General features: G+C 39.4%; 4 pseudogenes; all 4 read right to left on the bottom strand.

Moving 5' to 3' along the window:
• Positions 1–31,144: 31,144 nt before the first annotated feature.
• On the bottom strand, positions 31,145–32,242 carry LOC149145603 (uncharacterized; annotated as a pseudogene).
• Positions 32,241–36,369, bottom strand: LOC149145602 (protein unc-13 homolog; annotated as a pseudogene).
• Positions 36,369–37,466, bottom strand: LOC149145601 (uncharacterized; annotated as a pseudogene).
• Positions 37,465–91,397, bottom strand: LOC149145600 (protein unc-13 homolog; annotated as a pseudogene).
• Between the last annotated feature and the right edge of the window lie 52,782 nt (positions 91,398–144,179).

Here is a 144,179-nt window from a genome sequence, read left to right as displayed (position 1 = left end):
TAAAAGGGAATGTACCTACAAAGAATTAGTCACCAGGTTAAAAACTCAGTTGGAGGAAGGAAACAAAATAAGTAAGCACTACAAGGAAAAGGAAGATCAATGTCAAACGCTGCAGGATGAAGTAACATCATTAAGAAATAAAGTGAATGAAAATGATACAACAACCAAGGAACTTAAAGAAAGAACCAGTTACTGTAAAGGTCTTGAAGCTAAGGTCATCTCTCTAAAATAAGATCTTGAAAAATCAAATAAGCAGAATGAAGAACTACTTCAAGCATTTGAAGAACAAGAAAATAAGATTCTAAAATTAAAACAACAAGTGGAGGAAGGAAGAAAGGTTGAAGAAATCATGAAGAGGCAATATATAGAAAAGGAAAAGCAATATTAGGTTGAGGTAGATATCCTAAAAAGGTAAATTAGAAGAAAAGGATAAACACTTGCGATTTCAAGATAGTACTAAGATTTTGGATAATATTGTTAGTAGTCAAAGGTATCCTGCCATCAAATCTGGTCTTGGTTTTCATGAAACTATTAAAGGCGAATCTAGCTCACAAGCTTAGGCAAGGAGATCTAATGAAAAATATGAAATTCTCAATAAGGAGATAAGAATTCAACCCCATCAAAAACCAGGGGAATAAAGTCTTCAAGTGAAATCATTTACTCCTAACTATAGAAGTGTTAATCAGGTTTTTCCTCTGATCAATAATGTTGAATGTTCTATATGTGATAACTTTGGACATGTTGCAGCTACTTGTAGAAGTATAATGTTTCAAGCTAATAACATCTCACAGAAAGATCATCAACTTTCAGGTGCTTTAAGGGATATTGATTTTCTTGCAATATGTTTGGTCACAAAGACATTGTTTGCAATAGAAGGAATATGAAACATATAAGATGTTATTCTTGTAACAAGTTTGGGCATGTAGCAAAAGAACACATGAACAAGTCTATGGATCATTGTATACAATATGGAAAGCAACCAAATAAGAACATTGATAACCGATAATCTGAAAAAAGATGGATCCACCAATAAGAAAGAAAGAGAAGAACATATAAGGTGTGGTATTTCTCTCTTCTCATTCAAAGACGAATATGAATGGTACATAGATAGTGCATGTTCTCATCACATAATTGGAGATAAGAGTAAAATGGAGTCTCTCATGAAGAACCATCAGGTAATGTTATTCTTGGAACTGGTGTTTCAACAAAAGTTCTAGGACCAAGTATAGTCAGAACAGACTCAAGGGGAGCTGAAAGTGTGAAATTCCACTATTTCATTTTCTGTACGTAGACCTTATGAAGATAAGTTGCATGTGTAGAAATTTTGAATAATATGACACATATTCAATGGAGATTATCCTGATCATGTACTATTGCGGAATACATACACAATACATAAGCTCCTCTACGTTGATCATCAATTTACAGAAGCAGAAACATTCACAGGCGCACATAGAAGCATCAATCAAACTCATTAACACAGTATGTATCCCGGGGAAAGAATCTCGCTAAAAACCCCAACTATCTGTATATTATATTGATTGAATCATGTAACATTACAAAGTAAAATTCTTATCACAAGCAATCCAGTACCAACTCCACCTGTTACACACAATACAGCTAAGATTTGATCTCCAAATCTATTCCACTGGTTGCCTACCTCCACTGCTCAATACCTGCTCAAGAACTGATGAGAATGGCTTCCCAAACTCGTATTTCACCTCAAAATAATCACTCACACTTTGTTGGACGTGAGAAAAGGCTACAATACTGGGCAAATACGTGAGCAAACTCATTGGCACACTCCATCCCTTGATTGTGCAAGATCTGGTGCACAACTATAGTCACAACTGATAGCAATCTGATTCTCTACCACCTGTCCCTGTTGAACTGAACATGCACTGACATGCAACTGAGTTAACTGATGTATTCTATAGTTGTATTATGAGTTAATAACTTGTGAATTAATTAATAACTAGTTCACCCAACTCATCTCTAGTCTATTGATCAGTTAGACTAAATACAACCATTTTAACAAAGCTAAACTGAACACAACTCCATCAACTGCACCTCCAGTCCACTAAACTCAACTCACTTGAGTTCTAACTGAAGTCCTGCATGCAAATATTAGTCATCCCATAGGTAACCACATATTTCCCTCTGGGATCTGCATGTACCACATCCGTAGCTCATCCTGAAGTGCTCCAAGAGAATAAGATCAAGTTTATAGTCCAAATATTATTATGAGATAATAATATTTGACTTTTCTATTTTTGATAGCCAGTCTAAAAATAGACTTTGATCACTCACACTTTAATAAAAAAATAGAAGTCCTATTTTTCCCAACTTGACCAATCATCCATAAACAGCAACCTGCAATCCATAGACATGATCCATATGTCTAAAAATAGACATAGTCTAAAAATAGACATAGTCTAAAAATAGACTTGCGCCAAAAATAGCCCGTGGGCCCACTTAGTGAAGGCGAATCTTTTCACTAAGCTCCATCATCTTGTTGTACTCTCAACAAGAATTTCTTGGTGCACACTTTTCAACACTCCCTCTCAACAAGAAAGGATTCCTCTCAAACTCGATCCTGTAACTATGGAATGTTCTCCATGCAACACATCTGGCCAGTCCACTTGCTCTGTCATCAAAGTCTCTGACTGCTATTGCCCCTGTCGACTGAAACTCTACATCTCTGTGCTCTTCAGTATATGACTGCTCTAGCCTCTGTCACTTTGATCTCTGACTGCATCTGTGCTGCTGCTGGTTCTATCTCCCAGCATTGCATCCGCACTGCACCTCCCAACTGACCTCCCTATTGGGATAGAAACATCCTCTGATGCTGAAGCTCTACCTGCTGCTGACAAGTGCTCCCTCTCTGACATCTGTGCTACTGCAACATCTCTATGCATCTCACACCATTGCACACCTCTCTGTGCCACCTAGCACTATGCAAAACACTTGTGCCTCCCGCATTGCTACAGCCTGCTAGCTATGTGCTGTCCTGGGATTCCCTGCACTGTCGCTCTCTCTGCCGCTCCATCCACATCTATCTCTACCCAATCAGTCAGTTCCTGCTACTACACATCGGGGATCCCGTAGCAAGGTCTCATCCAAGAGGTTGGGTACCTCAAGGATCCTGCCCCTCCTCCTTGGGACAATCAATCCACATCACCCCACCTCCTACCTGGAGGTATGGCTGCATGCTATCTCTCAACCCACCTGGCTCGAAGTTTCCCGCTACTGGAGGTCTCTGGATGAGTAGATGTCTCTACTCGATCTCCTCTCACCTTCCCTTGTTGTGGCTGCTCCACAACCTTCTGAAGCTGCTGCACCAATCGTGGCTCCTCCACAATCGTCTGAGACTTCTTATGGCTTTGCATGTTGAGAGGTAATATACGCTCCCTCTCAACCACCAAGTCTCCATCAGTTGCCTCGCTGCTCAAGGTTTTGCATGCATCTTGAACCTCAAGAGCATATAGGTTCCTGACCCGTGAACCCTCCTCATGACAACGAAAGCATCTCACCTTCGCCTTGTCAACATTCTTCCCATCATTGGAAGAACTGGATTCGGAAAGAGAAACCTTCCCCTTCCCCTTCTTCGCCTTACTCGCTAAGGCACAGTTCTCCTCATCCTGCATGGATGAAGAACTGTCTCTGGTGCACTGTCTAATCTCCTCCTGCATCAAATCTAACCATGGTCGTTCCCAATTTGGCAGTTTCTCCCTTCCATTCACCAAGTCCTGGTAGCTATGCCAACTCTTAGGAAGGTCAAGGAGTGCTAGACTCACCATCCTCATTCGACAATCACCCCCACACTTCCCAGCTCATCCCGGCAGTGGGTGAACTTCGTGAGATACTAGGGCAAACTGTCTCCATTCTCACACTTAATGTTTATGAGTTTTATCTCTTGCTTTGGAATTAAATTCGAATTCCACCAGCACAAAACTCAATCGCTTCCGATCTAGAATTCGTGAGAACAAAGTATTTCTTGTACAGAGATTGACTGTCTGGGCATTCACCGGATATTTCACCTTCCAAAAGAAGGATGAATCCAGAGGCTACCTGGCCCGATTACAGATGCTACCTGAAGAAATAGAATGTAAACACTTCCTAAATAGTAGATCTGATGATCAATCCTCGCTTGATATCTCGTAAAAATCTCTTCTACAAATCAAGCAGCTCTGATACCATGTAGGAATTTCCTGCAAATTCTCTACAAATCTAGCTCTGATACCATGTAGAAATTTTGAATAATATGACACATATTCAATGGAGATTATCCTTATCATGTACTATTGCGGAATACATACACAATACATAAGCTCCTCTACGTTGATCATCAATTTACAGAAGTAGAAACATTCAATGGCGCACATAGAAGCATCAATCAAACTCATTAACACAGTATGTATCCCGGGGAAAGCATCTCGCTAAAAACCCCAACTATCTGTATATTATATTGATTGAATCATGTAACATTACAAAGTACAATGCTTATCACAAGCAATCCAGTACCAGCTCCACCTGTTACACATAATACAGCTAAGATCTGATCTCCAAATCTATTCCACTGCTTGCCTGCCTCCACTGCTCAATACTTGCTCAAGAACTGATGAGAATGGCTTCCCAAATTCGTATTTCACCTCAAAATAATCACTCACACTTTGTTGGACGTGAGAAAAGGCTACAATACTAGGAAAATACGTGAGCAAACTCATTGGCACACTCAATCCCTTGATTGTGCAAGATCTGGTGCACAACTATAGTCACAACTGATAGTAATCTGATTCTCTACCACCTGTCCCTGTTAAACTGAACATGCACTGACATGAAACTGAGTTAACTGATGTATTCTATAGTTGTATTATGAGTTAATAACTTGTGAATTAATTAATAACTAATTCGCCCAACTCATCTCTAGTCTATTGATCAGTTAGACTAAATACAACCAGTTTAACAAAGCTAAATTGAACACAACTCCATCAACTGCACCTCCAGTCCACTAAACTCAACTCACTTGAGTTCTAACTGAAGTCCTGCATGCAAATATTAGTCATCCCATAGGTAAGCACGTATTTCCCTCTGGGATCTGCATGTACCACATCCGTAGCTCATCCTGAAGTGCTCCAAGAGAATAAGATCAAGTTTATAGTCCAAATATTATTATGAGATAATAATATTTGACTGTTCTATTTTTGATAGCCAGTCTAAAAATAGACTTTGATCACTCACACTGTGATCACTCACACTGTGATCACTTACACTTTCATAAAAAAATAGAAGTCCATCTATTTTTCCCAACTTGACCAATCATCCATAAACAGCAACCTGCAATCCACAGACATGATCCATATGTCTAAAAATAGACATAGTCTAAAAATAGACTTGCGCCAAAAATAGCCTGCGGGCCCACTTAGTGAAGGCGACTCTTTTCACTAAGCTCCATCATCTTGTTGCACTCTCAACAAGCATTTCTTGTTGCACACTTTTCAACAGCATGTATACGAGAGTTCTAAACTACATAGTCACGTATATTTTGGTTTGATGAAGAAACAATGGGATAGACTCAGGAAAAGGGTTTGATATGGTTCAAACAATTATCAATTTTCTTTTCCGTTTTGATGATTTATGATTATAGTATGTTGATTTTATGTATAAGTCCTTTTTTCCCTCATAAGTTTTTGATTACATGATGTATAACTGGTTTATGATGATGCCTTGATAATTCTTACCAATATATGAAATGATCATATTTGATAGTGAACAGTTGGCACAGGTTTAGGGGGAGCATTTTCTACCCTTCTAATAATGCATTGTTGGCATTATGTTTTTAGAAGTCATTGGTACATAATTATGCTTATCAATGGTGATGATTGTTATGTTGTTGAAGTGTTTAAATGATGCATCATGCTATGCTGTGGTCTTGGGTTTCCTATCATGAAATCACAAATGATACTTGTATTGCTTGAGCCACATAGTTGTTTTGATGTTGATGATCAGATTTATGGATGATTCTTTTGATGATGCATATAATACATATGTTATGTTTCTTACTTTCTGATCTTCATAAGTTCAAGAAAACAAAGCTTGAGTACACAACTTCATTATTTGATGATGATAAGTGTCATTCATTACTTTTATGTGGCTATCATCATGCCTTCAAGAAGCATAAATTTCATATGGTGCAGTTATGGATTAGGATTCCTGTAGTTCTTGGCTCTCACATGGTATATTGTTTGAGGATTGTTTCTTTTGATGGTATCAAGAAAGTTTGACAAATGATTGTGAGCTCATGGTTTGATCTTCTCATTAATGAGAAGCTAGATACATATTACTATCTCTATGATGGATATATTATAGATAAGGATCACATGGATGATTACTTAAGTTTCATATTGGTAAATGATGTTGGTATAAAATATCTTCTTGTATGAAGAAAATTGGCCAAGAGAATGGTGTTATTGTAGGTTTCATGAAGACATGGCTATTTGGAGACATGGCTTACTTAGTCACATAATGATGATGATAAGGAATGATGAATACTTCTTCCTATCTTACTTTATGATGATAGGCTTGGTTCTCACATATGTTGATTATCATGGTTGATGCTTATCAGATGTGGGATGTTAGAAAACTCCCTAGTGATGATACATGTTTGATATATTGAGGGTTGTTGTGGAAAGAACATGCAGTTCTTGCTACAATGATTTGATGATGATGTTGTGGTCATGGATGATGCCTATGGTGTTTTCACATGTATATGATATGGTGTGAATGATTTTGTGAAGATATAAGCATTACTTCTTGGAGATATGGCATATGCTTAGTTGATTCATGAAAGGCCAAGTTTTTGATGAACATAGATTAAGGCTTTTTCCGCTAAGGGAAAATAGCAAGTTGATCTTGATAAGGTCAAGAGGATGAGTTGATAGCAGATATATATGAAAATGTATACGCGACATGCTTAGTCACACAGGTTTATGATATTAAAGCTACATTATCTTATCTTGTGAATTGATGATGGACATATACAGGTTTTTGTTCTTGATGCTACTGACAGATGCTTATGGTGCAGATCATATATGGTGTACGATAGTTGATGATAACTATCATGCTCTTGTTTAAGTCTTTGGTATTTTTTATAAATGTCATCATTTGATGTAAAGATCATGTGGATACATGTGATGTAATAATTTCCATATTCAGTAATGTATGAACTTTTTAGGTCATGTCAAATATGTAATCCCACTTGGTTGGGTGGTAGTGTCATGTTGACGGTGCTGGACCAGCCAACATGTCAAGGGTATCTCCACGGTAAGAAGTCCTAATTACACTTCAGACTGTTTGGTGTAGGAGTCCCATCAGTGGGTCGTAAGGTAATGCCTTCACTGCGATGTTGCACAGAGGAAAGTAAGATAACTCTGTTAGTAGCAAGGGCATGACTGCTGCAGTGAGTCAAGGAAGGTTAATGAGAGGTTCTAACACATGGGGGGTGAGATGAGTGCACCCCTTGGAAACCTGTAGCAGTACTCAGTTGAGAAGGGAACAAATGAGCAAAGATGCATCACAAGCTAGAAAGTAGATCAGCTGGAAATCCAAAGTGATGGTTAAACCAACAATACATCTACAACAAGATTCATATAATCGCATACGAAGCAGTTCATACACAACTATGTAAGTTAAACAACATATATTTCCAAGCAATCGGAGCAATCCAACTACAATAACAACATATGCATGAAAATGTGCTGGCTCTTATTATATAAAGAAGTGTAAGTCCCAATCATACAATACATCCATGTAAACCTGTTAGCCCCAACAGTGGAACGTTACAACCACATCTGCCAGCTCCTCCAAAGAGATGAACTAGCTATGTGCAGTGAAGAAGCCAAGGAGCATTATAATACTGTCTAAGATTTCTCCAAGATAGTCTTATCAGAAGCTTGGTTGACCAAAAGCCTTTACAATGAGTTATAAGGGACTATTTATAGCAAAGGGTGGGGTGACCCTTGACATTCCCCTTTGTGACAATTCAACTACCCTCATGACTCTTCGCCTCTATGACTGTTACATCCAACTATTGACACTTGACATGACTCAACATTACAATGCACATGTACTCATGTGAGACAACATGGATTGAGTAAGCCATGCAAGACATCACTGACACTCGGTCCATTGTGATGAGACCAAATCTTTGACATGCTTGCGATGGTGAAGGTGGTGAGTTGATGCCAATATTCGTCATCCATGATGGTGTGCATGCACCTCATGGTGACATCTGGCTGAAGCAAACTCTTGCCTCTGTTGCAACCGGTCCATTGGTTCGGCTCCTCCATCTAAGTAGTCTACTAACATGTGCATGGTCTTCTTCAGTGCGGTGGTGGGCTCCAGTATTGTAGCAATAATGCTACAACTCTTGGGGCTCCCTATCTCTAATTTTATCAACCCGGTAGTTCGTACAAACTTGGAAGCGACGGTGCTGTATGCACAAGTACTAGCTCTTGTCGCAGCTGTCACTTGGTCAGCTGGCACAAGTCCGCTAGGGCTCAAGCCAACTTCTATATGCTCTCAGAAGAAGCTTGCTAAATGATGGACGAAGGCTATCTCAAAGGAAATTAATCTACTTTGCAAAAATGAACTGAAAGCCACCCAAAGCATGGAAACCCTAGTAAACCCTAATCTGACTAGTTTGACCTCTATGATGCAATGGGTGGAGTGCAAGTGTCTGGAAATGATGCCATTACTTCTAATGATGTGAAATGCGTGAAATTAAACTACTTTGATTGAAAAGAACATGTTTTTGGATTTTTGCTTAATTGGTTGGAGAGATGATGAATTTGTCTCTTATTAGGGTTTGGCTGTGCAGAGGTGGTGCGAAGGGAGAGAAAGCTTGGGAAAGGTAAGGATGGCTAGGAGAGGTCCCAGAGGGTCCCTAGCATTAGTCCACAAAGGTCTACAACATTCGGATGCTCGGCAACCAAGTTTGCAGGCCTCTACAGGATGTCTGCAGGGGATCCTACAGGAAACTAAGGAATTCTACAGGAAGTCTGCTAACTTCTACAGGATGAGCTGTAAGTGGAAGTTTTGGGTGATGATGAAGTGATGGGATGGTTTGGGTGGATAGGTAAGGTGGAGATGGAACTTGTGATGACTTAGGGGCAGAGGAACAAGATGGAGAGAGAGTGCACAGAGTTGGTTGGTGGATAGAAGGATGGCAGCAATGAAAGGTCAAGAAGATGAAGCTACGTGGCAGTGGATGAGTTGGAGGGTAAACGAGCTGGACAGAGGCCGAGTAGGTGGCTTGAGGAGAGGTCAAGAAGAAGAAGAAGGAAATGGAATGATATGGAGCAGTGTAAATGAAACAAATGACTTATGTCCTGCACCAAAAACGAGAATTCATTAACCTATGATACCTGTGCCCTTAAACCTATGAACAACAATGTAAAACCGAGAAAAGAAGCCGTGCATGGAATGAAAAATGTAGAAATATGGTTCAATATCAAAAATGCATGGATGGATCTTCAATGGAAATGACTATGTTGCAGCTGCATGGAAGTAAAAGACTGCGTTTCTTTTTTGGTGGTTGATATGGACTGCACCCCAATCCCTAAACAGAGATGGCAGTGATCTCTAACAACCTTTTCTTGGAGCTCCTGTGTATTACAAACCTCCTATCAAATCTAAGCAACTGAAAGAAAAGTAACCATAAGCTAATCCTACTCAATCACACGAAAACTAAATCAACAGACTGTAAATTCAAATTGCATTTCAAAGTAAAGAAACAAAGTGCTGGAACGAAAGGCAAATAACACTACAAAACAGAGGAGGTCTATTTCTCTCAGGTTGGGCCCTAACCTGAGAGCTATAACTCCCTTAAAAACTCAGAACTAGATCCAAATCTGCTTGCCTTTATTCATAATCAAAAGTCTAATGTCATGCCAAAACTGGCTTACAAAATAACAAAAACTGAGCTGTAACTCGTGCTCAGAGATTACAATAGTAATTCCAAAAGTCAAAAAGCTTCTAACAAAGGCTACGGCCTCCATATTTATACAAAATGAGGATCAAGCTGGCTGCCTTCATTCGTGGAGCTTGGCTGTCTAACTGAAAGTCAAACTGCTGTAAAACTGTTGATCCTGTAGAACGTGTTGGCTGCCTTTGAGCTCGGTGGGGAGAGCTGTTAGAGCTCGGAGTTAAGGTGAAAAGCACGAGGGAAGTCATTTAAAGCTATAGACAACCTCCCTATAAACATGCAATGCCACCTTTGCTGTCTCCTTGTCTCCTTTTGCGTGGTCTTTTGCTCTCTTTAATGCCAAGAACCTGAAATCATCATGTATTAGTCACATAGATATAATGCCTGCCCTTCTTCCTACAAACAACACGAATATACTAAGAAATGAATGCATAAGTGGTAAAAGATGAATGGTTGAACAAGGTAAGTAGGCCAATATGAGCCCAAATTGTAACACAAATTGGGGCTCATCATCACCCCCCAGCTAAACTATTTGCTCATCCTTGAGCAACTTAGTCCAAATCTTCATCCTTCATCGCTTTCACTACTTCCCTTGCATCCCAAGGCTCTGTGGTAGTGTCCTCTTTGTTGATATGAAACCCTGCTTTCCTATTTACCTCTTCCCATTGTTGACTGTCATCCTCCTCTGTATTGCCTTCAGTCAACCCTAGCAGTAGTGGTGGGCTGAGTTTAAGGCCAATCCAGTTGGCCTGGAGGCTTTGCTTGGATTTCTTGTAAAGGTCAACCCTTGCCAAAGCTTCCCTCATCCGAATGGGGGTATGGTACTCTCGGATTTTTAAGCTGTGTGCCAAGGTATTCCATCTGCGTGTACATGCTTGGGCAACAATTCTCCTAACAACCTTTCCATGTCTTCAAAGTGAGCTATGGCTTGGGACTGTTGGTCCATAAATCTCAAGGAAGCTGTGGGATCAGTAGCCAACTGTTGGTGGGCTGAGATGAGTGCCACTGGATCCTCTGGTTCTGCTCGAATGAACAGTGGCTCACTCACTTCTCGGTTCATGACCGATTTTGCTTCAGCTACTCTTTGATCCTCATGGTTTAACCATGAAGCGAACGCCATCAATTGCATATCACCCAAGGCAATATTGGGATCCTAGGAGACTTCATTAGGCAAAGCCAAGTTGTGGAGGTAAAACTCTGCTAATTTGGCTTTGTCTTCTGACGAACTGGTACTACACAATTCAGAAAATTGTTGTGGGTTTTGGATATGTGAAATACCTCTTTGTGCCAAGGTGTTTATTTGGAACTGCAGCCATTGATATTTTAAGTACAATCCATAGGATTTTGCAGGTTGTCTGCACTGTATTGCCTCCATGGCCCAACTGGCCATGCAGGCCAATTGTGCTTCTTTTTGTTGCAGCTGTTCTTTCAGAGCTTGCACTTCAATTTGGCCTTGCTGTTCTGCTTCCTGTAGAAGTGTCATTGGCTCCTCAAGACTGGTGGCCAGCTCCTTTTTGCCTTGTTGTTCTTCTGTGGTGTCTTTGGAGGATGTTCCTACCCCTGCCCTTAGTTCCTGTAGCTGCAATCTCAGCTTCTGATTTTCTTCCTGTAGAAGCACACGTTGGCAATTAGCCACATGTTTAGCCATGGTGAATTCACTCCTGAACTCCTTGAGTTGCTCTTGTAAAGGGCCTATGTCCGCTACACCCTTTGATTTGGCGATCTGCATCCATGTGTGGGAACAGACTCTTTCTTCCTCTAGTGCAAAAAATAGAGGCATAGTAAATTTCTGCGGTATGATTTTGCCCGCCTCTAAAAAGGTGTAGTATGAACTCAGATTAGGCGAAGGGCTAGGTTCTGGTATATGTTCTCTTTCTATCTCTTCAGGCGGTTCTACCTCACCCTTCCTTGGTGGTGATGAGGGTCTTTCTCCTTCCCTCTTTTCCGTTTCCTGTAGCCAGGCTAGAGTGTCCTGTAGAACATTCTCAGCTTCCTGTAGCCGAGTTTTTTCAGTCAACAGGTCTAGCCTTTCTTGCCATGTATTTTTCTTTGGACTCCCCTTTTCATAGGTGACTGTTATCCTTGAGGGGGACTTTTCTTTGGGAGAAGCAGGGGTATCTTCAATGACAATTGGGCTGCTGGACGGAGGCTGTGGCTTGCCCGTCTTTATCCTAACACTTCTTCGAGCTTTAAAGTACAGAGGGGTCTCCCTCTTCCTCTTTTCTTTTGGCTTAGGTGGCGTGCTGAGGCCAGCTAATACAGCTGCTGCCTCCCGTGCCAGAATATCCACCTTCTTCTCTTTGGGTTTCACCTTTTCGGGGCTTCCTGTAGAAGCCCCTGTTTTGGTAATTTTCAGGCTTCCTGTAGAAGACCCTTTTGCCAATTTCGGGCTTCCTGTAGAAGCCTGTTTCTGCTTTCCTGTAGACACGGGTGTCACCACCTTTTCTTTCTTAGCCGCATGGGTTTTGCTTTTTGATTTGGTTGCAAGTGCTGATGAGGTACTTGGGCTGACGTGGACCACCTCAGCTTTGTCCATTCTGCTCTTCAGCCTCTTTTCTCTTGCTGACAAGATAGGTGTGCCACCTTTTTCTTTGTCATCCTTTTCCTCATGCTTCTTCTTTTGTTCTTTCTTCTGCACTGTGGTCGGGGTCTTCTGGCCTTTTTCTCTCTTTCCCTCGGCCACTGCTTCTTGTTCCTCACTGCTGGAGGACCCCGTTTCTTCAATCAACATTTTAATGTATCCATCTCTTGGCAAATTCTGGAATGATTCCCATGAGAGGGGAACCTTATATGAATGCAGCGCATCCTCCACAAGAAGCTTGATCAGCCCATGGTGGGCTATCTGATCTGGTATGCCCTCTTTGAGCTTTGTGGCACACTCCACTAGAGACTGCAATAGGAAATAAGGGATGCTCAGTTTTTGTTCTACAGGAAGATCAATCCGGTGCCTCAATTCAGTGAGCAACCGAAAGTGATATGCATATACGATGCTAAAATGGCCTTCACAAGTTATATATTTCATGATTTGCAAACTGACTTCATTCAATGGTGGCAGCAAGCTGGTTCTTCGCACCCCATTTTTGTCCTCTGAGAATTCCTCCTCAGGTGGAAAGAATTCCTTCTTGGCTTGCAGGCTCAACTTTCTTTCTTCCTTATCCCATGGCAAACCTATCGGAAGTTCAGTGATCCGACTGATATATTGCGGGGTGAGCTTGAGGCTTAGACCTCTGAAGTTCACTGTGGCCAGTGTCTTGGATTTCGGCTTCAGATCCTGCAAAAATTCTTCGGCCACTTCATCATCGTAACCGTGCAGCTTATCACAAAAAGATATCCATTGTGCTCGTGTGAAGAGCTCTACCACCCCCTGGTTTTCCCTTAATTTGGCTGAATCAGTGGGTTCTCGTCTAATAAACCCACCCGGCATGATAACACAGTTTTGTTAACCAGAGGTGGTGATTGTGGAAGAGGTTTTGGTTTACTGAGACAGAGCGTAGGATATCATGCACATAACCCACGAACTTATCCCTGAGGAACTTTGACACAATTTAATTACTCGAAATCCTGCAGAATGACAGTATAGGCACAGTAGACAACAATTTCACCGTTTTTTCTATGACCGGACTGTGGACGAAAATCTTGCCACCTTTAATAACCAGTTGCATGAAGAGTTCAGGGTTACCTCTTTAATTGGCCACCTTTTTACGTGAGGCACCCGCTTCCCTGTAGAAGACTGCGTTCCTGTAGGATGACAGTGTTCCTGTAGAATGCAGCATTCCTGTAGAATGACAGCGATCCTCTAGAATGCAGCGCGCGGATTTCGGGAGAGACTGCAGTCAGTCTACGCCTTGAGCGTGCTTCTTAATCGCTCTGATAGCCAAAAGCTCGGCATATTACACTGTAGAAGGATCAGGATAGCCGCTCGAGTTCAAGCTGGTGGGTGATAAATGCATGAATGCGATCGAGCCGATTAGATTTCAAATTTGGCGGAATCCGTGGCGCGGGGGGTGAGCTGTCCCTGCCGGACCGTTGGGTGACATCACCCCCATCATTTAACTGTGCGTTCACTTGCTGCCGCATCAATTCCTGCGGATCTGTCGCCGCCTCTCCTGTTGAACTCGTTTCCTCGACGGGATTTCTCTCACGTGCATGCTACCCATTCTCTTTGTCATGGACGCCACCCACACATCCAACTAGACCATTAACTGGTCGACGTGGCCGGCCAAATGGCCACACAGTCGCTCAACCAATTCACCTTTACACCTAAGCAATCAATCAAAGTAACATTCATGCAGTCTGATGGAAGGAAGGGTCGAGACACTTACCTGCGTGGCTGTACACGATGTCTCGTCTCTTTGGACACTGATGAGTTGATTTACCTGCTACTGGCGGACTTACACAGGCCCGGAGGTCCATGTTCATGAGCTGTCGTCGATGGATGGGATGCTTCAGTTGCATGCGCCCACGTTTCCCTTCAGATGGCCTGCGCGGTGAATGGTATCCACTCTAGCAGGTTTAACTGTTACAGGACTCCCGCGGGATGTCTTGGAACAGTTCTTCCTCCTTGGGTGCATACTGCACGACGATGGATGGCCTCACGATCATGCTTTCGGGGCCTCGGGCTAACTGTGATGAATATGGTGTGAGATCTCTAACGCTTTTTCCATTTACAGGTTGCTTTTTCCTCGAGACTCATCGATATGCTTTGCTGGTGCAGGTACTTGGTTGCATGTCGACAAGGACGGTGGAGCAAGATAACATCAATGTGCATGGTTGACAACCGTGGCATGCATGGGTCCAAACCGATCCTTAGCCGTTAGATTGCCTCATGAAATGAATTCTGGCCCGTTCTGAGCTTCTACAGGAAGCTTCCTGTAGAAATACAACGTTTCCTGTAGAAAGGGTGCATTCCTGTAGAGAGTCTGCACCTTCCTGTAGAAGATCTGCATCTTCCTGTAGAAACTCTGCATTTTCCTGTAGAAAATCTGCGTCTTCCTGTAGAAGACTCAAGCTGGAATAAAATTGCACATACCTTGGAGAAAATGAGGATTCTTGGAGGAGGTGCTGGTAAGGTGTCCTTGCTGCATGATGAGGACCCTTGGCTTTGAGTTGAGAGGCTTCCTCTCCTCCATAGAACACCTGCATGCAATTTTACATAATGAATCTGCTGACTTTGTTTTTCTTTTTTTTTTCTCTCTTTTTTTTTTTTTTTTTTGAAAGATAGCAGGGGCGCCTCATTGAGGTTTTCACTCAAGGATCTTTTTCCAATCTCTTTTTTCTTTTTTTTTGAAAAGACAATAGGGGCGCCTCAATGAGGTTTTCACCCCTATTACCTGCCTTGGACGCCTCAGAAAGGTTTTCACCCAAGGATCTTTATTATTATTTTTTCCTTTTTTTTTTTTTTTTTTTTAAGATTTTTCAGGGTATGCCCAAAGCAGAGGCAGAACCCTTCTCTATGACCAACACTGCCTTCTCCATAGTTTTGATGAACTCTTGTCTTGAGGGAGGCTTTCTGTAGATCTTCAATCGATGCCCATTGACAAGCATGGGGATGGCTTCCTCATCAATGGTCCTAATAAGCACAGATCCATTGTCATGACATTTTTCCACTGAATATTGCCCTATCCATCTGGTTCTCAGCTTCCCTTTGAAATCTTTGTATCTGGAGTCATACAACAAAGCCCAATCTCCTGACTGAAATTGCTTGTCATGGAGATGTTGGTCATGCCACACCTTTCTCTGAAGTTGAACCACTTCTGAGTGAAGGAGGGTCTGCATTCGGTGCTCATCCAGGCCATTCAGCTGCAATAGCCTTTCTTGTTGTGCATGGCTGAGATCTAGGTCCAGCTGAGCTGCCATCCTCAAAGTGTTGTATGCAAACTCAATGGACAACAAAGCTTTCTTCCCATAGACCAGCTCATAAGGTGTGAAGCCGGTGGTGGTCTTCCAAGTGGTGTTGTAAGCCCATGTGGCTTCAACCAGGCGATCTGCCCAGTCCTTTCTGCTGCTGCTCACCACCTTAGTCAAGATCCCTTCTAATGCTCTATTGGTGACTTCCACCTGCCCATTTGCTTGAGGGTGATAGGGGGTGGAAGTCCTATGCTTGATCTTGTGATGAGCTAGTAGATCTTCAACCAGGTTGGAGGTGAACTGGCTCCCTTGATCAGTGACCAGCTCTCTTGGATAGCCAAACTTATAGAAGATGTTTTCTCTTAGGAACTCGGCCACCTTTTCTTCTGTTGCTGCTTTGATTGCTTTGGTCTCTGCCCACTTTGTCAGGTAGTCAGTACACATAATGATGTAAGACCTTTTCCTCGAAGGAGGGTTGATTGGGCCCACAAAGTCCATACCCCACTTCTCAAATGGCTCAAGAGTCACTTGAGGTTGGAGAGGCATCTCATCCCTTTGAGTCGGTTTCCCCATTCTTTGGCATTGGTCACACTGGCTGACATATCTTCTGACATCTTGATGGAGTGTGGGCCAATAGTAGCCTGCCTGCAGGATTTTGAAGGCAGTTCTCTTTGCTGCAAAATGTCCTCCACAAGGCCCATCATGACAAGTGAGGAGGATATCAAAGACTTCCTCCTCCCTTACACAACGCCTTAAGATTTGATCGGGGCCAAGCTTGAACAGATTGCCCCCGATCCAAGTAAATGAGGCACTTTTTCTGATGATTCTGCTCTTCTCTCTGGAAGATAGGTGCGGAGGGAACTGTGCTGAAACAAGGTAGTTTGCTATATCAGCAAACCATGGAGAGAGTACTGAAATAGAAAACAGATGTTCATCGGGCATCTGGTCATCCACTGTCCCATCCTCATCTGCAGACAAATCCAATCTAGATAAAAAGTCAGCAACAACATTTTTTCTTCCTGGTTTGTCAACAATGGTCAAATCAAACTGCTGCAATAAAAGTAACCATCTAATAATACGAGCATTCACATCTGGTTTATTCATTAAATATCTAATTGCAGCATGGTCTGTATGTACAAAGGTCTAGTAAGCAGTAATATAATGTCGGAACTTGTTCAGTGCATGGACCACAGCCAAGAATTCTTTCTCGGTTACAGTGTAATTCAGCTCAGCTTTGGACAAGTTTTTGCTAACAAAGTAAATGGCATATGGAATTTTTTGCTCAACCTGTCCTAAAGATGCACCTATGGCTTTGTTTGAGGCATCAGTGTGGATGTGGAAAGGTAGGGCCCAGTTTGGACCTCTCAGGATTGGGGCTGACACCAACTTGTCCTTCAATTCATTTAAAGCCCTCTGACAATCGTCAGTCCAATTAAAATCCACATCTTTTGCCAACAAGCCAAACAATGGCGAGGCTAGCTTGCTGAAATCTTTAATGAATCTCCGGTAGTATCCTGCTAATCCCAAGAAACTTCGAACATCCCTTACCTTTTGAGGAGGTGGAACCCTCTTGATGAGAGCAATTTTGTTAGGATCCACCTACAACTCTTGGCAAGAAATGGTATGGCCTAGCACGGTCCCTTCAGTCATTAGGAATTCACATTTTTCAGGACTAAGGGACAAGTTCATCTCGATGCATTTGGTTAGTACTTTTCCCAGATTGGAAAGTGCTTCCTGGAAGTTGGCCCCATAAGGAGTAAAGTCATCCATATAGATTTCCACTGCATCATGGACCAGCTCTGAGAAGATGCTCAAGACAGCTCTCTGGAAGGTAGCAGGAGCATTGCATAGCCCAAAGGGAAGAACTCGGTAGGCAAAGGTACCCCAAGGACAAGTGAAGGTGGTCTTATCTTGGTCTTCCGGGCTGATTTGGATTTGGTTGTACCCGCTAAACCCATCCAGGAAAGAGAAGAACTTCTTTCCTGCCAGTCCATCCAACACTTGATCTATGAAAGGTAGAGGGAAATGGTCTTTCTTGGTAGCTTTGTTCAGTTCTCGGTAGTCCACACAGATTCTCCATTTCCCATTTTTCTTGGGAACTAACACTAGAGGGGACACCCATTCACTATCTGAGATGGGGTAGATGAATCCTGCATCCAACAGTTTTTGCAATTCTTCCTTGACAATGTCCTTAAGAGCTAGATTCATTCTCCTCTGGGGTTTCCTAACTGGTTTACAATCCTCTTTGATGTATATATGATGGGTACAGACCGAAGGATGGACTCCTTTCATTTCCTTATAGCTCCAAGAAAAAGCATCTAGGTGGTTGGCCAACAAACTACACAGCTCCTTTTCCTAGGAAGGAGATAGGGAGGAGCTGATCTTCAATGCTTTCTCAGGGCCGAACTCCACATTCTTGATTCTGGAAGTAACAGGGTTGGTCGTACAAAGATCCACTAAGGTGCTAGCTTGGGCATCCTCCACCAATTTCTCTAAGGGTAGTGCACTGGAAGGTGGATTCTGGATCAAGGTCTCGATCAAGTCATCCTCGGTTGGGGGGTCTCTTCTAGTGGTATCTAAGGTGCACAGAGGTGCTGAGTACACTTCGTCTTCCTCTCCTTCTTCCAACCAGAGTGGTAAGTCATGCTCTAAGGAGGGTTGGGTAGGAGGGTATAGGACTAGCTGCTTGGACATGGGACCATTTTTGATGGTCATGTTTCCTGCACGACAACTTATGTAAGCATCTGCAGTAGCTAACCAAGGCCTTCCAAAAATGAGAGGATATCCAGTAAGCTTTGCCTTTGGTTGCAGAACCAGGAAGTCTGCAGGGTATTCCCAAGAGTCAATAGAGACCAAGACATCCTCCACAATCCCTTCGGGAGTCACGGTGGAGCGATCTGCTAATTGCAGTACTGTCGAGGTCTTCCTCAAGGAACCCTAAAGATTGAGTTTGAGCATGGTATCCCTGGTCATCACATTAATGGCAGCCCCCAGATCAATCAAGGTGTGAGGTATGATGGTGCCATTGATGTGGACATCTACTACAGGACTTCCAGGATCTAGGTACTTTGGGCAGATGACTTGTCCTAGCATCAGGTCAGACAGTTGTCCTATGACATTAATGGTTGAAGCATCTTTCTTCCGCTTGCCTGGGTGTTTGAAGCACTTGTCCTTAACCAGTTTGTTGTATATTGGCACATCCTTGATGGCTTGGAGAAGTGGTATTTTTACACACAACTGCTTGAGCTCACCCAAAAGCTCATCCTCCTCTGGGTTGGGTTGTGTGGTGGATGTTAGTCTCTCAGGAAAGGGTGGAATAACTTTTGGTTCACTTTCCTGTTTATCTTCCTCATCCTCTGGGGAAGGAGGTTGGAGATCTGGTAGAGTCTTTCCAGATCAAAGATTGATCTCCTGGATCTCCACAGAATAGGTAGGGCATGAGGTTTCCCCAGTGTATACCTGCTGGGCCTGTCTATTGTTGGGGTTCGGGTTCGGTTGAGTAGGCATTTGAGGTTGCCTTGGAGGAGCAGGAGGTAATGGCTGAGGTTGAACTGGTGGTGGAGGCAAGATGGCAGGAGGAGTGTTGTATTGGGGCCTCCACCCCGACTGAGGTGCATTCCACTGAGGCTATGGCTGGGCATGTGAATGATATGAATGAGAAGTAGGTTGAGTGGGGTACTGAGGTGGATAAGACCATGGAGGAGGCATGGACCAGGAAGGATGAGCAGGGGGACCCCAGGAAGGCATAGGAGTCGATTGGTTGGGGCTGTAATAAGCTTGAGGTGCCCCTTGCATTCCCTGCTGATAGGGTCTAGATCCTTGTGGCCTCCTTTGGTTGAGGTAATAGAGAGGTTCAGTGGGAGCTTCTGTCCCTTGGTACATGGCTTTAAACCTAGGTAAGGTTGGACACTGATTTGTGGGATGGTCCTCCTCACAAACGAAACATACTTCAACCGAATGCAATGGGTATTCGTTCTTAGGGTGTCTCCTTGTGCACCTAGGGCAGAAGATAGCCAAGGCTCTCTCAACTTCTTCTTTCTTCTGCTGGATTCTGAATGTGTCCAGCTGCATGGCAATGGTCTGTCTCACCTCACTCTTGAGATCTTCTAATTGATTTGCAAGCTCATGTTTGGAGAAAGGGGCACTAGTTGAGAGGAGGTTTCCCCTACCTCGTTTCCTAGCTGCCCTGGAGTGGTTTCTAAACACAGTCTTGATGTCCTCATAAGGCAGTTGGTAAATGTCCCCCCATCTAACATGTGAAGGGTATCTAAGAGGTCTTCAGGGACTCCTCGGAGCAGGACCAACTTGAGGGATTCAGGGTCAAGTGTGCACCTGGCCCGCTTATAGCTTAGTTGGAACCTCTCCTCATAATCCTCTAAGGACTCATCATTTCCCATGGTCATCCGAAAGATTTCTCCCTTGGTTTCCTTAGACCTACAATAATCCCTGTACTTGGTATTGAAAGCTTGCTGCATCTGAGCCCAAGTAGTGATACTATTCCCAGGTAATCCCATGAACCAGCGCAATGATGCATCTTTAAGAGTTGAAGGGAAGAGTTTCAGCTTTTCTCATCTTCAGTATAGTCATAGGTTCTACAAAGGATAGCAAACTCAAACAGGAAGGTATCAGGATCTTTAGTAGTCAGTCCATGGAAGTGAGGTAAGGCGGAGGGGCTAATGTTCTTCATTTTCATTTCTCCATTGGTCTCTCGGATGGGGAAGGCACCTTCTATTCTCTCATCTTCTCTTCTATTGTCAGCCATAGCTTCAGATGGAGTGGTCTCTAACTCTTCTTCTACTATAGGATCTTTGTATATCTCTGGATGTTCACCTATAGGTTCTTCTGGGTCACTTTCACCAAAGAAGAGAGAAGGGTGACTCAGTGATGTGGTGGGGGTGTTGGGTAGGAATTTGCCTGATTTATCTCGGTTCCTACGAGGCATGAAAGGGAAAAGACTTTCTTTTTGATTGTTTTTGATTTTTCTTTTGTACCTGCAAAACTGAAACAGATTGATCTACAACTAACTATAAAAGATGCAGAATTAAACTGAAAGCAGGAAAGAACTAATCTACTTTGCTCAAATGAAATTGCAAGAATGGAAATGCTAGTCTACGCTTGCAGAAAGGAAATGCTAATCTATGAAAGAAGGAAATGCTAATCTATGAAAGAAGGAAATGCTAATCTATGAAAGCAGGAAATGTCTATGCTACTTTTGCAGAATGGAAATGAAATAAACTACTTAGCAGAAGGCAAGAATAAGAAAATAGAAGAAAAGCAACAATTACTAATACTCTGACGCTTCCCCGGCAACGGCGCCAAAGAGATGGTGGGCTCCAGTATTGTAGCAATAATGCTACAACTCCTGGGGCTCCCTATCTCTAATTTTATCAACCCGGTAGTTCGTACAAACTTGGAAGCGACGGTGCTGTATGCACAAGTACTAGCTCTTGTCGCAACTGTCACTTGGTCAGCTGGCACAAGTCCGCTAGGGCTCAAGCCAACTTCTATATGCTCTCAGAAGAAGCTTGCTAAATGATGGATGAAGGCTATCTCAAAGGAAATTAATCTACTTTGCAAAAATGAACTGAAAGCCAACCAAAGCATGGAAACCCTAGTAAACCCTAATCTGACTAGTTTGAACTCTATGATGCAATGGGTGGAGTGCAAGTGTCTGGAAATGATGCCATTACTTCTAATGATGTGAAATGCGTGAACTTAAACTACTTTGATTGAAAAGAACATGTTTTTGGATTTTTGCTTAATTGGTTGGAGTGATGATGAATTTGTCTCTTATTAGGGTTTGGCTATGCAGAGGTGGTGCGAAGGGAGAGAAAGCTTGGGAAAGGTCAGGATGGCTAGGAGAGGTCCCAGAGGGTCCCTAGCATTAGTCCACATAGGTCTACAACATTCAGATGCTCGGCAACCAAGTTTGCGGGCCTCTACAGGATGTCTGCAGGGGATCCTATAGGAAATTAAGGAATTCTACAGGAAGTCTGCTAACTTCTACAGGATGAGCTGTAAGTGGAAGTTTTGGGTGATGGTGAAGTGATGGGATGGTTTGGGTGGATAGGTAAGGTGGAGATGGAACTTGTGATGACTCAGGGGCAGAGGAACAAGATGGAGAGAGAGTGCACGAAGTTGGTTGGTGGATAGAAGGATGGCAGCAACGAAAGGTCAAGAAGATGAATCTACGTGGCAGTGGATGAGTTGGAGGGTAAATGAGCTGGACAGAGGCCGAGTAGGTGGCTTGAGGAGAGGTCAAGAAGAAGAAGAAGGAAATGGAATGATATGGAGCAGTGTAAATGAAACAAATGACTTATGTCCTGCACCAAAAATGAGAATTCATTAACCTATGATACCTGTGCCCTTAAACCTATGAACAACAATGTAAACCCGAGAAAAGAAGCCGTGCATGGAATGAAAAATGTAGAAGTATGGTTCAATATCAAAAGTGCATGGATGGATCTTCAATGGAAATGACTATGTTGCAGCTGCATGGAAGTAAAAGACTACGTTTCTTTTTTGGTGGTTGATATGGACTGCACCCTAATCCCTAAATAGAGATGGCAGTGATCTCTAACAACCTTTTCTTGGAGCTCCTGTGTATTACAAACCTCCTATCGAATCTAAGCAGCTGAAAGCAAAGTAACCATAAGCTAATCCTACTCAATCACACGAAAACGAAATCAGCACACTGTAAATTTGAATTGCATGTCAAAGTAAAGAAAAAAAGTGCTGGAACGAAAGGCAAATAACACTACAAAACAGAGGAGGTCTATTTCTCTCAGGTTGGGCCCTAACCTGAGAGCTATAGCTCCCTTAAAAACTCAGAACTAGATCCAAATCTGCTTGCCTTTATTCATAATCAAAAGTCTAATGTCATGCCAAAACTGGCTTACAAAATAACAAAAACCGAGCTGTAACTCGTGCTCAGAGATTACAATAGTAATTCCAAAAGTCAAAAAGCTTCTAACAAAGGCTACGGCCTCCATATTTATACAAAATGAGGATCAAGATGGCTGCCTTCATTCGTGGAGCTTGGCTGTCTAACTGAAAGTCAAACTGCTATAAAACTGCTGATCCTGTAGAACGTGTTGGCTGCCTTTGAGCTCGGTGGGGAGAGCTGTTAGAGCTCGGAGTTAAGGTGAAAAGCATGAGGGAAGTCATTTAAAGTTGTAGACAACCTCCCTATAAACATGCAATGCCACCTTTGCTATCTCCTTGTCTCCTTTTGCGTTGTCTGTTGCTCTCTTTAATGCCAAGAACCTGAAATCATCATGTATTAGTCACATAGATATAATGCCTGCCCTTCTTCCTACAAACAACACGAATATACTAAGAAATGAATGCATAAGTGGTAAAAGATGAATGGTTGAACAAGGTAAGTAGGCCAATATGAGCTCAAATTGTACCAAAAATTGGGGCTCATCATGCGGCTAAACCGAAAACACACTAATGCATAGTGTCCATATTGATCTTCAAGTGTGTGCTAGTGGTCATGCATATCAACTTGCCGAAGTACATTTTCAGCTCCAATTGGAATTGCTTCTTGTCTTCATCTTGGTGAGTGTGTTGAATGGGTTGGATGCATGCGTGTGCACAATGACATGCATGCTGCTGAATCTCTTGCATGTAATCAACAACACTACTCACCATGTCTACTCCATGTTAGCTGCTAGGATGGATCTTTAACTTGTACTGGTGCAGTTTCATCCGTGAGTGCATGTCGCGCCCAATGTTGTTCCTGTTCCTGCTGCAACTCATTTTCCTGTCTGTGCAGCTTCATGTTCTTCCTGAGTTGCTACTTCAACACATGCAACTCCTTCTTTGTTCCATTCTCTGTCTTCACATGATATTCATGTCGCTTGTCACCTCATAGCATGAGTCTCCAAAGTTGCTTTCATTATCAGTGGATTTGCTTGATCTTGCCTCTTGCATTAACTTCATTCATTGCATTCGTTGTATTCACTGTGTTCGCTACATTCACTACATTTGTTGTATTCGTTGCATTCGATATGCTGCCTTCAACTGTTGTTCATGATGCTGCTTGTTGTGATATCTTGATGTTCTTGTCCACAAACAACTTGATATCTTTGTGAGTAGGCAAGCTCATAGAAATTTGATTGACTGCATCTTTGGGTGTTCTCTGAATGGTGTCTTCGACTCTACCCTCTTGGAAACCATTGTACTTGCACTGCTGAGAGGCAGATGAACACCTGCACTACATGTGTGACTGATCATGAACGTTGTGCAATTTCGCCTGGGAGGTTGGGAGACTAACTGCGAAGATTGAACGAGGCATAGTATAGGATGCTCAGAGACTGACTGACTATTGGAACTGCATAATGCAGAGTCTAGTCTGGGTGCTGACTACTGGAATTGCGTAATGCGCAATCTCAGTTGGCAATGGCTGTAGGCTCAGTGACTGCATTGCGTAATTTTCTTGGCCAGGAGTCACTATCCCTCAAGATTGTGCAAAGTAGGCCTGGGGAATAGCTGCTGGGCATAAATGCGCATTTTTGGAGAGGAAAGCAGAGCCTTCCATATTAGGATTGCACAAGGATATCAAGTGAGGTAGAGTTTGGGCTAAGGTTGGCCAGACTGTCTGACAGGAAACTGAGCACGAATGTGAATGTGAATGCATGCTGATATTGAGTGTAAGCATTAGTGAATGATCATGCATGAAAATGGTGAATGACAGATTCAGAATATGGAACAACATGCATGTGGGTGAGGCGAGTTGCTGAATCAACAACCATTCGTGAAAAAATGTTGCATGCATGTGACAAAAAAAACGTTTCATGCATGCGACCACAATGAGATGTTGACTAAAATTGAAATGGTGCTAGGAGAAGCTAATATACATGTAAATGACAACAAGTGTTCAAAGAAATCAAGCAAACAATACTCATACAAGTGAAAACACAAAATGCGATAGAAATGCAACACAGGGCATGGGAAGCGGGCTTACTCCAAAACAGCTGAGTTGAATGTGTCAAATGCTCCTAAATGTGATGTGGGATGTGAGATCTACAAGGTTGATCTGAGGAATGAGCTCTGCAACATCCGGTTGATGAGTTTCCCTAACATCGAGGTTGTAACGCACATGCCAAAAATCTAGGGAAAGCAACACTTGGTGGGAGGCTTCTGAAATGATCCTTGCATGTAACCTCCACTTGCCAAACATAGATCCCTAAAACAAGGGATGCCTTTGCATGCTTCCTTGGGAGAAGTAGCCCATGCATGCAAGTTTGTTTTTCTTGGTCCTGGAGGGAATCGGTCAACTCAACTGCACATGCAAGAGGCTGTTCTACTACCTGAAGGAAATACGCATTTCTGGCTTGGAGTTGGACTGATTGCCTAGGAGATTTGCACAATTTCTAGGTAGAGCAACTGGTTGTTGCCCAGATTTGCGTAAAGTCTGGGCTGAGCAGCCCTACTGGGCAAATTTTTTCCATTTTCGCTATGAGTGCTGGCTGGAAAAATTGCGCAATTCTGGAGCCCAACAGGCTGCTAGACAGAATTGCACAATTTCTGGAGGGAAGGCTGGTTTCCCTCTAGAAATGCACAATTTTCTTGGGAAAGTTGCTCAGCCTGCAACTAGACCAAGTACAGGGGAACAACCTGTGAGGGGAATGCATTAAGCTATGCTCGACGGGTTGCCTTTGTGCATGAAAGACATTGAAGCTTGTGTACTTGACGAAGCAAGACAGAGTGTTATGAAAGGTTGGTAGGGAGGCTCCAAAACAGGCTAAGGAATTTTTTTTTAGGGTGGTTGTAGCCGCTACAAGACTTGGCGACACACTGGTAGAACTCTAGCTCTTTAAATGGACCTTGTTTGTGAAAAGCAAGTCTAACACCTCCAGAAGTATTGTTCAGCTCTTAGCTCATCTTGGTTTCACACTAGCTTGATTGTAAGATGTAGCATCTTCCAAGCTCTTTGTCTATTAACACACATTCTAAGCCAAGGCAAAACAATTGTTTTGATTGGGGTTGAGGGGTCTATTGATGCACAAGCAGTATAGTTTTCAAAGTCTCAGTTTCATCTCTGGTGTTGCTCCACTGCCAGCGGGCCTGGATAGTACCCCACTGGAGTCACATAGGAACACAAGCATGGCTTCATTTCTAGTGAGCCTGGTCAGTACCCAGGTAGAGTTACTTGCATCACCCCCCTACACAGGAATCCTTTCTCTTCTTTCGCCTTATTCATTTTTCATTTTTTGACTTTTCATTTTTCATTTTTTTTTTAACTGTGCATAACACTTATTCATTTTAGAGGCAGAAGAGTGATCCCGACTTATTGAGAGTAGAAGAGGTTTTTCCAGTAGAGAAGTAGTTTATGGTATCTCTGACATGCTTGTTAAGGTTTTCCCCCTCACCTTACTCTACTTGACTGAGCTGACAATGGTTAATCCAAAAACAACTGACTAGAGAAGGTGATGCTAGTTAGCGTGCAAGCGTTGTGTTTTCACCAAGGTTCACTTCAAACAATACATATTTTCCTTCGAAGAACCATGGTCTAAAAGTAACAAGCTCTTCATACAGAGGCAAGATGACAGATAAACAAGTAGTGATAGATGTACAAGCCCTCTTGTACTTCACCCAACCCGTTTCAAGAGCCATACATGGTTTCATGCAAAACTAACCTACGAACGAAACAAGTGAACTATACGAAATAAGTGAACTAAAAAACAACATATCAAAGCAAGAGTAGAAGCAAAAGTGAAAGCAAAACAAGTAAGCAAACAGGAAAGCAGATAAACAAGAAAACAAAGTGAATAAGTAAACAAGCATGCAAGCAAACTGACTAAAAGCAAACACTACTCCTACTCCTACACTAATGGTGCATGGGCTTGATCACGTGAAGTGATATTTCCAATGAAGTCACCAATGCATTAATTGACCCATGTTGGTGAAGGCTTGGTCCGCGAGAAACCCAATTGTGCGAACCAGCAAGCAAGAAAGATATAACAATGAAGACCACCACACTTCATGTCTGACAGTGTCCACATGACATAATTGAGTGCAAGTGCATGACGAGTAACCTGTGGACTTATTATGGTACTATGTGACACTGCATGCAACTTTGAAGTGCAAGCACACTCTTAACTAAGACATGCAAGGAAATGAAAGAAACAAAGATAACTTGCATCATACACGTGTGCTTGCAATGTAAGATTCCTTCAATGCATGAGCGATGGGATCATGTAGTTCGAGTGGAGGAAGTGTGATCTTTGTGTGAGATGGATCTTCAATGCATACAAATGAGTGATGAGGAGCCTTGGGTGATTGAACAGTTTCATGATCAGAAGTGAGACTAACCCCAAGAGAGCGAGGGCCTGACATAACCATCAGCTCAGGCTGAAGTGCCTCGATAGTCTTGGGTGTTTCAACTTCATCATTAGGTAGATCATCGTAAACTGGTGGCTTCGAAAGATAAATTGTTATATAGTCAATATCATGATCAAATATGGAAACAAATGGATCACAACCACCATGATCAGAAAAATCAATGATTTTATCGGCATCCTCATGATCAGATGAATCAAATATTGGGGTAGATGAAAAGCGGACAAACTCATCCTCTGTGTTTCTAGAAAAGACAGATGAAAGATCTAGTTGATTTTCAAAGAATAGCTTATCCTCTCCATTGTCGAACGATGGACCAACATCTCGTGAGTCCTCCAAGTGATCAACAATGGGTGCATCCGTGGATGAAGACACACATGCAAAATCTTGGATGGAAATTTCACCAAAAGATGTTAGGAAAGAATGGAGGGGGCTCAGACGGAAGGGAGTCCTCCTTCACCAAGTGTTGATGCTCAAGCTCCCACTAATACTCTTCATGAATGATAACGCATGTTGGTTGTGCAACACTAACTCTGTCAATGGGTTCTTCCTTGTTCACAACAAGTGAAGAGTCTGGAATGGGTGAACAAAAGACAACATCATCCAGAGGAACACCCGAGTGTGAAGATGGAGGTCGTAGAACATAATGCATATGAGAACTCGAAGGACTCACAACCAAATCTACATGAAAATTGAGTGAAGTGATGTTGGGAGAATGTGAAAGATGAATAGGTGTGTGAGCATGATCTTCAACATCACTCAACAGTGGTGGAGCTGTTGAATGAGAGGAAGGTGGACAGTCAGTTGAGATAGTGACTGCATCCACATGAGATTGTGCAGCTCCATCAATCAAGAATTTTGAGTGAGGCTTCATCTCAAGCTTCTTCTTTGGATGAGCATATTTCCTAAGGCAATACTCGAACTTGTCCCAAAGATAAGAAAAATTCATCTGGCTCCTCGGAGCTTGAAACTCCAAGTCACAGAAGCGATGCCAAAAATAAATGACCGATTGATGCAGAGCCTTTTGTTGCTGTAACAATTTCTAGTCAATATGGTCTAGATCAAAATTATATAAAGTGTCTTGAATAAGATCACATAAGTGCTCAAGTGATTGCACATTGTCAGCGGTAGGCTGAGCAACCATATACATGGAGATTCGCAAAGTGTGTGTGCAAGCAGCAAGACAATAGAACACCCATGGAAATAAAGGCATGTAAGTACTTAGGCCAGGCCCCTTCACCTTCACCATGATACATGAAAGTGGACGAGAGATCGAAAAACTCCCCCGTGATGGAGATATCTTCACGATTAAGAAAACATCGTAGGGGAAGAAGAGTGTAAGAATCCATGAAAGGTCTGCAAAGTTTCAAAACTGGATGAGAGGATAAAACTTGTCATCTGATCCTCCTTCTAGCGCCAAAAATGTTGACGATGATGGACTGGCCAACATGTCAAGGGGATTTGCACAGTAAGAAGTCCTAATTAGACCTTAGACCGTTTGGTGTAGGAGTCCTAGCAGTGGGTCGTAAGGTAATGCCTTGACTATGATGTCGCGTAGAGGAAAGTAAGATAACTCTGTCAGTAGCAAGGGTGTGACCACTCTGGTGAGTCAAGGAAGGTGAATGAGAGGTTCTAACACATGGGGGCTGAGATGAGTGTGCCCCTTGGAAACAGGTTGCAGTACTCAGCTGAGAAGGGAACACACGAGCGAAGATGCATCACAAGCTGGAAAGAAGATCACTCGACAATCCAAAGTGATGGTTAAACCAACAACACATCTGCAACAAGATTCATATAATCGCATACGAAGCAGTTCATACACAACTACGTAAGTTAAACAACATATATTGCTAAGCAACCAGAGTAGTCCAACTACAATAACAACATATGCATGAAAAGGTGCTAGCTCTTATTATATAAAGAAGTGTAAGTCCCAATCATACAATACATCCATGTAAACATGCTAGCCCCAATAGTGGAATGTTACAGCCACATCCACCTACTCCTCCAAAGAGATGAACTAGCTGCGTGCAGTGGAGAATCCAAGGCGCGTTACAATACTGTCCAAGCTTTCTCCAAGATAGTCTTATTAGAAGCTTGGCTGACCAAAAGCATTTATAATGAGTTATGAGGGACTATTTATAGCAAAGGGTGGGGTGACCCTTGATATTCCCCTTTGTTATAGTTCAACTACTGTCATGACTCTTCACTTACTCTATGATTGTTTCATGCAACTATTGACACTTGACTTACACTTGACATGACTCAACATTACAATGCACATGTACTCATGTGAGATAACATAGCTTGAGAAAGCCATGCAAGACATCACTAACGCTCAATCCAATGTGATGAGACTAATTCTTTGACATGATTGTGATGGTGAAGGTGGTGAGATGACGCTAAGATTGGTCATCCATGATGGTGTGCATGCATCTCATGGTGACATCTTGCTGAAGCGAACTCTTGCCTTTGTTGCAACCAATGCATTGGTTCAGCGCCTTCATCCAAATCATATGCTAACATGCACATGGTCTTCTTAGGTGCAGTTGAATTGACAACACATTGATGCATAGTGTCCACGCTAATCTTCAAGAGTGTGCTGGTGGTCATGTGCATCAACTTGCCAATGTACATGTTTAGCTCCAGTTGGACTTGCTTCTTGTCTTCGCCTTGGTGAGTGTGTTGAATAGGTTGGATTGCATGCATACGCACAATGACATGCATGTTGTTGAATCTCTTGCATGCGATCTGTTATCTCAAAATCAGGCCCTGGAAGGCTGCAGACCAGGAAGACTTCAAGTAACTATTTCAAACCTACTTAAGGCTGAGGCTTAGCCTCCTCAACCTGAGAGGGCTCTCTCTGGGTGTAATAATGATTTTGATTAAAAATAAGATGGCTAACTCTTGTAGAACAACTGTGACAAATATGAATGCTGGAAATAAATTAAACAAGTATCCATTGGGCCTATGGAGTCAACAACACTTCAATGTAACAAAGATCTTGACCTTACATGGAAGTCAGGGCATTCAACATTTGAATATTCAGAACATACACTCATATGGAACCACACAATTTATAGATGCATACAGGAAATCAGAGCACATTCAGTGAATTCTGAGTGATTATACATCCATACCACTGTAAACAAAACTAAGAAAAGGACAACATCACACATTCTGAATATAAGAAATCCTTCATGAATCTTGAGAAGTAAAATCAAAATTATATTACTGAAAGTGAGTCTTTACATAAGCCAAATACTATGCTCTATTATAAAGTTTTCCAACCCTGATTACACTGTTGTTTCAGCTATATATATAGAGCTCTTATTCTAACTGATCAATATTCCTCCTCCAGCATGAGGGGAATTCGAAAACTACTTCTAATACTGACCACTCTTAAACTCTAACTACTTAATAAATACAACAAAGTGTTGATTGGAGTTTTTAGAGATCTAAATCAAGTAGGATTCTAACACCGTGACAGTCTTGGTCTACAATCATCTTCGTTCTTTGACATCTGGTCCCCTTCTAGTTTGGCTGTGATGGGTCTTCAAGGCTCCATGTTTGTCTTCAATGTCACATGTTTTCCAATACCCTGAAATATAGGAAACTGCCCCTGTTTGTCGGTCCTTGGTTTGCCTCAAAATATTCGAATCCAAAGAAGCATGCCTTTATCCTTTAATTACCCAAAATAGAGCAGACTGCCACGTCCTTGATGTGCTGTCCACCGTTTTCATGTACCTGTGTGATGACAAAACCTTTCAAAAAGATTTGCCGCTTTGTCAATCATAATTGATCAACTGAATTGTAACATGCAGCTACAGCAGTTTCGTAGCGCGCTATGAAACTGCTGTGTAATTTCAAAAGCACAGTCTTCCTTTCATAGCTAAATGATCGCCACTGTTCATGGCTTAAGACTTCTCTTCTCTAATTACAAAATTTGGATGTTTGACCTCATTACAGCTGGCATTTCCATAATGCAAAAACACCAACTATCTTATTCAAGCTTACTTTGTCCAAATCACTAATAATCTCTTCACACTTGATAATGTGACGCATAAAGTTATCAGCGTATAGCTTTGAAGACTTTGATTCAACAATATGAACAATATCCTCATCAATATAAAAGTCAACATCCGCATTTGATATAATTCTTCCATCATGATCAATTGCATGAGTCTTATGCTTGTATGTCATAAGAGTTGTCCTTAAGGTAGACTCATCAACGTCCATAAAATTAGCGAGCTTTTCCATTGAGATGGATGTATACAACTTCAAGAAGCTCCGTAGACCTGACAAAAGCTGTTGCTGTCTTACTTCTGATAAGAACAGCTTCAACTGAAGCCTATATGCATCCTCGTTATAATTTACAAGAGCGTCATCATAGTTTGGTACTGAAGGAGTAATAAATTTAGGACAGGCATATGAAAAAAATTCGTCATACACAGCCTCATCACTTCTCTGCATTCTTGCCATCTTATCTCCATACTTCTCTTTCAGCTGATTGTTCACATTTTCCTCAACAAGCTTCATTTGTGGACAGATAGAGAGGCATATAGCCAATGGAGCATACATCTGTTCATTTTTCTTCAGAATTTGGTCAAACTGTGGAGAATTTTGATGGAACTGTTTGGTCTTTATTATATACAACAGAACTTGATTGAAGGCCCATATTGCCTCAACATACCTTCTCAACATAAGGTTGGCGAATCCATAATAATAAATAGTTGTGATATGGCTTCCAATCACTGAATTGTAGACACCTGTCTGGTTAACATCTATAGGTGCCAAGCACTTGAGTCCACTATAATAATCTCCAAGAAGGCAATGTACACGAAGTAGACCAATAATACTAAAGTATCCGAGAACCTTCAAAACATTGCTTCCTCCATTGTAGTCATATCCATCAGTTGCAGTAAATGTTAAATTACCTTCTTTCTCTTCCTCTAGGATCTGGATGATCACAGACTTCTCAACATGAGCCTGTAAATAGTTGAGAACACCATAGAAATTCCACACCTCATCACATTCCCACAGAAAAGCTAGTTCTTGATCAGTCTTCTGTGTTAGTAGAAAACAAGGGGAAGATATCTGTCACAGGCATTGCTGCTTTTTCCACCAACTCTCCAGGAAGACCATCCCCCTCAGCTTTGAACAGGTTTTTGAGAGCCATGAAATCTTTCTCTATTATTTCAGAATCGGACTTTGAAAAAGCACGAGAAGGACCTTCCCCCAGCAATACCAACAAAAAACCATCAAAACAGGCCTTCATTAATGCTGTAAAAACACGAGTACGAACTCTCGTATGGACAGTATCAGCTATAATTTCTAGGTTTGATTCAAGTTGTTCAAGAAATGGTCCTATCCTTGCACCCGCTGTTCCCCCAAGGTATAAACCATCCCAGAGCACAATACTCAAATCATGGAAAACCGCCTTGTATGCAGTACATTCACAAAGCTGCTGAATGCCCTCCTTACTGCCAGCCTGGGAAAATTCGAACTTGGCTTCAGGCGCACTTCCAATGGGTGCAAGAGTAACTTTTGATTTCTCATTATCTTTGGCAAAAAGATCCATCTTCCAACCATAGGATATTCTTTTTTCCAGTTGCTCTGTTTCAGTCCGAATGTGATGTAAGGTGTTGATCCGAACACACAGTTGTGACAGCGTCATAGGCTCAGAACTATTCATTGACACTATCTGAGATTTCCTTTTTCTTCCAAAACTTTGACCCAGTTGAGCATCTAGTAAGTGCTAGCAAAAGAGGAACATAATTGTTCTTGGATCCACATCCAGATTTAGTTTGGGAAATATAGCGCTGTAGAGCTCTATCAAGTCCAGCCACAAGATCTGGGAATAGATCTGAATGTTGAGATAATGGAAATTCAAAGAAAGCATCCAATGTCTCTTCAACAATCCTTAAAACTTCAGCTGCTGAGGGTGCATATTTCTCCTTGTTTACCACCAGAGTCCAGTCTTCTTGTTGCAAGCTCCTGTCCGCCCATTCGCGAAGTCTCTCTAGTCTTTCTTTGATCCATGTTCTTGACAAGTCTGCCAGAATAGAGTCAACCTCATACGGGGGCATTTCCCTTATGACCCCCTTTCCTCCATCTTCACAGTCCACTGAATCTTCAACAGCGATCTGCACAAGGTCCTTCTCTAACTTGTCTGCAGCTTCCAATACATGAACACTTTCAGGTGTCAATGCTATGACACCTGACAAGAACTGCTTCAAATCCCAGCAGACCCTGATCAAATGACACCTAATGACCTAAAACACAGCGAATTCTGATAAGTATGACAGCTAGGTGAGATTTTCTATGGATCAACAAAAAATCACCTAGACCGGGTTTCTGCGCTACGAAATCACATGAAACATGTTGTGCTGCGAAAACACCTAAAACTGACTTATGCGCTACGAAATCACCTAAGGAGCTTTGTAGCACATAATAACTTTTGAAAAAAACTGACACATGGAAATTGTGTGAATTATGAGACCAGTGGTGAATGAGGATGCACAGTGGACTCCTAAGACTCAGACTCTAAGGCAAACGAAAACTCAAACCTAGACTAGCACCGAATTTTTTACCATCAAACTAATGTGAGCGGTTTTGAAATTAGAATTCTTAAGTGATAACAGTGGCTCCACTTGGGATAGTGTGCTCCTGTAGTACACTAAGAACTCGCAGGTCCAGTGCCTTATCCATTATGACAAACAGAAATTTGCTTGACAAGCATCCCTTCAAGATTCTGGGGGCTTCACCTCAGGCTTGAGCTTGATGATCACCGTAGGAGAGAGAATTCTATATCTACTAAAAAAAAAATGCTCAGTCAACCTTGAGCTTATTTGCATTTTCCTACCTACCTACCCTATCAATTCAAACTTTCTTCAGCTCAATCAATGTGAAATTTCCAATGTAGCCAATCATTTGTCTTATCTGATATTTGAGTTTTTTGACTGCATCGGAGTTCAGAGCCACAATGATATTGTGATGACCAGTGCCACTGAAATTGCCTTTGATCTTCATAGAAAAACTGAAACACTGGGAAGTAAAACTCTTCCACATATTTGGCTATAGGATCCCAAAATACATGATCAGCTTGACTATTCTTGTAACTTTCTGGTTGTGCAAACTGATCTTCAACAATAGTGTACAGTTCCTCAATCGTGAAAGAGAAAGGAAGAAACACTCTCTCCTTGTGTTCTTCCATAGAAAGCTTCTGAAAATAATGATCATGATTATGAAAACTATATGCCTGAATTTGACCTTGTAAACCTTCAATATCTTTCTCAATGTCTTTAGCAACTTCATCCAAAAATTTCATCTTATCCTTTGCCTTGCACTCAAATGATTTTAGATACGAAGACAAGGACAAAGAAAAACTTTCATCTATTTCTTCATTAATATGATCATCATTCCATTGTTTGAAACCTTGAATTGAAGGAGAGTTTGCCACCACATCTGATCTATCTATCCATTCCTCCAAAAACATAAGCCAAAAGTCTTCAAATGACTTAATGGATTTGGTAGGAAATCTTTCAATCAACTGTTTACATTTCCCTTGAAATGAATCATAGAACAACATAATGCAAACATCCTCATGTTTAACTCTAAGAAGCTCTGTAAAATCACAAAATTCTGATATATGCTTCAAAGTTAAATTCAAATCTTCTCCGTTGAATTTTGGACCATTCCTTAGAAAATATGCATCCTTGGGAAAATGATTTGGGAAACCATGAATTCCTGAAAAATCTATGCATGCATACCTTGAAATAAGAATGGTAGCATCTGGGTCCTTCATAACTCCAGTGGAATCACCATGAATGTATGAATTTTGAATTCTTCAACAATGGAGTCGCCAAGGTAGATTGCAGCCTCGAAAATTCTTCTGAGCTCCTGCTACCTTCAGAAGTTCAGCTTCATGATTTCGGGAACGAATAATCTTCAGACTCCCGGCAGACGCACCAAAATGTTATCTCAAAATCAGGCCCTGGAAGGCTGCAGACCAGGAAGACTTCAAGTAACTATTTCAAACCTACTTTAGGCTGAGGCTTAGCCTCCTCAACCTGAGAGGGCTCTCTCTGGGCGTAATAATGATTTTGATTAAAAATAAGATGGCTAACTCTTGTAGAACAACTGTGACAAATATGAATGCTGGAAATACATTAAACAAGTATCCATTGGGCCTATGGAGTCAACAACACTTCAATATAACAAAGATCTTGACCTTACATGGAAGTCAGGGCATTCAGCATTTGAATATTCAGAACATACACTCATATGGAACCACACAGTTTATAGATGCATACAGGAAATCTGAGCACATTCAGTGAATTCTGAGTGATTATACATCCATACCACTGTAAACAAAACTAAGAAAAGGACAACATCACACATTCTGAATATAAGAAATCCTTCGTGAATCCTGAGAAGTAAAATCAAAATTATATTACTGAAAGTGAGTCTTTACATAAGCCAAATACTATGCTCTGTTATAAAGTTTTCCAACCCTGATTACATTGTTGTTTCAGCTATATATATAGAGATCTTATTCTAACTGATCGAGATTCCTCCTCCAGCATGAGGGGAATTTGAAAACTACTTCTAATACTGACCACTCTTAAACTCTAACTACTTAATAAATACAACAAAGTGTTGACTGGAGTTTTTAGAGATCTAAATCAAGTAGGATTCTAACACCGTGACAGTCTTGGTCTACAATCATCTTCGTTCTTTGACATCTGGTCCCCTTCTAGTTTGGCTGTGATGGGTCTTCAAGGCTCCATGTTTGTCTTCAATGTCACATGTTTTCCAATACCCTGAAATATAGGAAACTGCCCCTGTTTGTCGGTCCTTGGTTTTCCTCAAAATATTCGAATCCAAAAAAGCATGCCTTTATCCTTTAATTACCCAAAATAGAGCAGACTGCCACGTCCTTGATGTGTTGTCCACCGTTTTCATGTACCTGTGTGATGACAAAACCTTTCAAAAAGATTTGCCGCTTTGTCAATCATAATTGATCAACTGAATTGTAACATGCAGCTACAGCAGTTTCGTAGCGCGCTACGAAACTGCTGTGTAATTTCAAAAGCACAGTCTTCCTTTCATAGCTAAATGATCGCCACTGTTCATGGCTTAAGACTGCTCTTCTCTAATTACAAAATTTGGATGTTTGACCTCATTACAGCTGGCATTTCCATAATGCAAAAACAACAACTATCTTATTCAAGCTTACTCTGTCCAAATCACTAATAATCTCTTCACACTTGATAATGTGACGCATAAAGTTATCAGCGTATAGCTTTGAAGACTTTGATTCAAAAATATGAACAATATCCTCATCAATATAAAAGTCAACATCCGCATTTGATATAATTCTTCCATCATGATCAATTGCATGAGTCTTATGCTTGTATGTCATAAGAGTTGTCCTTAAGCTAGACTCATCAACGTCCATAAAATTCGCGAGCTTTTCCATTGAGATGGATGTATACAACTTCAAGAAGCTCCGTAGACCTGACAAAAGCTGTTGCTGTCTTACTTCTGATAAGAACAACTTCAACTGAAGCCTATATGCATCCTCGTTATAATTTACAAGAGCGTCATCATAGTTTGGTACTGAAGGAGTAATAAATTTAGGACAGGCATATGAAAAAAATTCGTCATACACAGCCTCATCACTTCTCTGCATTCTTGCCATCTTCTCTCCATACTTCTCTTTCAGCTGATTGTTCACATTTTCCTCAACAAGCTTCATTTGTGGACAGATAGAGAGGCATATAGCCAATGGAGCATACATCTGTTCATTTTTCTTCAGAATTTGGTCAAACTGTGGAGACTTTTGATGGAACTGTTTGGTCTTTATTATATACAACAGAACTTGATTGAAGGCCCGTATTGCCTCAACATACCTTCTCAACATAAGGTTGGCGAATCCATAATAATAAATAGTTGTGATATGGCTTCCAATCACTGAATTGTAGACACCTGTCTGGTTAACATCTATAGGTGCCAAGCACTTGAGTCCATTGTAATAATCTCCAAGAAGGCAATGTACACGAAGTAGACCAATAATACTAAAGTATCCGAGAACCTTCAAAACATTGCTTCCTCCATTGTAGTCATATCCATCAGTTGCAGTAAATGTTAAATTACCTTCTTTCTCTTCCTCTAGGATCTGGATGATCACAGACTTCTCAACACGAGCCTGTAGATAGTTGAGCACACCATAGACATTCCACACCTCATCACATTCCCACAAAGAATCTAGTTCTTGATCAGTCTTCTGTGTTAGTAGAAAACAAGGGGAAGATATCTGTCACAGGCATTGCTGCTTTTTCCACCAACTCTCCAGGAAGACCATCCCCCTCAGCTTTGAACAGGTTTTTGAGAGCCATGAAATATTTCTCTATTATTTCAGAATCAGACTTTGAAAAAGCACGAGAAGGAGCTTCCCCCAGCAATACCAACAAAAAACCATCAAAACAGGCCTTCATTAATGCTGTAAAAACACGAGTACGAACTCTTGTATGGACAGTATCAGTTATAATTTCTAGGTTTGATTCAAGTTGTTCAAGAAATGGTCCTATCCTTGCACTCGCTATTCCCCCAAGGTATAAACCATCCCAGAGCACAATACTCAAATCATGGAAAACCGCCTTGTATGCAGTACATTCACAAAGCTGCTGAATGCCCTCCTTACTGCCAGCCTGGGAAAATTCGAACTTGGCTTCAGGCGCACTTCCAATGGGTGCAAGAGTAACTTTTGATTTCTCATTATCTTTGGCAAAAAGATCCATCTTCCAACCATAGGATATTCTTTTTTCCAGTTGCTCTGTTGTAGTCCGAATGTGATGTAAGGTGTTGATCCGAACACACAGTTGTGACAACGTCATACGCTCAGAACTATTCATTGACACTATCTGAGATTTCCTTTTTCTTCCAAAACTTTGACCCAGTTGAGCATCTAGTAAGTGCTAGCAAAAGAGGAACATAACTGTTCTTGGATCCACATCCAAATTTAGTTTGGGAAATATAGCGCTGTAGAGCTCTGTCAAGTCCAGCCACAAGATCTGGGAATAGATCTGAATGTTGAGATAATGGCAATTCAAAGAAAGCATCCAGTGTCTCTTCAACAATCCTTAAAACTTCAGCTGCTGAGGGTGCATATTTCTCCTTGTTTGCCACCGGAGTCCAGTCTTCTTGTTGCAAGCTCATGTCCGCCCATTCGTGAAGTCTCTCTAGTCTTTCTTTGATCCATGTTCTTGACAAGTCTGCCAGAATAGAGTCAACCTCATACGGGGGCATTTCCCTTATGACCCCCTTTCCTCCATCTTCACAGTCCACTGAATCTTCAACAACGATCTGCACAAGGTCCTTCTCTAACTTGTCTGCAGCTTCCAATACATGAACACTTTCAGGTGTCAATGCTATGACACCTGACAAGAACTGCTTCAAATCCCGGCAGACCCTGATCAAATGACACCTAACGACATAAAACACAGCGGATTCTGATAAGTATGACAGCTGGGTGAGATTTGCTATGGATCAGCACAAAATCACCTAGACCAGGTTTCTGCGCTACGAAATCACATGAAACATGTTGTGCTGCGAAAACACCTAAAACTGACTTATGCGCTACAAAATCACCTAAGGAGCTTTGTAGCACATAATAACTTTTGAACAAAACTGACACATGGAAATTGTGTGAATTATGAGACCAGTGGTGAATGAGGATGCACAATGGACTCCTAAGACTCAGACTCTAAGGCAAACGAAAACTCAAACCTAGACTAGCACCGAATTTTTTACCATCAAACTAATGTGAGCGGTTTTGAAATTAGAATTCTTAAGTGATAACATGATCAACAACATGACTCACCATATCTGCTTCGTGTCAACTACTGGGATGGATCTTTAACCTGTAAGGGCGTAGTTTCATCTGTAAGTTCATGTTGTGCTCACTGTTGTTCTTGTTCCTGCTACAACTCATTCATCTGTTTGTGTAGCTTCATGTTCTTCCTGAGTTGTTGTTTCAGCACATGCAACTCCTTATTTGTTCCATTATTTGTCTTCGCGTGATCTTCGTGTCACGCTGTCACCTCATAGCCTAAATCTCCAAAGTTTGTTTCATTATCGATGGATCTGCTTGATCTTGTAACTTTGTTTTGCCTCTGTCTTATCAAAAAACTTCATCTTGCATTCATTGCATTCGCTGCATTTGTTATATTCACTGTGTTCCCTGCATTCATTGTGTTCGATATGCTTCCTTCAACTGTTGGTCATGATGTTGTTTTTTGTGATATCTTGATGTTCTTATCTATGAACAATTTGATTCTTCGTGAGTAGGCTGTCTGATAGACATTTGATCGATTGCATCTTTGGGTGTGCTCTGAACAGTGCCTTCGACTCTACCCCCTTGGAAACCATTGTACCTGCACTGTTGAGAGGCAGATGAACACCTGCAATACCTGTGTGACTGATCATGAAGGTTACGCAATTTTGTCTAGGAGGTCGGGACACTGACTGCCAAGACTGCACGAGGCACAGTTTGGGCAATTGGGAGACTAACTTACTATTGGAACTATGCAATGCACAATCCAATCTGGTTACTCAGTGCTACAATTGTGTAATGCACAATATCATCTGGAAATGGTTGCAAGCCTAGTGATTGCATTGTGCAATTTTCTTGGCCAGCAATCATTGTCCCTCAGGATTGCGCAAAGTAGGCCTAGGGAATAGCTGCTAGGTAGAAATGCACATTTATGTAGAGGAAGGCAGAGCCTTCCCTCTCAATATTGTGCAATGCAATCTAGTGAGGTGGAGTTTGGGCCAAGGTTGGCCAGACTTTCCAATGGGCAATTGAACATGAACGTGAATGCACGCTGATACTGAGTGTAAGATTAAGAGAATGATCATGCATGCAAATGGTGAATGACAGATTCAGAAAATGGAACAACATGCATGTGGGTGAGGCGAGTCATAGAATTGGTGACTATTCGTGAAAAACAGTTTCATGGATGCAACAATAGTGAGATGTTGACGAAAACTGAAATGGTGCTAGGACAAGCTAATATACATGTAAATGAAAACAAGCATTCAAGGAAATCATGAAAACAATACTCATACAAGAGAAAACACAAAAAGTGACAAAAATGGAAAACAAGGCATGGGAAGGGGGCTTACCCCAAAACAACTAAGCTGAATGTGCCGAATGAGCTCTGCAACACCCGATTGATGAGTTTCAATAACATCAAGTTTGAGACGTGCATGCCACAACTCTTGGGAAAGCAACACTTGGTGGGAGGCTTTTGAAATGATCCTTGCATGTGACCTCCACTTTCTAAATATATATCCTTAAAACAAGGGACGTGTTTGCATGCTACCATGGGAGAAGTAGCCCATGCATGCAAGTCTATTTTTCTTGGTCCTGGAGGGAACTGGTCAACTCAACTGCACATGAAAGAGGCTGTTTGACTGCTTGAAGGAAATGCACATTTTTGGATGGGAGCTGAGCTGACTGCCCAGGATATTTGCACAATTTTTGGGGTAGAGTAGCTGACTGCTACCCAAATTTGTGCAAATTATGGGTTGAGTAGCCCTGCTAGGGAAATTTGCACAATTTCTTTTGGGGGTGTTGGCTGGAAGAATTGCGTAAATCTGGAGCCCATCAGGCTGCCAGACAGAATTGCACAATTTTTGGAGGGAAGGATGGTTGCACTCCAAAAATGCACAATTTTCTTGGGGAAGCTACTCAGCTTGCAGCTGGACCAAGTCCGGGTGAAAAACCTATGAGGGGAATGCATCAAGCTGTGCTCGATAGGCTACATTTGTGCACGAAAAACACTGAAGCTTGTGTACTTGATGAAGCAAGACAAAGTTTTGTGAAGGGTTGGTAGGGAGGCTCCAAAACAGGCTAAGGAAAAATTTTGGAGGGTGGTTGTCACCGCTACAAGTCAAAAAGGTAATCCCACTTGGTTAGGTGGTGGAGTCAAATATGTATCCCCACTTGGTTGGGTGATTGATGTAAGTACGAGTCCTTGGCGATAGGAAGGTCATACTCAGTAGAGTTATAGAGTCATGTTCTTCATTTGAAAATCTTTCTAAATATTTAGCATGTGCTCGGGGGAAGCATGGAAAATATAGTGCAAATCATATCCAAAGGGAGAGCTTTGGTCCACCCTTTTCCCTTGATGTCAAAGGGGAGAGTATCTTGGTGTTTGAATAACACTTATTTGATGTATATAATAGGTTTCTACATGTTGAGGTGATCAACACCAATATGGTTTCCATCAAGTCCAAAAGGGGATATTGTTGGCATTATGATGCATGTTTTTTCCTTAATGGGAAACTCACTTATAACAGAACAAGTATATGGTAACTAGATGAATCCTGTTGTCACTCACTGTATTATAATTTTTCAGCTGTGAAAAGGGTGAAAACTAGCAGTGATGTTTGAAGCCATCTCCCAAGACACAAAAGCTCTCAAAGCTAAATTGGTCACTCTCCATTGGATAGTTCTTGGAATAAGCTTTCCTACGGTAGGTGGAAGTCCAAAAATGGACTTCTGGATCAGAAGTTAGAGTAGATTGAAGATACCCTTTGAAAGTCGGAAAAAACCAAGGGGAGGCTAATCATAATCATAGTTTCCTAAGAGCAGTGGTGAGGAAGGACAAAAAAACTTGCAATCAATGATAGCTGATATCGACGATCACAAACTTTGGAGGTCCATGGTCATCGCAATTGCATATCGCAGTTAGGCAACACAGTCTATCGGTTGATCAAAAGTTGGAGGTCCCGTGTGTCAGACTTCCAACAATATCGAATGTCCCACAATATCGGCGATCGATGATTTTGGATGGGATAGGGGTTAAAAAGATTGCGAAGTGGAAAAGTCCTGATATAATATAAAGTCACCAGGAGGGGCCAAAATACCATTTAACAAAGGATTGCAACGAAAAAACAAGAGCAGGTGGGCCCCTTCTCTCTCCTCGAGGGGGCCACATGGTAGAATACCATTGGTCCTGATGAATCCACATGGTAGTTGAAGTCATCATGACATGGTAGTATGGAGATGATGTGGAAGTAAACATATGACATGGCAGTATGGAGGACACATTGTATGCCGATCTGGCATTTTCAGGGTCCTATGGGGGAATTTCCAGGTGACACATGTCACCACTCATAAAGTGACATGTGGTAGTGATGATATCACCCATCGCAAATTGGAAATCAACGAGACAAGGCAAGGTTCCTCCTCTACTAAAGTCCCTTCCGAATTGTGATTGCGATATGCGAAGACCCTCTTGGATGCGATATTTCATGTATCATGCTTTGTGAAATTTTCACGTCTAGAAAATCGGGCATTGCTATGAAAGGAGGTAAAGAGGCTCTCTCTCCTATATTTCAATTGTTATACCCCAGGTGGGCCCAATCCCGTAGATCAACGATTGCAAGTGTCGAGGGGAGATATCAAAGGCAAGCATTATAAAGCACTGGTATGTGGTATTCTATGTAACAAAGGAAAAAGCCCCCGGGAGGGTAGTCCAAAGGCCCTAGCACCTGAGGACTAAGCACTTGATCATGGCCCCCGGTCACCTGAAGAAAAAGGGACTAATGTGGATCGAAAGGCCCTCTCCTGTAAAGATTCTTTTATGGAAATTCCCAATGTGATAACTCTACAACTAGGTAGTATAGAACTTTAAAGACATGATGGGTCGGTAGTTGTGGCATTTAAGAAAGGAGATGGAGCATTCAAACTCGGCATGGACAAACCCATACAGGCTCCTCGTGACACGAAAATAGGGTTAACAATGATAGAAGTAAACGAAGACTTGGATGCTTGGGAGGACTTGATTATCCAGCATGGGGCTCCACTCAGGACTGCCAAGACATTCTCCAATTCTAGTCAGTAATAGACAACTCACAGTCGACCCACTCCATGCTCTGGAGAATGAGCGATTCAAAAATTTAAGGTGAAAGCTATAGAAAACGGCTGAGAAACAAGAAAGGCACATCATGGCAAAGACATGTCTTGATCATAGGCCTTCACAGGAACAATAGAGGGACACTTCATCATATTTAAGCTTTCCTTTTCTTTTCATTATGCTGTAATTTCTATTTTTCCAAGAACGGAATCAAATCCAATTGTAATCATTTTGGGTAGCAGGCCTTGCACACTGAGACAACTAATCTAGTAGATAATTGGAGCTCGAGTTGGGAAATTTTGTAACTGTTAATTCCAGCTCTCCCTCTTCTTATAAATAGGGGGAAGAAACTCTTAATAAAGGCTCCATAATTTTGCAGCTACATGTTTGATTTCTACGATTCCACTTTTGGTTCTACTTGCCTATTCATGAGGAACTTTAGCGATATCTGGCTGAATGTAAATGGACTGGTATGCTGGACTCACATTGGATTAATAAAACTATTTGGTGATTCCAATCAGAAATGTGTAGTATGTTTTCCCCTCTACCAATCTCATTTTCATTTATGTTTTATTCTTCTATTGAAATTATGTAATGAAGATGTCGATCTCATGTTTTCATAGTTGTATATTTTTCTGCTATATAGAGAACAATACCTATGTGTATTACCAATTTACTTATGTTATTCAATAGCCTACAATACTTGTAGTAATTACAAATTTACTTGTTTTATTCCATAGCCTTTAGTACCTATATGAGCATAGATTTACTTACAGTATTTAGTGATAAGCATACTCATGATATATAGATTTTGGGACCTTAATTAGCCTCTACTATTTCTATCATAACATCTCCTTCGTCTTCCATAATTCTGCTGGAATATTGTTGCTTAGAATTCTATATTGTTTACAATCCTATGCATTAGATACCCCTCCTCTTTTTCCTCCTCTTCATGTTACTACAACACCAATATTGAGGCTACCTATTGTTGTGTGTCGGCCACCATAAAAGACATTTCTCATTGAGGTTGCCCCGATTTACCCCTTACACATTTGGATCCATGCATTGGATTGAGTTTACATTACTGAGGGGCTATTGAACCACACCTTTATAATATTTTTAAATATGTGACCATTAGAGTGCAACAAAAACCCCACTCATAATCTTCCATGCACTTCTCTAACTAAGATGTCCTAGGTACTGTTCTACAATCAACCAAAAAGGTTGTCTCTAGGAATATTTCTATATCTCCTGAAGCACTACTGCTACAAGTGCTCGAAAAAGAAACAACATCTTTCTAGCATCGTTGAAGGGGAACATATTAGAACATTTTTCCCTAAGTACGAATTTCTTTTACATATCTTTTGTTAGGTGAGCAAGGGAAGTGGGGGTTGAAGATCTCTCAGCTTGGTGACTCCACTGTTTTAATTTTATGCCAAGACTCCTGGTGACTCCACCATCTACATCATTATTTAATCATCCTGGCATTCAAGTAGCCTCATACTCAGTCTCATACTAAAGCAGCTAGAAATTTTCCCCGCCGTTGATGCCGAGATCACTCACTTAGGGGGTTTTCAAGATGGCCATTCCTATACTCCTAGCCAACCGATTTGACCCACTAGATTTTTCTTCTATCGCTGGTTATCCCAATCATGTCCCTTCTTTTCATGAACTAAATACCTATTTTCCTAGATTCTGTGGAAACACAGAAAGAAGTCCTAACTAGCGTTTGAAGGATTTTCATGAATGTGGAACAATAGGATATTATTTTTGAAGATATGAAAATCAAATTGTTCATGTATTCTTTAGATGAGGATGTTTGAGTTTAGTATAAAAAAAATCCCTCATGGTAGCATGTCTTCCTCAAAATGTTTTCATATAGCATTCAATCATTATTGCAAAAGGTTATATCTGCCAAATGCTCTGTTTAAAGATTACTGCACATATTTTAATGTTGAAAATAGTCCTGTGGTAAATGGCTCTGCTGAAGATGTTTTCAAGACTCCATTCTAAGAAGACATCTCTCAGCAAGAAACATTGCATAGTGATCAAGAAAGGGAGACAACTACTAATTTTCGACATGAATTCCATGATCTGGTAGACGACTACATGGTATCTTTATATGACTTGCAAAAGTATACATCTATTCTAAGGTACGTGTCAAACCTTTGGTTTGAAGCTCTTATGGGATAAATACACATGTTAGCCATTGATTATCAAGAGCACATCCCCATTAGAATGTTCTTGAAGGAACTTGAAAGAGTTGAACATCAACTACCAAGTTGGGGTCACAGATCAAAATTTTGGTCCAATGATTTTTCATGGTGCATGTTAGTTGTAATTTTTAAATTTTAGTAGCAAGGAGGCATTAGGATCAGCACCCAAATGTTGTTCTGGCTCCATTGGAGGGTTGAAATCACTTAGGAGAATTAATACCCTTTACGTAATTAGGAATTGCAGATAAATAACCTCCCCATATGAGCATTTAATTTCTAGTTCTTAGAATTTTTATTTCTGCATTTCAATTAATGAGGAAAGGACTCCCAACAAATAAAGCCTCATTGAGATTTTCTGGTTTTATAAGTTCATTATATTTTTAACTCCATGCCCAATGGTGAAGGATACTAGTCTACAGGTTCTCAACACCTTGCTAGCAAGGCACTGTCCCCATTTCGAGCCAATGTTGCCACACACTGATTATGAGTTTTCAGAAGTGAAAAGGGTGAAAAAGAGTTTTGAAGTTCGAAGCCATATCCCAAGCCACAAAAGCTCTCAAAGCTAAATTAGACCCTCTCCATTGGATAGTGCTCAAAATAAGCTTTCCAACAATAGGTGGAAGTCCAAAAATGGACTTCTAGATTAGGAGTTAGAGTAGATTGAAGATACCATGTGGAAGGTAGAAAACAAAGAGGAAAAGACGAAGGGGAGGCTAATCGTAATCACAGTTTCCTAAGAGCAGCAGTGGAGAAGGACAAAGAAACTTGCGATTAGTGATCATCGATATTGGCGATTGCAAATTTTATAGGCCCATGGTCATTGAAATCACATATTGCACTCGGGTAGCACAGTCTATCAGCTGATTGGCGGTTGGAAGTCCCGCATGTTGTAATTCCAACAATATCAGAGGTCTTTCAATATCGGCAATCGACGATTCTCGATGGGACCGAGGTTAAGAAGATTGTGGAGTGTAAAAGTCCCTGTATAGTGTAAAGTCATTGGGAGGGGCCGAAAAACCATTTAAAAAAGGATTGTAGTGAAAAACCAAGGGCAAGTGGGCCCTTTTCTCTCTCCTCTAGGGGGCCAGGTGGTGGAATAACATTGGTCCTGATGAATCCACATGGAAGATGATGTCATCATGACATGGCAGTACAGAGATGATGTGGTAGTACGAAGATGATGTGGTAGTATGTTGAGCCTTAGTTTTGGTCTTATTTTTGCTCAAAGAAACTTACTTATCCATCTATTTTCCATCCATTTTCCCTTAATTTATCCCATTTTGATGTATATTTGATATCCATTCAGGTATTTAATTTTAATTTTGCAATTTCTAAAGTTTTTATGAAAATTTGGTTTTTAGTGCAAAATTGGCAGATTCAGAAATTCCCGTAATAGCTCTATGGTTGATATGGTTGCAGGACACTTGGGCACGAATGGAATGCATGGATGGAAAGCTTGGAAACTAGGACTAAGCCAACAATGCTTAGTTCGAACTGAACAAGCTTTATTAGGACCATTTGGTGCTAGTCAACCATGACTAGTCATGCAGGAATCCCATAGAAATAGCGCTGTTTTGAGTTTACATAGGAATGGTCATCTTTCTTGGGTTGGGGATAATAAATTCGATTTGGATAGGTGGATGGGAGTAGATGGGTTTGTTTGAGTGATTATAGATCAGTTTGTTCATGACACTTCTTATTTAAAGCCAAAACTTTGATGGCTTATGTATTGATTTTTGATATATTTTTATGCTGAGACATATTTTGGATTGAGAAGTAATTTGAATACTTGTGTTATTATTATTTTTCTGTGCAATGCTATGGATGTGTGACTGATCTAAGCTTCTGATATCACCTCTCAAAGTGTGCAAGGCAAGGGTGGAGGGCCCCCACTCCAAGCTAAGTACACTTCCATGATAAACTAGTTTTATTTCATTGCAATTTGGTTAATTGTAGCACTAGTTTTTCAAAGCTTTATTTCAGTTTGTTTTATGGTTTATGCATAGTGATTGATTTCATTTGTTAATAGCTTATTCATCACTTTATTGAGTTGGAAAAACAGATGTTCAAGTTGGACATTCCTTCTACTAAATGATGAATCAAAACTAGTTCCTTTTTGTTTACATGCAAGCAGTTTTATTTCCATTTAGATTTGGATATTGAGATGAATAAATTATGATGGAATATCTTATGTGTCTCTTAAGTTAAGAGCTTATTTCATTTATAATTTATGCATCTTGAGCTTTTGGTTTCAATCTCTGATTCATTAAGTGATAATTGAGGTGAAGGTGGACTTCTTGAGTTCAAGAACCCTTTCAATACTTTTCTCTTTTTGAGCTGATTGAATTAGAGTTATAAGATGTATTATCTTTAGTTTTTGAATAACTTATCTTTCAAGGTTTGGTTATATCTGATCTTCACATATAGTGAACTTGCCTCAAAGCATAAACAACCCGGATTGATAAGAAATAAATGTGTTAATTTAGGACCATAAGTTAGCTCAACATTTTGGCGCCGTTGCCGGGGAGGCAAAAATCGGCATAGCCAATAGAAAGATAAAAAAAATTCAAAATCACAAAAACATTAGTTACATTTCATTTTAGATATGTTTCTTTATGCCTAGATATAGAGATCCTCAAGGTAGATTTATTAAAAACCCCCCAACAATAGAAATAGGATCATCTCACACTCCTGTTACTGGTAATCCAATAATTGAGGAGTTGATAGAAAAGCAAAGAACTGGTCAAAGATTAACCTTGATTGAAAGGAAAACTTTGTTAGCTTGGGAAGCAAAGCAAAAATTCTCCACTTCCGGAAAACAAAAAGAGAAGGGAAAACAAATTGTTTTTCCATCCATCGATCCTCCTATCTTCCCACAACTTGAAATTCCACTTGAAATTGAAATAACTCAAACAATGGCAGAAGAGGGACATGGATCCATTCATCTTAATCCTGAACAACAAAGAGCTGAAAATGAAAGACAACAAAGAGAATGGAGAAGGAAGAGAGAGGAAGAGAGAGGAAGAGGCAAAACAAGAAAATGATAGGAAGCTAGAAAACGACCGGAAAAGACAAGAAGATGGACTTGACCAAGAAACTACTTTCGGTTTTCTGATAATAGATACAAGTGCAATACTGGGAGAAGAAGTAAAAATGAAAAACATTCTACCTTCTGTGTTGCCAAACTTCTATGGAATGTCTACAGAAGATCCTGATTCATTCATGTTTGAATTTGATATCTTATGTAGAACATATGGCTATACTGATGATGTTCATAAGCTTCGTCTTTTTCCTGCAACATTAAAAGCAGCAGCTTTAAAATGGTTTATGGGTTTAGGAGAACAAACAATAGCCTCCTGGGATGATATGCGAACCGTCTTCCTTAAGAAATATCAAGCTTATTGTAGATCTAGAGATTCAAAGGAAGATGTGTTTAGAATGACACAACAAGAAAATGAAAATCTAGAAGAATATTTAGAAAGATTCGCATATAATCTTCAGAAGTCTAAACAACATTCTCTAACTCCAGAAACTGTTCGCACAATCTTTCTCAAAGGTGTAAGGGATGAATACCTTGACATTTTGAATGTGATGGGCAAGGGAGATATTTCAAATCTTCCATTCGATGAAATTGTCGAGTTATGTCAGAAATATTCTAGAGGAAGATCAAAAACCGGAAGAAGGGAAGTGAGTTCCAAAGCAGCAAAGTCAGCTGCAGGAGGGATAACAAGAGCTGAAATAGGAAGTATATTGGAAAATTTCAAAACAGATCTTTTGAGTACATTAGGGACACAAATAGATGTGCTAAAGGCAAACAAGAAAAAGGAGGAACAAGAGCAAGCCTTAGCAATATCTTGTTCAAAATGTAAAAAGAAACATCCATTGAGAGACTGTCCTTTGGATAGTATTCAGGTTTATGGTCTTTGTACAGGCAATCATTCCACAGAGGGTTGTGTAAAATTGAAAGAGTTACAAATAAACTCAATGGAAGAAGTGCCAGGAACAAAAGGTTTCTATTATGTTGCACCATGGAGACCATGGCCACCTAGAATGCCTCCACCAAATCAGCCACAATTCCCTCAGCAAAATTATGCTTATCCACCTTATAATCCTTGGACCCCTCCAATGCCATGGCAAGCTTGGCCTCCACAACAATATTCACAACAACCTGCACAAGGATGGAGAGGATATAGTTATGGAAACCAACAACCTCAACAGTATCAACAACAATACCAGCAACAAAATCAACAACCATTTTCATATCCACAATATCCGCAATCCATACCCTTTCAACAACAACATTCTGTATATCCGCCATCCATCCCATTTCCACAACAGAATCCTCCACCGTTGTTGACCCAACCACAACAATTACAGCTACCTACAAATCAACCCAGACCAACTCAATTGCCAGCACAACCAATGGCCAATCCAAATAACAGGGTGGACAAATCTGCATACACTGTAGAGGAAGCAGCATGTTATCCTACATATTCGATCCTTCCTCTTGATGATGTCCATCTAAGGTCTGGAAAAGTACTTAAGAAGGATTCTCCTCCCATAATAGAAGAACCAACTGAACAGGGAGAATCATCTGAAACATCACAAGCTGAGGTACAAAATCAGAAAGGAACAAATGTTACACAAACACCACCTTATCCTGAAAGGTTGGTGGAGCAACAGAATCAAATAACCCTTCCTGAATTTGATATCTTATATGAGTTAAAAAATGCATATGTCAAAATTCCTTTACTAAAAGCAATTAAAGAAATACCGATATATGAAAAAACAATAAATGAATTGTGCATTTGGAAAGAAAGAAAGAAGAAGGATCCTACAACAATCCAAGTCATTGGTAAGTTAGCAAGTCTCATGTCTACTCAAACTATAGTAGAAAAATATATTGATCCTGGTATCCCAATGGTTACCATATCAATAAATACCAAACACACTAATAGACTTGGGAGCAGCTATAAATGTAATGACAATGGAGACAATGAAAACTTTGCAATTGAACAACATTAGATCAACTTCAACAGTATTAGAATTAGCAGATAGATCTAAAGTTGTTCCTGAAGGAATGTTAGAAGATATCATAGTCTCCTTGGATTCATGGGAGTATCCTATTGACTTCTTGATCTTGCAACCAAAGACAAACTTGGGAGGACATCCTCTGATTTTAGGCAGACCATGGTTAGCCACTGCTGATGCCTTCATAGGATGCAGATATGGAAGTATGATAATTTCACATGGAGATGAAAGGAAACATATCACTCTTTATTCACCTGCACAAGCCACTTCTTTAGAATCAATACTTGAAACTCAGGAAAAGCAACAGACAAAAGCAGTTTTAAGTATCAATCAATTCTTTGATTTTAGAGAAGAAGAAGCGAATGAAGATTTGATGGACCTTTTTATCTCAGAGCCAAGTATCTCAGAGCAGCTTAGAGAAGCTCAATATGAAGCTGCAAATGACCTTTTGAATCAATGTTTTCAGGAAACCTGTACTATTCAAACCTTGCAGAAATCTTTTACGGAAATCTTTCCTGTAAACATTGTCTCCAAACCTACAACAAAAACAATTGAGGTATATCCTGGAAAGCAATTAAACATTGGAAATCAATTGCAATCAGCACAAGAGCAAGAGGTAATTGCACTATTACAGAAATATTCAAAAGCTTTTGCTTGGGATTATACTGATATGCAGGGAATTCATCCTAGCACATGTATCCACCACATCTACACCGATGACCAACTTAAACCTGTCAGACAACCTCAAAGAAGAATGAATCAAATGATGAAGGAAATAGTGAAAGAAGAGTTACAAAAATTGTTTCAAGTTGGATTCATTTACCCCATTTCAGAGTCAATGGGTTTCTCCACTGGTTATTGTGCCAAAGAAAAATGGAAAATGGAGGGTATGTGTAGACTATCAGGAATTAAACAAAGCTACACTCAAAGATCATTTTCCTCTACCTTTCATTGATCAAGTATTAGACTCATTAGCTGGCAAGAATTTTTTCTCCTTCTTAGATGGGTTTAGCGGATACAATCAGATCAGAATAGCAGAAGAAGACCAGGATAAAACAACATTTACTTGCCCATGGGGAACCTATGCATATAATGTTTTACCATTTGGTTTATGCAATGCACCTGCAACTTTTCAAAGAGCAGTACTTGCAATATTTGCTGATCTAATTCATGAATGTGTAGAGGTATACATGGATGATTTCATAGTTTACGGAAACACATACAATGATTGTTTAAACAACCTTGAGAAAGTCTTAAAGCGATGCATTGAAACAAATTTGTCATTAAGCAATGAGAAATGCTATATGATGTTGACAAAGGGAATAGTTCTGGGACACCACATTTCTGCTTCAGGGATAAAGGTGGATCCAGCCAAGATCCAAGTCTTAGTGAACTTAATGCCTCCTACAACACAGAAAGAGGTTAGAAGTTTCTTAGGCTATGCAGGCTATTATAGACGATTTATTGAAAACTTTAGTAAAATAGCCCAACCTCTGTTCAAATTATTAGCAAAAGACATTGAATTTCATTGGACAAATGAATGTCAAAATGCATTTCAAATTTTGAAAGAGAAATTATCTGTCGCCCCCATTCTTCGTGGACCAAATTGGTCTTTACCATTCCATATCTCAACTGATGCATCTGATACAGCAATAGGTGCCTCTTTAGGACAGAAAGAAAACTTGTCTACTTATGCAATATACTTCATCAGCAAAAATCTAACACCTGCAGAAATGAACTACATAGTCACAGAACGAGAAATGTTAGCTGTCATACATGTAGTCAATAAATTCCGGCACTATATAACAGGATATCAAGTTTTCATCCATACTGATCATTCAGCAATCAAATATTTGATGAACAAACCAATCACTAATGGACGAATAACAAGATGGTTAATGTTACTACAAGAATTCAATATCACAATACAAGACCGGCCAGGAAGAGAAAACCAAGTGGCTGACTTTCTGTCCCGTATATACTCACCCTCTGATCCCAATCCAGTTGTAGATAACTTTCCTAATGAACACCTGTTTGCCATCACAGTTAAAACACCATGGTTTGCAGATATTGGAAACTATTTATCATCTGGAAGGTTTCCAGCTCAATTCACTAAAAAGCAAAAACATAAAATTGTTAGAGAAAGCGCTAGATATACATGGGTCAATGGTGATCTATTTTATATTGGTTCAGATCTAATAATTAGAAAATGCATACGAGAAGACGAAATATTAGATATTCTAAGAGCATGTCATGATGAACCCTGTGGTGGCCATTTTGCAGATAAACGAACGACATATAAGGTGCTGCAGATAGGCTATTACTGGCCATCCATCTTCAGAGACTCTAAGAAGTATGTTAAGCAATGTGATAGCTGCCAGAGAACAGGACGACCAATAACATCAGATGAAATGCCACTGAAGCCACAGGTTCTCATAGAACCATTTGAGTAGTGGGCACTTGACTTTGTTGCACCCATTAATCCACCATCAAATGGAAAAAGGTACATTCTAGTATGTACAGACTATGTAACCAAATGGGCAGAAGCAAAAGCAGTCAACAGAGCAACAGAAGATGCAGTGGTCACCTTTCTTTTTGAAGAAATATTTGTCAGATATGGAGTACCTAGACAAATTGTAACAGATCAAGGAACACAGTTTACATCAAAGTTGGTACGAGATCTCACAGAGAAATACAAGATAAAGCACATGAAATCGACACCATATCATCCACAAGAAAATGGTCAAGTCGAATCAACCAATAAAGTCCTGGAAAATATCATGACTAAGACAGTACACATGAATAGAAAGGACTGGTCTGAAAAATTAAAGGATGCACTCTGGGCCTATAGGATTACTTGGAAAACGACAACTGGTTTCAGTCCATACCAGTTAGTATATGGGAACGAAGCCTTACTTCCTATAGAGTTTCAGATACATACATACAGACTAGCAGCTGAGTTAGGACTCGACTTGACCGAAGCACAACAACAGTGAATCATGGAGCTGAATCAGCTAGATGAGCATCGTCAGCAAGCTATGGAACATACTACATTAGTGCAACAACAAAGAATGAAGTGGCACGACAGATACATTAAAACAAAGACATTTCACAAGGGAGACTGGGCATTGCTTTTCGACTCCAAATTCAAAGACTTCAAAGCAAAATTCACAACACACTGGTTAGGCCCATATGAAATTGAAGACATCTTTGACAATGGAGCAGTAAGAATCAAGACAATTGACCAGAATTCCACCTCCTTTATCGTCAATGGACATAGGCTCAAAGTTTACAATAGGCCTATCAGTAAAGAAGCATTTATGAAACAACTGATCGAAGACACAGAACTGGAACTAATGGCGCCAGATTCGCCATCCTCCAGTCAACTAGTTGAATAAAAAAGAAAAGAAAAAAAAATGATAAAAAAAACAAAAACAAAAAAAAATAAAAAAATGAGAAAAGATAAAAAAAATCAAAAGAAATAAACTCTTTGCAAGTGAAAACCAGGCAACTGGCACATTGCAAGCATGAATTCATAGAGGAAAACCGGGGTCACTTGGACTCTATGAATTCTTTCTACTTGTTCTACAGTTCTCTGATCTCTTTACTGCAGGTACACTCCACCAACCAAAGACTTGAGGACAAGTCAACTCTTCAACATGGGGGGAGACTTGCATTTGTTTTTAAAGTGGACAACTAAAGTTGCAACCATCAGCTCTTTAGCTGGAAACAAGACATTATTGTAGAGGGACCTGACACAACATTCCAGAAGCATTGCAGAGGGACCTGAGCTGAGACATTATTACAGAGGGACCTGAACAATTCAAGAAATGGAGCATGGTGAACAAGGAGCAGCAATAAAAGTCTACTTTTCATCCATCTACAACATTTTGATTCCATTCCACCTGTACAGACATCATTCAAGGGAGTATATTCATAGCCATTTTGTGCTTGAAATTCAATTTTTTTATAGAAATTTTTAGTCTTTGATCTAATTGAAGTTAGTACCTGAGGATATTCATTAAGATTCATACCCTACATTCCTTATACATATCCCAAATTCCCTATACATATTCCATTTCATTCAAATACATTCCCTATAATCTTCTTATAACCCTAGGTATTTTTCTTTAGAAGCAAAAGACCAAGCTAGGACAACTCTTTTCACCTGCACATAAATTCAAAGCATTAGTGGTGGTAATAATGCACATAAACTCAAAGTTATTTTTCATACAACATAATACCATAGTTTAAAAACATGAACGCGCCCAAAGTTATGGTACACAAATGCGCTAAAGTTATGGCATATAATATTTAAAGCACAAAGGCTAAAACTATGGTATGTAACATCTAATGTGCAAAGGTTATAAGGTTATGGCATATGAAATAAAGGATAAAGACCAGGGCGCATAACATATGGAATATGACAAAGCAAAGGTATACAAATGTGTGGCACATTTGCGCAACAAACCATATGATAATAATCAATATGAGCATTGCGGCGACCAGGTAATGAAATAGTTATACAAATATCATTGCAATGCAGGCGCACGACGGTGGCCATAATCAACAAATGTTGCAGCAATGAATGAAATGTTAAACCACAAGCACCAACAGGCCAACACACAGGTAAGGGTTTGACACGGTGTCATGGCAACTTATGGCCATTGGACAATGTAACGGTGGAAAAGTCATGCATATGAAACAATAATTCGGCCATCCTCATGATGCAGTCGGGCGATTGGTCAAAGAGGACGGCCATGTGACCCACGCATTGAAACACCAATGGATGGGAGGCGTGGTACAGCCTTGAAACGGTCATAAACCAACCTCCCCTGCGCTGTTTAAACCACAATCTTCATTGCCATAGCTCAGAGAGATAATGTTTGAAGCCGCAACATAGTAAAAGGAGAGTGGAATGAGTTGAGGCGATTTTAAAGAATAAATCCGAGTTTAATGTGCAGAGAAAGCCGAGTTTCGGGATCTAGCAAGGTAAGACTGGAGTTTATTTCGCTCGGCGACTGTGGATATGTTGTGATTTCTTGTCATTAAACTGATAGATTTACTGCCTTGCCATCAGTTTGATTGACCGAAGAAATAGGGATTTGAAGTGCTCGGTTACATTCCACGTGCCCATTGACAGACAGGTAACACTATAAACCCGTGATAACTCCAAGTTGACAAGACTTATGGATATATTAACAGATTTTTATGTGCCAATCATGGTATAGTAAACAGTGATTAAGCAGGCAGCATTTAAAGTTTAGATATTGCATGCATAACACGTTAGAAGAATTTTAATTGAATATGGAATATGATGCATTAAACACGAAGAGTTAGTTCGAAACAGGAGAGGTAGAGAGCGCCGAAGGTTGTTTATATGTGCGCTGATTGTTTAACTATTGTTTCACTTAACATACCCTTTTGCTGCACGCTATCAGCTGTGAGGCATTGGTGGTCTCTGTCATGTGCCTGTGCATGTTAGTATATACTTGTGGTTTGACCATAACAGGGGAACACATATTGAATTGTCATATGCGTTATTGGCTGCCAAAAGGAGTCGGGTTGTTGAATAATGCTGTGTATGTAATGTCATGCTGAGGCCGGGAGTTTTGTGTATATTTGGTTGAGGCCGAGAGCCTTTTTGCATTTCTGTGTTTTTATGATGAGCCATTCATGCATATTCTCCAAATCAAATGCTACATTCGAATGCCTTCATCATTGATTTTGCTTAGGACGAGAGAAGTTTTGTTTGATAATGAGGCCGCAAGCTATATTCTCAGAATTTTATGATACAGTTGAGAGCCTTAGGCCGAGAACATTTTAAGAATTTTTGGTTTTGATGATGAGGTCGAGAGCCAAATTATTTAAGTTTTTGTTTTAAATACACAGTAAATCATGTTTTTTTTTGGCGATGAGTAAACATGGTTATTGCTGCATGTGTATTTAATTTTCAAAACAAACAAAGATCAGTATATTAACATAAGAGATATCCAGGTGTTGTTTGCATTAAACATGGGATTAACACAGTGCTTGTGCAAAAGGGAATATAACAGAGGTTTAAGAAGGCAGAGTTAAGTTGAGTCAGAGGAGGAAGGTAAGCTTCTTTGCTTCTAGAATTTCATTTTAAACAGACAATAGTCATAATTTTTATTGTTAAAATGAAGTTAGTAATAGCAGAGGCCTGCATTGATTGGTTTACAAAAACTATGGCAAACCGAGTAGAGCCAAAATTTCAGATAGAAAGCTGGGGAAAAGAGACTGTAGAAAAAATTTATCAGGCAGGGATGATAGGCTTCTTACAGAAATTTAATGGCCATTCTGAGGAGATAACCAAAGACTTTATAAATAATTTCAGTCAAGACTAGACTCGAGTAGGAGAAATCATTGTCCCGGTAACCCAAGAATACTTGTCCAAAGCCTTAGATTTGCCAATGATAGGGGAAAAGTATTACAAAGGCCTGCACTTTAAAGAGAAAGCTTGGACTTTCTTTCTAGAGAAGAACCGAAAGGGGACATTTGACAGGACAAAAGGGATACCCAGGGAATGGTTTAATGAACCATGGGGAGAATTGGTTTTGGTTATCCAAAAATTCTTGACCTGTGATAGGGGGTATAGCATGGTTCACTTGTATCATGTCAAACTTTTGCAACATATAAAAGGGGATGATAGGATAAACATGCCTTATTTCTTATATAGGAGCCTCTTGAAAATGATAGAAACAGTTAAACATGAAAACAGGCCTAAAGCAGGACAGATGTACCATCAAGGATTAATCAAAATCCTAGTTGAGTATCATGTGAGATCACAGGGCATAGTGTGGCGAGCATTCATAGCTAAAAATAAATTCATTGAACAGGTTCATGAGGTACAGGGCAAAACAGAGCAGGAAAATAGAGGAGTAATGAACTCACCCTTATATCCTAGAACAAGAGCCAAACAACAGAACAACATGGCCATGCAAGAAAATGAAACATCTGTTATGTCTCTTCCTAGGCAATTTAGCAGTAAGAGTCCTATTGACTTAGAGAAGGAAGTAGAAACATACTCCCCAAGACAACAAGAAGAAAATGATCTTGCACAAGAGGCATTTGAGAAGGATTCTTCCTATAATGATGCAGCAGCATCACTTATGAAAAAAACACAGGATTTTGAGAGAGAACTTAACTTAGGAAGAATCAGAGATCTAACTGACCAATTGGAAATTAGCAAAATCTTAGAGAAGCAATTAAAAGAAGAAAATAAGGCAAATAAGAAAGATAATGCTAAATTGGTCAAAGAAAATGAGAAACTGAATGAAGAATTGGGGAGGCTAAAGAGGAAAAATGATCTACTCTCTAAGCAAGCATTTAAGTGGCTAAAGGAAAAGAACATGTGGCAGGAAAAACATGAAAAACAGAAGGTCAAAGAAACTTTGTTTAGGGAGAGACATGATACAGGTTTGGACTGTTTGGCCAGGGCAACACAGCAGGAGGCATCTACAGGTACAACATCTACTTCAGAAAGGAGAAGGTCAAAGAGGAACAAGCAAGCATGGGGACATGCTTGATGATAAGCAAGGGAGAGATGTTGAGCCTTAGTTTTGGTCTTATTTTTTCTTAAAGAAACTTACTTATCCATCTATTTTCCATCCATTTTCCCTTAATTTATCCCATTTTGATGTATATTTGATATCCATTCAGGTATTTAATTTTAATTTTGCAATTTCTAAAGTTTTTATGAAAATTTGGTTTTTAGTGCAAGATTGGCAGATTCAGAAATTCTTGTAATAGCTCTATGGTTGATATGGTTGCAGGACACTTGGGAACGAAAGGAATGCATGGATGGACAGCTTGGGAACTAGGACTAAGCCAGCAATGCTTAGTTCGAACTGAACAAGCTTTATTAGGCCCATTTGGTGCTAGTCAACCATGACTAGTCATGCAGGAATCCCATAGAAATAGGGCTGTTTTGAGTTTACATAGGAATGGTCATCTTTCTTGGATTGGGGATAATAAATTCGATTTGGATAGGTGGATGGGAGTAGATGGGTTTTTTTGAGTGATTATAGATCAGTTTGTTCATGAGACTTCTTATTTAAAGCCAAAACTTTGATGGCTTATGTATTGATTTTTGATATACTTTTATGCTGAGACATATTTTGGATTGAGAAGTAATTTGAAGACTTGTGTTATTATTATTTTGCTGTGCAATGCTATGGATGTGTAACTGATCTAAGCTTATGATATCACCTCTCAAAGTGTGCAAGGCAAGGGTGGAGGGCCCCCACTCCAAGTTAAGTACACTTCCATGATAAACTAGTTTTATTTCATTGCAATTTGGTTAATTGTAGCACTAGTTTTTCAAAGATTTATTTCAGTTTGTTTTATGGTTTATGCATAGTGATTGATTTCATTTGTTAATAGCTTATTCATCACTTTATTGAGTTGGAAAAACAGATGTTCACGTTGGACATTCCTTCTACTAAATGATGAATCAAAACTAGTTCCTTTTTCTTTACATGCAAGCAATTTTATTTCCATTTAGATTTGGATATTGAGATGAATAAATTATGATGGAATATCTTATGTGTCTCTTAAGTTAAGAGCTTCTTTCATTTATAATTTATGCATCTTGAGCTTTTGGTTTCAATCTCTGATTCATTAAGTGATAATTGAGGTGAAGGTGGACTTCTTGAGTTCAAGAACCCTTTCAATACTTTTCTCTTTTTGAGCTGATTGAATTAGAGTTATAAGATGTATTATCTTTAGTTTTTGAATAACTTATCTTTCAAGGTTTGGTTATATCTGATCTTCACATATAGTGAACTTTCCTCAAAGCATAAACAACCCGGATTGATAAGAAATAAATGTGTTAATTTAGGACCATAAGTTAGCTCAAGGATTGTAGGAAAAACCAAGGGCAAGTGGGCCCTTTTCTCTCTCCTCTAGGGGGCCAGGTGGTGGAATAACATTGGTCCTGATGAATCCACATGGAAGATGATGTCATCATGACATGGAAGTACAGAGATGATGTGGTAGTACGAAGATGATGTGGTAGTACGAAGGACATGTCACATGATGATATGGAATTTTCAGGGTCCTATGGGGGAATTTTTGGGTGACACATGTCACCACTCACAAAGTGAAATGTGGCAGTGATGACATCACCCATCGCAAATTGGAAATAAATGAGACAAGACAAGGTCCCTCCTCCACCGAAGTCCCTTCCAACTTGCGATTACGATATGCGAAGGCCCTCTTGAATGCGATATTTTATGTGTCATGCCTTATCAAAGTTTCACGTCCATATAATCGACCAATGCTATGAAAGGAGGTAAAGAGTCTCTCTCTTATGTATTGCGATTGCGATACCCTGGGTGGGCCCAATCTTGTAGATTGGTGATCACAAGTGTTAAGGGGAGATATCAAAGGCAAGCATTATAAACTATCGGTGTGTGGGATTCTATGTAACAAAGGAAACCGCCCTGGAGGAAAGTCCAAAGCCCCTAGCACCTGAGGAATAAGCACTTGATCATGTGATTAGGAGCTCAAAATTTGTCAAAATTTCAAAGTGTCAAAATTTCGATAAGTTCAACTTCATATTGAAGAACTTGTCATTATGAATCCAATGGTGTGAACTACACCCAAATCCAAGCTCGTATGCAGAAGTTAGAGCCGGTCAAAGTTCAGAGTTGACTTGATGACATGGCAAGATTGGATGACATGGTAAAGGTCCTAGCCAATCGGGAGGTGCCAAGTGTCACTCTTCCATTGGCCCTTATAAATCGTACATCGCAGCGGTAGGTGGATCACATTATGGAATCGGCCCCCGATGCAGGACTTGTTGAGATGTGATGCGATCACAATCACATATCGCATAATGTTAAGAATCGAGCCCCAACAAAGTCATATATGTGTCACCACCGATAACAACCGAATGTGATAAGTCCTGGATGTGGGATTTTATATGTCACATTTTGTAATCCCTGTTAAGTCCACCCAAAACTGTAGTATATGGGTTTAGGCATGGTTACGATGAGTTCCAATTGAGATAAACTACCAGACGCGATACTTTTATTTGTTTCAAATTAAAGTCCTAGTGGGTCCGACATATCGCATTGGTTAGGTCCCCGCAACTGATTTCTAATTGCGATGAGCACCCCAAATGCGATAATCTTATATGCCATAGTTTAATACCCAGCAAGTCCGCAATACCACAATCGCAGTGTTTCCGTGTAACAAAACCTTCTGGTGTTGAAATTTTCTGATTGTAATAAGCAGGAGGTTCTGGACGTGGGATTTATTATGTTGCAGTTAATTATTCTATCGGGTCCACAATACCACATTGCAGCGTTTTTTTGTGTTAAGAGCTCACAACACTGCTAATTGCAATATCCGATAGACAGTGGAACCGTAGCCTTAACCGTCAGACCACCACTCCACAAGTGACCACTTGGCATTTAACAACAAGATTGGCGGGAATGATGGTGGAACCAATCATTATGGTGGAATTGCTAGTTTTGTCTGTGGATAATGAATTTAACTTGCACTAAGCCATATTTGGAGGAGAAAATTGCAAGGAGATTGGAAGAAGTCATAACTAAAGCCGTTTTCGACCAAATCGGATGCAAAACGAGGCTAGATGGCCATTTTTGGGCATTATGAACTAATTGGAACAAGTTTTAGGAGAAAAGGAGCACTTATGGATAATATTTTTGCAAATTGAAGCCTTTGGGTGCCTTGGTCAACCAAAGTGTTGATTCATTCTATGGAGGAGTTCCAAGATGGAGATAACCTTGTAGGGGTATTCTAGCCTCCATATGTTTTCTGCAATAGCCATTACAACAATGTTGTAGCTGTATTTCTTCTTTGCTCTATATGTGTATGGAGAAAGAGACTTGTTTAAGTAATTCAAGTGGATTGTTGTACTTGTTTATGCTCTTGGAAGTTAGAGTATGGGGTCTTTATTTGAGAGCCCTTAACTTGTGGATTGTTTCATGACTAACTGTAGGTTGTCATGTGTTTAAAGTGAGAATTCTTTGCAAAAGAATGTTTCCTTGAAGGGGAAACTAGCCACTCTTTTTGTCAGCACATTTATGTACTCTTTATCTGAAGAATTTTGAGCATTATGAGAAGAGGTCATGCCTTTAGATCTGATCCAAGGAGATGTAGCCCAGGAGGGGTGAACTCCTTTATCAATGGCTGGTGTATTATTGTTTGATGCATGCTTCCATTTAGTGTTTTGGTTTCATGTTTTAAGTTTTCTTCATGAAACTATATTGAGAAAAAACACATAAAATTCATGCTTTTACTTGCTATTTTGGAGCACAACCTCAAGCACATTTTTATATTTTGATGAGGGGAATTAGCATAACATTACTAATCTACCCCAATTCATATCAAGTGGTATAAGGGATTAGGTTTTATTTGTGCAAGGAGGAATTGGCTAATGTTTGCAAGTAAATGTGTTGTGAATTTCATTGATGAGAAGGTTTTGGAAAGGAGAGAAAGATTGTTTCAATCTCTATCACTAAGTTCTACCTCAAATTGTAGTAGAAGCTTCAAACAAAGCATGTACCAAGGAGGAGAGCCTGCAAGAATGCCAAAGGATGTGAAGGCTTTTAGAAAGGATTTATTGGACATGGAAGAAATGGTGAAAGTCATCTATGAAGAGAGGAATACCAATTTGCAAGGTGAAGGATCTAGACCTCCAAGAGGAGAATGTTCTCTAAGCGAAGAAGGTAACAAGGATGGTGATAAACCACCATGTTCTCCACAATATTCATGTTTTTCTACAACTATTATTCAAGATGCTAGTGTAGAAAGTCCTTCAGAGAAGGCAGATGGACAAGTTTGTACTTTTTGTCCACATGATGTAGAAGATGAGGTTCAATCAACACCCAAGTTCGAGGAGCTAAAAGAAGAGAGCTAAAGAGTCCAAGAGGACACATCTCGAATTAGAAGGGAATTTGAAAAAATCTTCATATGCCAATAAAAGGATGGAGAAAATGGTAAGAATTCACATGCTTTTTCCTTATGTGAAAGTATTGATGTAAATTCATTTGCAACCTTTGAAAAACATAGTAAAGGCATTGGATCCAAACTCTTGACCAAGATGGGTTACAGGGGAGGAGGCCTTAGAGTAAATCAATATGGCATTAAAAATCCAATTGCAGCCAAAGAGAGGCCTAAATGCAAAGGCTTAGGCTATTTTGCAAAAGAAGAATGGTCTTCTAGGGATGGTTCATGGGTCACGTGTTCCTTTTTCCATAAGGGAGAACACGAGGAGGCAACATGTTGGAGTTTTCACCCAGAACTAGTTCCCATGAGGTTCCTCAAATGTAAGGAGGATTTAAAGGGGAAAAAGTATCCAAAGAGAGATGAAAGTGTCAAGGAAGAAAGGAAGCTTAGTCCTTCAAGCCACATGAGTTCCTCATGTAGACATCGTAAGCCAAAAGACAAAAGAAACTGGTATAACCATTATGTTAATTCGAATGTTGTTAAATCAAATGCTTTTCATGGTGGAAAACAAAATGTGGATTTGAATAATGTGCTAAGGAAAATGCTTCCATGCACCTTTTGCCTTTCATCTAACCATTGTGTAGATAAGTGCGATAAGAGGAAATAAATCATCGATAAGATGTTTATGTCTACTCGAATTGAGACTGAAAGGAGAAAATCTCATCCAAAGACAAAGGCAAGTGAGCCGAGAGTAACTCAAAAGAAATTTTATACTCACTTCAATATCAGTGCGTATTGGGTCGAGAAGTGTTGGAAATTGTTTCCACATCTTCATCCTGGTAAGGGCAAGTAGATCATGCAAGCAACAAAAGAGGAAGCGACAACAGAAAAAGTGGCACAAGATGTGACCATCCCTGAAATAGCTTCTGAAGAAGAGAAAGTTTAGATCGAGGGTTCATTCACCTAGTTGGGTAACAAATGGGCGGACTATTTGTCCAGATGAAGTCTGTAAATTTATGTTTTTCACTAGTTTCATATCCCCATAGTTGGATAATTTGTAAAAGTGATGTTCATAAATAAATCACTTATATCCAACAATATTTTTCTTTAATCATTACAATGATAGTTTGGCTTGTTGATTGTCAATTCGAATGGAGAAATTTTGGAGTCAATTTCATTCCATTTTTAAAATGCTTTATTGAAAACATTTTGTAAAAAACATTTTAAGGCTATTGTATGAGTAGTTGCAACACATTTAGTATGTTCCAAATGTGTGTAGCACTCTAGTTATACGAGTATTCACTACGTGAAGCTTGTTTTGGGTTCATTTGACAAAGTATTTTAGGATCTTATCCTTGATAAATATTTTGCAGTTCATCCTCTTGGAATTCTTCTAGGGAAGGATGTTGTTGTGGATGGCCATAATGGCATATATAGGTCGAGAAGAACATCAAAATTGAATTCTTTTGTCGCATAGAAAAAAATGTAATTTGCAAGATATTGTACTATAGATTTGTAGGGGATGCAGGTGTCGGTTCATCACTTATGGCTTTGAAGAACAAAGGTGAAGGAGAAGGAAGGATGACATGTAAGATACTTGAGGTGAAAACAAGTACAGAGAAATTGTAGATTATGTAATGCTTTTTGAGACCAAAATATTTTTAGTGAGGAAGAGTGATGAGGAGCTCAAAATTTGTCAAAATTTAAAAGTGTTAGAATTTTGATAAGTTCAACTTTCGATTGAAGAGTTTGTCATTCTAAATCCAATGGTGTGAACGACACTCGAATCCAAGCTCGTATGCAGAAGTTAGAGTTGATCAAAGTTTAGGGTTGACTTGATGACATGGCTAGAATGGATGACATGGAAAAGGTCTTAGCCAATCGGGAGGCCCCAAGTGTCACTTTGCCATTATCCCTCACAAATTTCACATCGTAGCGGCAGGTGAATCACACTATAGAATTGGCCCCCAACACATGACAGGTTGCAATGTGATGCAATTGCAATCACATATCGTATAATGTTAAGAATCGAACCCCATCACAGTCATAGATGTATCACCGCCGATAAAAACTGATTGCGATAAGTCTTGGATGCGGGATTTTATATGTCACATTTTTTAATCCTTATCGAGTTTTTCCAAAACTGAAGTATATGGGTTTAGGCACAATTGTGATGAGTTCCGATTGTGATAAACTACTAGATGCGATACTTTTATCTGCAAATTAAAGTCCCGGTGGGTCTTCCATATCACATTGGATAGGTCCCCGCAACCAATTTCCAATTGCAATGAACATCCCAAATGTAATAATATTATATGCCATAGTTTAATACCCTGACGGTTCCACAACACCGTAATCGCAGTGTTTTCATGTAAAAAAACCTTCGGGTGTTGAACTTTGCTGATTGCGATTAGTGGGAGGTTTCGGATGTGGGATTTATTATGTTGCAGTTAATTATTTCTTCAGGTCCACAATATCGCATCGTAATGTTTTTCTGTGTTAAGAGCCTGCAACACTGCCAATTTCGATTGCAATATCCGATATACAATGGAATGGTAGCCTTAACTGTCGGACCACCTCTCCAAAAGTGACCACTCGGCCTTTAATTGCGAGATTGGCAGGAATGATGGAGGAACTGCTGATTGCAGTGAAACTGCTAGTTTTGTTTGTTGATAATGAATTTAACTGGTAGTAAGCCAGATTTGGAGGAGAAAATTGTGGGGAGACTAGAAGAATTCATAACTAAGGAATTTTTTGACCGAATTGGATGCAAAAAGAGGCTGGATATCCATTTTTTGGGCATTTTGAACTGATTGGAATAGGTTTTAGGAGAAAAGGAGCACTTTTGGATATGTATTTTTCAAAGTGAATCCTATGGGTGCCCTGGTCAACCAGAGTGTTGATTTAGTTTATGGAGGAGTTCCAAGATGGAGATAACCTTGTAGGGGTACTCCAACCTCCATATGTTTTTTGCAACAACCATTACAATAGTGTTGTAGCTGTATTTCTTCTTTTCTCTATATGTGTATGGAGAAAGAGACTTGTTTAAGTACTTCAAGTGGATTGTTGTACTTGTTTACGCTCTTGGAAGTTAGAATATGGGTCCTTGATTTGAGAGCCCTTAACTTGCTGATTATTTCATGACTAACTGTAGGTTGTCACATGTTTAGAGTGAGAATTCTTTGTAGAAGAATATTTCCTTGAAGGGGAAACTAGCCACTCTTTTTGTCAACACATTTATGTACTATTTATCTAAAGAATTTCGAGCATAATGAGAAGGGCTCATGCCTTTAGAGATGATCCAAGGAGATGTAACCCATGAGGGGTGAACTCCTTTATCAATGGCTAATTTATTATTATTTGATGAATGCTTCCATTTAGTGTTTTGGTTTCATGTTTTAAGTTTTCTTCACGAAACTATATTAAGAAAAAACACATAAAATTCATTCTTTCACTTTCTATATTGGAGTACAACCTCAAGCACATTTTATATTCTGACGAGGGGAATTAGCATAGCATTACTAATATGCCTTAATTCAGATCATCACGGCACCCGGTCACCTGAAGAAAAAAGGGCTTAAGTGGATTGGAAGGCCCTGCCCTATAAAGATTTTTTTTATGGAAAGTCCTGATGTGTAAATCTGCAACACGGTAGTGCAGAACTTTAAAGGTGTGATGGGTCGACAACTGTGGCATTTAAGAAATGATATGGATCATTCAAACTCGGCATGGACAAACACGAATAGGTCCCTTGTGACACAAAACCAGGGTCAACGCTGATAGAAGTAAACAAAGACTTGGAAGCTTAGGAGGGCTTCATTATCCATCATGGGGCTCCACTCAGGTCTGCTAGGACATTCTCCACTTCTAGTCGGTAACAGGAAAATCTCAGTCAACCCACTCCCTTCTCTGGAGAATGAGAAATTCAAGAAGTTAAGGTGAAATATACAAAAACTAGTCGAGAAGTAGGAAAGGCACATCATGGCAGAGACATGGCTTGATCAAAGGCCTTCATAGGAACAACATAGGGATATTTCCTCCATCATCTTTCCGTTTTCCTTTTCTTTTCATTATTCTTTAATTTTAGTTTTTCCAAGAATGGAATCAAATCCAGTTGTAATCATTTTGGGTAGTAGGCCTTGCACGCTGATATAGCTAGAGCTCGAGTTGGGCTATTTTGTAACTGTTAATTCCTTCTCCCCCTCTTCTTATAAATAGGGGGAAGGAACTCTTAAGAAAGACTCCAAAATTCTGCACCTACGGGTTTGATTTTTGCGATTCCACTTTTTCGTTTTACTTGACTATTCATGAGGGACTTTAGCGATATATAGGTGAATGTAAATGTATTTGTATGTTGGACTCATATTGGATTAATGAAACTACTTGGAGATTCTAATAAGAGCAATGCACAATATGTTTTCCCTCTATCAACCTCGTTTTCATATATGTTTTCTTCTTCTATTGAAATTGTGTAATGAAGCTTCCAGTCTCATGCTTTCATGGTTGTATATTTTGCTTCTATACAGAGAACACTACCTGTGTGTATTACATATTTACTTGTGTTATTCCATAGCTTGTAGTACCTATATGAGCAGAGATTTACTTACACTGTTTAGTGATTGTTGAAATTTCTAAGTCTAACTGTTAGAAAATTTATCTGTATTCTTCTGGTTTATTTCTCCTACTTGTTAATTACAAACAAGTTATTTAAACATATAAACATCAAAATAAACACAATAAAGTCTCAACCATCTACAGATCAATAACTGAAAAAAATAGTAAACACACAAGTAACATGTTATTTTTGGATAACTCGTCCCTGGAAAAACCCAACTTAGGAAAACCGATGCAACAATTATGAGGGTTATTTATTGTATAGTATATCCTTGAGTACAACTAGGTGCCAAACTAGCTCACTAAATAGAGAAAAATAATCGGCAGCAATACCTCTCTATTCGGAAGAAGATATTTATAAAATCTGCCCCACGAAACCCTCTCCAACACAACTGAAGCACTGCGTCAGCCTCAAAACCCTATGTGTTAGCCCTCCGAGGCATTGCAAACCCTCTATGGCCTTATGCTTCACTCCTGCTGCCCTCAGTGTGGATGACGTAGGCCTTCTGGCCTCTGCGTTGTCTTAGCTAGACTATGCGTGGCCTGCTCTGGCTTCTACATCTACCTCTCTGCCTCTGCACTGGTCTCTTGGCACTATCCCTACCTATCTATTCAATACTCACTACCCCTCGCTGTAAACTAATCACTTATTCGACTTGTTGGGCGCGGGGTCCCCTAAGGGAAGTTTTGGGGCTTAGAGTCTAGATGTTGGTCCAATTTTGTAATTTCAATGTAAAGACTGCATTTTTTGGGCGCGAAGCGCATAGTTGTTAAAGAGTCATAGGGTTGTCTGCCCTTATTTTGATAATGTAATTTTAGTTGTAGAAGATCTACCCATGGTCCACGGACCATGGGATTGTATAAATATAGCTAAGCTCTAAGTAGTTAGAAGCATAGAATAACCAACAATGTATAAGCAATGAAGATGTATGCAAGATAGCTCTGAAGTGTAAGTCTAAGTTTTGGGTCATAGCGTAGGTAGAGGCTTTGCAGCTGAGTGCACAGAGGCCTAGTAGTCCATAACTGAGTGCATGGACCCCTGCAGCTGAGTGTACAGGGCGAGTTGAGTCTATAACTGTCAGGAATCATTAATAAAGAGAAGTTTTCTATCATTCTGCGTATTTATTTCCTGTTTATGCATCTATTATATTGGGATGGATTTCACTTCTAATGCTTATATGATGCGTGAATGTGTATAAATATATTGGTTAAGTGAACACAAGTGAGAACATATGTTTACATGAAGCTAACTAAGATATGCTAATAAGATAAGTAAGATACTTAACCTAGTTTGAGAGACAATGCAGATCGTGACTCTAGCAGCGCGAAAGGACTACAACCCCTGGTTAGGGCTGCACGGAAGCTGATTGTAACAGTTCACGAAGGTAATGAAGGATAGAGCAGAGAGCGAAGCCACTTACATGAAGGAAGGTATATTTAGAATAAATTGACATCAAAACCATCTCAAGGGTGTGGAAACTTAGTTCCAACATTCCCTCATATTGCTTCGGGTGAGACTTTAGTCTGCGCTCTATGGGCTGATGCCGAAAGGGCCAGTAGTGTAGGGATCTGTTTGGCTAACTAACGCTAAACCTAGGTCAGGCCCCTTCAATCCAACAAATCATTCCGTTGGCAGGACCGAAATCTGCATAAGAGACGTTTGATGTTGTATCATTAGAATCCAACTAAGAAATAAATCGAAGGTTGGTTGGACAGAAGAATTCATGAGTTCGCAGCACAGGAAAACAAAAACCTACAACTGTCAAAAGAATAGTGGTTAGATAGTTACCTGTATATGGATATTCATGAAATCTTTTTTGCGTCCTTCCCTACTGAGCTATACGAGTGGATCATGAAGCTAGCAGATAGCCAAGGAAGGTGGAAACTTGATGGTCTTATTGTGTGGACCTCAGAGCTAGTGCGAAGGTTGGAAGCATTGGAGGATAAGATCACATGCGTTGTTGATCATTGGCTCAATCGCATTATAGGAGGATTTGTTACTGAGTTCACGGTTGACACCTCAGTTATCTACAATGAGGTAGAGAGATGGTTTCTCAAAGGAATTTGAGCTAAGCACGTAAAGTCTTTGAATACTTGGATTAAAATGTTGTTGTACGAAAAGTGGGTTATGCAGTTACCTTGATGTTCAGGGCTATGTGAAGCAGAATGGTTTACAAGAACGAAGGGAAATAAGGGTGCATAAATAGCCCCTTGATTTCACCTCCACGAGGGGATGAGGAAGAGCTCGTGAAGGTCTCTCTACGAAGTGTTGTTCATTTGATAAGGAAAATAATTCCGTGAATCCCACCTCTACACACACCACCACAAACTTCACCTCCATCACCTCCAACTTCACCTGTACCACCTTCACTACCACCACAATTCAATATGGCAAACACAGTGAAGTTGCCTTTGTTTTAATGGCTTGGGAAATGAGGATCCGAACCAATTCTAGTTTGTAGTGAAGGCTATATGAGAAGCTCAACGTGTTATAGATGACCATATAAAGAAAGCAACATTGGTTAGCGCCCTGCAGGATCACACGCTGACTTGGTATATCAAGTACTCCAACAATAACCTGAATGCGAGAGTATTATACTTCAAAGCATCACTGAATAGGGAATTTACCAGGCCTAAATCTGAAGCAAAATCCATTGTTGGATTCAAAGAAATCACAATGCTACTAAGCAATATGCCTTGGGAACTAGATCATAGGCTAAAATGTACAATTCGCGAAGCAAACATGAATCTGACGGATGGACAACATCATGAGTGGTTTGTAGCTTCACTACAACCACACTTGAGGAGTGCACTTTCACATCAGAAGATAACAAGTCAGGCAAAGGCCCTAGAGATTGCCATGAGCCTACATGAGACCCCGCTGCAAGATCCTAATCTGTGAGTTCAACAGATTCATGTGCAACCAAAGAATCTATGCCTTGAGATGCAAAGCTTGAAGCAGGATAGGATGGTTCGACCAGAAGTGCGGGAAGAAGTATGGTGCATGAAATGCAAGAGTCATGGTCATGACAAAGACCATTGCTCGGTCTTTACAAATTACCTTGCAGGAGGAGGACCGATGCCTTTAAGGCTGGAAGTTCAAGTAGGACCTAGCGCGGCCCCTGTTTTGTAGTGTGCTATCTATCAAGTAGCCGGAAAGCATGCCACAGATAACTACCACTTGTTACAAAAGTATAAAAAAACTCTGCAATAGTTGTTCTGTAACTTTTGTAGGTCGGTGGGACATGATGAGCATACTTATAGGAGATATGAATTGATGATGGATAGAACGCCCGCTTATAGATTTCAGGCTGAAATGTAGCCCCTTGACCAAAATGAAGGAAAGGGGTGGAAAAGATTTCAGGGGTGCGGAAGAAGCCGAGGCATAGGAGGACCTGGTAGAAGACACATATAGTTGATTCGCTACAATTGCGGAGGGCGAGGAAACTATGCCCTTGATTGCACTAATTCAGCACGTCTGTTGTGCAAGTATTGCACATTGTTTGATCATGAGATAAAATATTGTCCTACGCTAATAGCTAGGATCCATGACAAAGGAGCACTACCACCTCCCCCGACTCAGAACCTGCAGATGATGAAGTCTGAGCCATGTGAGGAAGATCCAAATGTAAATATAGTGCTCAAAGAGGAATCATGACGAGAGATGACAAGGGGAAGATAGTACCTCGGTTCACAAAGCCCCGGTGAAAGAAGATGAGTTTGATTTGGAGTGTGCTCGCGAAACCTTCATGGAAGCTAAGAAGAGCTTCGCTAAGGCCTGCACTTCTGGAAGCAAAGATTAGCTTGAGCCTGAAAGGGATCCTTCCATGCTCACAACTTTCCTGGAAACCCGTATGAAGTTATTGCGCGACGTTACAAGAACTCATCAACAGATGTGCTGGGACCATGCCAAGAGAACCACGGGTAATCCAAAAGATTAGAAAACCTAAAACAAGGATGGGGTGAGAAATGAGACTCACCACATAGAACAGAGAATAGGAGATGGATCAAGTCATTTTGTATTTGGGATCAGATTCGAATGTTGTACTGAAACAAACATGGGAAAGAATGGGAAGACCTGCACTACAATGGTATCAAATTTAGCTAAGAATGGTGAATCAATAGAAAATCATACCCATGGGGCGATTGCAGGGAATAACTATGGATATTGAGGGAGCAAGTGCACTGGAAAATTTTGAAGTGATAGAGATTGTTGATGAAAATAATCCCTACCCCATGCTCTTGGGAATTAACTGGGCCACTGATATGAATGGGGTAAAGAATATGAAGAAGCAGAAGATGATCTTTGAGAAGAAGTCACTATACGTAATAATACCCCTGGATCCTGCCGAAGGATTGCGTTATACGGAACCAGTTAACGACTATGAGAGTGATGATGATTTGGACTGCATCTACAAGATAATAGCGTGAGACCAAGACTAGGTGAATCCCTCCATGGATAGACAGATTACATGGGAGTGCAAGAGTTCTTGCACTTCGGATTCTGATGAAGAAGTAGAACGATGGAAAAATCAGTTACACGAAGTAACTACATTGAATTACAACATGATGACTCGGTCACTCCACTGTGTGTCGACATAAGTAAGAGATCTACCTACTTATAATGGTCTAAATGAGGTAGATACCTTCTTAGATTCATTTGAAAGGGCGGTGCTGGAAAAGCAATGCTTCCATGCCTTGGACTGGGTACTACGCACTATGCCCACAAGATGGCGGGGTACGCACAAAGGAAGCTTTGATAATTGGCGCGAATGTAGGAGAATGATGCGAACATGATTTGGGAAGCCTAAGATGCAACTGATAGACAAGTATGATGGGTAGAATGATCCTCAAACATGGATGTAGGTATGTGAAGAAAAGCCCCAACTTGAGAAGGTGCACCTGTAGTTTGTGCTAAAGTACCCGGTCAATAAACCTGTGTTGCGGGGGAAAATTTGCAGATGGATTTTATTATTCCAAGAGTACGAATTTGAAGTTGTTGTGAAGCCTCAATGATTGAATGCAGGACCAAACCGCCTATTGCACATTGAGACACGGAAGGAACCTACTAGTTTGGAGGAAGGATTACCTGATGTGCAGCTCTTTGTTGTATGTGTCGCATATGGACATTTCAAAGATATAATACACTTTCTAACAACTAGAATTGCAGCAGAAGGATACTCTATCTAGTAGAAGAAGGAATTAGTGGTACATGTGACATATTTCTCTGTCATTGGAGGGCATCTATAGAAGATGGGGAATGATGAAATACTATGAAGGTATGTACCTGAGTTTGAACGAAGCAGCATCCTCGTGGACACTCATGGGGGTGTCATGGGAGGTTATTATGCAGGAAGAGAAACCACGCAGAAGATTCTATGTGTTGGGTTGTGGTGGTCAACCATTCATTAGGATTCAAAAGCATATTGCAAGGCATGTGATGTTTGTCAGCGGACAGGAAGGCCATTGCAGGCGATGAAATGCCTTTGAATCCACAAATGATGTTGCAACCTTTCGAAAAGTGCGCAATATATTTTGAAGGACCTATTAAACCTTAAGGAAAGACATGCGCTAGGTATATTATCACTGCGATGGAGTATTTGACTCGTTGGGAAGAAGCGCATCCAGTGAAGGATTGCTTGGGCGTGACTGCCGCAAAGTTTCTATTTGAACACGTACTTACGTGATTTGGATGTCTGAAGATATTGATGAGTGATTGCGGTACACACTTCCGGAATGGGACGATTAGTGCATTAACAAAGGAATTTTAGGTGTACCATCAAAAGAGCAAACCTTATCACCCACAGGCAAACGATATAATGGAGGCATTCAACAAAGTGCTTGAAAACGCGCTGACCAAGGTTTGAATGCTCAACGAAGTGATTGGGACCTACACATACGTGTAGTGTTATGGACTTATCGGACGACATGCAAGAAACTGATAGGACAGACACCTTTTAGGCTTGTCTATGGAGTGGAATCCATAATTCCTATGGAATAAATCGTGCCTAGTCTACGCTTAGCAATGCTCACAGGTATGTCGGATCGCGGAGCCCTGGAGGAAAGGCTCGCACAGTTGGATGAGCTTGAAAAAGAATAATTTTTGGCTGGATTTCACCAGCAGGTCCAAAAGTAGCGTGAAAAGGCATGGCATGACCGGCGTATCTAGCTGTGCACATTCAAGATAAATGATCTGGTTCTGTTGTATGATAATAAGTTTGATAAATTCCCTAGAAATTTTAGGATGCACTGGTTAGGGCCATATATTATTAAGGAAATTACTAATGGAGTCGTGGTACAGTTGGTCAAGTTAAATGGAGAACCCTTCCTAGGAAAGGTGAGTGGCAATCGCTTGAAGCCATACACAGGTGGCTCGACCATATGAATATCCGACAGAAGCACAGTCTTAGTGCTCTAGGTAGTTTAAAGGAGGAGAGGGAATATAAACTACTTTTCTCAGGAATTGTAGGATGTCAAGACTATGCGTAGTAGCGAAGTGTCACAAGGTCTGCGATAGTGCGAAGACAGCTGCACTGGCGTGCAAGTCTTCTGGAAAGTGACCGTTAAAGACACTATTCACTTGATGGTTGGTTTCAGGCCAAATGGAGTGGGCGGTAGGCATTTAAGGTGAACTTTATGGGCTATATTCTTGAAAATCTGTCGCTAATCTAGCATTAATGGACCGAATGTGGGGGGAACGGTCGAATTCAAATTCAAAAGGCACTATAAATTACAAGTGGTTGTCCAGCAAACAACACTTGGAAATTTGAGAACTGAGTTGTTGCACACTGAAGTATTCATGAACTGAGACTTATACAAGACTCTGAAATCAAATTCGTTGTTTGAGCAACTACCCAAGACACTGAAGGAACTGTCGGGTGGATAAATCGTTCTTGCGGACAAGACCGATCTCCCTAGTATCTATGGGTATCTAGCGACAAGCAAAACAAACAAATTCTATCTTTATCTAAATATTTTTATAAATAAAAGCCAATAAATGTTTCAGACCCTACCTCAAGTCCAGTGCTAGTTTGTGGAAGCCACGCTCCGTTCATCCAAATGAGCTCCCTTTTAAAGAATCTGCAAACACAAACAGGCACACATCAAATAACACCTGCATAGCCAATATAATAAACCATATTTATCATTATGATCAAGGAATTCATGAAATAAACCATAGAAGACAATTTATTGAGAAAAATGAATATGATTGTATTAACTTTAATGAAAGAAGAACTTTACAACCTTGGTGCCTTGATGTTGTACAAGATCCTCCTAGGGTCCAGCAAGAATCTCCTCTACTTTGACAAGTTTCACTCTCTTCCCAAAGAGATCAAAAGGTATCTAATCTCTCCTCTCAAGCTCAATTAGGAAGTCTAAATTCCAAAATCATTTACCCTAAAAAATGTTCAGCTTTCAACCTCCCTAGCAACCAGCCCAATGCCTCATTTTATAGTGCAGAGGAGGGAAGTTACTAGGTCCACCTTCAAAGGGATAGAATCCTCCTTCAAAGGGATAAGCTCCTCTCATCAAGGGGTTAGCTCCTTTAGTTATGGGATGCATGAACCACCTGGGAGCGAACTTGCCACCTCAATATTCCTTCTAGAAGTGTCCATAATTAATCCAAAGTGAGTTTTTAATAATAAACTTGCGCCTTTTTGACTTTTACAGGGGTCCGAACCCATTCCTTTAGAGATAGAGTCGACAGGTCCATAGGTAACATGACCAAGGGGTGCGGGACCGCAGGTAATGCTAAGAGAAAGTGCGGAACTAGAGTTTTTAGAGATTTTCAAGGACTTTCTGTCATTTTTAAGGCTTGGCATGAAGAGCTGAGGTTTGAGACTTGCAAAGGAAGAAAGTATGAGTGGTGATAGACTCACACTGACTGCAAAAAGTTATGGTGACAATATTTTGTGTAACAGATTTCCCCCTAAAGTGCGAAGTCTGAAGTAGATGAGGATTTTATTTATCATCTAAGAAGAGTGAAGTACTTTATCATTTCGAAGATCATCTTGTGGAGAGCCTGGTTGGAACCTGTAAAAACATTCAACACAAAATATATATATGAGATCATATCATCGCTGAGGTAGGCATTCCCATACTCAGATCAAAACTGACTAGAAAACTAACTAAACTGCTCTGATATAGGAATGATCTTGTAATACATCACAAGTATAGACATATGTAGACACAGTATGGGCACAACCATCTGTTTATGAATAGTTCACTGTATAATGAATACAAAATTCCTCGCAGCCTGGATGGTGGAAACTAGATCCAGGGTCTTGATTTATACTTCCCGAAATAGTACAATTCTGTCCATGTGAATGAATGTGTCGAAGTCAAAAATGGTAGAAACCACTTGATTACTAGTCAATGATGTAAACTGTTAACAAGTGTGAGAGAAACCACCAGTAATGCCAATGGATCTCAAAGTACTCAATACAATCCATGAGATGTGAATATATGTGTTGATGTCAAACATGTCACGAAATCCTTTGATCGAAGGTCAATGATGCAACCCATCGTTGAAGGCGAGAAACCTGTCATTGAGGCATGCAAATTCCAAGGTATTGACAATTTCTAGATCATCTTTCTAGATGATGAGCTGCAGTCGATAGAAAGCGATCCGTAGTAGGCAAGCCCACAACACTAAATCATAGATCAAGTTTGAAGAAATATAGTAGCAAGGACTGACTCAGGGATGGTCAAGATAAATGACATATATTTTGCAGATGAATGGTTTATTTGCACTAACCTCTTGAACACATAACGACACTGTAGATGGTTTGGTGACAATTGGCCCAAAGCTAATACCCAGAAACTGGCTGAAGGCTTTCAATATGGTTGATTAACTGTTAGGCAAAGGATTTCCCAACCCAGGTGAACAAAAAGTGTCATGTTCAAGAGTGGTTAAATGTTTTTCTGAGACACAAAGTATGAAAAACAGGTTCATTTTTCTCTTTTTGCCCCCACCATTTCTAGCAAGTATCTCTTTATTTTTGACAAGCTTAAGGAGGATAACATTTGCTTGATTATAACTCATCCTTCGGATGAGTCCAACTTAGTTTAAATTCGAACCCTAAGAAGGAGTGGTCCGTTCCTGTTTGTAATTGAACAGGTCCTTTACTGTTAAGTTTTAACGAGTCCAGTATAGGAGAAAGTTGGCGTTTTTCAATTTTAGGGAGTCTGAAGAAAAACTTAAGAAAACTCCATGGTTGTCCTTTTTCGTAAATTTGTGTCTCCCAATCCTGCAAAAGTATAAAATAATACTTGAGAGAATCACTTGACCATTACGATCAAGTAGTACTTTTCATTATTAGTGTCTCTGATCCAAAAAAGTAAAAAAGTGACCAAAGACATGTCGTTTTATAACCAATATCGAATTTGAAACGACAAAAATCCGACAATCTTTTCATGTTTATACGGTCAGAAAAGAGCTGTAAGTGTCCATCTTTTTAAATCCATTTTAACGGGCTAAAAAGGAAAAACTCGGCAATCTTTTCATAGTTTATGAGTCAGAAAAGAGCTTAAAGATGACTCTAATGTTTTTGTTGAAAATGATCAATTTTGCCTGAACAATCCGATATCCTGCACAAAAACTCAAACACTACTCATACCTGTTTTAAATAAATAAAAATGCTTCAAAAGTTACCTATTTAAAGTGAAAAATAAACAAATTAAAAATTCATTTATTCAAAAAAGCTTATAAAAAGGGCTTTTGTAAATTCATTTTTACCATTTGACTTCAGAGTGAGAAAGAGAGCTTTTGGGTAAGAAACTTCCCGTGAAGATTGCAAAAAATCCGTCCGTTGGAATTGAACACCGTCACCTCTAGGTAATCCACATCAATTTACTCTTGCATTTCAATCGTTTTAATTTTGTTTTTAGGTTTATATTTTGATTTTTAGGAAGAAATTTGTTTAAAAGACTACTCGCGGGGGTCCGCAGGTGCAGCACGCAAAACCTGTGGACCCCGATTTTTTACTTCACAGGAAAAAGCCAGGGGCCCACACCCGCTGTTTAGGTAGAGTGCGAACCTATGCACTGTCTCTAACTAGAGAGTGCGGTCCCCGCGGTATTGGCTTTATAATTCCAAATTCTTCAATTTCGCCCAAAAACATTGATTTAAAAAAAAAAAATCTAATCCGCCTTTTATTTCAATGTAGGGTATACACCATGCTTAGTTGGCGGGAACGGGAGCACGAGGATGTGGACCTCGCCGCAATCAATCATCAACCTTCAATTGATGCATTAAAGGCATGCAGGTTATTTAAATTCTGGGCCATACCTGGCATGAGGGCCCAAGTAGACTTTCTGCAGTGGTTGGTGGACAGGTGGAATATACAGGACCAGTGTTTCATTATCAGTGGCCACCAGCTCGAAATGGAGCCAGAGGATATTTAATTTTTGACTGGTTTGCTCAAGAGAGGTGAACAATTGACTCTATTCGGGACTAGGCCAGGTGGTCAGTCTGTCGATAGCCTCCGGCTAGAGTTTTGTAACGACCAAACCAAGGACAAAGGGATTGATATCAAAACCATCTCTCGTCCTGAACTCAAAGTGACTGCATTTACTATCACCAAACTCTGCGGAATCGCAACACTACATATGGCCACTAGATCCCAAATGAGGATAGCAGTAGACTGTTTTCGAGGCATTGTCTTCAACTGGTGCAAAGCTGTGTTGGCTAATGTAAAAGGCCAATTGACTAGAGAAAAGAACGAACAACTGAAAAACTTTGGATATGGTTTCTTGGTTGTTAGATTTGGTCTAGAGAGGGTCCCAATGTTGGTCCAACAACATCTTTTCGTTGAAGTTGGACTTCCCCAAGAGCCCAAGATGATGCATTGGGTTGCAGTTATGGCCTGTCATCCTGAGGAGGGTTCAAAGGTTGTTCGATTTCCTCCTGAGTATTTTCATTGGTTGGAGAACCAAGTTTTTGCTATTCAGGATTTTCCTTATGCTAGGATGGATTATCGTGGTGACCCAGACATGGCTCTTCCACCAAGAGAGTAATGGGATGACTCAGGTAAGATCATTTTCAAAATTTTCTAATTTAATTTTTTTGTTTTTGTTTTTAAATCATCCCAAAATTGATAGTAAAAGTTTCAAATGCAGATGTAAGTCCACGACGACTAGCCACTCTCTGGCCTTATGAGAGGAAACAACCAGCTGTACCAGCACCAGCCCCAAGGGACGAATCTATAGAGACCCTGGCCGAATTGGAAAAATATCTAGAGCGTTTGAGAGTAGACATTCAAGAGACTAGCATAGATGACATTCCTCTTAGGCTACAACACTATGTGATTGGGGTTCGAGGACCTTTCAGGAGGTTCCTTTATAGGGTGGCCCGTACAATGGTTTCTTATCGTGATCATCACCAGTGATAGGATGATCGCCTGTTCTAGACTCATATGACATTTTTTATTTTTGTACTTATCATTTTTGCCGATCATAAGGTGTTTTTCAACCTATGATCGAAGACGATGTATATTTGACACACTTCTATGCTATGCTATATCACTATTATTGTCTATCTTGTAAAACATGTTATGGAATGTTTTTAAATTTACTGTTTGATTATTGCAAATGTCTACTTAAAATTCGAGAAGCAATTGCATCTGCTAATGTATTTAAATATCTTGGAATATGCTGATATTCAATATAGTCAAATTCACGTTCCAAGAGACGAACTCTCAAAAACAGTCTTAATAACATTGGATTTCTAATGGCATAAACTCTTTTAAGCTATGACACAACGAGTTCAGAATCTAACCTCACAATAAAACTTCGAATCCAAAATGAGATGGATTCAAATAATAACTCAATCACTGCACTATGCTCTGCAATGTTGTTCATTGTTTGACCGAGGCTTACCCCATGCATAGATACCAACTCATCAGAGGGCGAATAGATAAACCAAGCTACGGAAGAGATGTTCCGTGTATTACGACAAGCACCATTAGCAAAACTAATGTATGTTTGAAGAGACGTCGACATCTGCAATATCAAGAGTAAAATCAAGATAAGCAGGAATAATGACAAAAATACTCTCTTAAACCAAGCACACTTTTCTAATCTAAAACACACCAGCTAGAAACAAAACTAATCTAACTAAAATCTCCACACCTAGATTTAAGCATAATATTTCTTTAGATAAAGACCATTTCTGGGCTTACCTAAAGAAACACCGTCAAAGTCTACCAATTCATAGGCCCCTTTTTCTAGCTTTCTCTTAACAACATAAGGACCATGCCACATGGGTACGAATTTTCCAGCGCCTAACTTATCATTTTCTTGATCGTACAGTAAGACTAGGTCTCCTTCCGAAAAATTACGAGGCGTAACATTTCGATTGTACTGAGCTTTAATACGTTTGGCATGAGTTTCATTTGCTAGTGCAGCATCACGTTGATTCTCATCTAGCTGAGCCAAGTAAAACAAATGTTTCTCCTCTTTGGAAGTGGCTGGAAGTAATTCTATGGCCATTTGTAATGACGGGAATTCACATTCAATGGGTAACACAGCTTCCAAATCGTAAACTAGTTGGAAAGGAGTGAAACCAATTGATGTTTTTACTGAGGTTCGATACGCCCAAAGCGCTGAAAATAAAATGTTATGACAATTCGACCTATGAATCCCAATGATTCTTCGGATCATAATGACTAGAACTTTGTTGATGGCTTCAACCAGACCATTAGCCTGTGGGTAATATGGAGTAGAACTATCGTGACGCAGGCCAAGTTGATCTGTTAGTTTAGTCATCATAATGTTTCGAAAATGACACCCATGATCAGTGATAATCGCTTGTGGAACACTGAACCTAGCAATTATATGATTTAAAATGAAAATCGCAGTAGTTTTGCCGTCTGCCGAAAATGTAGGCATCGCCTCGGCCCACTTCGTAAAATAATCTACGGCAAGGATGATATATGCATGCCCCCCGGCCAAGTGAGGGTTACATGTAATAAAATCAATACCCCATTTTGCAAAAGGACCGAAGACAATTATAGGGTGGAGAGGAGCAGGTGGAGCGTGCATCTTTCGACCAAAAATTTGGCAGTTGTGGCATTTTCGGACCGCGTCAATACAATCTTTAAATAAATATAGCCAGAAATAGCCAATGCGCAATATCTTTTGGGTTGTGGCAAACCCAGACATATGACCGCTACACGCTCCAGAGTGACAGTTATTTAGAACCCTTTCAACTTCCTCATGAGTTAAACAACGTTGGAAAACAGAGTCCGCCCCACGACGATAAAGTGTATTTCCAATAATTTTGTATTGTTGGGACTGGAATCATATTTTCCGACGCTGAGATCTTGAAATTTCAGGCCGAAAGGATTGGGTTTGGAGATAAACTATGATATCTCCATACCATGGATCAAGAGTGCTGATAAGAAACAAGGATTCGTCTGCAATGGGCTCTTCCACCACAGTTTTAGTATCAACACGTGGGAAGTCACACATCAACTCCGCAAAAACTAAAGATTTCTTTGACTTAGATTTTTCAAACTCCAAGTCAAATTCCTGCAGGATAACAATCCATTTAGAATACTTGCCCCCTAGCAATTGTTTGGTCAAAATATAGATCATAGGGTTGTATTCGGAAATTACAGTAGTTTTGCGTAGTAAAATGTAATGACGAAATCGTTGGAGAACTTAAACAACTACCAAGGCCAATTTCTCCACATGTGAATATTTTAGCTCAATTGGATTCAAAGTTCGACTAAGGTAATAAATCATATGTTCACTACCGAATCCATCTTCCTGAAGTAACACCATTCCGATGGTGGAATGAGAGGCAGCGAGATATGAGAAGTAGTCCTAGTTGTTGTTGGGAGGATGCGACAACGGTGCATGGGTCAATGCGTGTTTTAGTGCATCAAAAGATTTGTCAGCTATCTCATCCCAAAAGAATGGAGTATTCTATTTCAACAACCTGGTAAAACCCTTTGTTATCTCAGCATAGTTAGGAATGAATCAACGTAAAGAGTTTGCTTTCCCTTCCAAACTTTGGAGTTGGCGAAGAGTCGAAGGAGGAGGCAATTTGACAATAGCTTCAACCTTCGAGGGATTGACACGAATGTCGGCTTTTGAAACAACAAATCTCAGTAAACGACCTGTTTCTATACTGAAAACACATTTGTGTGGATTCAACCTAATTCGATAATGCCTACATCTCTTAAATATTGCTCGTAAATGAATAAGATGGTCGGCTCTACATAATGAATGAGCAGGTAAATCATCGAGATAGGGTTGCACAATGTGCTTGATGTCATGAAACGCCTAAGACATGGCTCTTTGAAAAGTTGCATCGAAGTTCTTGAGCCCAAAAGGTAATTTGCAATAAGCAAATGTCCCCCATGGACAAATGAAAGCCGTTTTTTGTTGATCAGCAGGTAGAATGTTGATTTGATTATAACCGGAAAAACCATCCATAAAGGAAAATATTTCATTGCCGGCACAATCATCAATTATTTGATCGATATAGGGAGCTGGATAATTGTCTTTTGGATAGGCTTGATTAATATCCCTATAATCAATACATATTCTTATCATCCCTTGCTTTTTATTAATAGGAACAATATTCGATACCCAATCCGTTAAGGGAATTGGATAAATGAAACCTGCTTTAAGTAATTTTTCAACTTCTGCTTTAATAGCAACAACTTTTCGCGGGTGAATCTGACGCAAACGTTGCCGGACGGGTTTAGCATCCGGGTAAGTTTTGATTTCATGAACAACAATTGCTGGGTCAAGTCCTGGCATTTCCTCATATGACCGGGCAAACACGTTGCATAATTCTTGAAATAGGGCCTTATATGTTTGAATTTCATCTTTCGTACAAGAGGCACCTATACGAATGTTTTCAACAATTCCAGGTTTGACTGAAATGTCGATAAGAACTATTCGAGAAATATTTCCCATATTTAACTCAGAATCAGGATTTTGCAATGGATTCTGAGGTTCTTTGACATAATCAGTCGTAAAAATAGATGAAAAATCATTTTCAAACCAATCAATATCAGGTAAGAACGAAGATCTATGTTGAATATCTTCCCATGGTAAATCATCAACAGACAAAATTTCACGAATTTTCTCATCAGTATAAACAAGTTCGGAAAATGTCGTTGAATCTAAGTTTGATGTTCAAAGTGATTCTTCATGGACTGCATTCATTAAGTCAATTTCGGTTGAAGAAGGGTCAGAAAATGACTGTACGGCCTGATACGCAATTTCATAGGGACTCAAACGCATAACATTGCCAAATGAATATATCTAATATTCAGAAGGTACGATCCAAGGATCATCATAAATAATAGTGTCTGATGAAATCATATGAATGGTTGCAGTAGAAGGCGATACGTTAGGAGGAGGAAAGGAAAAAGTTCCTAGTAAACCAAAATCTTTAACTAATCCTACTCCAACATCCTTATGAGGGATAGTTGTTTTGCCGACATGCTGGATACTTTCAAAAGAGGCTGGGTCGAATGAAAAGTAAGTTAGCTGTTCTATAGTTACGATCTTTCCATTATGAGGAAACTTTATAAGCCGAAAGACCGATGAAACAACAATAGTCATAGCGTAAGACCAACTACGACCCAAGAGAAGGTTGTAATCTAGAGGGGCATCAACCACTTCCACATCTAGATTAACATTTTTGCCTTCAACCCCTATAGGTAAACCCTATAGAATGCCAAAAGGATGGAACCCACAGCCATCAAAAGCCTTTAGAATCGTCAGGGATTGATTAAATGTAGGAGAACCAAGCGATCTCCAACACTAGATCGACATAATACACGTTGAAGCTCCCTCATCAATTACAGTCCTATAACAAGGTCTGTTTTTTATTAACACAGACATTTGATGAGGTAAGTGAGGTGTACTATTTTCTAAATTGAAGATTATAAGGTTCGAGTCCTGAATATCAATAGCCCCTATAGCCGATAATAGCAATTTATGCTGTGATGGACATGATTGCAGCACCTCCAAAGCTGACATTGCTGAAGGTGAAATAGCTAAATCTTCAACAATGTTATAGTTCTGAGTAGCTCTCGCATGTGGATTGAAAGCTAAATTTCGAAGTATACCCTTGGCGGGAGGTTTGATTACTAATTCTGGGTTAGGTTTCTCGATCTGTAGCGGATCGGAACCGGGAGTTGAAGTTGATGGGTTCAAATTAGAAGATTCTGCTTCCTTACCACCAACATGACTTTTACTTCCATAATCTTGCGATCGTGTCGCAATCCTAACATGGGAAATCATCATTATGGGTTCTTCTGAGGCATTTGAGGAAGAACCTATCATCTTACTATCTTGACTAGGCAAAGGATCCTTCAAGACAACAGGCATTTGAGAAACTTTGACGATTTTCGCAACCTCAGCGCGATGAGGGCAATCTCTTGTAAAATGATCTTTGTCACAAATGAGACAAGGATAACGAGGTTTATGTTTCTCATCAGTAGATTTCATTTTATCTGGTTTCTCTTTCAAATTTTTATCTGATTTATTTTTCTTCTTCCCCTTCTTTTTATCGTCAGATTTTGATTTGGCCGTAGATGACTCTACGACATGAATATTGGCAAAAATTTTTGCGGAAGAGTCTCCTGTCGGGGAATCTGGTTAAGTTATGATAGGAGAAGAATTCTTGGAAGATTTCTTCTTACTTTTGGTGTTAACTGAACCAATCATACCGTCAGTGGCATGAGACCCTAAAGGAGTTGTAGTTATTTGATTTTGTTTAGGAAGGTCAGGGATTTTCTCGTGTAACGTACCTGACTGCGTATAAAGGAGGTCAAGGTACTGAGCTTGAGCAATTACTTGCTCTTCAGTAGCAACTCTTGCCTTAACTACATCCTCGGTGATTTTAGGTAATAATGATTTAACAAGCCATTCTGCTAAGATTTGATCCGGAATAAAAACTTTCACTAAACATCGTCGACGTCTCCATTCATGAATGTGATCTAAAATATAAGTGGAAGTTGACTGTTTTAATGAAGTTAATAATTCCGTGCCATTGTCATATTTGACAGGTAACTGAAAATGAGTTAAGAATGAAGTAGCTAGCTGACTAAAGTTATAAAAAGTGGCTCGCGGTAACTCAATGTACCACTTGGCCACAAGACCAATTAGAGTGCGTTGAAAAAGATGTAAACGAATTGAATCATCTGAAATGGAGTTAGATGCACACCAGAGGTGATAATTCATCACATGGTTTGACGGATCCTCCCCTGATTTACCTTCAAACTTTGGGATGTCACTAGGAAACTTATTCGGCGTTGGCGGCCAAAATGGAAGATAATTAATCGGATCGTTCATAAGGCACGACAAGTCAGTCAAATCCAAAGTTTCAATGAACGGTAACTGACGATTAGGGTCTCGAAAATCCTGGGTCATAAGACCAGCCCTAGGAGGAGGATATCGAGGATAACTAGGAATTGGAATTACATTTGGGATATTATATCCTCCCGGAAAACCAGGATTAACCAGACCATACTGGGGTTGCTGAGGTTGTTGATAAGTATATCCAGGGTACAATTGATACTGATAGATTGGGTTTTGCACAGCAGGACCGAATTGGTACTATCCCTGGTACAGTTGATAAGTAAATTGAGGTTGACTTGTGACAACCGTACTTGGACCAGGTTTTCCTACAGGCATTTGAACCGAAGTCTGAATTGTGGGTCCAGACTGAGGTAAATATGCTTGAGGGATTGATGCAGGAACAATAGAAACCAGAGCTGATGATACTCCAGAAATAGGTGGGGTAGATGGAACAGATGTTGCAGCAGTTGTAGTAGTCATTTGAGGCGGAGTTCGAGGTGAACTAGGCCCAGGCTGAGAAAGTACAGAAGGTGCAGAAGTTTGAATAGTAGGCTGGAAAGGTTGCTAGGTTGAATTAGAAACCAAGGGTTGTCTAGATTGAGATGACAATTGCACATTCGGTTGCAAGGTTTGTTGAGATTGAGATGGATCCCACACTATGTTCATTCCAAGGTATGGACCCATAGAAAGTTGAGCATATTGAGGACCATAACTGGGTTGAGGGTAGGGTTGATAATTCAAAGGTACATTTCCGGCTCCTTGGACAAATGATTGACCTGAAGGTGGTTGGAAACCTTGGGTTGGGTATTGACCTTGAAGTTGATAACCTTGAGGCACGTACTGAAACTGGGGTTGACCTTGAGGTACATATTGATACTAGGGTTGACCTTGAGGTATGTACTGAGTCTGGGGTTGAACTTGAGGAATGTACTGTCCCGAAGGTATGTACTGTCCTTGAGGTTGCCCCCCAGGCAGTAACTGGGTACTTTGAGGTTGCCCCCCAGGCGATAATTGAGGACCTTGAGGTTGCCCCCCAGGCAGTAACTGACTACCTTGAGGTTGCGGATTTGGAATGGTACCTGACATCATAAGAATGTCTTCTACACTCAATGGCTTAGTTCCATTATTACCAGTTAATAACCCTTGTTCAACAGGTTGAGGAGATTCTCCCGAAAAAGTACTAGTAAGTGACTGATACCCAGAGGGAACAAAAGGACCGCCATATAGAAATGTTTCTGGAGATTGAGAAAATATGGATGACTGTATCGACATATTCAAAGGAGGATAATAACCTCTAGGTGTTGGATGAAAAGGAATGCGAGGTGGTGAAAAAATTAGTCCTGGGTTTTCTAGAAAATTGGTCAATGAAAGATACCAAGTGTCCCTCCTAGGTGGACTGTAAAAGATTGATTCACGCTCCCTAAGTTCTATAGTTGGTTGATTTTCAGGGATAGATATACCTTCTTCTGGAGTAACAAGTTCTTCAATAGCAATAAGTCCAGAAGGAAGATTTTGGGTAATAATTCTTCCTACCCTGGGTGAACCAGGACCACTGGAAGTTGGAGAGACAAATCCTGATGATCGAGTAGCAGCAGGTTCAGTTTTAGGTTCCTCGGCTAACTCACTAGTAGAAGAAAAACTACCAATAACTTCAGAAAATGAAATAGGTTCAATAATATACTCTGGTGCTTGAACTTGATAATCAGGATGCACAACTAAAGAAGATTCTCCTTCTTCGGGTGACCCAACTCTACTGTCACTAGGAGTTACAAGGGCTCGTAGCCCTTCAAGCTGGCTTGGTGAAAACTCAGGAGGTTGGCCCCGAAGTCTACGAGACTGCCTCGGTAATTCAACCATGATTAAATATTTTAATTACTTCACACACAAAAAAATAAAAATCTCAATGAAAACCACCTAAAGTCTCTAAAGAATCAAACAATTTGAAGCACATGCCTAAAGAATCTAGGAGGTCAAACCACACACAAACAATAACTTTCCGTACCGAAAACACTAGTTGCTGATGAAATCCAATGTCGCAGAATTCAATACAGAAATGGCAGTTGGAACAGTTACCCCAACAACCTGCTTAATGAAACAGACTGGCACAAGTTTCTCCACTAAACTGTCTCGAGTGAAGAGAACCCCCTATAGAGTCCAAGTGAGTCTTGTCAATGTCTGCTCCAAGTACAGTGGGTTCTTCCCTCCACCGTCACCTTAGGAAAGAATCCTATAGATTATGGTCACTATGGTTACCAAAAGAAACAAATATACCTGGGGGAACAGTCTGTGATCCGATACACACGCAAAAATGTTCAGCTTTCAACCTTCCTAGCAACCAGCCCAATGCCTCATTTTATAGTGCAGAGGAGGGAAGTTACCAGGTCCACCTTCAAAGGGATAGAATCCTCCTTCAAAGGGATAAGCTCCTCTCATCAAGGGGTTAGCTCCTTTAGTTATGGGATGCATGAACCACCTGGGAGCGAACTTTCCACCTCAAGATTCCTTCTAGAAGCATCCAGAATTAATCCAAAGTGAGTTTTTAATAATAAACTTGCGGCTTTTTGACTTTTACAGGGGTCCACACTCATTCCTTTAGAGACAGAGCGGGCAGGTCCGCAGGTAACATGACCAAGCGGTGCGGGACTGTAGGTAATGCTAAGAGAAAGTGTGGAACCATAGTTTTTAGAGATTTTCAAGGACTTTCTCTCATTTTTAAGGCTTGACATGAAGAGCTGAGGTTTGAGACTTGCAAAGGAGGACAGTATGAGTGGTGATAGACTCACACTGATTGCAAAAAGTCATGGTGACAATATTTTGTGTAACAGGAACTATGGAGTAGCGCCATGTTATCACCCAATGAAGCCATGGACAAAGGAGTAGTGACAATAGAGGAATCCACGTAGGAAATTGCAGAAGTGGAAGCCCCAGAGAGCACCAGAATAATCGTTGAGGTCCCTAAATCACCGCAAATACCGAGACTTAAGAAGGATAAGCAGGACATGATCCCGATGCATGTCTCACCCAGAAATCCACTAAGGACCAAGCTCACATTGCAGGAAAAGGGGAAGGCCATTCATTTGGAGGCTGAAGAGGAGGAATGTAAAGAAATCCTGGTGGAGGAGGAGGATGAAGAGATGGAATTTGAAACCTAGGGCGCGAACCTTATTACCTAGTTACCTGAATATGTTCCTTCACGAAAGGGTAAAGCCAAGGTGCTGAAGGATATAGATGAGAGCAAGAGATCTATGTAAACTCCGCTGCTCCCGGACGATATTATATTTGAGGGATTGCACTTGGGGTGGGTTCCTGTGTTGAAATTTGAAGATTGGGACCTTGCAGACCACAAGAAGTTCTCGCATTTAGCGACTGTGAAGCTAATGCGGCAGAAGATCAATGCGATGACTAGAATGATTGAATTGGAGTCACACAAATGGCTCAGAGGTGTAGAGAAGGTCGGGTTTCTAAACCTGCTCTGGTTGTTGCATTACCACCACGCCCAAGTGACTATCTTCATCATCAGGAAGCTGCTCTTCTTGGTGCATGGTGGGTGCTTATGGCTGGAGGAGCCCATACCCATCAAAGACCATCTGATTCACCAGATTACATGGCTACCTTGCTCAGGAGAGGACCCAACAAACATTTCAGAGGGAAGAGGTGGCAAGTTGGCCCTCATGGAGGAAATGAAAAAGAAGTTTAATTTGGAGAAGAAGAAGCGAGGGTATGCCATATCTAGCATTAACAACTCTGCAGTTAAGGTCATGACACAAATATTGGTGGGGAAGGTGTTGCGAAAGTGCCGCGTGGATGAGGTGCCCACGCCAGTGGTTACACTAGCAAAACAATGCACAGAAGGGATCCAGTTCAATTTGGAAAACTATTTCCGCGATGAGTTCCTTCCAAACTTCCATGAGGCACATGAGTAGGGAAAAGCATTTCATTACGCATGGCTCATATTGTCGATTGTATTGGTGGAATGGGAGCTACTCGAAGATAGCCAGTTCCCTTCGATCGTGCCGGACCTTCCAGAGGCAGCGAAGTATGCTTCGCTGTGGGTGACCAGGGACGGGTAGAGGATAAAGGAGAGCAAGATATTTTGGATATTCATGGAGATGAATATTTGGATGGGGATCAATCGCAAGCCGCAGTTATTGCCCACAGTCTACAATAGTTTGCAGAGCTTTGTAGAGTTCAAAGTAGACTTCCACCATGTCTTCAGCAGGGCATGGAAGGACCCTACAAAGACATGACATGATTTACCATACTTGGCAACCGACGATGTAATATTCATAGTCCTTGAGTCTTTGTCGCCAAAGTGGCGTGCTCTAGCTGGCTCCGTGATGGAAACAGAGAAGTCCACAACACAGCACAAGAAAGAAGAGACAAAGCTTCGAATGGAGTAGCTGGTGGAGAAGCGCAGGAAAGAAGAAGTAGCAACTAAGGCTCAGGTAGCGTGCGATGCTACGAAGTTGGTGGAACAACAACAAAAAATAGGACAAGAAGAGCACGAAGGACATAAGTCACCTTCGCCCAAACGAGAGACAGACACAAAACAAGGTGATGTGGACATGTAGAAGACATCCACCTAGCTCAAGAGCCCACGACCACGAGAGAAGATAGTGCCACGAAAGAAAAAAAAGGCATCAAAGACATCGTTCAATCCAATCACCCTCACTAAGGGGGATTGAACATGGCTACGCTCCCTCGGGAGACACTCTACCTCTTACAGGATGGAGTCACCGCAGAACTTTGAGCCAGGGAGAGTCCTGCACTGCAGGTGATGAGCGAGCAACACATCAACATTGAACAGTTGGGCCTGCAACACAATGAGGTAGTCAGGCATAATTAGCAGACTATGTAGGTGATAGAGGAAGCCTGCCAGATGATCCTGGAGTTGGCCATTCAAGGAAAGGAATCGGTGGATGCACGAGTCTATAAAGTGGCCACAGGGGTGCGTGATGCTAGAGCAGAGATGGCCAGGGTTCAGTTGGAGTTGAACCTATAGTTCATAGAACTACAGTTGAAGGATTAGCCTTCAACCCTGCTGGAGGTTAAGGAACGATGTACCACTGCGGTTATGACAACGCTCATGGCTGCTGACAGTGCAGTTGCAGACTACATGAAGCTGTTCAAATAGTCATTCGAGGTCTTAACCACCCTATAGGAGGACCTGAATGTGGAGCGCCTAGAGACAGAGGCACGTGAGCTACAATAGAAATATGATGAGGTCAAAGAGACCATGTATATGGTTGCCCTTACACAAAGGCTTGCACGGATGCCGCAGGAAAAGGCGCTCAAGGAACAGATGGATGTCGCTCAACACAAAGAAGCGGTCTTAAAAGCGCGCCTACAACCATGGATCGATGAGGCGTATACAATTACAACCTCCATTGAAGCAAAGCTTGCATAAATTCAAGCAACTCAGGAGAGGATACAGGGCAACATTTCAACAACAACGGTCACCGAACAATGGGTGGAGGAATTCCAACAGGCAACTGCTTAGTGCGCTGTCGAAGTTGCAACAATCCAAACAAAGTTGGGAGGTCTCTGCGCTAAGATCTCCACACCTGCAGAGTGACTCGAGGGTGAGTCACGATGTTTGTGTTGGGGGCCTATTGGGCACAGGATCCCCTAAGGGAAATTTTGGGGCTTAGAGCCCAGATGTTTGTTCAATTTTGTAATTTAAATGTAAAGACTCCGCATTTTCTAGGCGTGGAGCGCGTAGTTGTTAAAGAGTCATATGGTTGTTCGCCCTTATTTTGATAATGTAATGCCAGTTGTAGAAGATCTACCCATGGTCCACGGACCATGGGATTGTATAAATAGAGCTAAGCTCTAAGTAGTTAGAAGCATAAAATAACCAACAATGTCTAAGCAATGAAGATGTACGCGAGATAACTATGAAGTGTAAGTCTAAGTTTTGGGTTGTAGCGTAGGTAGAGGCTCTGCAGCTGAGTGCACAGAGGCCTAGTAGTCTGCAGTTGAGTGCACGAACCTCTGCAGCTGAGTGCGCAGGGCTAGTCGAGTCTATAACCATCGGGAATCACTAATAAAGAGAAGTTTTCTATCATTCTACGTATTTATTTCCTGTTTATGCATCTATTATATTCGGTATGAATTTCACTTCTAATGCTTATATGATGTGCGAATATGTATAAATATATTGGTTAAGTGAGCGCAAGTGAGAACATCTATTTACAAAAAGCTAACTAAGATCTGCTAATAAGATAAGTAAGATACTTAACCTAGTTTGAGAGACAATGCAGATCGCTACTTTATTAGTGTGAAAGGACTACAACCCCTAGTTAGGGTTGTGCGGAAGCTGATTGTAACACTTCGCAAAGGTACTAAAAAATAGAGCAGAGATTGAAGCCACCTACATGAAGGTAGGTATAGTTGGAATAAACCGACATAACAACCATCTCAAGGGTGCAGAAACTTGGTTCTAGCATCCCCCCATATTGCTTCGGGTGAGACTTCAGTCCCTGCTCCACGGGCTGATGCCGAAAGGGCCAGTAGTGTAGGGATTTGTTTGGCTAACTAACACTGAACTTGGGTCAGTCCCCTCAAGCCAACACAACTTTTCTTAGAAAACCCCTCTCTAGAAAATCAAATCACTGATCGCTCTGGTGTATTCTCCAATTGACCCTCAAGCCTCCTCTTATACTTTTCTTGTTGGTCCTTCAACAACCGAAATTACATCTCTAATCAATGGCAAAGATTATGTTTGGCTTGATCCATGTCATTTGGAACCTTCTAACCCAATTTTATATTAATACCCATTAATAGTTTATTTTTCCTAATTTTAGACATAGGAACTCCATTAAAAATATTAATTATTTTAATATCTCCTTAACCAGGTAGAATCTAACCAAACCATTTCTGGGTCTTGGAGATCTCATGTGCTTTAGCCTCTCCACCAATTTTCATGGCTAGAGAATATCCTATGCTACCCCAAATCAATACTCCCTATTAGCAAGGACTATGCTTTAGTAATACTCCATAATGAGCATCACTCTAATTATTCGCCACCAGTACCTGTGTTGATGCTAGGCCTCCCCACCTAAAATCCTCTACACTGCTGTATCCTATGCTACTGCCCATGGCCTTGCCACTGCCACTGCTGCATCCATACGAAATCTCCCTCCGCATTCGTGTTGCCACTGGTCCTTTCTCCCAATACTGCGTCTACACTGCAACCCCCTCTCATCATGTTGATTATGCTACTGCTAGCCGCTACTTCACTGCAACTCAGTTACAGAGAAGTAAGTAACTGATCCACCCAACAACTGACATCTCTGTCAGGCTAGAAACACTCCTGATGTTGAAGCTCTCTCTGCCGCAACCAAGTTCTCCCTCTACAACCTCTGCGCTGCTATAAAAACTCCCTATCTCTCGCACCGTTGCAAACCTCTTTGTGACATCCTGCACTGTAGCAGCCCTCTTTATGCCTCTCAGACTACTGCAGCTTGGTAGCTCTGCATTGCCTGGGACTCCTACACTATAAAACTCTCTGTCGCTTCATCCGCATCCATTTGTACTGACATCCGCCAATCCTGCTACTCTCTCTTCGGGGTCCCCATAGCAAGGTATAATCCAGTAGTTTAGGTACCTCAAGGATCCTGCCCCTCATCACCTGTAGTCATCCTGACTATAGCTCGATGTCTCCCCACCTCTTCTCTATAGTTACATGAGAGCTCATGGCATAATCATCATCCTCCTCTACCTCCTTTTCTGCCTTCTCTGGCACTACCTTGGAGTTAGACACGTCTCCCTTAGTCTTCTTCCTAGGACACTAGTTCGCATAATGACCTAGTTCCCTATAGTTGAAGCACTTGACCTTGGAGAGGTCTTCTTTCATCCTCTTCTCATGCATTCTCGTAGATGCCAGAGCTACATCCTCTTCCTCTTCCTTCTTGATCCAGACTCCTTTGATGCTACTTCACATCTTTCTCAGCCATCTGATCTCTTCTTGACGAAGAGCCACCCACAATTCTTCTCAATCTAGAAGATTCGACTTGCCCAAAATGCTTTGGACAAATGTCTCTCACTCCTCAGAGATTGCATTTAGAGTGGTCCTCACCAACATCTCTTGATCTGGCTGGCCCCTATGGAAGTCAGTTGGTCTTGGACATCCTTCAATCTCCTAAGGAAGTGATCTATCTTCTCCCCCTTCTACATCTGGTATGACCGTAGTTGATTCTCAAGTAACCTCTTCCTCTGCACAAAAGTATGATGGTGCAACGTCTTCAAGGCATCCCACATTTCCTTTACTATCTCCTTCTAAGAAATATGTTGGACCACATGACCTTGACCCCATCAAGGATGATACATTTCTCCTTGGCCATTGCCTCCTCATACTTCTCATTATCAGTCGAGTCAACTGGGATCACCACTATTCTCAAGGCGAAGGCCTTGATACGATTTCTATCTAGAATGGATAGGATCTTGGCCTTCTAGACCACAAACTTGGACGCTCCATCTAGCCTATCTTGATCCCTCAACCCATTGATGGCCATCTATTTACTCTTCTTGTCGACTCCTATGAGTCTCTCTACTTCCCTTTAGAAGTTCTCTCTTTGACTCCTGCTGAGTCTCCCTAATTCTCGCTTGGAAGTTTTCTGCTAGACTCCCTTTGAGTCTTGATTTCCTTCTGGAAATACTCTGCCAAGTGTCAAGTCGCACCTCTCCAATCTTCTGTGCACCTGCAACACTGATCTGAACTCCATGGCTAGAAATCTGCCTAGGTAGAGACTCCCTCTACCTTGGTTTGTCCTTGTTAGGTACTGTTCTGGCCACAACACCCCACCAACTTCACTCCCCGCAAACTGCCCACAACTTCCTATTCCCCGACAACTAAAGGACTGAGCCTCTAGGCTTTGCACAATCCCGACACTAATTGAAAAGCTCCCGCAGCCAATTGTGTCAACCCTTATGGCCTCTGCGTGGCTCTGCATGAGCCTTTTCTTCCCTCCTCAGCCTCTACATTGGCCTCTCTCTGGCCCGAACTAATGATGCAGTCACTTTGTGTCAACCCTTCTTCTGTTGCTTTCTACAAGGAACAACTTCTGTCACTTAGGACAGTTGTCTCTACTACAAATTCTCTGATTCAGCTAGTGCCTTCAGCTCTCATGTGATCTCCAACCATGCTCTGATACCATGTTGAAATTTCTAAGTCTAACCATTAGAAATTTTATTTGTATTCTTCTGGTGTTTTTCTCCTACTTGTTAATTGCAAAAAGTTATTTAAACATACAAACATCAAAATAAACACAATACAATCTCAACCATCTACAAATCAACAGCTGAAAGAAATAGCAAACACACAAGTGACACCGTTATTTTCGGAAAACTTGTCCTCAAAAAAACTCAACTTGGGAAAACTGGTGCAACAATTATGAGGGTTATTTATTATGCAGTATATCCTTGAGTATAACTTGGTGCCAAACTGGCTCACCCAACAAAGAAAAATAATCGGCAGTAATACCTCTATATTCAGAAGAAGATATTCAGAAAATTTTCCCCATGAAAAACTCCAGCACAACTGAAGTAATGCGTTAGCCTTCCTGGCCTTTGTTATGAAAGCAGCTCACAAAAAGCTAGAAAATATAGATCAACGCCTTAGAATTTAGCCTCTTCGAGAGGGAAAACTCCTTTACATTACACAAATGAACAATTCTTGGATGATTCAAATGAAAAAACCTCCTTTCTTTATATAGGAGTCTCAGGGTCACACTATAACCAAATCTGACCTAACAATAATAATATAAAGGCACAAAAATAACAATAGTGGGATTCTATGGGGCACAATAATAACAATATGGGGACAATGGGGGTACATCAATAACAATAAGGGATACAAAAACAATAGTAATGGGGGAATCACTAGTATTATAGGGACCTAACATTCCCCTCTCCTTCAAAAAAGTGTTGTCCTCAACGCTTGAGTAGTTATGGATGCTTCTGTATAAAATTCTCATCCTCCCATGTGGAATCTTCAATGGGTAAGTTCTTCCACTTGATGAGATACTCTGAAATTGATCGATTTCATAGCTGTCGAGTTTTTGCTTCTTTGATTGCTTCAAGTTCCAACATGATTTTTCCTTCCTCATCAAGTTCTAGCAATATTGTATGAACTGGAAGCTTGTCACCTATAACCTTCTTTGAGCATGAAACATGGAAAACTGGGTGCACTAAGGAAGCTGCAAGAAGCTCCAATTTGTATGCCATAGTACCTATCTTTTGCAACACCCTGTACGGACCATAATACTTTGGTGATAATTTATTATCATTCTTAGCTTGCTTGAGGGACATTTTTTTATATGGTTGTAGCCATAGGAATACCCAATCACCTACATCAAAACTTCTTTCGTTGTGATGTTGATCTGCCTGTTATTTCATTCTAATCTGCGCAAAGGTGAGGTTATCCTTTAAGAGTTGGAGAATTTGTTATTGATTCTCAATGTGATCTTCCACTGCTTGAACCTTAGAATTTTCTCCTAAATATGATGTGATGGATGGTGGATGATATCCATAAAGTGCCATAAATGGGGTCATTTTTGTTGCAGTATGGAAGGAAATGTTATACCACCACTCAGCTAGAGGCAACCATTTGACCCATTGTGTATGTTTATCAAATACAAAGCAACGAAGATATCCTTCCAAACATTTGTTTACTATCTCAGTTTTCCCATCAGATTGAGGATGATAAGATGATCTATGAGCTAACTGAGTACCAAGACAAGAAAATAATTCCATCCAAAAATTTGTAGTGAAAATGGGATCTCTGTCGCTTACAATAATCTTTGGGTTTCCATGTAGCTTTTTGAATTGTTTCCAAAAATGCAGTAGAAACCATAATCGCTTTAAATGTATGAGAAAATGCACAAAAGTGTGAATACTTGGTAAGTCTGTCAACTACCACCATGATAACACTCTTTCCTTCGAACTTGGTTAAACTTGTGATAAAATCCATTGAAACCTATTCCCAACGTTGGCTTGGAATGGATAAAGGTTGTAATAGTCCTGGGGTTTTAATTGTTTCAACTTTATTTTATTGGCAAACCAAACATTCCACCACAAACTTTTGAATATCTGATTTAAGGCAATCCCAAAAAAAATCCTTCTTAACCTTGTGTTAGGTTTTTAGAAATCCTGAGTGCCTTCCTAAGGGAGAGGTGTGCAATTCCCTAAGAATCTTTTATTTGAGTTGGGAATTCTTACATAGGAATAACCAATCCTTTTACCATAACAAATCATTTTTCCAGCTAAATGTATCAGATGTACTAGGATATTGTTGTATGTTTTGAATGAGTGCCCACACTTCCTTGTCATTCTTCCATTCATCCCTTGTTTTGTTTATCCAATCTGGTTGGATAATAGAAATGGTGCAAAGAAATTCTTCCACATCCTCATCCTTTCTTGAGAGTGCATCTGCTACAACATTTTTCTTCCCTTTTTTGTAGATGATTTCAAAGTCATAACCCAACATCTTTGTGATCCATTTTTGTTGCTCTTTTGAAGATAATCTTTTTTCTAAAAAGTATTTAAGACTATCAAGATATGTTTTTACCTAGAAGTGTTTTCCAATTAGGTAGGGTCACCATTTCTTAGGTGCATGTAGTATTGCCAACATTTCCTTCTCATAAATAGCTTTGTGTAAATACTTTCCTTTGATTGGACAACTTTCGAAAGCAATGGGTCTTTATTCTTGCATTAAAACAACACCAATTCCATTTCCTGAGGCATCACATTCCACAACAATTTTTTTTGTGAAGTCCGGTGTAGCTAAGAATAGTGCTTGGCAGATTGCCTCTTTAAGATGTTCAAAGGCCTTCATTGCTTCTGGAGTCTATGAAAATGAATCTTTATTCAATAATGTTGTTAGAGGTGCTACTATTCTCCCATAATTCTTAACAAACTTGCGATAATACCCTGTCAACCTGAGAAATCCTTGTGGATGCTCTATGGATGTGGGGATTTTCCATTCCTTAATGGTTTCAATTTTTATAGGGTCTACCTTAATACCTTCATGAGATACAATATGACCCAGATATTCCACCTCTTGTACTCCAACGAAATTTTTTGATATTTTTGCATATAATTGTATCTCCTCCAATAGTTTGAGCACCATGTCAACATTTTGGACATGATCCTTCCAAGACTTGTTATAGATTAGTATATCATCAAAAGATACTAACACAATTTTTCTAAGGAAGGGTTTCAAAATGGAATTCATCAAACCTTGAAATGTAGAAGGTGAATTAGTAAGGCCAAAAGGCATGACCAAAAATTCATAATGACCCTCATGAGTTATAGATGTCGTTTTTGGAATGTCTTGAGTCTTCATTTTGATTTTATGATATCCTGAACAAAGATCCAACTTGGTGAAGTAATTTAATTGATCCATGCAATTCATCCAATAATTCATCGATGATAGGAATGGGAAATTTATCTTTAATAGTGAGCTTGTTGAGCTCACTATAACCTGGACACATGCGCCATGATCCATCCTTCTTGTGAACCAATACTACTGGAGCAGAGAAATAACTTTGACTAGGTTGAATTATACCAGCCTCTAGCATTTCTGCAACCATACGTTCAATTTAACTCTTTTGGACATAGGGATATTTGTAAGGCCCGATGTTTGGAGGAACACTTCCTAGAATCAAATTAATAGCATGATCATGATCATGAATAGGTGGGAGGCATTTGGGAGTCTCAAATACCTTGGAATGATTGTCCAAGACTTTTTGGAGATCTGGCGAAATGGATAATTTCGATGTGGGAACCTCTAGTGAACACAACTGTGCAATTATGCCTCATTGTTCTTTCTTTAGGATCTTTGTCATTCTGTTAGAGCTGATTATCTTTCCTGGTTTCCTTGCAATACCCATTAATTCAACTTCATTTCCTTCTGAAGAGAATTTCATGAAAAGTTGAAAATTAAAAGCTATTGTACACAAGGATTGTAGCCCTTGGACTCCTAGTACAAAATCAACACCATCCATTGGAATGGAAAGCATTGGGCTATTCAATACATATTCTCCCATGGATAGCTTGATATTATGGAAATTTCCTGAGAAATTTATGGTTCTTCCACTTGCAACCATCACTTGACACTCTGGTGCTAGATATAGGAAGCAATTCAATTCCTTGAATATCTTACAATTAATAAGATTATGGGTACTTCCCGAATCAATCAACATTATTACCTTTTTCTTCTTGATATGCCCTTCTATCTTGATAGTTTGAGGAGTGTTAATTCCAGCCAATGCATTATAAGATATGGTTGGATTCATTTCTTCTTTTTCTAGGGTTTGTTCCTAGTGTATATCCTCTTCTTTTGAATTTTCTTGTTCCTTCACTTCCTCCTCTTCACAACCTATGTAAAATAATTTCTTCTCGGCACACATATGACCTTTAGTGTATTTTCTATCACAACTGTAACAAAGCCCTTTTTCTCTTCTTTCTTTCAATTGTTGTGGTGTCAACCTTTAGGTTGTGGATGGCTAGGGGCAACAACACTTCCATATTTACGATTGTGAGTGGTAGGCTTCCTTGTTGCCATAATTTTACTTTCAAATTTTCTTTCCAACCTGAATGCCTTCTCTAATGAATCTGGTTCCCAAAGGCGAACCTCATGTTTGATGTCATCTTTTAAAATCCCTATGAACACATTAATCCTATGCTCCTCTGGAATATCTTTTACCCTTATATTCATTTTTTGGAAGTCCTCAATGTGCTCCATCATTGAACCCTTTTGTTTTAGATTTATCAATTGGCTAAAAAAATTGTTGCTTTATGTATCCTCATAATGTGCTATCATTTCATCCGTAAAATAGCCCAAGTGACAATTTTTTTCTAAGAGCAAAGCCATTGATACCATACAAAATGATTTGGTTCCAAATATAAAGTTGCAATGCATACCTTTTGTGTTTTTTGCACATTATGGAGATCGAAAAATTGCTCCATCTGTAATATCCATGTTCCGAGATGCTTGCCATAAAACTTCCTCATATCAATCTTTGGAACATGGTGGTTCTTCGATCCAACGTTAGAGTCTATGAAATCATGATTAACATTTATTTTTTTCTCATCATGAGTTTCCTTTACTATCCTTTCACCATTAGTAAGCATTTCTTGTAGAAACTTTGTCAAATTTGTCTTCAAATCTTCCATGCCTTTCTTTAAATCATCCATCTTAGCTTCCACACCATCCATCTTAGCTTCCATGCCGTCCATCTTAGCTTCCATGTCATTCATCTTAGCTTTTATGCCTTTCTTTAAACCATCCATCTTAGCTTCTGTTACTTTTTGTGTGAGTGAAATTTGTTGCACTTGGTCTCGTAATCTCGATATATCATGTTGCATTTCTTCCTCTTCTTCATGAGTAATGCTAGAGATTTCATGTTGCTTAATAGGTGTTTCCATTTTCTTTCTCCAGGGCATCAATTACCAATAATAATGCTTCACTATAACCTTTGAATTCCTTCAAACTAATTTTTCAGACCAAACTTATGCAAAAATTAAAGAAAAAAGTACACACCTTTTTTCACTTTATAGGAGCTCAATATTGAATCTGATGTATCTCTGTAATTTTGGATCTCCAAGCTTTGAATTTTTTTTCTTGCGGTAATCCTTTGAGTAATATTTCTAACCCCATAAGTTTGATCAAGATTGGATTCTCCAATGAAGAGTTATGCCAAATCTCCCACGATGACTTGAGTATAGACCGGTTCAGTAGAGCAAACTTGTACGACGTGCCGCGGGTCACTGTTTCAACCTTAGGTTTTGAAAATGATACCTAAAACTCTACAGTCCATCCTCTTTCTGTAACTTCTTATGAAAATTCAATCTGATGCTCAGAGTGAAAGTTATGACGATTTTCCCAAGGTCACCTGTTTGGAATGTAATTCGAGGGTCTACAAAACCCTAACTTCCTCATATTATATCTCTGAAAATATAGTGAGAAAAGATCTGAAATTCGGAGCCAAGGTTCAAGCCGATTGCTCTAAATTAGTTTTTTTTTAGCTTCTGAAAATTCATAGCGAAAGTGTTATAGCGCAAATTCCATGATGACCTGTTATAGATGACTTTCTGCAGCTTGCAAAAACCCTAACGTCCTCAAATCATATCTCCAAAAATATAGCGAGACAAGGTTTGAAATTCAGACCCGATGTTCAACGATATTTCATATCAAACGGGTTTGTTTTTTAGCTTTTGAAACATCGTAGAAACAAAGTTATAGCAAAAATTCCACGATGACCTGTTTGGAGTAGCGAAACCCTAAAATCCAAAGCTCTGATATGGAATGTTATGAAACCAGCTCACAAAAAGATAGAAAAGATCTATCAACGCCTTAGAATTCAGCCTCTTCGAGGGGGAAACCTCCTTTACATTACAAAAATGAAAATTCTTGGATGATTCAAATGACAAAACCTCCTTTATATGTATAGGAGTGTAAGGGATCACAATATAACCAAAGCTGACCTAAAAATAATAATATAAAGGCACAAAAATAACAATAGTGGGATTCTATGGGGCACAATAATAACAATATGGGGACAATAGGGGAATAACAATAACAGTAAGGGATAATACAACAATAGTAATGGGGGAATCACTAGTATTATAGGGACCTAACAGCCTCTGCATCAGTCTTAAAACCCTCTGTGTCATTCCTCTGAGGCACTGCGCAGCCTCTACGGCCTTCTGTGTCACTCCTGCCACCCTCTGCGTGGATGAAATAGGCCTTCTGGCCTCTGTGCTGTCTTAGCTAGCCTCTGTGTGGCCTGATCTGGCTTCTGCATCCGCCTCTCTGCCTCTGCACTAGTCTCTCCGCACTATCTCTGCCTCTTTGTTTAGTACTCACTGCCCCTCACTACAAAATGATCACTGATTCAACTTTTCTTAGCAAATCCTGCTCTAGAAAATCGAATGACTGCTCACTCTAGTGTATTCTCCAATTGACCCCCAAACCTCCTCTTATACTTTTCCTATTGGTCCTTCAACGGTCGAGATTACATCTCTAATCAATGGCTAAGATTAGATTTGGCTTGATCCATGTCATTTGGAACCTTATAACCCGGTTTTATATTAATACCCATTAATATTTTATTTTTCCTAAGTTTAGACTAAAGAACTCCAATAATAATATTAATTATTTTCATATCTCCTTAACCGGGTGGAATCTTCCCAAACCATTTCTGGTTCTTGCTTTAGCCTCTCCACCAATTTTCACGGCTAGTGCACATCTGATGCTACCCCAAATCAACAGTGATAAGCGTACTCATGATGTATATCTTTTCGGACATTAATTAGTGCTCAGTTGTTTTTGTCATGTCATCTCCTCAGTCTTCCATACTTATGTTAGAATATTGCTACTTAGGATTTTGTCTTGTTTATATCCCTATGCATCATATTCCCCTCCTCTTTTTCCTCTTAATTTTACTACAACACCAATATTTAGGCTGCTTGTTGTTGTGTGTCGGCTACCATAAAAGACATTTCTCTTTGAGGTTTCCCTGCTTTACCCCCTACACATTTGGATCCATGTATTGGCTTGAGTTTACCTTACCGAGGGGCTATTGAACCAAAACTCATTTATAATCTTTTTAACTACATGACAATTGGAGTGGAACAAAAACCCCACCCATAATATTCCATGCACTCCTCTAACTAAGATGTCATAGGCACTGGTGTATAATCAACCTAGAGGCTTTCTCTAGGAATCTTTCTATATCTCGTGAAGCACTGGTGCTACAGGTATGAGAAAAAGAAACATCTTTATTGCGCTGTTGCGGGGGAATGGATTAGAACATTTTTCTCTGGGTACGACAAATTTTTACATTTCCTCTGTTAGGTGAGAAAGGGAAGTGAGGGTTGAAGATATCTCACCATGGCGACTCCACTGTTTTAATTTTATGGTAAGCATCCTGGTGACTCCACTGTCTATATCATTATTTAATCATCCTGGATTTCAAGTAGCCTCATACTCACTTCGATACTAAAGCAGTCGAAAACCTTCCCCACCTTTGATCTGAAGATCACTCACTTAGGGGGTTTTCAAAATGGCCATTCCTGCATTCCTATCCAACTGATTTTCCCCACTGGATTTTTCTTCTATCGCTGGTTATCCCAATCATGTCCCTTCGTTTCATGAATGGAATACCTAATTTCCTAGATTCTGTGGAAACACGGAGAGAAGGCATAACTAGCACCTGAAGGATGTTAATTAATGCATGGAAAAACAGGATATTATTTTTTGAAGATACAAAAATGAAATTGTTCACATATTCTTTAGACGAGGACACTCAAGTTTGGTATAAAACGATCCCTCCTGGAATCATATCTTCCTCAAAAAATTTTCATATAGCATTCAATCATTAGTGCAAAAGGTTATATCCACCAAACACTCTTTTTGAAGATTGTTTCACATATTTTAATGTTAAAAATAGTCCTGTGGTAACTGAACCTACTGAAGATGTTTGCAAGACTTCATTCCAAGAAGACATCTCACAACAAGAAACATTGCACAATGATCAAGAAAGGGAGACAACTACCAATTTCCTCATCAATTCCACGATCTGGTAGCCGAATACATGGTACTTGTCTATGGCCTACAAAAGTATACATCCATTCCAAGGTACGCGTCAAACCTTTGGTCTGAAGCTCTTACGGGATGCATATACATGTTAGCCACTTATTTTCAAGAGAACATCCCCATAATAATGTTCTTTAAGGAAATCGAAAGAACTGAACATCAACTACCAAGTTGGGGGCACATATCAAAATTTTGGTCCAAAGATTTTTCATGTTGCATGTTAGTTGTAATTTTTAAATTTCAGTAGCATGGAGGTGTTAGGCTCAACACCCAAATGTTGGCCTGGCTCCATTGGAGGGTTTAACTCACTTAGGAGAATTAATTCCCTTTACGTAAGTAGGAATTTCATATAAATAAGCTCCCCAGATGAGCATCTAATTTCTAGTTGTTAGAATTTTTATTTCTGCATTTCAGTTGACGAGGAAATGACTCCCAATAAATAAAGTCTCATGGAGATTTTTTGGTTGTATAATCTCATTATATTTTTAACTCCATTCCCAATGGTAAGGCTACTGATCTACGGGTTCTCAACACCTTTCTAGCAAGGCACTGTCCCCAGTTGGAGCCAATGTTGTCACTCACTGCATTATGAGTTTTTAACTGTGAAAAGGGTGAAAAAAAGTAGTGAAGTTCAAAGCCATCTCCAAAGCCACAGAAGCTCTCAAAGCTAAATCAATCCCTCTCCATTGGATAGTGCTCAGAATAATATTTCCAATGGTAGGTGGAAGTCCAAAAATGGACTTCTGGTTTAGAAGTTAGAGCATATTGAAGATACCCTTTGAAGGCTGAAAAACAAAGAGGAAAAGACCAAGGGGAGGCTAATCGCAATCGCAGTGTCTTAAGAGCAATGATGGGGAGGGACATAGAAACTTGCAATCAACGATCACCTATATCAATGATTGCAAACTTCAGAGGCCCATGGTAATCGTAATCTCATATCACAATTAGGTAACATAGTCTACTGGCTGATCGACGGTTGGAGGTATTACATGTGAGACTTCTCGCAATACAGAGGTCCCGCAATATCAGTGATCAACGATTATGGATGGGACCGGGGTTAAAAATATTATGAAATGGAAAAGTCCTAATATAGTGTAAAGTTGTGGGAGGGGACGAAAAGCCATTTAACAAAGGATTGTAGTGAAAGATCAAGGGCAATCAGGCCTTTTCTCTCTCCTCCAGGTGACGATGTGGCAGAATACCATTGGTCTTGATGAATCCACATGGCAGCTGATGTCATCATGACATGGCATTATAGAGATGATGTGGCAATATGAAGATGACGTGGTAGTACGGAGGACATGTGGCATTCTAATCTGGAATTTTTAGGATCCTATGGGGGCATTTCCCGGTGACAACTGTGAGAACTCACAAAGTGACACATGGCAGTGATGACATCACCCATCACAAATCGGCAATCAACAAGACAAGGCAAGATCCCTCCTCCATCAAAGTCCCTTTTGACTTGTGATTGCGATACACGAAGACCCTCCCGGATGCGATATTTTATGTGCCATGCCTTATGAAAGTTTTGCTTCTAGACAATCTGCCAGAACTATGAAAGGAGGTAAAGAGGCTCTCTCTCCTGTATTTTGTTTGCAATACCTTGGGTGGGTCCAATCCCATAGATCGACAATCGCAAGTTTCAAGGGGAGATATCAAAGGCGAGCATTATAAACCACCGTGTACGAGATTCTATGTAACAAAGGAAAAAGGCCCTCAGAGGGTAGTCCAAAGGCCCTAACACTTGAGGTTAATCATGATCCCTGGTCACCTGAAGAAAAAGGGGCAAAAGTGGATCGGAAGGCCCTATCTTGTAAAAATTTTGTTTATGGAAAGTCTTGATGTGATAACTCTGCGAATAGGTAGTGAAAAACTTTAAAGGCGTGATGGGTCAGTAGTTATGGCATTTAAGAAAGGAGATAGAGCATTCAAACTCAGCATGGATAGACCCAAATATGCCCCTTGTGACAAGAAACCAAGGTCGCTAACAAAAGTAAATGAGGACTTGGAGCTCAGGAGGACTTAATTATCCAGCCTGGGGCTCCACTCAGGACTACTAGGACATTCTCCACTTCTAGTCGTTAAAAAAGAACTCACAATCGACCCACTCCCTTCTTTGGAGAAAGAGCGATTCAGGTAGTTAATGTGAAAGCTACAGAAACCGACCGAGCAATAGGAAAGGCACATCATGGCAGAGACATGGATTGATTAGAGGCCTTCAAAGGAACAACATAGGGACACTTCCTCCATCATCTTTTCATTTTCCTTTTCTTTTCATTATTCTGTAATTTCAGTTTTTCCAAGAAGGGAATCAAATCTAATTGTAATCATTTTGGGTAGCAGACCTTGCACATCGAGACATCTAGTCTAGAAGATAGCTGGAGCTCATGCTGGGATATTTTGTAACTGTTAATTCTTGTTCCCCCTCTTCTAATAAATAGGGGGAAGAAACTCTTAATAAAGTCTATGGAATTCTGCACCTACGTGTTTGATTTCTATGATTCCACTTTTGGTTCTACTTGCTTGTTCATGAGGGACTTGAGTGATATCTAGCTGGTTGTAAATGGACTGGTATATTGGACTCATATTAGATTAATGAAACTATTTGGTGATTCCAATCAAAGCAATCCGTAGTATTTTTTCCCCTCTGTCAATCTCGTTTTCATATATGTTTTCTTCTTCTATTGAAATTGTGTAATGAAGTTTCCAGTCTCATGCTTTTGTGGTTGTATATTTCATTGCTATATAGAGAATAGTACCTATGTGTATTATGGTATTCTCATGGATTGAATAGATCTAAGTATTGACACATGTTTTATCTTTGAATATTATGATCTCGGTCTTTCTGAAGTTTTGAATAGATGTGCAATTAATCTAGGTGGATGTTGGTGGCCACCCGCCAATTCCACTTGGGACCCCACCATTGTTTCTTTTAGTTTTTCAGTTTCCTTAATTGTAGCACAGTTTACTATTTTTAACAGTTTTTCGGGTCCTAAAATTATGGAGCCGTTTTGAGGCCCTAAACGACGTTTTTTTGGCAATCTATGGCCAATGATTTTTTGATAAAGTCGTCTTTTTCATCATAGTCCTCAGAGAGATCTTTGCAAAGGGGTATCATGCACATCAAACAGAGATAATATGACCATGTCACAACCCCGGGAAGCTGGCTATCCAACTAACCCCAAAGAGGCCCCTAAACTCTTGGTGTTACATCTCCTCGGGTTAGGCTTTTAGTTGTTTAGGGTTTTCTCTTATTGTTCAATAATAAAAAGGCCCTTGAGCCTCATTGTAAGAGAGTTCGGAGGCATGTAGCCTCCACACCTCTTCTCAGGGATAAGCTACCATCGCTCGAACTAGTTATTTCCATTTCTGTTACTAAGAATATTTCAGTATTTTACATTAATGAAATGAAGTATTATTTCTGCTTCATCTCTTGTATTTATGGTTATATCTGTAATTTTTTGCATTCCTGTTTAAATCTGGATCAATAATGTTAGAGCAGTATGCTCTTTCTTGATTTTTCTTTGCATGCCCCCAACGAGGTTAGGATATAAGGAGTTAGGGCTTGAACTAGTCAAACTTTTGTAAGACTAGCCTCGCAAATCCCGACGGCCTCCCATGGCGGATGAAAATAAAAATGAGGGGGTAGGAGATCTTATCAAAATTTTTCTTGAAGTGGCCCTTGAGTGACAAAGGAACACGATGATGGACAACTTTTCCCAAATTCTTCAACAACTACCCAGGGGCAACACATCTACTTCTAGCAACTACTCTGGAAGCGCCACACCCTTTAAGGTACAAGTTAAATTTGACATTCCCACATTTGAGGGTTAGATAGATGCAGACACTATAGATAAATGGTTAAATATGATAGAAGTGTATTTTTCTATTCATGATTTTTCCAGATGTGAAAATATTACTTTTTCTCTTCTCAAAGTTGCCCCCCACGTCAAGGATTGGTGGGAAACCTACTTCGAGCATAAGGATGAAAGTGCAACCTCAGTGTTTTTAGCCGCACCCACTTGGAATTCATTCCAGGATGCAATCAAGGAGAAATAATACCTTGTCAGAAGCTATGAGGTTAGATAAATAAAGTGGACCATGCTACAGCAGGGAAGGGTCCAAGATGTGCCGGAGTTTACCAATATTTTTCATACCCTTCGCACAAAGTTGGGTATCAAGGATATTGAACAACATTTGGTACTCAAATACTGTGGCTGCCTACACAGGTACATCCAAGATGCGATGGATTTCCTAGAAATCTCCTTGCTCAGCACGGTGTACCAATACACTCTCAAGATTGAGAAGAAGTTTAAACAAAAGAAGGGAGACTTTCGATCTGTGAATCCAAATCATGGAAAAGGTGCCTCCAAATCACAGAACAAAGGACAAAGCCAAGGTGGGGTGGCCCAGGACAACCTGTTGTAAATAATACTAAGAGGGGGGTGAATTAGTATTTACAAAAATGACATCTTTTATTTCCATAATCAGATTTATATAAGCTACTTCAGAGAAGGGTGCTCGCATGTGCACACAACTGCTCTTAAGGAAACTAACGTATATCCAGTGAACTTATGATTCATTTAATTCATCATATGTAAATATTTAATCAGTGCATCAGTACTTTATTAAACATTAAACAATAGCCATGTGCAGTAATAACAGAATAAACCATCACACATAAGCAACACACATGAACACTAAGATTTAAGGTGGAAACTCAATGTGGGTGAAAACAAAATGTTGTTGTTGTAACTATCTTCTTTTAATAATAAGAAAAATCGTTTACAATCTTGTATTGGTGTAGACTCATACCAGTACGTAGGAACCCACCTGCAGAAGGCTACAACCTTCTCTCATTCTCTAGCTTCTACTAGAAAGGAGCTACAACCCCCTAGTTCTTGTATTGGCCAATATGTTTACTAGTACGTAGGCTCCAACCTATAGAAGGCTACAACCTTCACTCATTCTCCAGCTGCTACTGAAAAGGAGCTCCAACCCCGTGATCAAATCACCGACCACTATTGGGAGGGAGCTTTGACTTCCTCACTGAAGGCTCCAACCATCAGTATCCTCCAGGGACCACGTTTCATAAATTTTCACACTGGATACTCCTGGTACACAATACTGCAATATGAAGGCCACATTTCATCAAATTTTCACTAGAAGCTCAAAATCAATCACCACTGTAATATAACCATCAAATACATCTACATCAACCAATCACTGGAACCTAATCATCAATCTCTAAGATAACTGAATCAATCACTGAATCCTCTGAACCTCTGACACAACAGAATCAAACAATCACTCAACCTTTGACACAATTGAATCAACCATTCATTCAAACTTAATCAAATTCAACCAATCAATTGGAATAGACAATTCACTATAACTGGTACATAGATCTGAACCCGGAACACTACATCAACAACTAGAACTAACTATAACCTCAAAAGGAATGTGTCAGAATGTATACTCTCCTTTAATGAAGCAAACCTGCATGTATACGCTACTTCATTTTTCCCAACCTGCATATACCTCTAAATCTACTGAATCATAAAACCTCTAAACCACAAACTGTACCAATCAGTGACATTCTGAATATCTACTGCCATATTACATAGTTCTAAACAGATAGCAACAAGAATTACCCTTCTTTATCAATCAATTAATCAATGAGACACAAACTTGTGTAGATCATCTTCTGGATTCATCACATTATGTTATTTGTTGATCGACGTTTCAAACCATCAACGGTGGTTCATCTTCATGAGACACAAACTCTTTATACATTCAGTTTTACTTTCATATCTAAGAAGAATTTATTGGCAGACAACAGTAAAACAACAACATTGATCTGATCACTCAGCCATCCTTGAACATCATGCTTTTCTTTTGCATACACTACTTGGAAGAGTTGAACTAGCGTGTATATTATCACCTAGATTGACCTCAGGCTGAAGGGAGGCAATGCAAGGGTAACCACAAACCAAGCTTAGACAAGTAGCTAGCCCTACTAGGCTAGGAGAGGGCTCTCTCCATAAGGATCTCAGCCAAGATGACTGGATCAGGTAAAGGATTTTAGGCTAGGTATAGTAGCACGAAAGTTTTGTTTGGATTTTGTAGAGGTTTTGCTGGATCGGGAGGAGTTGGGCAGTTTAGGTCTAGGAAACTAGATAAGAAATGCAGGGTGTTCAATGGGGCAAGATAGGCATAGGCTTTAGCACTGTAGGGCTTGATGGGGTGAGATGTTTTAGACTGGTGAGACTCTAAGAAGGGCATGTGAAAACCATGGATCCTTCTTGGACTACAGAAAATATGAAATGGTGAATTGTTTCCCAAGGTAGAGCACTGATGTAATGGATTCTACCTATCAAACTTGAAACATTCAACTAGAAGCAATGAAATGATTGATGACATACATAAAACATATAAACATATAATCACAGGAGAAGAAACTATACTAGAACTCCATACCACAGGGATCCCATAAAAATAGTTGTAATTCTTATAAATCTCCTGCCAAACTACTTACAAAGATGTACAATCAAGATCTAAAGCATCCACCCTAAGTCCAACCAACAAAATGACTAAGAAAATACATGATATAGGCCTCAAAACAACTAATCCTAGCCTGAGGGGTCAAATCCATGAGAGGAGGAGCAGTTTCACAAAAGACTGAACTAAAAGCTAAAGACTAGGGCAGTCAAATTAACTCATCCCTAATATGAAGAAAACTGATTCATTACATGCCACTTAGGCCATTCATCTGATGTATCTACCCTAGGTAACAAAAATACACTTTAATTACATCATCATTATGAATTACATTAGTGAAAAATAAAAATCCCATAGGTGAAAAGTATTTTTTGAGAGAAACAGTGAAAAATTTAGCTGACTGTCAAGTGCACAACCCCAGTGTCAAATGCACAGCGCCTGAAGGGAGTGAGTAGCGCTGGGTAAATGCGCAGCGCCTGAAGCGAGTGTGTACCGCCACTTCAAGCCAACGTTTGACTGCCTTATTGGTGTCCAAATTAGGCGTGGGATAGCTCGTTGGAAATCTTGTCAAGTATAATTTCCATAACATCTTAAATTTTTCAATTTAGAGTTCATTTTCCCTGTCAAATGCTCAATCTCCCAAGACTGGTCAAAATGTGCAGAATGTGACTAACAAATGCAGAGTGATGTTGCAGTCACCTTTGGAAGGTCTTCCTCAACTCCAAATTGAGCTCATAATAGCTCATTGGAAATCTCTTTGTGTCTAGTTATTATTTGACTCATCAATAAAGTCATTTGGTCACTACATCTAGGATAAATATTGATTTTCCCAAAGTCCCTCTAGAAGTGCAGCGACTCTCCTCATGCAAATAATGTTTTGGACATTTCTCCAAAACCATGAGACGTATGTAAAAACTGAAGGAGGTTTTTCTTATTGTGTCTATTATGGAAAAAAACTCTCTCACTTTTGTCAAAATCATCTTTTCTTTCTCAAAAACATCATTTGAATAAAATGTATCCCAATGTGTGGAACAGGGGATTTGTAGAAATGAAGGGAAATGAAGGGGATGAGGGGCTTCTAATTTGTTGAGAAAATTTTGGGAATTAGGGAAGAATGTTAGGAAGCAGGGGAAAGTGGGAATTCAAATATTGAGTGAGGAGAAGGGGTCCAAAAGGAAAAAACACAGGCCTAACCTAGAAAAGTGTCAAATTATAGCAATAGGCTAGGGTTTGTGGGAAAATGATGAATTTAAGGGATATCAGTGATGGAAAGTGTTTAAGAAGGTATTTTAAGGGTAGGGCAAGGTGTATGAGCATCAGGGTACAAGTTTTGTTGATGATTTGACCATCCAAGGAAAATTACCTTCAAAACCCTAAGAGAGGGAAATGAGCCTTACTTAAGCACAACTGAAGCACAAGCAAGGTGTAAAATGAACCTTTGGATCCTGAAATAATGATGACAAACCTTTGAATGATGGTACACTCAGCTGAATGGTGACATGAACCAATACTTGAAAGACTTCAGAAGGAGTGAAAACAAATCCTAGACCTAATACCCAATGACCAAATTTTTATTTGAAGACTCACTAATATGAAAAGAATTTGACTTTGACACCCTAAGACCACTTTATAAGAGCATATTTGATCACTGGTGGTAGTATGCAAATACTAACTCTAAAAGTGTATACGCAACTTCAACAAAGAAAACCAGTGTATATATCTACAAATACTTACTTATAACTTTGCTGCAATTCCAGACTTCAGCCATACCCAAATCATCGCTTATAAAGGATAAAACATGCTTTAGCAATCAGATTTAGACTATACCTTATTAGATCTCATAATGATAATTCATTATGATCCTGATCCTCATTATATCTCATCCATCATCAAACACTCAGGTTCATACTTAGTTCATGTCAAGCAAAGCATCGGAAGCCCATAACATGCATATTTTCTCTTGATCTAACACTTCATAAGATATTCATTACTTGTGAACTTAGCCCTTTTATCTTCTCCTCCTTATATACTTAGATCCTTTATGATCCGGATTTAAACAAGAACGCAACAAATTACAGAGATAACCCTAAACACAGAGATGCAGCAAAAATAATACTTCATTTCATTAATGTAAAATACTGAAATATGCTTACAACCAGAGTTGGAAATAAACCAGCTAGGGCGATGTTAGCTTATCTCTGAGAAGAGATGTGGTGGCTACATACCTCTCAACTGTGTTACAATGAGGCTTGAAGGCCTATTTATTGTTGAGAAACAATGGAAAGCCCTTAACATTCCAAATCCTAACCCTAGAAGATGAAACGCCAAACTGTGGGCCCCGTTTGGGTAAATTGGTACATCAACTTCCCAAGGTCGTAAATTTTTCATACAATCTCCGTTTGATGCGTACAATAGATCGTTAGAAATATATATCCAAGCACTACCAGTTTGATAAGGGCAACGTGGGTCCATGAGATTTCCCAAAAAATGTCGTTTAGGGCCTCAAAATGGCTCCGGAAGTTCACGACCTAAAAAACTGCTAAAAATAGTAAATTGTGCTACAATTTAGGGAACTGAAAAAACTGAAAGAGATAGTTGTGGGGGTCCAAATGGGATAGGTGGGTGGCCTCCAACATCCACCTGGATCATTCCTCCCCCATTAGGAAGCAATTGTCCCCATTGCGTTGAGTTCCTCCCTGAGATGAGGAAGCTTTTGCTGAGCTGGGTCTCTGGTAAGCTGTTCTGCAATCTTTGATGTGTCCAAAAATGGTGGGAAGCATGGTCGACAACAATCCACATTGAACACTTGGTGCAAGCGAAGGAATGGAGGAATGCTGTGCTTCAAAGCATTATTGCCCGTAGCCTTGGTACTGGTGTAAGGACCATGTCAGAGTGGTCTGAGTTTTTGATGGGTTCTGGTAAGGCGTTCTCTCTGTAGATGTGACCAAACTTTGTCTCCCACCTGAAACTTGTGTGGTACCCCTGTGGGTGAGGATAAGTTGTTCCTGTGTTCTATCATGGCCGTATCCCTTTGCTGCTGCTTTTGCATGGAGGAACTCTTTGCGGGGGTCATGGATGTAGCAACGATCTTCCCCTTACTTTGGGAGCGAACCAGAAAAAAATGAATTTCCTAGTTTGGGAGATGAGCTTGCTGCCTTTCTTGGTAGTGGTCAAACAAGTGGCGGTAGGTGGGGCTACCTCCAGTATCCTGTAGAATGAATTATCCAAAGAAATAATGACAGTGCGAGGCCTTGACTCATACACAGCATGTCGCCTCCAAAAGTAGGGCTAGCCTAATAATACATCACAAACATCCAGAGGTGTAACATCACACAATACCTTATCTGTGAAGGGCTTGATGTTGTAGGGAAGGCGACACTGCTGGCGAACTTTGAGATCTCGTCCTTCATGAAGCCACTCGATACTGTATGGTTGCGGGTGTGGTGTAGTCGGTAGGCCCAACCACTTCACAACCTCTGCTAAAATGAGGTTCTTTTGGCTGCCACTGTCGACAATGAATTGTAGCGGCAAACCCTTCACCCACATCTGTGAGTGGAAAAGACGTTCCCCCTCCTCTGGATCTTGGTGGTGGCAACAATGGTGTTGGGATCCACATCAATGATCTACTTCCCTTTGCCATTCCCCTTGTCAAGTTTTGGCTCAGGGTCGAAACATGCGTCTGATTCAGAAGCCTTCAACTCGGCCACCAATGACTGCTTGGTCCGACACTCACTTGTGTTGTGAGTGGGGCTCTTGTGGAACTCACACCACTTTCCTATGTCCTTCTTCAACTTTGTGGTGTTGTTCTTTTCTTGCGGCTTCGATGGGTTGTCTTGGGTCACCCCACCTTAGCTTTGTCCTTTGGTCTTCAAATTTGTAGATCCAAAGTCTCCTTCTTTTGTTTGAACTTTTGCTCGATTTTGACAGCGTATCATTACGCCGTGCCGAGCGAGGAGATGTTCAAGAACTCCATCTCTTCCTAGATGTATATGTGTAGGTAGCCGTAGTATTTTAGCACCAGATGCAACTCAGAATCCTTGATACCCAACTATGTACGAAGGGTATGAAATTTTTTTGTGAACTCTGACACATCTTGGTCCCTTCCCTGTCGCAGCGTGGTCCACTTTATGTATTTGTCTTCATAGCTTTTGACATGGTAGTACTGCTCCTTGATGGCATCTCGGAATGAATCCCAAGTGGTTGCGGCTGAAAATAGTGAGCCCGTACTTTCATTCTTCTGTTCGCAGTACGTTTTCCACCAGTCCTTGACGTGGGGGGCTGCTTTGAGAAGAGTGAAAACAATCTTTTCCCAACTCGAAAATTCATGAATAAAAAAATACCCATCTAGCAGATTTAACCATTTATCTATGGCATCTGCGTCTATTTGACCCTCAAAGATGGGGATTTCAAAATTAATTTGTACCTTAAATGGTGTGGCATTTTTAGAGTAGTTGTTGGAAGCCAATGCGTCACCTCTGGGTAGCTACTGAAGGATCTGTGCAAAGCTATCCATCATCGTGTTCCTTTGTCGCTCGAGGGCTTCTTCGAGCAAGATTTTGATAGGATCTCCTGCTCCCTCATCTTTCTTTTCATCTGCCATGGGAGGCCGTTGGGATTTGCGAGGTTGGTCTTGCAAAAGTTCAACCAGTTCAAGCTCTAACTCCTTATATCCCAACCTCATTGGAGACATGCAAAGAAAAACAGAGAACAAGCAGACTGCTATGATACCACTGAACTGGATTTAAACAAGAACGCAAAAAATTACAAAGATAACCATAAACACAGAGATGCAACAGAAATAATACTTCATTTCATTAATGTAAAATACTGAAATATGCTTACAAACGGAGTTGGAAATAAACCAGCTAGGGCGATGGTAGTTTATCTTTGAGAAGAGATGTGGCGGCTACATGCCTCTCAACGGTGTTACAATGAGGCTCAAAGGCCTTTTTATTGTTGAGAAACAATGAAAAACCCTTAACATTCCAAAACCTAACCCTAGAAGATGAAACACCAAACTGTGGGCCTCGTTTGGGTAAATTGGTACATCAACTTCCCGGGGTCGTAACTTTGGCATACGATCTTCGTTTGATGCATACAATAGCTCATTAGAAAGATCTATCTGAGCACTACTAGTTTGAGAAGGGAAACATTGGATCAATGTTTCCCTGAGATTTCCCAAAAAACATGATTTAGGGCCTCAAAACGGCTCTGAAATTTCAGGACCCGAAAAATTGGTAAAAATAGTAAATTGTGCTACAATTTAGGGAACTGAAAAAACTGAAAGAGACAGTTGTGGGGGTCCAAATGGGATAGGTGGGTGGCTACCAACATCCACCTGGATCACTTTATCAATACCTCGGACCAAAACCACATAGTACCAATACCTTGGACCAAATACTTAGGGTCAATACCTCAGACCAAACACCTCAGACCAAAACCTTGGTTTTCCAACATGTACGTGCTTTTCCTCCTATGGGAGTGGGTGTATACTTATACGCTCTTTTTGTTCCATGGACCGGTGTGTATACGTTGTTTTGACTAAGTGGACCTCTTTGTACTTCTTAAACTGCTTTACATCAACATTTTCCTTTACCTTCTTTATTCTAATCAGTAGGCCTTAGTTCCATCTTCATGTTCTTCTGTACCAATGCCCTGTTACCTCTGAATAGACTTGTTACATTGTAATTTTCCATATTACTTCTAAAATGATTCCTTTGAACTGCCATGCATTCTATCACATCTGATATATCTCTTGTAGATTCATCTAGTTAAGTAGATTCATCTAGTTACCACATACAAGTGATTTGTTTTGCTACAAGTGAGTTTCCATCAAGTACAACACATGCATCATAATGCCAACAATCTCCCCCTTTGGACTTGATGGAAACCATGTTGGTGTTGATTACTGCAAGCTGTAAAAACTATTAGAGATAACAAGCAACACCAAAATACTCTCCCCCTTTGACATCAAGGGAAAAGATCGAACCAAGATATTCTCCCCCTTTGATATCAAGGGACAATGGCTGACCAAAATGAAGACTTTCATATCTAAACAACTGAACATAAACATTGATCATGCTCCCCCTAGGCACATGCTAAATTCTCTGATTTGTACATGTTGTTATGCACTGAACCATCCATGCTCCCCCTGAGCACATGCAAAGTCTACAAAAATATTTTCCAAAAGAATAACATGACTCTATAACTCAATCATGGAGTTTGACCTTCCTATCACCAATGACTCATACAAACATCAATCTGCCAACCAAGTGGGCATATACCAAATTTGACTCATCCACCCAACCAAGTGGGGATATACCAATTATTTATACATGACAGAAATATAGAAATTACTACATCATCCTTCCCATGCATAGTGGGGGTACAAATTACATCATATGACCAAAAAGGACTCATTAAAAGACTACGACATATAGAGACATATTATTACATTATGGGTCTTTATATGACCTTTACATCGAATTATATACATGAAATTTATAACAGAGACTAAATATCTAAACAAGACCATGATAGTCATCAACAACTATCATACACCATGTATGATTTGCACCATAAGCATCTGTCAACAACATCCAGACCAACAACCTGTATATGTCCATCATTAGTTCCCAAGATATGACAATGTAATTATCATCAACATGTGACAAAGTATGATGCATATAGATATCAACTCATCCGCTTGATCCCATAAATATCAACTCGCTCTATTTCCTTAGTAGAAAGAGCCTTATCATAACCTTACATGAATCAACTAAGCATATGTCATATCTCCAAGAAGCAACACAAAATCATATCATATGTATGTGGAAACACCATAGTCATCATCTATGATCATAGCATCATCATTAAGAACTACATGATATTTCCACAAGAACCCTCAATATATCAACCATGTATCATCATTAGGAAACAACTCACATCTAATAAGCGTCAACCAAGATAATCAACATATGTGAGTATCAACCTATTGACATCATAAGGTAAGAAGTCATCATCATTATGTGACTAAGTAAGCCCTATCTCTGAATATCCATGTCTTCAAATAACTATGCCTACAATAACACCATTTTCTTGGCCACTCAACAATATTTATTAATATGCAACTTAAGTAATCATCCATGTATCCAAACGATGAGCTCATAGTCATTTTTCAATCTTTCTTGATACCATCAACAACAACAATCCTCAACCATGTGAGAGCCAAGAACAATAGGAATACTGCATCATAACTGCACCATATGAACTTTATGCATCTTTGAAGTTGTGATGACAACATCATAAAAGAAATGGGTGGCTCATCTTCAAATAATGAAGTTGTGTACTCAAGCTTTGTACTTCTCCTTGTCCTTCTGAAGATCACCATGTAAGAAACATATATGTACTGTATGCATAATAAAAAATTCATCCACAATCATCCATAAATCTGATATGAATAACAAATATGTAACCCCAAGTAATACAAGTATCATTTGAGACTTCATCATAGGAAACTCATAACTGCAACATAGCATGATGTATCATTTAAATACTTTATCCACATAAGCATCATCACCATTGAAAAGAACCATTAGGTACCAAAGACTTCTAAACATAATGCCAACAATGCATTATTAAAAGTATAACATATTCTCCCCCTGAACCTGTGCCACCTGTTCACTGTCAGATCTGATCATTCCATATATCAGTAAGAAATAACAAGGCATCATCATCAATCAGATATACATCAATTCATCAACAACTTATGACGATCAAAAGCACTTCTAAATAACATCCACAGACTGTAGTCATCAATAAGAAATACATAAAAGATAATTGATAATTGTCTAAACCATATCAGATCTTTTTTCTAAGTTTGTCCCACTACTTCTTCATCAAACCAACATATACGCGATTGTGCAACTTCTAACTCGCGTATATACATGACTTGTCTTCATGATAACTGCGTATGAGAATTAGAACATTGAAATTTCATACTTTGAGTTCCTCCTGAGTTTGTTCTATCTACATACTAAGCTATGCCACATATTTTTGGTTGTACTTCCTTCTTCTTTCATACCTTGGAGTGTGATGATGTTTGATCCTTTTGGTATGCTAGCTGAAATTTGCTCCTGCATTCTTTTTCTATATGCCCAAACTCGTTACAAGCATACCATCTTATATGTTTCATATTACCTCTATAGCAGTTAATGGATTTGTGACCAAACATATTGCAAGAAAAATAATATCCCTTGAAGTACCTGGAAGCTGATGATCTTTTTGTGTGATAGTTATTAGCTTGAACCATTCTACTTCTACATCTGGATGCAACATGTCCAAAATTATGACATATAAAACATTCAACATTATTCATCAGAGGAAAGAACCAATTATCACTTCCATAGTTAGGAGTAAATGATTTTCTTTGAAGACTTTCTTTCCTTGGTTGTTGATGGGGTTGACATCTTAGCTCCTTGTTGAGAATTTAAGATTTTGCATTAGAGTTCTTTGCTTTAGTTTGTGAGCTAGATTCACCTTTAACAGTTTCATGAAAACCAAGACCAGATTTGATGGTAGGAGACCTTTGACTACTAAGAATATCATCCAAAATCTTAGTACTATCCTGAAATCGTAAAAGTTTATCCTTTTCTTCTAATTTACCTTTTAGGATATTTACCTCAACCTGACGTTGCTCTTCCTTTCCAAGATATTGCTTCATGATTTCTTCAACTTTTCTTCCTTCTTCCACTTGTTGCCTTAATTCAAGAACTTCATTTTATTTTTCTTCAAATGCTTGGAGTAGTTCTTCAATCTTCTTATTTAAATTTTTTAGATCTTCTTTTAGAGAAATGACCACAACTTCAGGACCCTCACAGTAGCTAGTTCTTTCTATAAGTTCTTTGGTTGTTGTGTCCCTTTCATTCACTTCATTTCTCAATGATGTCACTTCATCCTGCAGCCTTTGACATTGATCTTACTTTTCCTTGTATTGTTTCCTTAATTTGTTTCCTTCCTCCAACTGAGATTTTAATCTAGTAACTTCTTCTTTGTAGGAACATTCCCTTTTATCAATTAGATCTTTTTGATATCTAATTGTGTCTATGAGCTTCTTAAATTCTGCCTCTATTTGATTTCTTTCTCTTTCACCCATAAGATCAAATTCATTTGTTTTCCTATCAATTTCATTATATTCAAATGAACAGATAAATGTATCACCACAAGACAAAAAATTTGTGCCTGATAGTTATTTTATGTGTTCATCTTCATTCTAAGGTGTTTCTATTGGCTGTGGAGCCTGATTATCTTCTGTATTCAAAGGTATTATCACATTGGACCCCAGTTCGTAATGGGGCAGCAACTCCGCCTGGAAAATATACGTTACAGGGGGGTCCAGGGGGGCCAGCGGCTGGACCTTTGGGAGGCCCCCCTGGCAGGGGGATCGGGGGCAGTGCCCTCGAAGCTAAAAATAGATGTAAAATCGCCTTGTAAAATGTTGTAATTTCGTAGTCAATCTGGGCCGTTCATTAGGCAGAGATCTGACGGTAGATGTTATGTTTAATTTAGGTTTTTTTTCCCTAGAAGGCACCCCCTTGCTATATATGAGGGAATTGTATTGCGTCTATGTAGATCTGTATTCTAAGTGAGGAAGAGAGAGGAGATTGAGAGTGAAGAGGGAATTATAGCAGATCTGTTGTAGGCTGTATCTCTTTAGTTTGATGGATAATATAAAATGAAGGATTGGTTGTTTCTCCATGGACCTAGCCCAAAATGGGTGAACCACGTATATCTGTGTCTCTCTTGTTTTATGCATTTTCTGTGTTTATATTTCTGCAATAAGGTTATGTGTTCCATTGCTCTGTAATATATAATTTTCTAATATTTTCTAAATCTGAAGAGTTGCTTCCACATAAATGCCAATCGTCTCTCCCACTATCACAGTTCCTTTGAGATGTCTTCTTCTTTTGAGGCACTTTCTTCTTTAGCTTCTTTCCCATTGTTACTACGTATCTCCTTCAAGCAATCAAGCTTCTGCCAAAGGACTTTCTCTATTACCAATTGTTGGAAATAACACTGAGAGGGGGGGTGAATCAGTGTTTAGAACAACGAATTTTTTTATTTCCATAATCAGATTTATATACACTACTTCAGAGAAGGGAACTCGCGTGTGCACGCAATTGTTCTTAAGGAAACCATCGTATATCTAATGAACTTATGATTCAGTTAATTCATCATATGTTGATCTTTAATCAGTGCACCAATACTTTATTAAACATTAAAAAATAACCATGTGTAGTAATAACAGAATAAACCATCACACATAAACAACACACATGAACACCAAAATTTAAGGTGGAAACCCAATGTGGGTGAAAACCACCTGCTGTTGTCGTCTCTATCTTATTTTAATAATAAGAAAAACTATTTACAATCTTGTGCTAGTGCAAACTCATACCAATACGCAGGCACCCACATGTATAAGGCTACAACCTTCTCTCATTCTCCATCTTCTATTGGAAGGGATCTACAACCCCCTAGTTCTTGTACTAGCCAATATGTTTACAAGTACGTAGGCTCTGACCTACAGAAGGCTACAACCTTCACTCATTCTCCAACTGCTACTGGAAGGGAGCTCCAACCCCTTGATCAAATCACCAGCCACTACTGGCAGGAAGCTTTGAATTCCTCACTGAAGGCTCCAACCCTCAGTATCCTCCAGGGACCACGTTCCATAAATTTTCACACTAGATAGTCTTGGTACACAATACTGCAATATGCAGGCCACGTTTCATCAAATTTTCACACTGGACCCATTAGTAACATTGAATCTCAAAATCAATCACCACTGCAATATAACCATCAAATACATCTACACCAACCAATTAGTGAAGCCTAATAATCAATCTTTGATAAAGCTGAATCAATCACTGAATCCTCTGAACCTCTAACACAATTGAATCAAACAATCACTGAACCTCTGACACAATTGAATCAACCATTCATTCAAACTTAATCAAATTCAACCAATCAACCAGATCAAACAAATCACTGTAACCAGTACACAGAGTTGAACCCAGAACACTGCATCAACAACTAGAACTAACTATAACCTTAAAAGGCATGTGTCAGAATGTATACACTCCTTTAATGATGCAAACCTGCATGTATACACTACTTCCTTTTGACCAACCTGCGTATACCTCTAAAGATACTGAATCATAAAACCTCTGAACCAGAAACTATACCAATTAGTGACATTATGAATATCTACTATCATATTACAGAGTTCTAAATAGATAGCAACAAGGATCACCCTTCTTTCTCAATCAATTAATCAATGAGACACAAACTCTTTATGCATTCAGTTTTACTTTTAAATCTAAGAAGACTTTATTGATAGACAACAGTAAAACAACAACACTGATCTAATCAATCAATCATCCTTGAACATCAAGATTTTCTTTTTCATACGATATTTGGAAGAGCTAAACCAACGTATATACCTAACTTCATCAAAGTGAACCAGTGTATAGATCTGCAGATACTTACTTATAACTTCACTGCAATTCTAGACTTTAGACATACCAAGATCATCACCTATAAAGGATAAAACGTGCGTTAGCAATCAGATCTAGCCTATCCATTATCAGATCTCATAATGAAAAGTCATTATGATCTTGATCCATCATTATATCTCATCCATCGTCAAACACTCAAGTTCATACTTAGTTCAGATCAAGCAAAGCATCAAAAACCCATAACATGCATATTTTCTTTTGATCTAACACTTCATAAGATATTCATTACTTGTGCACTCAACCCTTTGATCTTCTCCTCCTTATATACTTAGATCCTTTATCAATACCTCAGACCAAAACCACTTAGACCAAATACCTAGGGTCAATACCTCAGACCAAATACCTTGGACCAAATACCCCAGACCAAAACCTTGGTTTTCCAACATGTACATTCTTTTCCTCTTGTGGGAGTGTGTGTATATGTATGTGCTCTTTTTGTTCTGTGGACCAGCGTGTATACGTTGTTTTGACTAAGTGGAATTGCATATACTTCTTAAACTGCTTTACATCAACCTTTTCCTTTACCTTCTTTATTATGATTAGTAGGCCTTAGTTCCATCTTCCTATTCTTCTGTACCAATGCCCTGTTACCTTTCAATAGACCTGTTACACTGTAATTTGCCATATTACTTCTGAAATGATTCCTTTGAACTGCCATGCATTCTGTCACATCTGATATCTCTCCTGTAGATTCATCTACTTATGTAGATTCATCTAGTTACCATATACAAGTGAGTTGTTTTGCTACAAGTGGGTTGCCATCAAGTACAACAAATGCATCATAATGCCAACACAACCCACCAAAGCCACAAGCAAAGAAAAACACCACAAAGCCGAAGAAGGACACAGGAAAGTGGTGTGAGTTCCACAAGAGCTCCACTCACAATACAAGTGAGTGTCGGGGCAAGTAGTCACTGGCGGCTGAGCTAGAGGCTTTGGAATCATATGCATGTTCCGACTCTGAGTCAGAACCTAACAACGGGAATGACAAAGGGAAGTAGATTATTGATGTAGAGCCCAATGCCACCATTGCCACCACGAGGATATAGAAGGAGGAACCCGAAGATGCAGAGGAGGAGGAGTGTCTCTTCCACTACCAGATGTGTTAAAGGGTTCCCCACTACAATTCATTGTCAATAGTAGGAGCCAAATGAACCTCATTTTGACAAAGGTCGTGAAGTGGCTAGGCTTACCAACCACAACACATCCCCAACCTTACACCATCGGGTGGCTTCACTAAAGATGGATCTTCGCGTGAGCCAATATTTTCGCCTTCCATACAACATCAAGCCCTTCACAGATGAGGTATTATGTGCATTGCTCCCCTTGATGTTTGTGATGTATTATTAGGCCAACCATACTTTTGGAAGTGACATGCTGTGTATGAATCAAGGCCTCGTGCTATTATTATTACTTTTGGAAATAAGTTGTACAGGATACCGGAGGTAGTACCGCCTACCACCATATCTTTGGTTACTGCAAAACAATGCAATAAGCTCATTTCCACAACCAGGAATTTTTTTTCTTGATGATACGCCCTCAGGGAAAGAAGAAGATGGTGGGCACGACCTCCATACAGGGCCCCTCCACATGACAACTACAAATGGACAAAGTCATGGAGGAGTACGAGGACATCTTCACCTCCCCTGTAGGGTTCCTCTACACTTCCAAGTCAGCACTCCATCGATCTGACCCCAGGTGCGCCACTACCCAATGGACCAATCTATCAGTGCTCCATTCTGGAGAACGAAGAAATCAAGAGGTAGATTCAGGAGCTGCTGCAGAAAGGTCACATCCAACCGAGTTCATCGCCCTGTGGGAGTCCGATCATGTTGGTATAGAAGAAGGATGGGACTTGGAGACTTTGTATTGACTATCAGGTGCTGAACAAGATCACTACCCGGAATAGGTATCTGATCCCATAGTTTGATGACCTTCTCAACCAACTGAAGGGGGGAAAATATTTCAACAAGATCGACTTGAAGTCAGGATATCACTAGGTACCAGTCGAACCCTCCAATGTGTGGGAGACTACCTTCAAAGCTAAGGAGGGCCTTTTCGAATGGTTAGTTATGCCTTTTGGGTTGACAAATGCTCCTACAACCTTCATGAGGCTAATGGATGACATCTTGCGGCCATTCACCAACTCATTTGTAGTCGTATACTTGGATGATATCTTGATCTTCAGCCAAAGTTGGAAAGAGATCCTCCACCACATCCGACAGGTTCTCCAAACATTGTGGCAACACAAACTATGTGCCAATTTGGAGAAATACACTTTTGGGATACATTATTGATGAATGACGGGTGCATGTGGATCCAACCAAGATCCAAGTCATTCAAAATTGGCCATCTTCAACCACTTTGACAGAGCTCTGCAGCTTTCACTATCTTGCCAATTTCTGTCGCAGGTTCGTGTTGGGATTTTCACATATCACTTGGCCCTTGAGTCAAGTGACCAAGGGAGGAGCAAAAGAAAAATTATTTTGGTCTGAATCTCAACAGAAGGAATTCACAGAGTTGAAAAATCGCCTCTACTCAACACCAGTGCTCGCATTACCAGACTTACAACAACAATTTGAGATTGATACAGATGCCTCTGACTATGCTATTGGGGCAGTCCTTACTCAACACAGGCATCCAGTGGAATATTGAAGGATCATGGGTATATAAGGATGAACAAATATCTCCATTGGAATGAGGCCTTTTGGGGTAAAGCCCAAAAACAAACCCATAAGGGCTTAGGCCCAAATTGGACAATATCATACCATTGTGGAAATATGTGGTGTCCAGAGTCCTTACAAATATCACAGTGAGACACTTTCAGACACAGTCCAGAAGTACCCCACTTATGACAAAGAGATGTATTCCATTGTGCAGGCATGCCGACAATGGAAGCATTACATTTTGGGGAAGGAAACAGTCATCCACATAGACCACGACCCCTACAGTTCATACAGATGCAAGGGAAGTTATAGAATGATCACCATCAGAAGTGGTCTACATACCTACAAAAATTCCATTTAAATATCAAGTATAAGAAGGGAAACACTAATAATGTTGCAGATTGCCTCAGTCGACCACCGATCATGGTGTTAACCACTGTGCTCAACTCTTGTGGGCACGAGACCTCTGATTGGCCACTTCTCTACAAAAGTGACCCAGAATTCGGTCACACATACCAAACACCCTTGGAGGGTCAGCATGTTCCAGATTGTCACCTCTAGGATGCCCTGTTATGCCACCTAGGTCACTTTTGTGTTCCTTTAAGTGAGCGTGCCAAGATGATTTGGGAAGCACACTACAATCGGGCTACTGGGAATTTCAGGGTCGAGAAAATGGTGGAAGTACTGCAGAAGTATTTCTATTGGTTGAATCTTCAACAAGATGTCGGGAATTACATCAAATCCTGCACTGCCTATGCCATTGCCAAACTGACCATGAAGAAGAAATGCCTTGGGAATCCATCTCCATGGATTACATGTCGATCCTTCCTTCTACTAAGCATGGAAATGACTGTGTTTTTGTGGTCGTCGACAGGTTCTCGAAGATGGCCATTATGGTGGCCAACAAGAAGAATATCACAACAGAAACCACTGCTAAACTCTTCTTTGAACGATTGTGGGTACACTTTGGGATCCCAAAGTATATCATCTCAGATCGGGACAACAGGTTCCTCAGTACATTTTCGTCTAGTCTCTAGGCGATGCTGGACACCAAAATCACTAAGTCCACAACCTTCCATCCCCAAATTGATGGCCAGACATAAGTTGTCAATAGAATGATCATACACATTCCGCACATGTACAACTCAAAGTATCCGCACACATGAGATGAGAGCCTCCCCTATGTTCAATGCAACTATAATCAGGTTCTCCACAGCTCGACTGGACACAAACCTTTTGAGGTGGGCTTGTGATTCTAGCCACTATGTCCCATTGATGTGGCCATGCCATTTGCAGCTACTCAAGCAGATTCAGCTCATGTCTAGTTTGAAAAATATAAGGAAAACATCTTCATTGAGCACATCCAACATATTCACCAGCAGGTCCACAACATTTTGGAGAAATAAAATGCCAAGTACAAGTAGCAACATGATCAACATCGGGTGCCACGCAAGTTTCAAGTGGGTGACAAAGTCTGGTTGCATTTGCAAAAGGAACACCTTACGAGAGCCTATCGAAAACTCAGACTACTCCGATACGGTCCTTACACCAATACCAAGGTTGTGGGAGACAATGCATTTGAGCTCAGCATTCTCCCATTCCTTGGCCTACACCCAGTGTTCAATGTGAACTACCTTCGGCCATACTTTCCACCATTACTAGACACATCTAACATTGTAGAACAACTCACACCAATAGAGTTAAATCTAGATTGCATGGAACAAGCTGCAACTGATTAGATCATGGACACATAGATCAAGCACACTCGCCAACAGAAGATCCAACTGTATCAAGTTGTCAAAGCAGGCCAACTCCTTCACGAGGGCAAGTGGCTCACCAGGGACCAAGTTTAGCAGAAGTTTCCTCATCTCATGGAGGAACTTAATACAATGGGGACCATTGCTTCCTAAGGGGGAGGAATGATCCAGGTGTATATTGGTGGTCACCCGCCAATTCCACTTGGATCCCCACTATTGTTTCTTTCAGTTTTTCAGTTTCCTTAATTGTAGCACAATTTACTATTTTTAGTAGTTTTTGGGGTCCTAAACTTCTGGAGCCATTTTGAGGCCCTAAATGACATTTTTTTAGCAATATACCACCAACGAGTTATTCATAAGAACATATTTTTTGTCGTAGTCCTCGAAGATATCTTTCCAATGGGGTATCATGCACATCAAATGAAGATAATATGACGAAGTCACGACCCTGAGAAGTTCGCTGTCCAACTAACCCCAACGGTGCCCATAAACTCTTGGTGTTACATCTCCTCAGGTTAGGGTTTTCTTTTATTTTTCAATAATAAAAATGCCCTTGAGCCTCATTGTAAGGCAGTTCATAGGCATGTAGCTGCCACATCTCTTCTCAGGGATAAGCTACCATCACCCAAGCTAGTTTATTTCCATTTCTGTTACTAGGCATATTTCAATATTTTACATTAATGAAATGAAGTACTATTTTTGCTGCATCTCTATATTTATGGTTATATCTGTAATTTGTTGTGTTCCTGTTTAAATATGGATCAACAATTTTAGGTCAAAATTTTCATATCTTTAAGCAGGTTGGTCCTAGTGAAATCATGTATACATGTAGTTTCATTTCTTCAAAGTCGCGTACATAAAGGAAACCCAAAATTTGCAGACCTTTACAAAGATTTGTCTCGGTGAAGTCGCATATACACGCGGCTTCATTTATTTAAAGTCACGTACATAAAGGAAGGGTTTTTGTTCATAAGTGATTGATCAACCTAATCAATGTTGTTGTATCTCTGTTTTCTGTCAATGATGTCCTCATGTTGATTTGGGTTGAGTGATAGTGTCTGAAGTAGAACTGATTGAATGATGAGGTTGAATTTGGTTACATGTTGATTAGTTGAAAAGATTATTGATGCTGCTAATTGTATGAGGGTTCTGTAAGCTAACATAATATTTCAGAATAACTCTAATCAACTTTGTGTCTAATTCAGAATTACAAGTTTTAGTATATTGAGATCTGTATGCAGGTTTCTCTACAGAAAAGCGGGCACACACGCAGGTTGCCTTAAGCAAAATAGCATATAAATTTTGACAGATGGTTGATCAATATTTGCAGTAACATAAAATGTTTTATGTGATGTGTAGTATGATGTTTGATATTCTGGTTACAATGATCTAACTGTTCCAATTTATTGGTTGGGTTTTGATTAAGTTTCAGTTGATTGGTTGAGTTTTGATTAAGTTTCAGTTGATTAGGTTTCAATGATTGGTTGATTCAATTGTGTCAGATATTGATGATCATGTTATAGTGATGAGTTAAAATTTTATTATTGATATTGAGCTTAAGTGTTAGTAGTGGGTCCAGTCTAAAAATTTGATGAAACATGGCCTACAAGTTATGATGTGTTGTAGCAAGTGGATCTAGTATGAAAATTTATGAAACATGGTACTTGGAGTTGAGGGAGTTGGAGCTTCCTTCTAGTGGTAGTTGGTAAATCAGATCAAGGGGTTGGAGCTCCCTTCCAGTAGCAGCTAGAGAATGAGTGAAGGTTGTAGCCTTCTGCAGGTTGGTGCCTGCGTACTGGTACAAGTTTACACTAGTACAAGAGAAAGGGGGTTGGAGCTCCCTTCCAATAGGAGGTGGAGAATGAGTGAAGGTTGTAGACTTCTGTAGGTGGGTGCCTACATATTGGTATGATTCTACACCTATACAAGATTGTAAAAATATTTTTCTTTATATTAAAAATAATTCAGAGACGACTACAACAGGTGGATCTCTCCCACATTTAGTTTCAACCTTAAATCCTGATGTTCATGTGTGTTTCTTATGTGTGATAATTTATTATGTTCTTACTGCACCTGCTTACTGATTGTCAAATGCCTGATAAATCTCTTACATTCAAGTTTAAGTTTAACAGATAAATAATTATTTGTTTTACAAGTTTACTAAGCATACAATAATTTATTTTACAACAGTCGTGTACATACACAAGTTAGGTTCAATAAAGCCACATATATATTTTAGAAAATAAAATATTATTGTGAGTTTTTAAAATCCTGATTCACCCCCCCACGCCCCACCCCCTGCCCCAAAACTATTTTTCCCAACAACAATTTCCATGTGATAGATTTCCTTATAGAGTGGTGCTACTACGTCAACCATGCAGGTAGTTATGGAAAATTGACAAAACTGCAGAAACTTGAACTTGCTAAACTATCATTAGTTAAAACCATGTAAAATTCTTCTTAATCTACTAAAAATAAAGGAAAACGATGTTAATTAACCACTTAGACATATAGAAACACATCATGAATAATTATGGTAAAAATGGTGGCAATTGAGTGAAATGGCATGATGGATGGTTGGAAGTAATGGCTTAATGAATAACAAAGACAAGTGAGAATGATGACAAATCAGTGACCTAACATCTCCCCCAAATTGATATCTTTGCATGTCCTCATGAAAATTGAGTCCCAAAAATGAACTCATACACCTCTTTTCTTTATCCACACAAGGTTGTCCTATTTAATTCTTGGAGAGCGTCGCTTTAAAAGATATTGGTTAATCTTATCAATGAATTTATTTTTATATCACCTTTCCTTTCTCCTTGCTAACATTATAAGAGAATGAAACCTTGATAATTGCTTTATTGCTTCCATAAAATAAAGATTTTTTTAACACTTTACTGAAGTTCACACCAAGCCTCATCTCCATGGAATAAAGTTAATTTCCAGCACACCCTTATTTGATGCCTAAATATGAAAGTTGAATGTTTCAATGGAAAGGAAACATCAAAGAAAATAGAATTTATGAATGCACGCCATGTAAAATACAAATCACAAGAAGTAGTTTCTCCCAAAATATACTATTTTTGTATTTTCCTTCTATTGTATTCATCTTAGAATCCACGTCACCCAATCGTGTTGCAATTAGACCATAAAGTGTCCAAGAAATGGAATTGAACCAATAAAACCATCTCCATCGTACAAGATTTTTCAACCAAGGGACAATGAACCCATAGAAGAGATTCCAAGAGGAATAAAAGGTTGATGAAATGATTGAAGCATTGTGGGAACTTGGAGTAATAACAACTGACATCATCCAAAAGTAGGTGAACTAGAGATAAGTGAAAGATATGAAGAAGAAGAACCATCAAATTTTGGCAGATATCCACTTAAGAGAAATCATGAAGCATACTCATGCTGATTTGAATTAATAAAAAGGAGTAACAACTTACCATATACAATGCTTAACTCAATTCTTTGCAATGTGAATCATGTTCATTATCATACGTTTGGCCATGTGTCTCAAAGCATTCTTTATAGATGTTGAAATAGGATATTAGTATCTTCTGCCTAATCCTTACTACTATCCTCTGCTTGAACCTTGATATCAATGATTTGTGTTGATTATGTAAATAAAAAGAAAGCATTTGTGTTGCTGCTAGTAACCATCGTTACATTTTGTTTATGATGTCACAAGAACCTACTCTCGAATTTCTTCCACTTTTTACTCAAATCTTGTTCTTGTTTGTTGCATATATTCTTGCAAGAAAACATCTTTGTGATCTCGTACCCATAGAAGAGAAAAATGTGCAACAATTTATACAAAGGTGCAAACAACATTGTCTTTGATCTTTGGGGATGAACTCATATTTGTTTCTCTCTCTCTCTCTCTCTAGGATACTCCATTTTATAGGCATATTGTTTGTGCAGACTTCAAAGTACTTTGAACATCTCTTTTTCTATTAAAAACTTTATGAGCTACAATTTCAACACATACCTTAGCTAAATCCATCTCTTGCCTAGTAGAGGAGTCAAAACATAGCATATTTCATTGACCTCTATTTTTTCAACAAATGATCTAGGAAAGGAGTGCATGCATCTATTTTCTGTTTTAAAGAAATAGAAAATGGATCAAAACATCACAAAATAAGACATTGAGGTCTATCATTTATGCACAATAAAAGCGATGAGCACCAACTAATGCTTTCATTCATTAACAAGCATGTCTTCAATCAACGTTTGCTCCAAACCCTTCAAATTTGTCTTGGACCCAACTCTTAAACACATCATAAGCTAGTATATTAACATTTCACCACTAATATCATATTTCAAAATCAGGGACTATAAGACATTCATGTTGACTTCTACTATGGATCACTGCATGCCAAGATTTCATACTCATAATATTTGCATGATGACTTTTGAATATATTGCACACTATTTCTTGATGATAACTTGTGGATAGAGCATGAATTTGGTATGAGGGATAGATCAATGATGGAAAATATGGTTGAGGGTTAATTCAATGATGAAAATCATGGTTGAGGGCTAGGTCAATTATGGAGAAGATAGTTTGTAAGAAAAGTAATTGAAGTGGTTATTTATCACATTTTCCTAAATTTTTAATAAACTAAAAAGTATGCAGGTTTTTACCTAAAGTTTACCTTTTAAAGAACTTGAAATGTTGAATTAGGGGTTGTATATGTTGGAATAAAACCATTCTACCAGAAAATAGATTCATGAATCTTGAGCTTCTTAAAATTCTGAAAATGACTTCTCATTCCATTCAATATTGCACAAAAACATATGCCAAGAACTCATTTTAAGGTCAAATTGAGTGCTTCAAAACGGAAATGGTGTATTCTTACCTTTTTTGCCACCATATACCTTCAGAATCCCATTTTGATGAGGAAAATATGTTTCTGTGCAAGATACCGAAATCTGACCTAATCTTTCCACAATGGTGAAAAATGAAAATGCACCTTAAAAATAGGCTGAGAGGTCCTGGAAAATTGCACTTTTTTGGAATTCTCCCACACCTTACTAAATTTATCGTATTTTGAGAAAACCTAGAAGCTCATAAATTTTTATTTCTACTCCAATATATTGCAATAATTGTGCCAAAACTGCCTCTAGAACAAGGCTACAACAAAAACAGGTTGTGACAGCAATAGCTGCAGAAACTACAACTTTTCGTAGTTGTTGTAGAAAATGTCAATTTTTGCAAAAAGTTGTTTTCTTCGAGTTTGAATTGCTGATTTGGATTATGTACTGCATGATAAGGTAGAAACCATGAAACATAATGCATATTGACTTAAATAGGCCCAATTTTATTGATTTTCTTTGAAAATTAAATCAATGAAAAAGAGTTGTAATGGTGCCATCATGTTGCTATTGGAAAACAAGATGAACATGCTGCTACATGAAACCAATAAAACGTATTGTTGCAAGTTGTTGTTGATTCCATAAAACCATATATTATTCATCCAAAACAAAAATTCATGGTATAATTCTTACCATGCGAATGAATGTGTCGAAGTCGAGCATGGAAATAAATCATTGGATTACCGATTACTGATGAAAATCATTAACTAATGTGAGACAACTCACCGATAATGTAAATGAGTCAAGGTACTTGAGTGCACATTGACAGGGACAAATGAATGTGTTGAAGTCAAGTCACGTGCAATATTTGAAAATCAAGAGACATTGTTGTATTCCTATTGTTGTCAATGAGGAGGCTTTCCATTGATGTATGCAAGTTCCAAGGCACTCCAAATAATCTCTAATCTTGATCCTAGATAAGGTGTTGAGGTTGATGGGACAAGATCTGTTGGAAGGTGGACCTTAAGAAATCCCACATTAGCCAAATTGAGCATAGAACCATAATAAAATATTGAAACCATCATAAAATTGCAAAACTTATTATGAAATTTTCTCACCAGTTTCCTGGTTTTCAAGCAAAGCTCATGGCCAATTGCACCAGCAAGCTGATTTTCACAATAAGACTTATTTTTCTCTTTAATTTTTTATTTTTTATTTTATATATGTCCTACTCTACTTGAAAAATAAATCTCGTTCAAGTATATGAATACTTCCACTGGAACCATGTGTGTAACAAGATGATAGATAAACTCATATGCAGGTTTGAAATATACTCTTTGATATGTACCAATATATGAGAGATGAACTGCCTTAATTGAGATGATGCCAGAAGATATTGAAGAATGGAATAATGGGATCCAATGAATGTATTTAACCAAGATTCAATATAATATTATCTTCCTACTATCATGCCATGCAAGTCTTCAAAGATGTGATCTAGTGATAGGCACGGAATCAACTTTTCAATCTCAGGTTCCAACAACTACTCTTATTTAACGGGAATCCATGATTCTTGGACCTTATCTGAATATTCTTCTTCTGGTTGTTGTTCTTCAATGGCAGTTGGTGAATCATTTTGAAATACCTCAAAATTGTAAATGGATTGAGGTGTTTTATTGTTGGGGATTTGAAATGGTTGTGCAGGTAGTGGAGTGGGAATAGATATTTGTGGTGCTTGTGTGGTTGGTAATGAGAAAGTTTGAATTACAGTCGATTGATGGTGAAATTTATGTTGTGGGGGAGGTGAATGGTATGGATAACATTGATATTGGTATTGAGGATAGTGAGGAAAAGATTGAGGATATGGTGGATTTCCTCTGTAAGGCCCTTGCCAACCATGTTACGAATATTGATTTTTAGGTTGGGATTGAGATGGCTAATGTTGCCAAGGCAAGTGTGTGTGCCAATTACTTTGAGATTGTTGTGCATATCCCTAAAATTTTGAAATAAGATCTTGCATCATACTAGCTTGATGAGGCTGCCATGGTCTTCTTGGAGCTACATAACAAGATTGTTCCATTGTTTGATTTTCTCCCTAGTAAACTACCTTTAACCTTGGTAATGATGGACAACCTTTAGTAGTATGTGCTCCTGCACAAATTTCACAAATTTTAATGTTATCAAGTGGACATTCATGCAAATCATGTTTCTTTTTGCATTTAGGGAAAAATATAAATGAAGCAACATTCTCAACTTTTCTTGTTTTTCATTCTTATCATATCAATTTGTTCATTTAAATTACCAAAAATGTCTAGAAAATTGGTAAGTTCAGTTTGAATTACTAATACTAATGTCAAGTTACTTATTCTTGCCATGAATGGATCTTGAGGGGATCTTACATACTTTGCTTTTCCTCTTGATATGTTCTTGTACTTTTCACAAATCTCTTGAAATGACAATTGAGAGACATCTCATTTTCCCACCAAGTTAAGAAGATCAACCCTTTCATCGTTTATATCATTTAGCAGGAGAGTTTTAAATGTGTCTAATCCTAAATTATGCAATTTAGATCCTTTTACATTATAAGTAAATATCTCGACTAAATCTTCTAGGCTTCCATCCTCTTTGTGATTCATCTTAAATACTTCATTTCTAAGGTCATGGTGTATACAATAATCTTTATATTTTTCCAAAAATGATCTTTTCATAACATCCCATGTTGTTATAGAATTTGTTCCTAAGGTCATGGGCCATATTAGAGCTCTCCCCTTCCATGTTTCGAGAAAAAAAATTCAATTTTTGAATGTGTGATGAGTAGCCATAATATCTACAAATTATTTCAAATTAAAAAAGAAAGGTTTCTGAGTCTTCTAATCTCATACCTTTGAAGTTAGGAAGTACAAATGGAGCGATGTTCTTCATATGAGCATTGACATTAGTTTCTTGAATGGGAAATCCAAAAGGATCTTTCTCAGTTTCATCATCTCCATCCATTTCTTAAACCTATTTTTTACCTCTTCTTCTACCTACAAAAATAAGAATTGATGATGTGGATGTGTAGCTCTTACTACACCATGTAATATAATGGGGGTGGTAGGTGATTGAAGTTTTTTTTTTCTTAATGAAAACAAAATGACTCACATATTCACTTCTGTGGAGCGATAAAAAGGTGTCTTTCGAACTCCTAATTACCTCACATTAATTATCAACCCAGGGACGACTTTTTATTTCAAGAGTGTACTCTGTCTGAGGCGGCTATTTACTTAAGAGTAATGTTTTGCAATATAGTGCTTAAAACCCAAAAGTAAATGAATGCTTGAAACAAAATCTAATTGGAACAGCAAGAAACTAAAATGTTCTAAACTAAATCATTCATTCAAACAACCATCAATCGAGGATATGGTAGCAATGACTCAGTCCTCTAGAAATTGATGAAGGAAAAGGAATTAGAGTATGGATCATGGTTCTGGGAGCATAATAGCGTCTGCTGTGTCTCACAACAGCCTTGACCCTCCTCCCACACTAAAGCAACAAAGGCAAGTAAATAAATCAGCAGAAAGTAAAATGGAATAGCGAAATGGAAATAGAACAGCAGCAAATGAAACAGCAATCAAAAGAACTAAATCTCGCGAGTCAAAAGTAAACTTGAACCAAACTCACATTTTGCAATGAAATAACAATCTTCAACAACAATTTACTTTATGAGGCGATATTCACAAATGAATTATGGAACAGCAGTTATCATATATACAAAGCACACTAATATAGTAATCTGAGATGAGAACTACGTTTCCAAATACAACATTACTTCCGGATTCCAATAATCATAACTTCAAATAAATCTTGTGATGGTAACGTTTAATACAAAAGCTCTGTAATAGAAATACCCGATTCAGATTGATACCATGAAATCAATTCTGGAAAAGACTTAATAATATAATGCAGAATCGCCACTAGGAATTCGGAAATAAACATTAATGAATTAATGATCACATAGCATTCGTGCATCAGATTACTGAACAATAAAGATAGCAAACCACGCAAATCACCGTATGATACAATACAACGGCAAGTGTCCGTTGGAGCCGGGCCCGTAGCTTCCAATGGCACCGCCGTAACTTACTTCAGATGCAGGGACGAATTGAACACCAAATCCTTTATATTGATTGCATTACAGAAGTATACAAAATCAGATCTCAGCTAGACTCCATGATCACCATTGGTTCTGAAACTTAGAATTATAAAAACAGTCGTTCTCCATCCCCGTCTCTGATCTTGGGTTTCATTTAAATAGAGAAATATCAGAGCATGGATAATTACAAAATGATTTGTTTTACAGAATTGGATGGATCCTAACCAATTTATCAACCAGATCAAGGCGAATTTTGGCTTTGCAGTTAAGATTTGGAGGGCGGCCACAACAGCAAATCTCAGAAAATCATGCTCAAAGAACCCTGCGTTTCTCCCTGTACAAGCCGAATTTGGGCAAACTGTTCTTGCTGAAGATAATTGGGCCCGTTCTGGACAAAACCCATGTTCCGGATTTTCCAAATTCGTCTTCATTTGCTCAGAATCTTAACCGCAAAACTGTCACTCCTTAAACCAGCGAATTTCTGAGTTGGCTGATTTAGAAATCAAATCTTCAATCTGGAAGTTACTTTGGAGGCTAAAAATGGTAGATAAGGTTACAACCAACTTATTAGAACTATCATTGGTAAAATAATGCATAATAATCAATTTATTAAAAATAAAAGAGAATAAATAACATTCATCCATGAGAGCATAAATTATTTATAAAATGGATTTAAATGATAAATTATAATAAATGTCATGATGAAGAATGGTGGAAATGGGTGGAATAAACCTTCAGAAGTGACAATAATAATGGCATATTATCGACTCTACAACTTCCCCGACAACGACACCAAAATGTTTGGTAATTTAATTTACTGTTAAATTACTTACATAAATTTTCAACTAGGCCTAGTATACTAATGAAGTGTATGTGCACTGTATGTCCTAGAAGTTCTTATTATTCAAGAAATTCATAAATTAAATTGAGATGATGAGATGCACATGTTAATGATGAAAATAAATATTTTATTCTAAAAATCAAAATGATCACACTTGCTTAAAATAATTCATTGCAAACTAAAATCACCATAAAATGATCACACTTGCTCAAAATAAATATCACATTTTGCACAAATAAATATCACTCTTGCTCAAAATAAAATCACACTTGCTTCACTGTTGTTTGAAATAAATCACACTTGACAATGAAACTAAATTCAAAATGCTGAAAAAAATATTAACTCTAAATTAAAATCCTACTCACACAACTATACTACAAATCTATATCAATCTCACTTCACTCTACAACAAAATGATTAAGAAATCTTAATAAAACAATCTTAAGCATTCATTCGAAAATCAAAACTAAGCATTTAAACAAAATAATGAAATTATACAAGAAAATGGAGAATTGAAATGCTATCTACAGTTAATGAAAAACTTACAACTCGAGGGGGTCGTCCAGCGAGATGTAGGCAATGGCACAACTCCTCTACAAGACTAAATACACATCGATACCATGCACAACAAAGGAATGAAACGAAAATAGAGTCTTGTATTTACAACAGTAGAGTTTTTAAAATAATAATATCCCCCTCATCAAATAGATCACAGTGGTTTTATAGATCTCTGAAGCAACTAGAAATTCAGAATTTCATTGCATGAATTATGCCATGAGATCTCCAGAAATCAATTTGAGAATAAAATAAAATATGTTTGAAGGATTTTAGGGTAAAATATGAGCCCAAATATGTTCATAAGGATCTTCTTGCTATGATTTTTCTAAGGAAAAAAACTCGTTCTTGCTTATTTGTTGACTGTGCATTAAACGACAATTAAGGGACATTGGGCCTGTGCTCAACAAAACCCATTTAATTTAATTTGCTCATAAAACACATTTGAATTTGACTGGTTAAAACTGCTACATTTTCCCCTTGATTTGATGCTAGAGGTCCACACGCTCGAGCTAGGCTGTATTTGACCAATATAAATTCATATTGGAACCTTTAGGAACAACGTACATGTTCCATATTTCCTTCTAGAGAGGTGCTACTACCTCAAGCATGGAGGTAGCTATGGAAAATTAACAAAACTGCAGAAACTTGAACTTGCTAAATTGTCATTAGTTAAAACCATGCAAAATTATTCTTAATCTACTAAAAATAATGGAATTTTTTTTTAATTAACCACTTATACATATAGAGACACATCATGAACAATTATGGTAAAAATGGTGGCAAGTGAGTAAATGGTGCAATGGATGGTTGGAAGTAATGGCTTAATGAATGCCAAACACAAGTGAAAATGATCACAAATCAATGACCCAACACTATGGCTCTGACTCAGTCCCTTGGGCTTATTACATAAATAAATGGGTTAGTGTTGGAACCTAACAAAATCATAGCTATAATAGAAAGTATACATGGTTGTAACAGTCATCATGATAGAAAAAAGTAATTCATGGCATTTCCATTAGAAGCATTCAAGGATAACCATTGCATTAGTTTGTATGGTTGAAAGAAAGTCATACACCATAGTTATTAGGAAGGATAATTTCCAGGATTAGGATAATCAAGATCCTCCATTGGAATACTCATTAGAAGGTTCACCTTTTATTGTAAGAAGCAAGTGCCTTGTTGATAGTCTATGGTCCACCTTGTGTGGGATTCACAGGTAAGGTATGATGACGAAGATGTGAAACATGTCAAGTTTGTTAAAGTAATTTAGTCTTAAAAGGAGAGGAAGTTTCTGAAATAAGTATAGATGAACACATGAAGGAATAGGTATGTACATACTTAAAAGTAGATAGATAAAGCCATGTCTTCATGTGGTTGAAGTTAAAATGATTGAATGGTCTATCTCATGAGCAAGATTGAAGAAGAATGATCTCTCCCTTTAAGAAGACACATAAAGGCATGAAGATAATATGCTTTGAACTCATTCACATAATGATAAGATGAAATCAACATAATATGTCCTCATATAGAATATGAGGTGGTTGACAAGATGAAAGAACTATGTTGAGAAGTTCCTAGGAAGAAATATGAAAAGAAAGGGAGAAGCATTGGTGGAATATGCAACTATAGTAATGATAAGTGATAAACATCAAATAACTAGAGGATATGAAATCTCCATAGATAAGGTAGGATGACCTTGATAAATTATGTAAAAGAAGGGGACCCTTGACATTAAATGCCTTGGAGAAGTATTCATGAATGTGCAAGATGTTAATGTTCCTAGAAGAAGATGTCATGATGAAAGGCTATAATAAATGGTAACTTTGATTTGATGTTTATTTTTATTTTTGAAATCATATGGTTGGATTGTTACAGGGATACCAAAAGAGATATGTAAATGTCACCTACAACTTGCACTCATGTGATTGGATGGAAGATCCTGAAAGAAAAATGACTTGGAAGAGGTACTTGTATTAAGAAAAGCCATATGTAGATTGAAAGATCACTTTCTGATGAAAATAAGAATGACATGACTATTGGTTCAATCCTTTGGTTCATTGAAGGAAAGTGACTGATGGTCGATTCCCTTCAAAGAAAATCTAGAAGATGAAGGATCCATAATGAAGAATATTAAGTTCATGACATCGAAAGGAGGAGCCCTATAAGAAGCTAACAGTACCATGATTTCCATCAAAGAGTAGAGAGTTTCTATTGGAAAAGTCCCTAGTTAAGATGGAGTTTGGACAAGTCCATGGGTAAGAGGGAGCTTGGGTATTTTCCTCTTATAAGAATGAGTATATCTTCCCTAGTTGAGAGGGAGGGATAGAGACATCATTATTGTCTTCATGTTATGAAGAAATAATGGAGGATTGGGTAAGCATATGTGATTGATTTCAATACTCTTTGAGGATGCGGTAGGGAATCCAATAGGTAAGAGTAGTCGAAGAGGAAATTTGTTGAGGACATTTTACTCCAAGATAGGAATTGTCCTTAAAGGACATACCCTGTGAACACTAGGTGGGGTATGTGCCTTGAGAGACAATGATAATATTTTCTATCAATCATTGGCATCTCCAACATTATGCTTTGATATTGTGGACAGTTAGAGTTGTTATTCAAGTCCTTGTTATGTGACAATGCTAGTTAGTATGATGAGATGTTTTGGCATAAGCTAAGGAAGTAGCCTATGAGATGGATTACCAATTTGACTCTTCTTATGATAATTCTTCAGATTTAGAATGTCCAAGTACCTTGGATGGATTATGAATAACTCCCTAGTTAAGAGGGAGTTTTGAAATATGTAGCTAGGTTTGGTCTTCATAATGACATATATAATCATGATTTTATGTATTTGATGTAAAGAGAAGAAAAAATTATTATTTATATTCTTAAGGCATGGGTTTCATGCTCAACGTTATTTAATTTGTAGGTTCAGCACCCATTGAGTGCTTCTAGGGATTTTCATTGAATCTACAAGTCAAAAGAGTCATTGTCATGTATAGAAGACCATTTTGGGCATGTTACATATTGTAAAGAAAATTTATTTGAGTCAAAATTAGAGTTAAAGACCCTCCAAGACCTTGTTAAACAAGAAGCAACAATTTGACCTTCAAGAAGAATTAGTCGACCTACAAGGTGACAAGTCAACCTTATGAAGGGGCTATTCGACCTGCTAGAAATACTATATATAAGAGAGTTCAACTTCATTTGGAGGATAATCAATTGCAGCACACACACACACAAAAGGATTTGCCAATGCACCCCCTTTGGGTTATGGACCCCCACACATTATATACCAAAAGGATTTTCCAATGTGCCAGATTGTTGTGGTTATGAAGAATAATCCAAACACATCTTTTAAGGCCTTGATTGTATTGTGTATAATTTGTAAAACACAGTTTTGGCCCTTTTGAAGGACAATAAAGGGAGAGATAGGTTGGTAAGAGTTTTTACAAGTCATTGTGAAACTATAGTTGTGTGGTTGTGAAGAGAAGCCTAGCTCCTTATTTTTATTTCCAGTGTGTTTGTCATTATTAGTGAGATAATACACTTATTGTATGGAATTTTGGAGATCAAATAAAGGATATATTTTTGCGAGGGGTTATTTGAGACTTTGTAGAACTACAACATTAAGAGCCAACTATTGAGATTGGGCATTTTGATGTAAATTAGGTTATTTTGCATCATAATTAAAGAGGACACTTCATTGGATGCATACCCAAATACATATCCCACACTGGGTGAACTTCAGTATCAATCTCGTTGCATTCCTTTTGTGTTGAGAATGCAACAAGATGATGGAGCTTAGTGGAAAGGAGTCGCCTTCACTAAGTGGGCCTGCGGGAAAATTATGGTGCAAAGTATATTTTTAGACATATGGATCATGGTCTATGAGCTGTAGAATGTTGTTTATGGATGATTGGTCATGTTGGGAAAAAATAGATGGACTTCTATTTTTGGGATCACAGTAGGAGTGATCAAAGTCTATTTTTAGACTGGCAGTCAAAAATAGAAAAGTCAAATATTAGTCTCATAATAATATTTAGACTATAAACTTTATCTTATTCTCTTGGAGCACTTCAATTTGAGCTACGGATGTGGCACATGCAGCTGTAAGAAGGAAATATGCTTTCTTTGTGGGTCATTTGAGTTGTTGCATGCAAGACTTCAGTTAGAACTCAAGCAGTGGAGTTTGGTGGAGTTGATGGAGTTGTGTTCAGTTTGACTTGGTTAAACTAGTTGTAATTAGTCTAACTGCAAATAGACTAATGATGAGTTGTTAAACTAATTATTAACTCATAAAGCAACTAAAGAATACATTAGTTAACTCAGTTGCATGTCAGTGCATGTACAGTTCAACAGGGACAGGTGTTAGAGGTTGAGATTGCTATCAGTTGTGACTATAGTTGTGCATGAGGATTTGCACAAGCAATGTATTGAGTATGCCAATGAGTATTGCGTTGATTTTCCCAGTAGAATAGCCTGTGCTCACGTGATTTCCAGTGTGAGTGATTCTCAGCAGGTTTATGCAATAGAGGCAGGCAAAGCAGTGGAGAAGATTTGAACCTGTGACTTGTTCGGGTCTGAGCTAGTTTTGTGTGTAACAGGTGGAGATATTACTGAGTACTTGTGAGGAGTATTGTACTATGTATTGTTACATGTTCTCAATCATTAATATACAGATAGTGTGGGGTTTTTAGTTGTATGCTTTCCCCAGGTTACATACTGTGTTAATGTGTGCAAGCGATTGATGTTTCATTGTTTTTGATGCTGCTAAATTGATGATCAACGTAGAGGAGATTATGTATTGTGCATGTATTCCGAAATAGTGTATAATCATGATAATCTCTATGAATAAGTGTCATATTATTCAAAATTTCTACATGGTATTGAAGCTGTTGATCATCAGATCTACTATTCAGGAAGTGTTTACATTCTATTTCTTCAGGTAGAGTTTGTAATCGGGCCAGGTAGCCTCTGGAATCATCCTTCCTTGGGAAGGTGAGATATCCAGTAAAAGCCCATACGGTCAATCTCTTTACGAGAAATACTTTGTTCTCACGAATCTTAGATCCGAGGCAGTTGAGTTTGGATCTGGTGGAATTCGAATTTGCAGCAGTGTTTTCTTGGTGTCAAAGAAGCAATGTCTTTCAACGGATTGCGATTGGAGTATGCTCTTGAGGGAAACTCAAACTATATTGCATAGAAGGACAGGATGGAGGCAGTATTGGATGATAACGGGCTGAAGGAGTTCATAGGCTGATGTACCAAAGCCTACTGATGCTACTTAAGCTGATGCTTGGCAAAAGAAGACAACAAAGTGTCGAAGGATTTTGTTGGAGGGCGTGAAGGATCACATTGTTTCTAGCCTTCATGGTAAGGCTTCTCCATACTTGATGTGGAAAGCTTTGACATATCTATTCCAAAGCAAGAGTGATCAGAGGAAGCTGGCGCTCAAAGATAAACTCAGAAACATCTAATGAGAGAAGGGTGACAGTATGCCCAAGTATCTCATGAAGTTCACTCAGTGTCGAGATGAGCTGGGAAGTGTGGGGGTTACTGTCGATGATGAGGACTTAGTGAGCTTGGATCTCCTTGGTCTTCCAAAGAGTTGGCATTCCTATCAGGACTCTGTCAATGGTCGGGAGAAATTTCCAGGATGGGAGAGACTTTTGTCAGATCTTGTGCAGGAGGAGATCAGGCGGAGTACCAGGGATGGATCTTCATCAAAGGGAACTGATGAAGAGATTGCGCTTTGGATGCCAAAGAAAAGAAGGGGAAGAGCAAGAAAAATTCTCAGTTTGGTGCGGAAGGCAAGAAGCAGGACATGTCCAAGGTGAAGTTCTTTCACTGTCACCAGCATGGACACTATGCCACTAATTGTCCGCAGAAGAAGAAGAACAAGCAAGCTGTTGGATCTGCAGCAGGAGAGGCTCTAGCCTCGTAGTTTGAGCTTGATTTTTCATTGATCGTATGCTTGGTTTCAAGTGTGATGGGATTGGTGTGGTTCTTGGACAGTGGTGCGTCTTTTCACATGATGGGAGATCGAGATTTGTTTTTTGATCTGGAGGACAAAGATCTTGGAGTGCACATCGAGATGGGTGATGATGGTAGATACAATGCGACCGGTATCGGCACTTCAATTTGAGCTACGGATGTGGAACATGTAGCTGTAAGAAGGAAATATGCTTTCTTTGTGGGTCAGTTGAGTTGTTGCATGCAGGACTTCAGTTAGAACTCAAGCAGTTGAGTTTGGTGGAGTTGATTGTGGAGTTGATGGAGTTGTGTTCAGTTTGACTTGGTTAAACTGGTTGTAATTAGTGTAATTGCAAATAGACTAATGATGAGTTGTTAAACTAATTATTAACTCATAAAGAAACTAAAGAATACATTAGTTAACTCAGTTGCATGTCAGTGCATGTATAGCTCAATAGGGACAGGTGTTAGAGGTTGAGATTGCTATCAATTGTGACTATAGTTGTGCATGAGGATTTGCACAAGCAATGTATTGAGTACGCCAATGAGTATTGCGTTGATTTTCCCAGTAGAATATCCTGTGCTCACGTGATTTCCGGTGTGAGTGATTCTTAGCAGGTTTATGCAATAGAGGCAGGCAAAGCAGTGGAGAAGATTTGAACATGTGACTTGTTCGGGTCTGAGCTAGTTTTGTGTGCAACAGGTGGAGATAGTACTGAGTACTTGTGAGGAGTATTGTACTATGTATTGTTACATGTTCTCAATCATTAATATACAGATAGTGTGGGGTTTTTAGCTGTATGATTTCCCCAGGTTACATATTGTGTTAATGTGTGCATGCGATTGATGTTTCATTGTTTTTTATGCTGCTAAATTGATGATCAAGGTAGAGGAGATTATGTATTGTGCATGTATTCCGCAATAGTGTCATATTATTCAAAATTTCTACATTTTGTTGGAGTGTTTTCTTCTCAAAGGTGTACGAAAAGAAACCACTTTATAATGTGGATGAAAAACAACCTCAATAGTAAAAATGACTATAAAACAGTGTGGATTTGCAACAAAAGATAGAAACAAAACCTACCAAAGTCCTGATCTATGTAATAGAAATAGTTAAACAATAAAATGGAATAAGAAAATAAGCGCAAGTAACTCCAATAATCCAATGGAAATGAGATACAAAAAATATATTTTATTAGATGGCACCTGTGAAGGGAACAAATTATGTTACGAGTCCCCCTCTGTGGGATGGGTTCTTGGGTATCCTCAACGTCTTCAGCTTTGTAGAGTCTCTCTCTTCTCGACAATGTGTAAACCAAACAAACATAATGTTTGAGCTCAATGGGAACTCAAAAGAAAAAGGCAAATGGTGAGCGACAATGATAACAATCAGAGTTGCAACCGTGAGTGCCACAATGAAAATGATCAAAAGTGAAGAATGAATGTAAAACCTTTCATTTTATAGCAAAATATTAGGTTATTCTCAAGTAATGGAAAATAATAAAATATTATTAACCAAATTCTAGACCTAACCACTTGGAATATTTTATTATATTTTGTTGGAGGGAAAAAGTATTTAATTTGGTCAAATACTTTTATTTAGAAATAATAAATAAATAAATGATTTATTTATTATTTTGAAAATGTAGTTAAAGAATAATAAACAAATAATGGTTTGTTTAATTATTCCTAGGTGATTTAGTCAAATTTAACATGGAATAATAACTAAATAATGATTAATTAATTATTCCTAGAGAAAAATAATAAAATAATGATTTATCTAATTATTTCTTATGATTGGGTCAAATATGACAAGGAATATTAGTTAAACAATGGTTTAATTAATTATTCCTAGAGGAAAATTAAATAAATAATGATTTATTTAATTATTCCTCATGGGTTTGACCAGAAATAACCTAATAAATGTGGCTTATCAAGTAATTTCTTATAGTGAAAGCAATTTTACTATGGTAAAATTGGCCTTACATGGTCTATTTCGATCCATTTAGTAGGCTATGGCTAGATGATCAATTTTTGGTGATAACAAATTCCCCCCCAATGTACGAGTGTTAGGAGAAAAATGAATGACTGAAGCACGTTGTAATGACACAATCACTATACACTGAAGGGGAGTCAGAGAAAGAGAGAGAGAGAGACCAATGAAGCTGAATCAAAAGAGGATAGTGACTGAGGGGGCAAGACCAACTAACTGATGTAAGTCTCCTTTTATGCTATGGTACCTGATATCAAATGAGGCAGGGGAGGCATACCCATACTCGCTAAGATAAATTAGTACAAATAATAATAGTGCGCCCAAAAAAATGAAATTGAGCACTAAAGTACATGTTGAATGGTACATGACATGATGGCATAAATGAGCCATAAAATAATACAATGTATCCCATATACATAACATGCATGGAAAAACATGAGTTGGGACTGAATACAATAACATCTGAGTACATGAGACATAATGGCCCTTCCCTCAAAAAATGGGTGGGAGGGAGGGTATAACAACCAAAGAAGCCCTGCTCAACACGAAAGGGATCTGCAAAAATGAATGGATCATCTGAAGGAGACATGCATGCTATGAGCGTTGCAAGTAGTAGGAATGAAACCATCAAATCTGTGGAACTACATCTGAGGCTGTAGCATAAGCTGAAGTCATCCGGGCATGCGGGGGGCTACCTAAAGGGCCACCCCCTCATGAGGTCTGAAACATCTCACACACACTCGGGAATCACTTGTACAATCTGCGACATCATTGGACCATCAAGTGTATGAATGACGAGCATGAAACAACTAAGTCAAAGGGAAATGATGATTTCCTTTGATTGATCCAAGGCACAAAACAAGAGTGGAAGCTAGAACCAAGATACACTGCCCTCTAGGTCGTTCTTATGTAATAGATGTGTTGATGTCGACAGAATAGGGCCCACCATAGGTAAGGAAATGAGTATCCTCAACTAAGGCAGGAGGGAAAATAGTAATGTTACTGGCAGACTGACACCAGGGAAAATGGGGAAAATAGGACTTAGGGTCAAACAGACGACTTCTCTTGTTAGAGCATAAAGTGCATGGTTGACCTGGTAGTGACTGACTCGACTTCGAAGGGGATGGTGGACAGTATGACTGAAGGCCAAAATGGGAAACACGAGATGAATGGTATTCAAATATGGATGGAATAATGTGACATGTTATAATGGGATGCAGAAAAAACTCCATGGATGTAAAGGTGACTCATCGCGGATGCTATGAAAAGGGGTGACTCGATGATGCTGACACACATAACAGGCCCAGTGGGGTCCATGAAAACATGAGCAAATGATGGTTTCTTATGAAGAAAATCGACACGTGAGACAAAAATTGCAAAGGGAAGGTGGTCGCCAAAGTACAAGCATCACATATGAAGAAATTCGATTTTGAGAGGCGACGAAGTGACTCTTCTTGGAAAAATGGCTTTTGGGTGGAGTGTCAAAACATCAAAGACAA

The sequence above is a fragment of the Pinus tabuliformis genome, chromosome X (assembly GCF_031772625.1).
Source record: "Pinus tabuliformis cultivar Carrire ecotype Pingquan chromosome X, CPIR1, whole genome shotgun sequence".
NCBI lineage: Eukaryota > Viridiplantae > Streptophyta > Pinopsida > Pinales > Pinaceae > Pinus > Pinus tabuliformis.
The sequence above is the reverse complement of the archived record's forward strand: the minus strand, read 5'-3'. Positions and strand labels throughout refer to the sequence as shown.